The sequence below is a fragment of the Pelodiscus sinensis genome, unplaced genomic scaffold (assembly GCF_049634645.1).
Source record: "Pelodiscus sinensis isolate JC-2024 unplaced genomic scaffold, ASM4963464v1 ctg79, whole genome shotgun sequence".
Classification (NCBI taxonomy): Eukaryota; Metazoa; Chordata; order Testudines; family Trionychidae; genus Pelodiscus; species Pelodiscus sinensis.
This window is the reverse complement of record NW_027465938.1, coordinates 82,016-226,194: the sequence shown is the minus strand read 5'-3', so window position 1 is coordinate 226,194 and position 144,179 is coordinate 82,016. Positions and strand designations below refer to the sequence as shown.

General features: G+C 43.1%; 1 protein-coding gene across 2 annotated transcripts; it reads left to right on the top strand.

Annotated features, from left to right (window-relative positions):
* The first annotated feature begins 31,247 nt into the window (after positions 1-31,247).
* On the top strand, positions 31,248-136,938 carry LOC112546742 (rho GTPase-activating protein 42-like). Of its 2 annotated transcripts, none has more exons than XM_075917089.1 (3): positions 31,248-31,888; positions 103,122-103,217; positions 106,387-113,489. In XM_075917089.1, exons 1-3 carry the CDS (start codon positions 31,735-31,737, stop codon positions 106,401-106,403), a joined length of 267 nt encoding a protein of 88 aa, XP_075773204.1. In that variant the 5' UTR covers positions 31,248-31,734; the 3' UTR covers positions 106,404-113,489. The 2 variants fall into 2 exon arrangements, with proteins under 2 accessions (XP_075773204.1, XP_075773203.1); XM_075917088.1 differs by lacking the exon at positions 106,387-113,489 and adding an exon at positions 135,337-136,938 and having other exon boundaries at positions 31,267-31,888.
* The last annotated feature ends 7,241 nt before the right edge of the window (positions 136,939-144,179 follow it).

Below are 144,179 nucleotides of genomic sequence, written 5' to 3'. Positions count from 1 at the left end.
CATCCTCTACGGGGAACTGGCATCTGGGAAGAGAACCACAGGGCGCCCGAACCTGCGATTTAAAGATGTCGTGAAGAGGGACATGAAAGCCATCGACATAAACACGCAGTCCTGGGAAGACCTCGCAGCAGACCGCCCGAAGTGGAGGGGCACCCTGACCACACAGCTCAAGTCAGGCGAAACGAACATGATGCGTGCATCAGAAGAAAAGCGAGCCCGCAGGAAGTTACGCAACAACAACAGCCAGGGAACCACCTACAGCTGCGACTTCTGCAGCAAAGAATGCCTGTCCCGGATTGGCCTTTTCAGCCACCAACGACGCTGTCCCCGACGCTGTCCCAGACAATCCGACACGAACCAAGACGAGAACTAGGATACGTCATCCATGGTCAACTGACCGACGGAGGCCAACAACAAAATCACAGGTAATCCAAATGAGCAGATTCATGCTGCTGGATTTCTGATGAAGTTATTCAAATAACATTATTTTCATAAATATTGCAGGATCTTTTGGGGGAAGTTTAAAATGACATACTCCCTAGTGCTTTCCTCCAGTTGTGCTTAGGGAAGGTGGGTAAAAATGACAGATTGTCATGCACAGAGAGAAGCAGCTGCTAGCCTCGGATACTTACTCCCTGGCTGTTTCGAAACGGAGCTTTTTCGAAAAAAGCAGCAGTCTAGATGTGGATCTTTCAAAAAATAAAGTCTTTTTCGAAAGATCCTATATTCCTCAAAAAATGAAGTTTACGGGATCTTTCAGAAAGGCTTTATTTTTCGAAAGATCCGTGGCTAGACTGCCATTTAAAAAAAAAAAAAAAAAAGTTCCGTTTTGAAAAAAATCAGCAGCCATGTTTATGCTAATGAAGCACAGGATATTTAAATTCCTGCTTCATTAGCAATTTTGACGTGCCTAATCTACATCTCTCTGTCGACAGAGAGGTGTAGTATAGATGTACCCACTGTATCTTTGGAAGCTGCTCTCCTTGACTGTTGCTCCATGGTATGAGAAGAGAAATATCAGTAGATTAGAGAGGAGCCAGCATAAATACATAGTATATTCATATCCTGCTCGCAGCCACCATGCACTTTCACAAGTTCTTTCCCCTTCCGGGATAGTATTAGTTACTGTATCATGAACTTACTGTGCTGTGATACGACCCTACCATGTCACAATTTGAAACCCACATTGTTGTCAAATATGTCTGAATGACAATTCTGACCTCTTCACCCCCAACCCAGTGACAAATGATGCCCAAAATCAAGGGTGGTCCTACAGACAACAATTGGCACATGCACACTAGGGATGTTAAATTGCAGTTATCTATTTGTGTAGTCAATACAAATTGAATTGACTACACAATTAATTGATAAGGACCGCTCTGCAGAGCGGCAGCGGAAGTAGTTCCAGGAGCCACCCTAAGTCAGGACTGAGCAGTCCCAGCTCGTGCTGGCTCTGAGAGCCACCCACACTGTGGCTCTACATTTTAAATGTAGTAAGAGCTGCTGGGCAGTTACTACATTTAAACTGCAGAGGCACAGCATTCTGGACCAGCATGAGCTGGGATTGCTTGGTCCCAGCTCATTCTGAGTCTAGCAGCCAGGGCTGGCTGCAGCCAGGGTCTGCTGTCAGAGCAGTCCCTGCGCACAGTCAGCCCAGGCCACTGTGAACAGGGGCTGCTTAGCAGCAGTGGCCCCTGTCCATGGGGGGACCAGCTCCCTGCTGTGACCCCTGTGGACAGGGGCTCCTTCCAGAGCAGCCTTCCCTATCCCCTCTGCTCCCTCTGATTGAGGCAGCAGGGAGGGGTAGGAGGGCAGGAGACATCATGGAGCCAGCGCGGGAGGGGGGGGGACCAGCTTTTAAGCCAACTTCCCCCAACACTAGCGCCTGTTCCCCTCCGGCCCCACTTTCTGCCTCTCATAGAGGCAGCAAGGAGGGGAAAGTGAGTAGCTGATACTCTAGTCAACTATTCGCTAACATCCCTAATGCATACAAATACAGATACAGAAAGTTGACCATATTGTCAAAAAAATCTGGAATTCTGTGGTCAAAGAAGTGTATTGGTGAGGAATAAAGGAAATTAATGAGAAGGTAGGAAGGAAAAAAGAGCAATTTTTCTCTTTTTCTTCCCTTCTAGAAACAACCTCTGCACATGTACCCTGGACTTTTCTCTCCAGCGTCGCTGAGGTTTTGGTCTAACCAGTTCCCCACAGCCTTACCTTTATAAAAAAAAATCAGTACATGTTAATATAGTTATTCTGCTTTATAATGAAGCAAATTACTAGTTCTGAACTCTGAAGACTTAGGAGAAGAATTAATCCATGACTGGACATAGGACCAACCTTTGCATCTCAGGACTATCTCCACTATCTTTTACCTGAGCTGGTTGCTTTAAACAGATTGAGGGGGTACTTAATTGGTCTGTGAGAGGTGGTGGGAGAAAAAAGAAATTCCTCACTTTCTTATAGCTACTGCTTGGCTCTAACACACTTTGTGCATTTGCTACATGATGTATTAGGTCATATATTTCACTGCACTCTTTGCCTAGGTTTGTAGCTTTGAGAACTCCTTCTTCCCTCATGTTCCATGATTTAAAAAAAAAAATCAATCAGATTTGTTGCTTTTTCCTTCCTATACTACAAGTCTAAATGATACCTACCTATCTCTGTATCTATAAAAGAGAGTAAAGGGGGTGAGTCAGTTAAAAATTAGTATCTGACCACAGCTATGAAGAATAAACAACAATTTTTGTTGTTTTGAAGCAGTTCCTTTATAGATCTAACTAGTGCCAGTTACATCTTCCATGTTTTAAACTATTCTGCATTCGACAGAGCTACAATTTTAATGCCCTTGAATAAATGTGTAGACACCAAACTGTCAAAAACTTGCTATTTTATATAACTCTTTCAAGCATATACTCATGACCAGACACAGACTTTTATTTAACTAGAATAGTGATAGAAATGTAGCCGTGTTAGTCTGGTTTAGCTAAACAAAAAACTGAACTATGTAGCACTTTAAAGACTAACAAGATGGTTTATTAGGTGATGAACTTTTGTGAGCCAGACCCACTTCCTCAGATCAAATAGTGGAAGAAAATTGTCACAACCATATATACCAAAGGATACAATTAAAAAATGAACACATATGAAAAGGACAAATCAAATTTCAGAACAGAAGGGGGATGGGGGGGAGGTAAATGTCTGTGAGCTAATGATATTAGAGGTGATAATTGGGGAAGCTATCTTTGTAATGGGTAAGATTATTAAAGTCTATATTCAAACTTAGGCGTAAACTGTCGAATTTAAGCATGAATGACAGTTCAGAGACATTGTCTCAACGACTTAATTACCTGCATCCTGCTTCAAAGGCCTTTTAAGACTACACTTGAAAGAGAATTCTCTGAACTGTCATTCATGATTAAATTTGACACTTTACTAAGTTTGAATAAAGACTTTATCTTACCCATTACAAAGATAGCTCACAGACATTTACCACCTCTCCCCCCCCCCCCCCCCCCCCGCCATCTCCCTTCTGTTCTGAAATTTGATTTGTCCTTTTCATATGTCTTCATTTTTTAATTGTATCCTTTGGTATATATGGTTGTGACAATTTTCTTCCACTATTTGATCTGAGGAAGTGGGTCTGACCCACGAAAGCTCATCACCTAATAAACCATGTTGTTAGTCTTTAAAGTGCTACATAGTCCTGTTTTTTGTTTTATTTAACCGGTTGCCTTCTTTCTACAACCAGCAGAGGGCATGTCAAGACTGAGTTATGTAAATACACATAAATTACAATTAAAACAAAATGAGCATTTCCATCAAAAAGAGTAAATTGTTGGCATAGAAGGAATCTTTATGAGTTACATTTAATAACTTGAGTATAAAGATTAAGACATGACATTTAAACAGATAATATCTTATCTCTAAATTAAATGCCTCATGCAACATTTACTCAACTCACAGCTGCCTTTCCAAAATTGGCATTTGTTTATTGGGTATATTCAAAAACATTATGAAAATGATGCATATGTATGAAAATGGGTATGTACCTTAAACTTGATGCATAATTCCTTTTAAAAAATGTTTACTGCATCGCTAAATGAGAACAGAAAATAACATGAAGGTTTGTGGGAATGATTGTTTTATGTGCACTATATAATGAGCGAAAGGCCTATTTCAACATCGTTAACCAGGTAATTGCATGTTATGCAGTTGCACATTAGGATCATTTATATATCAGCAGAGATATGTATGGTGTTTCACCTTCATGTAAAAGACAATGAGCCAGGTCCTCACTCATTGTAAAGGGCACAGTTTTTTAAATGGACCCATAGTCATTTACACCAGCTGAGGATGTGGCCCAATGTCTCTGCTCTGAATAATGTAGTCTAAACTGGGTCAATATAATAGTCAATATAGTTTAGATAAGTGATTATTCACAATGAACTGGGCATGTAGAAATAGAGATGATCAAAGCTGGAAAGCTTCGTGGAAGTAAATTCTAAAGAGGAATGTGAAGGCACAAAGAAAGTATACTGAGCATAAGAAATGGGAGGCTGTTTCAGACCTACAGGCATGAATTCGTAAGAGAGAAGCCAAGAGTGAGAAGTGCCAAAATGGAAGCTTTGTCTACACTTGAAACTTAGGCTGGTGTAACCACGTTGCTCAACGTTGTGGAAAAGTCCACAGCCCTGTGTGATATGGTTACACTGACCTAACCCCTGGTCTAGCCAGAGCTATGTCTAGAGGGCTTCTCCCATCCATGTAACAACCATCTCTCAAGGAGGTAGAGTTTCTAGGCTGACGGGAGTTCTCCTTTCCACATAGGTAGCATTGCTGCAGAATTGTAATTGTATACTGCCTGAAGAGAGCAGAGAGAGTGCATAGGAGAAAATGAGGGTGGAAATATGAACAGGGGCAAAGTTGTGTGAACCCCTGAAAATGAAAATGTGACATTTGAATGGGGTGTTGAAAAAACATTGAAAACACTAAAAGGATTTTAGAAGCTTCAGAGTAGTAGAAGGAAGCTCTGTTAGACTGAAGGGAAGAAAGCTATGAAGTATAGGCCAGAGATCAGAAGATTGCTTCTCCAATGATCATATTTAATTAATGGCTAATTATAAGTGGTCTGTCTATAATACTTTATTCTCCATTTCCTACTTTTCCACTGGTATAAATGGAGTCAAGTGCTAAAAATCTGGCCCTTAATGACCTGGTTTTAAAAGGGTGCAAACACAACCACACTCGGTTTTCCAAACTGGCTGTCTGAACATGCAAACCTTGATTTGAATATATGGTTAAGAACATAACATAAGAACATAAGAATGGTCGTACTGGGTCAGACCAAAGGTCCATCTAGCCCAGTAGCTTGTCTGCTGACAGTGGCCAGCACTAGGTGCCCCAGAGAGGGTGGACCGAAGACAATGATCAAGCGATTTATCTCCTGCCATCCCTCTACAGCCTCTGACAAACAGAGGCCAGAGACACCATTTCTATCCCCTGGCTAATAGCCTTTTATGGACCTAACCTCCGTGAAATTATCTAGCTTTACTTTAAACTCTGTTATAGTCCTAGCCTTCACAGCCACCTCTGGCAAGGAGTTCCACAGGTTGACTACACGCTGTGTGAAGAAGAACTTTCTTTTATTAGTTTTAAACCTGCTACTCATTAAATTCATTTGGTGTCCTCTAGTCCTTATATTATGGGAACTAATAAATAACTTTTCTTTATCGGCCCTCTCCACACCACTCATGATTTTATAGACCTCTATCAGATCCCCCTTAGTCTCCTCTTTTCTAAACTGAAAAGTCCCAGTCACTTTAACTTCTCTTCATATGGGACCCGTTCCAAACCTCTAATCATTTTAGTTGCCCTTTTCTGAACCCTTTCTAAGGCCAAAATATCTTTTTTGAGGTGAGGAGACCACATCTGTACACAGTACTCAAGATGTGGACATACCATAGTTTTATACAGAGGCAGTAAGATATTGTGTCTTATTTTCTATCACTTTCTTAATAATTTCTACCGTATTTTCCGGCGTATAGGGCGACTGGGCGTATAAGACGACCCCCTATCTTTTTCATTAAAAGATAGGGTTTCATCTTATACCCCAGCGCCCCTCCGCCTCCTTTGCTCCCAGTGTCCCTGGTCTGCTGGAGATGGTCCCCAGCAGACCAGAGGCACCGGGAGCAAAGCCGCCAGGAGCGCCTGGGCTCCCGCCCCCCCCCCCCCCGCCGGAGCCCCTCCGCGGCTTTGAAAGCCTCGGGGGAAGCCGGTGGGGGGGCATCCCAGGCGCGCATGGGCTGCCCCCCCGCCGGAGCCCCTCCGCGGCTTTGAAAGCCTCGGGGGAAGCCGGCGGGGGGGCATCCCAGGCGCGCATGGGCTGCCCCCCCGCCAGAGCCCCTCCGCGGCTTTGAAAGCCTCGGGGGAAGCCGGCGGGGGGCATCCCAGGCGCGCATGGGATGCCCCGCCGCCGGCTTCCCCCGAGGCTTTCAAAGCCGCGGAGGGGTTCCGGCGGCGGGGCATCCGGCGTACAAGACGACCCCCGATTTTTGGGGGATGTTTTTTAACTTCAGAGGTCGTCTTGTACGCCGGAATATACGGTATTTTCCTTTTTGGCCGCCGCTGCACACTGTGTGGAAGTTCTCAGAGAACTATCCACGATAACTCCAAGATCTCTTTCCTGATTTGTCATAGCCTAATAGGCCCCCATCATACTGTACGTATAGTTGGGGTTATTTTTTCTGACGTGCATTACTTTACACTTATCCACATTAAATTTCATTTGCCATTTTGTTGCCCAATCACTCAGTTTGGTGAGATCTTTTTGAAGTGCTTCACAGTCTGCTTCTGTCTTGACTATCTTAAACAGTTTAGTATCATCCACAAGCTTTACCACCTCACTGCTTATCCCTTTCTCCAGATTATTTATGAATAAGTTAAACAGGATTGGTCCTAGGACTGACCCTTGGGGGACACCACTAGTTACCCCTCTCCATTTTGAAAATTTACCGTTTATTCCTACCCTTTGTTTCCTGTCTTTTAACCAGTTCTCAATCCATGAAAGGACTTTCCTTCTTATCCCATGACAATGTAATTTACACAAGAGCCTTTGGTGAGGGACCTTGTCAAAGGCTTTCTGAAAATCTAAGTATACTATATCTACTGGATCCCCCTTGTCCGCATGTTTGTTAACCCCTTCAAAGAACTCTAATAGATTAGTAAGACATGATTTCCTTTTACAGAAACCATGTTGACTTTTTTCCAACAAATTATGTTCCTCTACGTGCCTGACAATTTTATTCTTTACTATTATTTTGACTAATTTGCCTGGTACTGACGTTAGACTTACTGGTCTGTAATTGCCAGGATTGCCTCTAGAGCCCTTTTTAAATATTGGTGTCACGTTGGCTACCTTCCAGTCATTAGGTACGGAAGCAGATTTAAAGGATAGGTTACAAACTCATTACACTTCTAAGCCAGCCTACATTCAGTTTTGAAACTCAAGTCCTAAACATCTTTCCAATGAGGATTGCTGTCACACAGTGTGGTTGGCTTTTAGGGAGCTGGGCTTAAAGCATCTGTGCCTAATTAACTGGTTTTCCAGGTGGTCTCATCACACTTGTCCTGAGCAAAACTTAATCACAGTAGTATAATCAAGGGCTTCTGTAGATGGCATGGCAATGCATGCTACAAGGGAATGAACGTGCACCAATGAGTTGTGCACTAACTGATCCACGTTGACCTTGGTGGAAAACAACTAAAAGTCCCTTAATAAGGGCTGCAGAGAGACTTGCTAGGACCCTGGGCAAAGTGGGAGGGGGCCCATTTTATGCCCCCAGAAGGGACAGGGCCCTCAGGCAAAAGGGGTGGGGCTGAGGCTGGCCTCTCTCAGCCAGCTCTTCAGGGACACCTGGAGTGTGTTACGTGGGGCTCAGGCTGCTGCATTGCCCCAGGAGTGGTGATGACTGGGAGCCTGGGCCCTTTTAAATCACTAGGCACCAAAGTAGCTGCCTCTTCTCCCCCAAACCCACATTGGTGGCCCTTTCCCTAACACACATTAACAGGGTACTGTAACACACATCAGTTCACACTAGAGAATATTCATGCACACCAGCAGGGTTCACAAGGTCTGTTAAAGCACACCAACATGCTGTGCACTAAAATTCACACTCTATATAGCATGCACTGCTATGCCGTGTAAACAAGTCTCAGCTTTTACACCTGACAGCTACCTTCCACTGCTTAGGATACTGCTTGTCAGTGGTCTTACATATTTTAGATTTTTATGACTTACTGTACTATAGTGAGTATAAGTCCCACAAGCTATTTTTAACAAAAAAAAGGGGGGGGGGTTGGATTTAGTTTTTTTTTAATATATAGGTAACAGTATTAGAGCTAGATGCAGTCTTCCTAAATGAAACTTCTATAAAAATGGGAAAACATTTTGAATATATACCCCATAGGTAAGTTAAACCTCCGTTTATAATAACCAACCAACAAAAAAACACCATGGAATTTTGCCCGTGGGGCAAGAATAAAGCAAGAACCACAGCTGACATTGCCAATTGCAAATCTTAATGCATAATTGGAAGGCATTCAGCTAGCAAAACAATGGATGCGGTATAAGAACCTAAACAAATTAGAGAACAGTTTGCAACACTGCTGAATTTGATCCTTAAGATATTATATAATTTTTCAAACTACAAATCTTATAGACTTCTTACATATTCTAAAATCACTTAGTACCATGAACCTGACTATCTGGTTCTCATGTAAAACTGTCTTGAAATAATATTACATTTGGCAACGTATCTTCCAGTGGGGAATTCACAGTGAATTAAGTGGGGTGATATTAATCTAGTGAAAAGAAAACTATGATGACAGGGCCAAAGGAGAGTCAAAAAGTGGTTGCTGGTAGATAATACAATGCAGGACTGATAATCAGGTTTCACTTTCAGGGTGATCTAGTTAACTGGGAAACTTGCCCACGGTCACTTCCAATTCCACCTAAAAGTAGTCAAAATTTTCAGAAATAAGTACCCAAAATTAAGCTCTTGAATCCATAGTAAAGTGCTTGTAGCTGACATTTTCAAAAGTACCTAGAGTGATTAAGGAACACAAGTTTCAAACTACAGGATATGGAGCAGCTAACTGGACCAAATCCTGGAAAGATATATATGATTAAGAACTTGATAGTGACCAGAGAACAAGTTAGTTGGGTCCTGAGTGCTAAGTAATTTTGGAGTACATAAATAACTATTGCATTTGTAGGTTAGAAGATGTTACTATGTCCCAAGAGTCAAAATATGCTTAAATATACACTTAGGAACCCCAAGACTTACATTTTTTAAAACCTTTGACCACTGCCAGTATTCTGAACCCTTCCCAATCAAGCTTTAGGCCAGGACACAGAACAGAATTAGTGCGGTTGGCATTGATGAATCCCCTCTTGGCGATGGACATATGTCCACATTCACTTCTCCCATAGATTTGATACTGGCAACCATGTAATCCTGCTATTTCACCACAGATATGTGTGTGTGTGTGTGTGTGTGTGTGTGTGTGTGTGTGTGTGTGTGTGTGTGAGGGTTGGGGGGAGGGTAATGGGATTTTGCTCAGATGGTATCAATTATTCCTAAACCCACACCCAGAGAATTGTGGTGAACAGATGCTTTGCCACCTTTTGAATTCTCATCTGTGGAGTCCCACAAGAATCTATCCTCTCCTCCATCCTGTCATTCAGCTATGTGAATCTACAAGCCAGAGTGTGAAACAGCACTAGCTAAAATGCCAGCAATAGGCAGATGCTCTTCAGCTATACTCCACTTTCACATCAGATGCAAAAAGCACCATCTCCCAGTTACCCAAAGATCTAAATGGCTGAAAAAGTATTCTGGAGAAATTTGGAAGCGATGGTCTGGGAAGGAGTACGGCAGAAAGGGATCTAGGAGTTATAGTGGACCACAAGTTAAATATGAGTCAGCTGTGTGATGCTGTTGCAAAGAAAGCAAACATGATTCTGGGATGTATTAACAGGTATGTTGTGAGCAAGACACGAGAAGTCATTTTTCCGCTCTACTCTGCTCTAGTTAGGCCTCATTTGGAGTACTGTGTCCAGTTCTGGGCACCACATTTCAAGAAAATCAGAGAGGGTCCAGAGAAGAGCAACAAAAATGATTAAAGGTCTAGAGAACATGACGTATGAAGGAAGGCTGAAAGAATTGGGTTTGTTCAGTTTAGAAAAGAGAAGATCGAGGGGAGACATGATAGCAGTTTTCAGGTATCTAAAAGGATGTCATGGGAAGGAGGGAGAAAACTTGTTCATCTTGGCCTCTGAGGATAGAACAGGAAGCAATGGGCTTAAACTGCAGCAAGGGAGGTTTAGGTAGGACATTAGGAAAAAGTTCCTAACTGTCAGGGTGGTCAAACACTGGAATAAATTGCCCAGGGAGGTTGTGGAATCCCCATCTGTGGAGATATTTAAGAGTACGTTAGATAAATGTCTATGGGTGGTCTAGACAGTACTTGGTCCTGCCATAAGGGCAGGGGACTGGACTCGATGACCTCTCGAGGTCCCTTCCAGTCCTAGTATTCTATGATTCTATGAAGCGAGATGGGGGAGGCGCTTCAAATGAAGATAGTCCAAAGACAAACATTCAGCTACTAGAAAAAAAAAGGCAGTGAAGATGCATGGGACCCATGCACTTAGATCAGGATTTTGGAATCTCTAGATTGCAACCTAAAATTGGCTCACCGGAATGCATCACAGGATTAGGAAGCTGCTGGGCTCAGCAGCCCACTCCAGCTGTCATGACCTGGTCCACAGGGTCTCAGCGCCATTCAGGTTTGGCTCAGCTGCCCCAACATTATGTTGAACAGAGTGGCCAGCCAAGCCCAACATGAGTGTGTGGCACTGCGATGCCGTGCGTCAGGTCCTGAGACCATTCACACAAATTTGGACTAGGCCAAAACTGAGTAGTGCTATGACCCCAGAGCTAAAGAAACCCACCCAGTTCTACAAAATAAAGAGCCAGAAGAGAACAGCTGATATCACATCCTACAGTAAGTACCAGCTCCACAATATACCCTACACCTGGGCAACACATCTTCCATAACCCTAGAACCGACTTCCAACCCCCTTTCGCCCCAGAATGGACCCCTGATGTACTGCCCCACAACTGGGCAATTATCCCCCTGTCACATCACCCATGCTGAATACAAACTCCTCAGATCTTCTCCCACTGCAGTGCCAGCCCCTACGATCTCTATCCCCTTCCTCCTTCCCCCAATCACGGAGCCACAAATTCCCCCATCCCTTTACACCTCTTTGACCATGTGGTGGATGCATATTTTATGGGAAACTATTGGCTTGTTGTCCCTCTCCTAGACCTCCATTCCCCATATCCTTCCTCCAGCCCCCTCACTGCACTCCCAAGCCCCTCTGCCCTCTAGTTCCTTTTTTAGTCCCCCTCCAAACCTCCAGTCCCTTCCTTGTTACATCCCAGTATCCTTAATCTTCCCACTTTTCTTCTGCCCCCTTATTCTTTGCCCTGATGTAGGCTATGGTGGAAACATGTTTTGGGGGGTGGCTTGGCTTGATACTCATCCCCTGAGTGGCAGTGGGGGGGGGGGGGGGGGGCGGGAAGTATTGTTCACATCTAGCTGTAGCATCTGGAATCTTAGCTGTGAGCTCCACCCCTACCCTGTTGCATTTGTGATTTTTATATGCCAGTGTTAGATTCATTAACATTTGAAGAAGGGGTCCCATAATAAAAATCTGCACTGGGTCCCATCCTTCCCTTCCTACACAACGGTGTCCACTGAGATGCATCACTATTTGGGGGCACTCAAACAGACTTGGCTACAGTGATCCAACCATTCTCAACCTCCATACTTATGAAATTCTCTATGGTTAAGTGCTAAAACACACAGCGTAAAAATAGCTGCAATTTGTTCAGTATGGAACAACCCATCCCTTGAACAACAGAAGCCTCTGAGAACCCATCTCTGTAGGGTCCCACATGCTTCAGTAGATCTCCATTGAATACCACCTCAAAATCAAAGTACTGATTGTCCCTCTTTAGATTCCTTCATGAGACTGGCCCAACTACCTGAAGGTATGTCTACACTACCCAGCTAGTTCGAACTAGCGGGGTAATGTAGGCATACCGCAATTGCAAATGAAGCCCGGGATTTGAATTTCCCGGGCTCATTTGCATAAGCGGGGTGCCGCCATTTTTAAATCCCCGCTCGTTCGAACCCCGTGCCGCGCGGCTACACGCGGCACGAACTAGGTAGTTCGAACTAGGCTTCCTAGTTCGAACTACCGTTACTCCTCGTGGAATGAGGAGTAATGGTAGTTCGAACTAGGAAGCCTAGTTCGAACTACCTAGTTCGTGCCGCGTGTAGCCGCGCGGCACGGGGTTCGAACGAGCGGAGATTTAAAAATGGCGGCGCCCCGCTTATGCAAATGAGCCCGGGAAATTCAAATCCCGGGCTTCATTTGCAATTGCGGAATGCCTACATTACACTCCTATTTCGAAATAGGAGGGTAGTGTAGACATACCCTGAGAGACCACTTGACCCTCTATAATCTTCCTATGACAGGAGCATTCACTTGGAACAATGAAACTGTTAGTCAGGCTGTCAGCATGAGCTAGCCACTCAAGTATATGTACCCAGAATTCCAGACTACCTTGTGTACCCTGTGCTGCCCTGATTTCACTGCTACTGTTTTATTAGCCAGCTGGCTCAAAGCCAGCTTAGGTGTGTCTGCCGGTGATGCAGTCACACCTCTAATTACAATGCAGACATACCCTGAGAGCAAGCAAATAAGACTGTGTAAGTGGCATAATTACAAGTGGCTGCACATGTTAACAGCCCAAAAGGAAGTAGCAACAGAGGAAAGGTAATATAGAAGAGCAACAAGTCACTAGGGGAAAGTGGCAAGCAGAATATAAAAATGTGGCTCAGTGTGGCATATAGAAGAAGGTATTAATGAATTAGTAATGTGCTAGTGGTAAAATAGCTCAGAACTCTCTAAGGCTAGAAATAATGTAACTGGGACTGCATTGTTTTTTGGGTGTGTGAGTTTGTGAAATAATAGTTTCATAGACTAAATATAGCCCTGGAATACCAAAGAAAACTGAAATCTCCAAGCGCATAAACCAAAAGCAGTAAAAATCTTGCTAGCACAGCACATTTTTATATACAATTACTACAGAATATTACAAGTTTCATAGCTGAATCGACAGAGATTTAGGATGGAAACCAAAGAAACGTGGGTCTTTGTAGAACTCGCTCACTACCCATGAATGGCTTTAAAAAATATCTACAAAAACATTGGTTAGTGAAGACAACCAAAAAGCATGTTATTGAGGATGTTTTAATTGTATGATGTGCCCTGATTATATGATTCCAACCTTTTTATTTTATATGGTAAAACAAATAAGAACATACTACTAAAAAGAATAATTATTTGGTATGTTAATCTTTCTTTTGAATATTCTCTAAATCACTAGCTGTGTACTGCTTCACTGTGAAATCACCATTCTTTGTTGCAAATGCTCCAGAAAGATGTGAATATATAATACAAGAGTGGCATGATATTGTGATAAGAACTATAAAATGCCTATAAATAAATGTAAAAGCAACAGATGTCTACTGCAATACTTATTTCTATACTTATCTCAGATGATATTTATGTGGTAGTTAGAGAAATGTTTTCTTATTAATGTTAACCACTACAGACACTTATAAATTCATAGCGTTTGTAAATTATAGTATGTGTAAAGAACAATATGTCCTTAAGTAATAAAGAATTACAGGTTGAACCTTTCTAGTTTGTCATTTTCTGGTCTGGCAACATCTGTGGTCCAACATGATTTTAGTTAGCCGGGTGTCCACTTACTATGAGTGTGGCCAAGTTTTCCATGGTCCCATAAAGTTTGTTTACAGCCACCAGTCCTGGCTCTCAGTGTTCTGTGCTGTCATTTAGCTCTAATTTACTCCTAAATGTCTTCCAAGAGCCAAGTAAGCAGCAGAAGTGTTGGTAATGCTGCTAGACAATACTGACTTCCTGTGGTCTGGCAAATTCTCTGGGTGCTGGACTAGAGAGGTTCAGCCTGTATCCGAATTTCTCAGATACTCTGTACCTCCATAATGAGAATTAAACATTTTAAATTTAGAGTAGCATTACGCATGCAACATTCCTTTTTTAATGAAAGAAACATCTCAAATTGATTATGCCTCAGAGAAACCTTGCAAAAATATTCAACCGTGTTTAGTAACAGTTCTACTTCAATATCATATATTTCTCTCCTCCTAGATTTGCTCACCCTTCACTTAATATCAGTCTTATGTTAGCGATCTCTTTAGTTTGTTGAAATTTTTAAGAAGAGATAAGCTGCAAAGGATCAGAAACTCTTGCAATAACATGCACAAAGACTATAAGAATACACTTATAAACTATACTTTCTGCAAAGAATTTTATGTACAACAACTCTTTCAAAGTTGGTGAAATAAATGCATACCTTTCAGAACAATAGACTTTGCTCTTGCTTATACAAGGTTGACACTAGAGTAAAACTGACTTCAGTGGTGTCTGGTGAAAGGGAGAGCAGAACCCCAACCCATATTTTTTAATTAAATTTGAGTAGTCTAGAAAAGACGCTCTCCCAGTGAGGACTGGAAATCATTCTAAGATGTCATCTTTGATTAGCAATCCTTTTAGTCTTTTCACTTTAAAAATTCTCTAGTGCTGTTTTGATGGTTACACCAATGCTTTAAGATTCTGGCATTGTTTTGGAATACTCAGTCTTGGCTGGCCATCGCAATGCCTTATTTCAGAAGACACACTGTCTCACATCTAGGCTCAGGCACAATGGAGCAAAGAATAAATCACTGTCACTGAACATTGTACGTGTTTTGTAGCTAAATACATTTAAGTTTCCAGGGCATTAAACACACACATGCATTTTCAAAAAGAAAACAATTTAAACAATGCTTTTTCTTTATTTTAATTTATCTTAAGTTTCACATTTGGAAGCTGTGATATCAATTTTACCCATGTGATACACTACATGAGTATTGGCTTTGCCGTGCTTAGATTGCTTTGATAATTAAGTTTCTGTTGGAAGTCCTAAAAGTTTAGACTTCACTCAGATTAAAGAAAAAAAAGTAGGGCTGTCAAGCGAATTAAAAAATGTAATCGCACAATTAAAAAATGTAATTGAGATCAATCGTGTGCACCTCCCCTTTGAAATGCTGCTGCAGCGTTTCAACGGGGCACTGCTGCATGGAGCCAGGAATCATCTAGAGTCTCCAGTTGACCCCTGGCTCCATGCAGTGCTGCCCCTTTGAAATGCCAGGGTAGCGTTTCCAAGGGGCAATGCAAGGCAGAGCCCAGTGTGAGTTGGAGTCTGCAGCTGACCCTGGGCTCCATGCAGTGCTGCCCCTTTGAAGCGCCATGGTGGAGCATCAAAGGGGCAGCGCAACACGGAGCCTGGGATCAGCTGAAATGCCCAGCTGATCCCTGGCTCTGTGTTGCACTGCCCCTTGGAAACGCCGCCCTGGTGCCTCAAAGGGGCAGCATATTAGGAGCCCCGGATCAGCTGGAGTGTCCAGCTGACCCTGGGTTCCACTGCCACAGAGAACCCAGGATCAGCTGGGAGCCCCAGCTGACCCAGGGCTCCACGGCTGCCCCTTTAAAATGCCGCCTTTTCTGTTTCAAAGGGGCAGCTGCCATGGAGACTGGGGACCACTGGGGACTGTTCAACTGATCCTGGGCTTTGCGCAGCAGCAGAACCCAGGGTCAGTTGGGGGTTCCCAGCTTATCCTGGGCTACCTGTGGCAGTGGAATCCGGGATCAGCTGGAGAGTCCCCAGCTGACCCTAGGCTCCAGGGCTGCCTCTTTGAAACGCTGCCTGCACGCACATTTCAAAGAGGCAGCCCTGGAGCCCGGGGGCAGGTGTGGACTCCCCAGCTGATCCTGGGCTCCTTGTGGCATTTCCACAGCTGACCCCGGGTTCTACACAGCACTTCCCCAGAAGTTAACACAGGCATTAACTTATGTTAATTGACAGCCCTATAAAATGATTAATTTGCATCCAATAAATGGGAGAGGATTATATAAAAAGGATGGATACATTTGTCATCATGTCTCAGTTCATCACAGCAAAGTCAGGACAAACCTGTGGTTATTTTGTTTTTAGATTATATCAGCCCAATAAGAAAAGTAAACTTCTGTCTCACCATTCAGGTTAACAAGGAGTCAATGTGCAGACTCCTTAGGCTTTCCAGCCCTTATTTCACTATCACTAAACTTTATGACAAGTGTTCTCTCTAATTTTTTCCATCCATATGCAGAATAAATTTTGTTATGTGCACCGAGGCATGTGTGGGTGTGCATCATCAGTAGAAAGACATGCTGCCAGCTGTGGGTGCTGTGGTGCTCTGCTAATCATCTGGGCAGCATTTGAATCTCTTTTGGGTGGCCACCCAAGTACTCAGCTTACAGGGAACACTATTTATGATGAGTGGTTATTAAAAATGAATTTCATCAAAGAGTTCTTCTGATCTCAAGAGATCAGCTACATAACTAGGTCAATATGTAACTCAGATCTCACCCAGTAATCATACTGTTGCCTTTAGTAACTAAAATATAAAAGTGTATTAATAAAAAAAAGAATAAGAGAGACAAGAATGGTTAATAGCTCATATACATATAATAATGGCAATGTTCTTACATCAGGTGTGTAGCAGTGAGGTTTTAGACAGCTGGTAACTTCCAAAATATTGGAAGTCAATAAGCTCCTTTTAGTTGTAAATGCACAGTGTAGAGAACCAGAACAGGAAAGAGACACCATGGAGACCTTTCATGGTTCTTTTATATCCTCTGCCATCTGCTTGGCATTATACTTTCCCAGACAATGCTCAGAGCACAGTCTGTGGAGAGGTACTGGTACAAGATGGAGTCCAGGGTCATATGAGTATGTGACATGGCTTGCTAACTCACAGGGCAGTGGTTGGCCTTATCTGTGTGAAGACATCCACAGGAATGAGTTTCTTCTATGGGCCATTGTGAGAGTGAAGTATCCTTAATGGGTAATCAAGCTTGAAAAGTCTAGTCACAATGTTCTGGCTAGACTGGATGTAAACTATCGTAGCTGTTGCCCCAGGTGATCCATGAGTATAGCCAATATTTGTAACTTCTGATACAAAAACAATACATGTATATAAACATGATAATCATATTTCGCAAACCCTAAATTTTCCATTGATACCTCATATGATATGCTTTGTATAAGATTTGTTGCAGCATCTAACAATGACAATATTAACAATATACATGGTCACATTTAAATCAGACAGCATCACAACATTAAAAATAATGCATATTATCTTTTAAATTGGTAGCTTATATCACATAGACCCCATGCTTTCACTGAATTGGCAGAGGCAGAGATACTTAACAACTTGTATGCTTGTAGACAACATAATAATATTTAATGATTCTCTCATCATCAGTTTAGAACTGGTGCAACTGCACTGTAGTGGCAATACATGTAGATGGTATCATGAACTTTCGTGGGCACAGCCCACTTCTCATCTGAAGAAGTGGGCTGTGCCCACGAAAGCTCATGATACCATCTGCATGTTTTGTTAGTTTATAAAGTGCTACCAGACCATTTGTTGTTTTTTTAAGTTTATCCTGTACAGACTAACTCGGCTACTCCCTGAATCTTCTGTAGTGGCAATGTCATTGTAGACCAGTCTTTCAGGTGTTCACCACTGTGTATTCTAACCTTTTTCAAAGCGGGTGTACGTGACACTTTCTTCTGGGTAAATGAAACATTTCTGAATATCGAAGACTAGATTAAGTCTAGTTTGTAGCACAAAGATTACCATTAGTAGGATAGGTTATTAATTCATGCCCAATCCAGGAGAAGGTGCAGTGTTTTGTAAAGACATGGTAGAGGGGATGGGTTGATGTTAAGTGTTTTTTAAAATGTGTGTCTTTACAGTAATTACAGGCCCCATATCCATTGTGCTATCTATTTTACACACACATAACAAAAATATGGTCCTTGACCCAGAGACTTTACAACCTAGGTGCAAAAGTGAAATATAAATAATCTTTAGCTCTTATGCAGCCTTTACAAAGGTGATAAGCATCATTAGCACCATTTGCCCAAGTTCCAACAGTAGGCCATTAGACATGCTGAAAGTACTATCTGCGTCTCCTGAGTCTTTGTGTAATGGTCTATCCATTATGCTACAATGCCTATAGTTGGGGGGGGGGAGGGGGGGAAGAAGGATGAGGAGGTGGGAGGCTAATGGTTTGGCTAGCTGTGAACATGTAATTTGAAGTCATTGAGGTTATGGATCAGGATGCATGGTCAGGAGAGGAAGACAGAACGTGCCAGAATCTGAAAGAAAGATGGGAGGAGGTGGGGAAGGTAGATAATAGATGAAAAGTTCTGTGGAAGTGCCATGTAGAAGTAGTAATTTCCTTCTAGCTAAAGAGCCAGCATGGCTGGATCCAATACATTTGTGGTCCCCTATCTCAAAGGCCCAAGATATAAACTACAGCACACTCCTATGACATAACAAGTGGGGTGCAAGCATGGTGGTTAGTTTTACAGGGAAGAAGGAGGCTAATAGATAACATAGCCCAAACTAATATTTATGAAAGAATTCAAAGGAGACGATGGATGGAAGTTTCCTGTTAAAAAGGACAAATGTGTGATATGCACCAGCTAGGGGTGCAATATAGAAGATATGTTAAGTTTGATGCCCACAATACTCATAGCATTCAGCACTGAACCATAAGCATCTGAATATATATACTGTGTATACTAAACATCGCAGAGTAGATAGAAACACGTGATCTTGGTGTTTATTCCTTAAAGATACAAGTAAGACAGCACTACTGCTCATGGGTATCATTGATAGTGGAGAATATTGCTGTTTTAAAACTTTTAATTCAGAAATATTGTTTCTGTGTTCTAAATACTGTTTTGGTATGTCTGCCATGTCTGGATTCATATCTCTCTGCCTCAGCAACATGGAACCATGAGAATATTTTATATTCTACCCTCTCTTTTGAGAAACATCTAAATTACGTGGTTAGAATATCCTTCCTCTTACAGAACATTGTTAAGTCAGGGCCATTTTTGCTTCACTTAGACCTCAAGCTATTTTCAAGCTGCTGTTATCTCAGTACTGTATGATTATGGCTCTTTTTCCATGCTTGTAGAATAATGTTTTGCATTAAACAGAATTGGTTATCTGAATGCTCAAAACAGGGCATGCACAGCAGTATAAACATAACTGATCAACAGGTCCCTCTCCTGCATGGTGCAATGAGTTGCAGGAGAAAGCCCACTTGGTGGATGATAAGAGCTGTGCAGCTTTTACCTTATAAAACATGTATTGAATGAGGCAAAGGCCTTTGCTTAAAAATAAAGAAACTAATCACTCACTGTAGTGTGCCTGCATGAAGTGTGACTTTTTCTAAATCTCATAATTCTGTCAAATGAAAACCAATTTTCTCCACAACAGTCAATGACACTCAACCCTAGAGAGATTTAAAAAAATGTTGTAAGAATATTTTTATGAGGGAAATATGTATTTTCCAGTCTTGTCATATTCATAAATGTTTATAGTTTCACTTCTAACTTTTAAAATAAAAATAATCTTTGTGCAAAGACAAGAAGCACAATGGTTTTTAATTGGCACACTTACACATCCTTAATCATCACTGTACAAGAGTCTACAAGGGATCTGATTCAAAAGCTTATGAAAATCAATGAAAATCTTTCCATTGACTTGAATGGAATTTAAAATCAGGACTAATCTGCCTAATCTTGCCAAAAGCACAGAATAGTGACACAGAAGGCCCAAAGAACTCACAATCTGGAAAGCTCTGCTAGCATTTCAGCTGCGGTATTATTAATTATAGTTATAAATTAGAAACATGTTATGTACAGATATTTCTCCTTGTCTCTGTTTTACAAGATAGTCAAATTCTTTTGACTTAGTGGGCTGAAGGAAGAAAGAGTCAGTGAAATGGTCAAATGACACAAGATAAAACTTGTGTTTTCTTGCTCAGTCTTGCACTGGCAGAGCGCGTTGGGAAAATCTTATTAATATTTCTGAAAGTTTGTTTGTTTGTTTGTCCTGAAAGATCTCCGAAACGGTAAGAGCTAGAAACATCAAATTTTCCACGGATTCTACTGATTTCCTAACTTAAATAACTGGATTGGTTATATCTCAAAATCGGTTCCCCTGGTTCCTCCACAGCCCCAATTGGGCCCAATGATAATTCCGAAAGATCTCCAAAATGGTAAGAGCTAGAAACACCAAATTTTGAACAGATACTACTGATTTCTTAACTTCAATAACTGGATTGGTTATATCTCAGAATTGGTTCCCCTGGGTCCCCCAGAGCCTCAATTGGGCCCGCTGATAATTAGCTTTTAATAGCACATGACCATAGGCATTTGCTGGACTCTTCTGTTAAGCATGTCACATAAACTGCAACTATAAGATCGAGGGGCTTTTCTAGACTATATGGCTCCATCGACGGAGCCATGTAGATTTGTTTACTCGGCAAAGGGAAATGAAGCGGCGATTTAAATAATCGCCACTTCATTTAAATGAAAATGGCTGCCGCACTGTGCCAATCAGCTGTTTGGCGGCACAGCGCTGGAGTCTGGATGCTCAGCGGTCAACATCAAAGGCATTTATTGACCTCCCCATGAGGCATAATGAGGAGGTTGACAAATACCTTTGATATCGACCGCAGAGCGTCCAGACTACAGCGCTGTGCCGCCAAACAGCTGATTGGCACAGCGCGGCAGCCATTTTAATTTAAATGAAGTGGCAATTATTTAAATTGCCTCTTCTCCCTTTGCCTACAACCCTAATCTACATGGCTCTGTCGACGGAGCCATGTAGTCTAGACATGCTCCAATGGATAAAGCATGTGGGCACCTGCAGCACCCTCAAGGGAAAGCCCATGGGGTAGAGGCTGCAGTTGGGCAGAGAATCAGCAACCTCCCCTATACTAGGGCACCAGCAGGTCTCCAGGACAGACCCAAATGTGGCTGATGCTGGCTGGGGTCTAGCCTTGCTAATTGTGGCTGAGAGAAGCCTCCAACTACCACAGCCTCTCAACAACTTCACACAGCTGGGCTCCGACTGAACCCCTTCTGGAAATTAAAGTTCCCTCTCCTCACACCCTAATGAGCCATCCCACCACTCACCCTCCTTTAGGCTGCATTCGTTCTCCTGGTAGGGCTGTGTGTGTTATCAGCAAGTGCCACGGGCATTATGCACTTTGCAGGATTCAGCTCACAATACAAAGGGAGGTGGGTAGGAGGACAAGCTTTGAGCACCGTGGACCCTAAGGAGGACACAGTACGCTCAGAACAGCCTATTCTCATTAGAACAGGTACGTTCAGGTGCTGCATGTTCTGATAATCTAAATATCACTCATTGCACCTGGTCTGAAGGTGTTTTGCTTTGTCTGATCAATGCAACCCGTCCAGCTGCCACTAGGAAGTCCATTCAGGTTGCCCCATGGAGCGTGCACTGAAGGCACTCAGGGAGTGGCTACTTGGGGAGCAGTGATTTGCTGCTGCTACAGAGCCCAGGAGACAACCCTTCTATTTCTCAGGGCTTCTGGCAAGGAGGCTGCAGGCATTGGTTTGCATAGAGTCTTTAAGGGAAGATGGGCCTTCCTGATTTGTGGAAATTGAGAAAAGAGACCCTGTGGAATTTGTCGTTTTGTAAGCACATCACCAGCTATGTTAATTTCTTAAAGTAATATAGAAGAGAAAAGTATTTCCAATAAAATATGCAATGTTAATGTAATTGACGTAGTTCATTCATCACATCTTTTACTATATTTTCCCCGAGTGATGCTGGGTATTTCTCCTAGTACATAAAATAAGCTTTCTTTTTATCTCCAACTCCATGTGTTAGATGGTCTCCATTCTCTAGATAAAGTTTCTTTAGGTCATTCATATAGCGATCTTCCCCTTCTAGATATCTAGTAGGTTTCTTAGCTTTGCATATTATAAGATGACATATAAATAAAAGATACCAAGCATAGTTCAGATTATTTGACATCATAGCATTCTGTGCTGTTCTTCATAAACCCACAGCTCTTATGCTTTTCTTACAGTGGGGTTATAAACTTTAGGAGGGGGTAACAAATTAATTCTAATTGTCTTACTTAATATATTTAGATCAGTAGTTCTTAAACTTTTTGGCCTGCAGCCCACACTGCTCAACACAGATCTTTCCATGGACCACCAGTAAACCTCCCATGATGACAAAGTGGGTCCAGGAGAGGACTGGGAGAAGGAATCTGTCTGGGAAGTTGGGTGCAGGAGCGGACTGAGAATGGGGGCCTGGATTGGAGGGAGAGTGCATAAGCAAAGTGTAGGGGGGTGGCCTTGGCAGAAGAGTATGTGAGTGAGGTCTGGGCATGAGGTGGATAGGGAGGCGATTACCTGGATCCGTGCCTCCTGCTGATCCCAGGCACCGCCCCTCACTGCTCACACCAGAACCCACCCCACCTCCTGTGGAGAAGCGGGGAATTCCTCCAGGGGAGCAATTTCCTGCACAGCTGTTCCCACAGTGGGGGAAAGGGGAGAGGCAGGGTGAGGAGCCACTTCCTTCTCCTGCAAGCTGGATTCAGCCCCTGAAGCTTGGCCTCACTTCCCCCACAGCGGGAAGTGACTCTCCAATCTTGTGACTCTCCACTGACTCTCCAATCTTTCGGGATGAAGGGCACAGGGCTCCCCAATGTGGGTTGGGGGGAGAGAGGTCTAAGCCCATGGCTCACCTGCAAGACAGTTGTGGACCACTAGTGGTCCATGGACCACACTTTGAGAACCACTGTTTTAGATGATTTAACTGATCTTTTAAAAACTGGGTTTATAATATAGGTGCTATGTTTTGAATTACAACACATGGCGGCATTTATATCCATATATTCTGTGAAAATGCTGCATTCAAAAGGTAAAAATGGTATGAATTTTTTTAATAATAATATAAATCAGCCAGGATTAGAAATCAGAAAATGAAAGAAGTTACCCATTAGATTATTGTCCATGGAAATATTTCGCTATTACAGAAAGGCTACTCTGTTGTCCCTTTAATGCATTAAAAACAATGTGAATTGAACAAACAAACAAACAAAAAACATGGAGTACAAGGGGAATAGAGTTCAAAGAAAGGCATTTCCCACATCAAAATTCACATTCACAGATGAAGCCATGGAAACCAGACTTTATTTTCTGCATGATTTGCTTTTTTAACTAACAGAATGAGAATAATTTTTCTACCTTTTTATCTGTACTCATCTCGGCTACATCTACACTGGCCCCAAATTCCGGAAAAGTCATGCAAAGCAGGTAAGTCAGAATAGGGAAAGTAGGAATAAGAGATCCTCTGGAAAAGGGCTTTATTCCGGAGGATCGCGCCAGTCTAGACGCTTTTTTCCGGCTTTTTCCCAAGCCGGAAAAAAAGCGGCGGATTTCCCTATTCTGACTTACCTGCTTTGCATGACTTTTCCGGAATTTGGGGCCAGTGTAGGCGTAGCCCTCCAGTACTAACATGCTATAGTGCAACTTACATATCTTAGGATAGGAAGGGGATAAAATACCCAGATTTAAAGAATTATTTTGGTCCCTACCTACAACTCTCAATACTGCAGTACATTTAAGAAAAAAAGCCAGGCATATGTCAGGATTATCCAGATACAGAGGTTATGTCTACACTGCACTCTAAACTTGAAATAAAATATGCAATTGGTGCTATGCAAATTACATAGCTTATTTCGAGTTTATTTCAAAGTAGGCTATTTTGAAATTTGGTGCTATCTACACAGCACCAAATTTTGAAATACAGTGGTATTTCGAGACATCCCCTAATCCTCATGGAACGAGGGTTTCCGGGATGCCGAAATAGCATGCTTGTTATTTCAAAAATATTTCAATGTAACGGGTGGCTTGTGAAGACGCAGGGTAGCTATTTCTGGATAACTCTGGTATCCCAAAATAATTTTGATGTATAGACATACCCAGAGAAAACATGTTTGGACTGGAGGGAGCCTGGGAAGCTAGGTGTTGGCCTATAAAAGCAATAATTCTTGGCCACGTAACAGCTCTATGCCTCAGTTTCCCTATCTGTTTATTTCAGATTACAAAAATGACATTGTGCTTATCCAATAGTCTTTGGCACGTCTTAAGAACATTCAATGTTACATACACACATTTAAATACAGAAGGTCAGTCCAACCAACCCAATTCCATAACAAAATTCAACCATGCATACCGCCCTTCTGCAAATGAGAGTAGTTAAACTGAAAATATATGAGTTCAGCTCTTGTTCAGCCACAGATTTCCTGTGCAGCCTTCAGAAAATCATATAATCTGCCTTGGTTCCCTATCTGTATAATAGGGATACTATTTCCTTACCCTATTGAAGTGTTGCAAACATAAATTCACAGTTTATGAAATAATCAAGTACTTTAATACTGATGGCCATGTAAGTGCTTAGATAAACAATCAGATCATTAATTCTGCCTCACATGCTTACCCACTTCTGTAGACTATTTGATATCTGTATATGAGCAGTGCCCTAAATACTTATTGATTTTTTATGCTCCGACTACATAATATCTTTCATCAAACTTGAATTGCATTATTTGCTGAGCTTTCTTTTTTGCAGATGAATTAGAATTAAGTGGGTTTTCACCAAATCTGGAATTAACAGTGCATGAGTTGGTCATCTGACATTTGTAAACACCTTATTTTCTTGGCTCATTCCAGTATTATCTTTAAGCACTGGATTCAATCTGCTTTTATTTGGAATCATGTTTGAATTAGGTCTGCCTTATGAGTGTCAGTGTGGTTATCAGACCTGCCCTTCAAATGGGAGTGTCAACTGTGTTCTGTTTGTGCAACAAAAACATTGATAATACGACAACGGGCCAAACCCATTTTCTACATTTGCCCACATTTCAAGAATTGCTGTTATCAGAGTCAGTTTGTTTCCCGTCTTTGCTTCTCTCGTGGCTGACCGTAGAGATCCTAGCTTTTCCAGCCAGACAGTTAACAGACTCTGTTGTCTCATATAGAGAAGATTGTCTTATCTTTTGTCTATGAGATTCTCTTATCTAGTATACGTCTGTGAAATGATGAAGTGTAAATTAAGTAGCTTGAGGGGGTAGCCAAGTTAGTCTGTTACAGAAAAAAACAACAAATGGTCTGGTAGCAGATGACCGGAGTCAAAAGAAGTGGTCTGTGCTCACGAAAGCTCATGATACCATCTACATGTTTTGTTAGTCTATAAAGTGCTACCAGACCATTTGTTGTTTTTTTCTGTAAATTAAGCGTCTGAGTTCACTGGAAGCTGAATCTGCCAATAATTGAAGACTTGAGCTGAAGGATTCAGGAGCTCCTGAGACTAGCTTTTGTGGCAGAAGAGAGAAATAGAGGAGAGCTAGTGAGTACTAGATGCGGCAAAATCATGTCTCTTTTTGGGTTTTGTAATGAATAAGTCACGTGTAGTACACTGTATCAGTTTTGAAATTGTTAGCAGAGTTTGAACTCTGTTAAAGAGATTATCTATGAAAGTGTACTGCTCATAGATAAGAGAAAATGGAACCAACCTAGTGGCCTTGTGATACTACAATAAGGCATCTTGTTCTCCGCCCTGACCTCTTACTTCCTAGGAGTGCTGCAAAGGCTCTATGTCTCACTCTCCATGGCCTTTCACCTTGTGGTCTCCATTACACTTATGCAAAGTGAAATGCTGTTTTTCTAACTTGCACTCATGTTGCGGTTGTGTAAATGAGTACGCAACATACCAGGCAATAGAGAATCAGGCCCATTTTCTCCAGCCAGTAGAGTGTATGTGGAGTGCCTCATATCACTCTGGAGTGATTCTGTGAGATGACTGAAGTATGAAAAAAGCCTAGTCTATATTTCCATGGGCTGTCAATCAAGTTATGCAACTTCTGCTATGTGAATAATATAGCTAAAGTCAACGTATTTAGATCTACTTACCACGGTAACTTCCTTGCAGTTAAGTCGACAGCTGACACTCTCTTGTCAACTCCACCTATGCTTCTTGTATTGGTGGAGTACTAAAGTAGAGAGGAGAGTATTCAGCGGTTGATTTATTGAATCTAAATAAAGCCCTACTGATTGATCGCTGCCCGCCAACCTGGCAGGTAGGGAAGACATGTCCATAGTGAGGCTCTGTTGCCATCTGTTTCTCCTTAACTCTAAGATAGACATGGAGTAAGTAGGATGGCCAGATTGTTGAAACAAAACCGGGAAAAAATTCTGTTGAAGGGGAAAAAAAGGGAGAGAGACCAAAGTTGTTGAGGGGAAAAAAAAAGAAAAAGAAAAAGAAAAAAAGCACTCCAAGGACTTATTAAGCAAAATAAAATAAAATAAAACAGCATGTCCCCTTTAAGAATGAGTGCAGGGATAGGAACAGGGAAGCGGTTGAGCACTAAGACCCAGGGGAAGCATTGCTTCCCCAATGTCTTTTGGCTGGCAGCCATTTTGTGCCAGCAGCCTTGGGGAACCAGGAAAGCATGAGGGCTGAGGTCGGGGGCCTAGGGGTGTTGACGCCAGGAGAGGGTTCGGGGGCAGAGGCCAGGTGCTGAGTGTCTGTAGGGTTGCCAGGTGCCCGGCATTTTCGCCTCCTGGCCGGTGAAAAAATCAGAAAATACCGGACATCTCAGGTGTCTAGTATTCTCTGAATTTTTTTACCGGACAGGAGGCGAAAATACCAGACTGTCCGGGTGAATACCGGACACCTGGCAACCCTGTAAATATATAGCTTTCTACAGAATTTTTTAAAATTGAAAGAAAAAATACAAGTGTACAAAAAAGAAAAAACATATATAAAAAATCCCAGGGATAAATATGCCTTCAGAAGCTGTGATTTTTCAAGAACATGATTTAACCAATAAAATAATGTATAAGTTTCCATTCAGGTAGCCCTAGAAGTCTGCTATGGCACTGAGACCTTGCAATTGATCAGAGCAGCTTTTAAAACTGTCTTAGGTCATCACAGGATAGTCTTACAGGGGAGAGTCTATACAGCTCTAGGTCAGACTTTTTGAATTACAATATCTATATTTATTACTCCCTATCCTCCACTTCTGATGATCCTTACTGTGTTGATGGCAAGCTATATTGGCTACGTTATTTGATGGGAGTAATGAGATCCGCTCAGAGGGTAGAGTAATATCACATGCAAAAGAATACAAATTGAGACTCTTAATTTTATGGCTAGCCCATTTCATTTGTTGTATGTTTGTTTCTAACTCAGCTAATATTTATATTACTTGTAACCAATATAAATTCTACAGTATAGAATCCTTATTAAATTAGATGAATATAAAAGCTTTTCATGGCATTTCTCCTCTCCTCCCCCTTCTCTTCCTCTCCCCTCCCCCCTGGCCTGAACTGACTATTAGTTTTTTAACAAACAGTTTAAGTGGACAAACCAATGGAAAACAGATCTTTAAAGGGGCTAAAACAAGTTCATAAATGTTGTAAGTTAGTGCTTGATAGGGATGTTCTCTATGCAATTAATGTTTCCTGTGACATAGGGACAACCAGCATATCCTGAATCTTTGAGTAGTTCAAATGGATTTATACTAGCATTAGTTCTACAGTGTCATTGGCCATCTTACCCCATATCTGAACATTTCCTGCTCTCTCAAGTAAGAGCAAAAGTTTTCAAAGGATGGAATGGTGCTATGAGGCTCTCTACGTAATGTTCTCCAAGATATAAATTAAAGCAGACTAGAACAAGGCAATTAGGCTCTTTATTTTAAAAGAGTCATAATTTCCTCATGGAGTAGAGACACACAGAATTTATTCTGATCTACATTGGCTGCTAAAACGTGTTCAGCATACGGCCAGCTAACATGATTTGTAGCGACCATGCTCAGCATAGTACACTGTGTCAAGAATCATGATAGATGACATAACGATGGAGGGCAGTCTGGACTAGTCTCCAATTCTTGAAAAGCATGCACAAATATGGGGATAAATTGTAGCATGGAGGAGGCCTAAGTATGGGGAGGCTACAAATTTCTCTACAGACTAAGTGAGTGGGAACATTCACCCTCTGCACATTCAATGGATGTGAATGACAGCACCCCTCTGTTGACAGGGCAGTTATTGTGTGCGTGTAAAGCAGAGGATTGGAGGAGGAAGCACAGTCCAGGAGACGCGTAGCAGCTTCGGAATTGCTCCCCATCTTGCAGCTATTAACACTTCAATAGCGGAGTGGATCTTGTAGGAGGCTGTGTAGTATGGGAAGCTAGTAGCAGAAGGAAGAGAGTCTCTCAAGTGCACTTTTGGTGGGAAGAAGTTAATACTATTAACAGCCTTGTCTGTGCTAAAGTACAAATGGATTTGTAATCAGTTCATGACACTCTGATCTGACTGGGTTGCCATGAATACTATGGAGATGTGTCCAGGAAGCAGCTTAATTTTCAAAACCAAATTTGTCTGTTAACCATGTGTGCATGTCTACAGCATGTGCCATAGCAGCAGGGCAGTCCTTCAACATAAGGGGCTTGCTCTCCAGCGGCACTTCTTCACTTCAATAATTAGTTTGAATGAGGTTAACTTGAACTTGAGTGTACTACAGGTTGAACATCTCTAGTCCGGCACCCTCGGGACTGACCAGTGCTAAACCAGAACCATCAGAGGTCAATATGTGCCGAACCATTGGGGTCAATATTATCTAGCAGCATTACCAACACTTCCACCACTTACTGGGCTCTTAGAAGAAATGTAAGGGTAAGTTAGAGCTAAAGAACAGCATAAAACACTGAGAGCCAGGATTGGTGGCTGTAAACAAATTTTATGAGACCACAGGAAACTTGACCACACCCATGATAAGTGAACATCTGGTTAACTAAAATCATGCCAGAACATGGATGTTGCCAGACCAGAGAGGTTCAACCTGAACCTTAAATAATAGAAACAAGCCTGTGAAAGAACCCTTGAGCCACTGAGTATTAAGTAGCAGCCCACAGCCACTGTATTGGCAGCTGATGTGTTTCCGTGACTTGAGCTTCTGCATCCCTACTGCATTTCTTGCTCCAGCCTAATGTCAAGAGTACTGGAGCTTCAGCCTTCCTGCCCAGAGGCTGCTCTGGGCATAGGCAAGCTAGGCAGCTGCCTAGGGAGCAGCAGTGAAAGTAACTTAAAATTTCTTACCGGTACTGTCCTATTGTAACCCAGGTTCCTGCCAACTCTTTAAATAGCTACCTGCTGGCTTTTGCTGCAGCTCAGCCAGATCTTGCTGGAGTTGTGCACCAAGACACACCTGCTTGCTTTCATCTGTGCTGGGGAGGCAGATTTCTTAGGGCCACAGATGCTGGTAACTCCCATTGGGTTGGCAGAGGATAAGGATGGTGGTACGCCTGGGAGAAAGGGTGTCAACCAGCTGGAGGTGCAAGGAGCAGAAAGTGGCCTCCCGCTGAAGTGCCAGGGAAGTGTTCCCTTCTGCTTCTCAGCCACTCCCTGACTGCACCACAAGTGAGTTCATGGCTGTGGCTAAGGCACTGTGCAGCTAGGACTGCTCCTGCTGGCACCGTAGGTGCTGCTGTTGCTTCAGCTCCATGTTGGCACCCAGCCCACACCACCTAGAGTTACCAGGTGTTCAGTTTTGAACCAGACAGTCCAGTATTTGAGCTTTCTGTTCGGGAAACAAATTGAGAAAATATAAATGTCCGGTATTTTCTAAATAAGATGTAATGTAGATTGAGATATGATGTCAAGCGTGTCTGGTATTTTTGTTGAAACCATCTGGCAACCCTACCACCACCTGCTCTCTGCATTACACTTGCTGCCTGTGCAGCCCTGCCCCGAACTTTCCTCTCAGAGCTATAGCATAGGGCAGTCACAGGGCACGGGGCAGAGTTGTAGCCAAGTGGGGTGCTATGGGCTAAGTGGGGTGTGTGGCATGTGAGGAACTGGATTGTATGTAGGGGCTGAACAGGGAGTTTGGGGAACTGGGCTGGCCACATGGGCAACATTGGAGAGTACAGAGGATGGGGGGAAAGGGATGTTTGAGCTGAGTGTTCCAGAAGAGTTGCAGAAGGGGATTGGCCAATGGGTGTCTGTCATGCCATTAAAATACCAAGTCTTGACATAGCTGTTTCCCTCTGTTTTTCTCATTTGTGCCTTGTTTTTACCTCTTTTTAGTTGTAGATTTGTTTTAACTGACCCTCCTCATTCAGTAGCTCAGATCTCCCTCCATATTCTCCCACAAGGCTAGATAGTGATTTGATGAGTGCCACTAAAGGAAAGCAACCTTGTGGTGGCATGTTGCTGCCTGAGCATAGACCCATGAATGGGGGGAAGGAGGTGGAGGAGATTGGTTATTCAGAGGCACAGAGCTCCTGACTGCCACAGCTGCTACCTCAGCTTCGGTGGTGCTAAGGGGCGGCTGAGGCCCTACCCCTGGAGGGAGGCACAGAGCCACCCTCCACATATTGCTTGGGGGCCTGCAGAAGCTGTTGGCTCCAATGCCTAAGCCTGAAGATTAGTACATGAGCCTGCTCCTATAGTCACAGCAGGTAAGTGCCTTCCAATTTAGGAGCCCTCAGCCATTTCACCTGCAGGCAGAGTGTGCTATTCCCACTCATACTAGTCTCTTCTTTGGATCATCAGAAATATTTGGGGTCAGGAAGGAACGTTCCCAGGTCAGACTGGCAGAGACCCTGGAGAGGGAGGGGTTGGTCTTCCTCTGCAGCCTGGGTCACTTCAGGTTTAAATTACTGTAAATGGTGGCTTCTCAGATATAGCCCGGCTGCCCCTCTTTTATACTGGCTTGGTGGAGGGGCAGCCGGGCTATATCTGACTGGACCCATTGCACAATGGGGGTGCTGAGAAGCACTGCACCAAACTGTAAGCCCTGTATAGACTGAATTCACTTCTAGCCAGGGAGTGCAGGAGCACCCCAAGCTCCTTGTCCTAGGAATGCCTGGACGTGATAGTGCAACCTCTGTGCTGGGGTGCAAGGCCGCTCACTCATACCTGGCCTGCCCACCACTCTACCACGGCTGTCCTAGTCCCTGGCTCCCGCCCTCTCCTGCCTTGCCAGAGGGCCCAGAAAGCGAGAGGCCAAAGGCCGCGTCTGCATTGGCCACGTGGGCCCTGCTCCGCGCAGCAGCCCGTGCGCTCTCCCTGCCGGGCAGGGCGGGACACAGGGCAGGGCGCCCTCGGCGCGACTGGGCGGGGACTGACTGGCCGGGCGGCGCAGCCCCCGTCCCTCCTCCCCGGCGTGTGTGCATGCTGGGCTGGGAGGCGGCTCCCCCGGCCGGGCCAGGGGAGGCTCAGATTCAAGGAGGAGACGGAGCCGAGCGCTGCCGGAAGCGTCTAAGCGACAGCAGTGGCGCTAGCCCGGGGGAGCCCGCAATGCCCTGGAGGGACTGTGTGAGCAGCTGACAGCACCTCAGAAGCGCTGCTGTACCCGCCGCCCGCTTGGCTCCGCGGCCGGGCCAGACTCAAGGGGGCCGGCTCCTGCGAGAACAAACTTCCCCTGGGTGGAGAGGGGAACGCGCTTTCCTGGCTGCACGTTCCCCTCTGCTCCCCCCCAAGCCTGCTCTCTGCTCAGCCTCGCCTGCCCTCTCCGCCCCTTGGCAGCGGGGCTGCTGCTGCCATGGGGCTGCCCACTCTGGAGTTCAGCGATTCCTACTTGGACAGCCCGGATTTCAGAGAGCGTCTGCAGTGTCACGAGATTGAGCTGGAGAGGACCAACAAGTTCATCAAGGAGCTGATCAAGGACGGCAGCCTGCTCATCGGGGCCCTCCGGAGTGAGTAGGGGGCAGTGCGAGCCCTGAGAAGGGGGAAAGTGGGAAAGCCAGGGCATATCTGGGGCGGGGAGAGACTGGGGTGTGTATGAGAGAGAGACGCTTCTTTTGTTTGAATGGATGTAGGGAAAGGGCTCCCCTGCTGGCAGCCAAGACAGAAAGTTTGCTAAAGTTTTTGTCCCCCACCTCCTTATCTTCAGGGAGGTAGATCAAAAAATGCGGGTGAGACTTTCAGTCTCCCTTGTCACTTTTTATGTCTTTTTGCACAGGTGTGTTTTAGGGCCAGGTGATAATTGGAGATTTCAGACTCAGCTCATTCCCGATTAATTCAAAATGCTTTAAGAGCAGAAAGGCACTTTAGATAACCATTGGATTCCTTTAAAGCTGCATCTGTGTGCAGCACTTAAAACATGCATGGGTAAGGCTGCTATGTGGGAAATGTTCCCAGCAAGTAAGGGGACTATGTCCAGCTTGGGCTTGTGGGGATCAAAATTTAGGTGGTGTGATAGATGAGAGTTCATAATGATTTTTTCAGTAATTGCATTCATCAGTAAGTAACGGGTATTTTGAAGTGGTGGTTCTAAACAGCAATGGACATTTTTTTATATTAAATGGCCAAATTAGCAAATTGAATATTTTGTACTATTTCTGGTTTTGTTGGTATATTTCTTAATGGATGCTTGTTTATTAAATGTAATCTGTATAGTTTTTTTACTTCAACATAGCTATTTTAGGAAGATAGTGAAGGAAGTAGTCAACTAAATAGTTTAATATGCCAGTTTCCTTGAAGTTCTGTGGGTACTTTGAGTGCTGAAGGGTGCTCTGGATGGGATCTGGGAAATGGGCCTCTTGCTAGAGCTGAGTCTGAAGAATGTAAAATGAACATTAAAGATTATTTCTGATGTTATTGCTTCAAGTTTGCATCCTCCCAGCCATTGTCATCCACTTCTTATCATTTAGTCAGACCCCATGATCCCTTTTGCCTGTTGGTCAGAGACATATTTAGTCAGAGAAATTACTTAACCAGAGTAGGTGATGTCATACAGTTTTTTCTCTTAAATGTCACATCTCCATCATGATGCACTAAGTCTTCACATACATTTTTTCTCAAAATGGTTATTTAATATTAATAAAAGCAAGTAATAGCAGTATCACTGAATCTAGCAAGCTGTGAGCAGGTGTTATAAGAAGCTTCCTATACACTGTTTCTAGCGAGATGACATTTTGCTTCATTGCCCAAAGCAGGATTTTAACTTTCAAGTATTGTAGGTGGGCAACAGGGTTATTGACAGTTTCTGTTGCTCATTATAGGTATAATATAGGTAAGATATTTGTATTTATATAAATAAAACAATCAGAAGCTTTGGTTATATGTACAGATACACCTAAATACTGCACACACATCTACTTCTAGGATTAGTTTGTATCTAAACCCTTAATTTTATGCATGTACAGCTGAGCTAAATTTACAGCCACACTTAATGCCTGAAATGCATATCCTCAAATGCTCTATCTTCATTTATGTAGAAGAATGTGCAGGTATATATAGCCAGGAACTTGGATGCTACAGATTAGCTAAAGCTTATTTTGTTAGTTTATAGATTAACTTTAGATTTGGCCTGTGTTTAAAAGAGGAAATTTCAAAGAAATAAATCACCAGTCATAAGTTTCATAGACTCTAAAAGTGAGAGAGAGCAAAGGTTGTATTACTTCTTGTCAGCATATCATTTTTTTCTCTATATATGGCTTTGACACAGCTAGGTAAATAAAAGTATATGAAGTAGTAAACCTGGCAAAACCAAACTGGCCCCGATCCTGTGTGATGTTGATACAACTTTCTGTATCAGTGGGTGTTTAGTGAATTTCTGAACCAGGTTAATTTGTGTTCACATCTGGAATTGCCAGGTGTTTTCCTACTTATTTTAGGGATGTTAAAAAGCAGTTAATTAGGCAACTGAAAATCTTAGTGGTTATACAGTTTGCTCTGCATGGGGAGCAGCTTGTTGTTCCCTAGGAGCTTGTGTGCATTGGAAGTCTGCTTTTAAGCCGGCTCCGGGCACATACTGGCTCCCGCCTTCTGCCCAGCTCCTGAGGAGCCAGCTGCTAGCCCATGCCTCTGCTTCCATAGCAGCAGTTACTGTATTAGAGGCAGCAGCAAGGTTCAACATCCGGCTTACTTGTAGCCTTTGCATTCATGCACCAGCTCCCGCTGCCACTCCAGGCTTCTGATACAGTGTAACCGCTGATAAAAAGGCTTTTAAGCTGGCTCCTGGCCCCACTCCCAGGAAGCTGGCTGCCACCCCATGCTGCAGGCTCTGATACAGAGCAAGTAGTGCGGGGTGACAGCTGGCTTCCTGGGAGTGGAGCTGGGAGCTGTCATGTAACTGTTGTTATTCATGGTTCTCGGTTAACCATTTAAACAGTTACATTATTACATCCCTAGCTTGTTTGAAACTAAATAAAATGTGAAGAAGAAATTTCTCCTTATCTGGATGATCTAATGAGGGCAGAAGTGGATGGTGTTATTTAGATACATAAATGTTTGCAAGAGGCCAAAATTAGTGTTTTAAACTTCACATACGTTAGTAGTCGCACAAGTTCAGTGCTTGCAGGATTGACATGTTACACACACATTTTCAGCCACTTTGCTATTCTCTGAGGGGGAAAATACAAGATTAAAATTTATATCTGTTCCACAAGTCTTAATTAGCTTAAGAGCCTTATTTAAGAATTTCTTTCTTGTTTGACATCACTTAGTCATGGTACATATACTTTCCGGAAGTGCTCCTTGCTGTAGCATTGCTGAGTCCTCCATAACTGAGATATTTTATCTTCTCGAAAGAATTACCACTCTCCTCCTGGTTCTCATTCAAATAGCTTGCTGTTGTTGACCAGGTGGAGAAATTGGACTCCAGGAGAGTAGTGCCAGGATAACTTAAAACAAAAGTTGACTTAGAAAGTGTCTGTGTTCATCACTGACTTGGGGGGGGAGGGGCAAAATTTGTCATAGTACCCCTGTGTGGATTTTCATATAATGGAGAGCTTGCAAAAGCATTACTATTACTCTGGCAAATACCAGTTTACAAGAACTGAAATTCTCATGTGGAAGGAATATTTCTTTAGAGGTCTTTTGGCTTGGTTATATGCATTAACTATTTTGTCTTAGCTTTTAAAATCAAAGCAATGTTTTGCAAGGCTGTTTTGTACAAGTTGAAAAAATGTAATCAAACAGCTGAGTAAATAAATTATTGTAATGATGGACTCTTGTTTTGGTCTTCAAGCCCTAACAGTTTGTTATGCAATTTTGGAGAAATTTTCATTTACTTTGCTCCATGGTTTCTTTGCTGAACTAGTTCAGGTTGGACCTCGCTGATTCAGCACCCTAGGGACCTGACAGATCCCGAATGAGGGGATTTGCTGGACCAGGGAAGGTCCTTCACCTTGTGACCGTGTTGCGATTAGTCTAGGGCTCCAGCCTGCCCCCATTGCTGCCTAAGTCCACCGGGGCTCTCACCAGCCCCGCTACTGCTGGGGCCGGAGCTCCACAGCGAGACCCGCGCAGCTGGGGCAGAGCTCTGCAGCCGCCTGGCTCGGCAGCTGCGGCTGGAGCTCCGCGGACCAGGCCAGAGCTCCCTGGTTGCCACTGGGACTGGAGTTTCCCAGCCACTGAGCCAGAAAGCAGCCAGAGCTCTAGGGATGGGTTTGGAAGCACCCTGGCTGCCGCTGGGGTTGGAGCACCCTGGCCAGGGCCAGAGCTCCACGGCCACTGCCAGGCTACAGCTCTTCAGCTGCTGGGGCCAGGGAGCTCGGCTGGGGCCAGAACTCCCTCCCATACCACCCGTCCTCTGCACCCCCCTCCCCAACTCTGGGCTCCGGGCTGAGTCGCCGGTGAGCTTATGGCGATCCTGCCCTCCCACCAGACCTCCTGCTTCCTGGGCTTTGTGGTCCAGGAACATCTGTGGTCCATGCCAGACCACGGATGTTGCTGGACGAGGGAGTCCTGGGTAAGGGAGGTACAACCTGTATTAATATTCTCTGATATTTAGATATTTTCTAAGAAATTGGTTACAAGTAGAACTATATGAAACTCAGAAACTTTGGATTTCCAGAGTTTCAATGAATGTTTATGTACCTCTTCTTTGCTTTTTGTTTTAATCTTTTAAAATTATGTAGATTGCATGTGGATCTGTATGTTGCCTTGCTGTTGTTTAATAGGGTCCTTTCTGGGAAGGAAGAAAAATGAATACTCAATGCACAGCCTACTGAAGTGTATGGGAATCTTTTCATAGACTTCACAGGGTTTTAGGGTAGGTCCTTCCTTAACAATATGCAGGAGACACAGCACTTCTTAAATTGAAAAGAATAGAAATACATCATCCTTTTTCTTATTTTCCAGTTATCTAAATCCTAGGTGTTGCTTGTAAGTCTAGATATACAATTTTCACGTGGAAATAAAATTTTGAAGTTAAGTCCTTTCCCATGATTAAAATGTCATAGAATGATCACTTACTAGTATAAACTGTAAAAACATAGTCTTAGAAAATCTCTGGTAGGATGCCTGTATAATGTTAAAGGTGGGAAGAATGAGTTTAGCTTTTAATGAATGTTTTGTGTAATCATGGAGTGCTCTGAGGCTGACTTAAGTTAACATTTCTTATTACAGCCATCAACACAGCTGTGTTCTCTGTCATTTTGAAAAGTGCTGATTTCCCAAGTAATGCAAAGGTCCCTAATATTCTAGTATATGAGGTCTGGAAAATCTGTTTGGGTGCATTTACACTGCACCTGTAGGTTGAAATAAGATATGCAAATTGAGCTATGCAAATTGCGTATCTTATTTTGATCTAATTTTGAAATAACTTATTTCCAAATTTGGCGCTGTCTACACAGCACCAAATTTTGAAATGAACTGCTATTCCGAAATGTCCCTTAACCCTCATGGAATGCGAGTTCCAGGGATATTGGAATAGCGAGTCCCTTATTTAAAAATCTATTTCAAAATAACGGGCTGGTTCAAAAGATCCAGAATAGCTATTTTGAGTTACCTCTGGTACTCCAAAATAGTGCCGCAGTCTAGACGTACCCTTAGAGTGGTGTTATCTGGATAGATGTCATATCATTAGCAACTTCTCCTGATCCCTTGATACATTCCGTTGCCTGCACGTAAACCTGGCTTCTTGAGGCTTTCCTCCAATAGCATAAAGTTGCTGGTGAATAGTGTTCCCTCTAAGATTTTCCATGTTTGGGCAGGTTGAATTTTCTTTTGGGCAAGTTTAAAAGTCTTGTGTGCAACACCAATATTGAGGTAGTATGTGGATGTGTACCCACGAGTACAAACGAAAACCGTAGATATAAATATATATTTTAAGTAGCCCATAGTTGTGGAAGAAAATGTATTAAAACAGGGATAATTAACAAGCAACAATGCTTATGATTATTTAATATGAAATCAAATACAAAGAAAATTAACACTATCCTTGGCTGAACAAGTGGGTTGTGCCCATGAAAGCTCATTACAGGCAGTCCCCGAGTTACGTGGATCCGACTTATGTCGGATCCGCAGATACGAACGGGGCTTTTCTCGTCCCGGAGGACTGGAGCGGCGGGACGCCCAGAGGCGCTGCAGTCCCGCCGCCCCCGTCCTCCGGGGTGAGAGAAGCTGCTCCACGTCTCCCTGGTCTGCTGGGGGGGAAGCCCCCCCCAGCCGACCAGGGCGACGCGGAGCAAAGCCGCAGAGCAAAGCCACGGAGCAAAGCCGCGGAGCACGCCTGCAGCGGGACAACCCGGGCGTGCCTGGACTGTCCCGCTGTGGGCATGCTCCAAGGCTTTGCTCCCCGTCTCCTTGGTCAGCAGACCAGGGAGAAGGAGCAAAGCCGTGGAGGACGCGGGCGGTCCCGTCACCTGCGTCTCCCTGGTCTGCTGGGGGGGGGGGTGCATCTAGTGCCCCCTCTCCCCCCTCAGCAGTGGCTGAATCAGGACGCCTGGGGCAGAGCAGCTGGGGTGCTGCTGGGTTGCTCCAGTAGCGCGGAGGAGCTGCGCTACTGGAGCAACCCAGCAGCATCCCAGCTGCTCTGCCCCAGGCGTCCCCAAGTCAGCCGCTGCTGAAACTGACCAGGGGCTGACTATAGGAAGCCCGAGGCAGAGTTGCTCTGCCCCGGGCTTCCTGGAATCAGCCGCTGATCAGTTTCAGCAGCAGCTGACTTGGGGACGCCTGGGTTTCTTAAGTTGAATCCGTATGTAAGTCAGAACTGGCGTCCAGATTCAGCCGCTGTTGAAACTGATCAGTTTCAGCAGCGGCTGATGCCAGTTGCGACTTGCATACAGATTCAACTTAAGAACAAACCTACAGTCCCTATCTTATACGTAACCCGGGGACTACCTGTATTCTGCTTATGTATTTTTGTTAGTCTAAGATGCTACAGAACCATTGTTGGTTTTTTTAGGTACGGGTCTTACCCGTCTATGCCTCTGAGACCTTGGAGTACATGTATCAGCATCCTTTCTAACAGACAGATTCATGTTTTGAAAATCTTGCAAATAAGATTTCATCCTACAAAACAGCTAGCATCACACCTAGTACTTGCTGCTTCTGACTCATAAGAGAAGGAACTCTAAGGGTGTATCTAGACTACATGGCTCCATCGACGGAGCCATGTAAATGAGTGTATTTGGCAAAGGGAAATAAAGCGGCGATTTAAATAATCGCCGCTTCATTTACATCAAAATGGCCGCCGCGCTGTGCCGATCTGCTGATTGTCAGCACAGCATGGTAGTCTAGACGGGGATCAGCTGACCCCATAATGCTTTGTCGTCAGATCCTTTATGCCTCGTGCAACTGTTAAAAGAATCTTTCTTTCGTACCTTAAGCCATGAACATAAGGTTGGACAATAATTTTTGATGGGAAATTTGGTAAGTGGTTGAGGGTCACACTCTTCCATCATATTAATGGAGGAGGTACGGGGCTCTGGGCTGGAGGTTGGGGTAAGGGATTGGGGTTTGGGATCTGGGAATGGGTTTGAATGAAGTAGGGGATCATAGCCTGGGGCAGTGGACTGGAGTGAGGAGGGGGTGCAGGGCCTGAGAGGGGGCTGTGACATGGGGCAGGAGTGCAGGAGGTGGTGCAGGGATTTGGGTGGTGACCAGGGATAGTGGATTGAGGTGCAAGGTCTGAGAGGGGGTTGTGACCTGAGGAGGAGTATAGGAGGGGATGCAGTGTCTGGGAAAGTATATGAGGGTTGGAGCAGGGGTGTAGAAGTTTTTGGTTACATGAGGTAAGAGGGCAGAGGGTTGGGGAAGGGAAGGGCTGGGGTGCCAGAGGCAGGCTCTGGCTGGGAGATCTTATCTGGCTCCCAGCCAGAGCCCAGCAGGTTCCTTAACAAGGGTCCCTGACTTCCAGCCCTTGTATGTGCGCAGAGGAGCTGCAGGAGTCATGTTTATTGCTCTAAACTGAATACTGTGAGCCCCGGGGATGAGGAAGGAGGGGCATATCACATGCTACCTGTCTTGCAAACAGACAGCTGCAATTGGTTGAAACTGGCAAATGGGAGCAGCTGGGGGTGGGGGCAACATGAGAAGCCTGTCTCCCCTCTTTCCAGGCTCTCAGTGTTCATAAACACACACGTGGCCCTGCACCTGGCTTTCCTGAGTGCTCGGCGGGATGGCGTGGGGCAGGCAGGGAGCTGGCTGAAGCTCTCGTGGCTGGATCCGGCCTGCAGATCATCTTTTGCCCAACCCTGAAGTAAAGGCTGGAGCCAGCTTCTCCATTTATGGCAGGTAGCAGCTGCTGCCGCTGCTTCTGCTTCTCTGAGACAGTGACTGCAATGTGCCTCCCCCTCCCCGCCCCCACGGTCCCAGCCAATCAGCTGAGTTCCCTGACTGTGTAGCTAGCTCTGAACCTCTGCGCAGGGCTCAGAAAAGGGCTGTGTGCCTATGCAGGCGCACAGCTTACAGGGAACCTTGCTGATGAGCTCAGCTCAGTTTGATGGCAGCTTGCATATGGCAGCTTGCATACTAGAATATTGTATTTCCAGAGAATCATAGAACACTAGAACTGGAAGGGACCTCGAGAAATCATCAAGTCCAGTCCCCTCCCCTCATGGCAGGATGAAGCATGATCTACCTGATAGATGTCTTTCTAATGTGCTCTAAAATGTCTCCAGCGATGGAGATTCCACAACCTCCCTAGGCAATTTATTCCAGTGTTTAACCACCCTGACTGTTAGGAAGTTCTTCCTAATGTCTAACCTAAACCTCCCTTGCTGCAGTTTAATTGCTGCAGTTTAATCCTGTTGCTTGTTGCTTCTTGTTTTATCATCAGAGGCCCACAAGAACAATTTCCCCCTCCTCTCTCTGACACCCTTTTAGATACCTGAAAATGGCTATCATGTCCCCTCTCCGTCTTTCCTTTTCCAACTAAACAAGCCCAATTCCTTCAGCCTTGCCTCATAGTTCATCTTTTTTATACCTTTAATCATTTTTGTTGCTCTTCTCTGGACCTTCTCCAATTTCTCCACATCTTTCTTGAAATGCGGTGCCCAGAACTGGACACAGTACTCCAACTGAGGCCTAAGCAGCGCAAAATAGAGCGGAAGAATGACTTCTTGTGTCTTGCTCACAACACTCCTGTTAATGCATCCCAGAATCATGCTTGCTTTTTTTGCAACAGGGTCACACAGTTGACCCATATTTAGCTTATGATCCACTATGACCCCTAGATCCCTATCTGTAGTACTCCTTGGACAGTCACTTCCCATTCTGTATGTGTGAAAGGGATTGTTCCTTCCTAAGTGGAGTACTTTGCATTTGTCCTTATTAAACTTCATCTTATTTACCTCAGACCATTTCTCCAGTTTATCCAGATCATTTAAAATGTTGACCTTATGCTCCAAAGCACTTGCAAACCCTTCTAGCTTGGTATCATCTGCAAACGTAATAAGCAGGGCTCGACAAGCAGGGCTCGACAAACAACGTAATCTACTCGCCTGTGGAGAGTAGATTACACCCTGGAAGAGCTGGCGCAGTGCGATATGCGCAGGCGCAGAGCGCAGAACCGCGCGGCTGGTGAGTGGGGCTCGCCACTGCTCGGCGAGCTCTGTTAATAAGCGTACTCGCTATGCCACCATCTGAATCGTTGATGATGATATTGAACAGAACTAGAGCCAAAACAGACCCCTGCTCTGTTTTATAGTCCTCAAGCTAATTTCAGAATTATCTTACAATCTGATTTGAGGCTTCAGTACAATGGGATATTTTACTCCATCATTATCATAGTTTACCTAGGGCTGCAGCTCATTTTGTTCCCTTTGTAAGGGTTCACTTTATATGCATATGACTATTTCTGTTGTCAAGATAATAGACTCCTTTGAAGGGTACCTTTCCAAAGATTTAACTTTTTATATATTGACAATAAAGATAACGTAGGCTCAACATGCACTATTCTTTGATAGAGGGTTACTTTATCCTTTCTGCTAACTTGTGAATTGAAGTGACACTTATTTATCTTGTAATTTAGGGGGAGGGGAACCCACTCTGTTTCTGGTCCAACTAGAGTTGATAAATCTCATGGTTTATTTGATCTGATGTGTTCCTGAGGCACCCATTCAGAAAAGCCTTTAAACTCATATTTAACTATAAAGCATGTACCTAAGTGCTTTTCTAAGCAAAGGTGGACTGCTGAGCAGAGGTTTAAATCTTCCTTTCTCAATTATTCTATCTTGTTTTCAACTGAAAAATATCATCTATTCCCCCCCCCCTTTGTTCCCTGCCCCCTTTGTTCCCTGCATACCTCTTAGTTTCTTTCCTTAATTATTGGTTTTATGGGGGAAAAAATAAGGATCTCAATCCCAATATTTCTTCATGCTTCTCTTTTCAGTAAGTTCAATATATAGTCTACTTAATTTTTACTAAAGTAAAGCATTTCAAAAGACAGTGAATATAAGATTAAGTTGTTTAATGTTAAAATTAGGGATGTTAGATACCGAATAGTTTAATAAACGTGTAACCACACCAAATCTTAGTGGTTATGAGGGATGTAAGTGACTAGTTGACTATCCAATAATCATAAGCTTATTGGATGGTCAAGTAGTGACTCGAATAGTTGCTCCCCCCCCCCCCAGCCTCTATCAGAGGCAGCAAGGGGGTGGGGAGCAGGTGCTGGTGCTGGGGGGAGCTGGCTTAAAAGATGGTTCCCCCCAGCACCATCTCTGTAGGGGACAGGGGAGGTAAAGGCGTAGCAGGGGACTGGGCATGAGCCGGTAATCAGCTGATTCCTGGCTTGCGCTCGGTCCCAGTTGCCGCGCTTCAGCCTTTTAACTGTATTAAGAGCCTCAAACCTCTTAATACATTTAAAAGGCAGAGCCGCAGAGAGGTTAGCTCCTGGGGCCAGGAACTATCCCTGCTGTAGCTCTACAGTTTCCACCCTTATCGACTTGTTGATGGAAATCCATCGACTAGTCGATTAGTTGATTAAATGCAATTTAACATCCCCAGTGGTTACATGATTATTCAGTAGTCCTGGGGGATGGGGCCGGCAGCCAGTGTGCTCCGGCCCCACTCCTGGGAAGCCCCCTTCCACCCTCCACTGTTGCTGCCTGTATCAGAAGCAGCAGTGCAGGGCGGCAGCAGCCCCTGTCTGTGGGGGGGCCTGAGCTCTCTGCGGACAGAGGCTGTGCCGGCATCCCGCCTGCTCCTGCCAACTACTGCATTGCAGGGGGAGGGGAGGGAAGGGGCTCCATAAAGCTGGTGCTTCTCTCCGAGCACCTGCTCCTGCCTTTCTCTCCTCCCCTCTCCCCCACTGCCTCTGTGGGAGGCAGTGAGGGGCGCCAGGCAGCTCCGCAGGAGGTGATATGCGCAGGGAGCCAGCCTGCTTCCTCTGTGTAGCAGGTCCGGTCCCGCCCCGCCCCAGAGGGAGAGTGTGTGTGTGTGTGTGTGTGTGTGTGTGTGTGTGTGTGTGTGTGTGTGTGTGTGTGTGTGTGTGTACGTACACATTAGGATTAACTGATAAACTCAGGGTTATCAATTAATCATTTAAACGACTATCCACTAACATTCTTAGTTAACATCTATTACTAATCTACTGTTATGGCACGTTAATAAAAATTTAATTATTTTTATGCAACTGACACACATAAAATACAAGTAATGACTTCTTGCTGAGTAAATTCTCTACCATTCCTATCCCTTTAACTTGTGCCACTCTACCTGTCTCATGCCTTGATTAACATAGCTATAAGTACTTGCAGACAGAGCTAGGATTACATTTTACTTGGTTTGAGTGCGTGCAGTTTGAGTAGATTTGCAGCTGACTTGAATGGAGTTTCACCTGCTTAAACAAATGTCTCTGAATTTGCTCCTGTAATCCAGTAGAAATAATACTATCCAACTGACTCATGAATTCAGAAAAAAATATTAAAGTTTTTGAAACAGTCCTGTCTTCCACTTAGAAGAATTAGTAGTCTTAACAAGCAATACATCTTGGAAAGGCCATTAGTAGTATAATTTTCCTGATGTGGAGGCTTACTTAGCCTGAAAAGAAACTGGCCCATAAATGGAAATGCCAGCTCCTTCAGATGCATTTTTTGTTTGTTGGACTGGAATTTTATGTATCTTCCACCCACAAGTCTCTGCCTCAAAACCCTTGCAGAGTACATGCCAAACAGCTAGTTATTTCCTTGTTGTACAAACTAATAATTAAACGCAGTGACGAATTTAGCTTTGTATGTGAAAAGCTTAGTGGGATTATTAGGCTGGAGAAAACTTGAGCAAAATATTACAAAATTGAAACTAACAAAGTGGTCACTATCTCCCTTGGAGATTTTATTTAAAGATTTATATTTTTCGACAATGATTGTATTTTCCCATGTATAATGATATGTGTGCTTCTGGTGCCAAGAGATGTTTAAATACTTCATTTCTAGATTCTAGCTACAGAAGCAGTAAATGACTTCAGCAAGTTATACTTACTAGCTTTGGAAGCAGTCTTTTATTTTTATTATTTTTAGGGTTTTTTAAAGCAAATGTTTGGTCCACTGATACTTAGTATTCTATGAGAGAGTTAGTGTAGCAATGGTACACCCGGCTTTTTCCTCAACTCATTTTAGTTTTGTTGCTGAAAGCATCATGTATGACTTCTGTTTGATAGAAGATTTGGAAAAAATAATATATATGGACGTGTATAAACAGGTTTCCCTAGAGAGTCTTATTTCATTAAAGTATTTATAATGCAAACATATGACTTACTGTCTGCTAGGACAGGGTGGACCTCTCTGGTCTGGCATCCTGAGGACATAATCGGTCCTTGATGAGGGCTTTTGCTGGACCAGTGGAGGTCATATTTGGCCCCCTGCTACTGGCCCTCCTCCCAGCCTTGAACTAGTCGCTGGCCTCCTGGCCAGCTCTCCCTGGGCCCTGCTGCCCTGCTGATCCCCACATCCCCTTCCCTGCTATGCTGGGCAACCCAGCTCTCTGCATGCTGGGCTCCTGGTCACACCGGGCAGACGTGCTGTGGTGCACCTGGCTCTTGGCTCTGCTGGGCAGCCCCATGGAGGTTGTGCTTGGCAATCCAGATAAAGCATGCCTGCAGGCTCTTAGTACATTTAAAATGCAGAGCTGTAGTGGGGTTAGCTCCCAGGGGTGGTGCAAGTGGGACTGGGATGCTGCAGTTCTGCTCCTGCCCTGCCCCCCTGCACTGCGGAGATGGTGCTGGGAGGATCCGGCTTTTAAACTGGCTCCTCCCAGCACCTGCTCCTGCTCCCTTGCCCTCCCCCCCTCCTGCTGCCTCTAACACAGAGGAAGCAAGGAGGGGAAGTGCATTAGTTGACTCAGCTACCCAATAAGCATGTGCTTATTGGGTAGTCAGCTAGCTCTACTCCTTTGCATCCCTAATTTAGTCATATTCCTATTTTTTTAAAATCTTTCGTTGTGTTAGAATATGTTGAATTATACACTTTTTATTTACTAGATGATGAGTAATTTTAACTTGGGATTTACTCTGTATGGATGAAAAATTAATTGAAAGTGCACAAAGTATTTTTTTATTAAACTATCGTAAGTGTGTTGGATACATAAGAAAAAAAGTGTAGCAAAGTATATTTAGCATTTAAAATGTCAGTAACTGATTTATTAAACACAGGAAGTAACTGTGGCTAGTGAAGTGAACTGATTGTTTCTGGGCATCATATCCTTCAGAATTTTAGAACTAGGAGAGTTCTTCCTCCACAAAGGATGCTGGAACATGGGAAACCAGGGAGCCATCGACCCAAGGCTAAGGCCTTCCACTTTTTACTGGTCGTAAAAATGAGTGATGATGTGTGGGGATGGAAAGCAGCAGGTGGGGCCTGGAGGCTCTGGGAGGAGAGGTGGCCCGAGGGGCGGGGGGGGGGGGGGGGAAAGAGAAGATTCTACATAGATATGGGGCTGTGGTTCAGGTGCCTGTGGCTCCCTCCACATTTAGAGAGTTTCTGGAACAGCTGAGGAAAAACTAGCTATTTTACATTTCCAATTGGTTTCTTAACACTGGTCAAACTAGTCATTGAACTTAACTAGTTGAATAAATTGAAATGAAGAAGCTATTCTCTCGTCTTCAAAAAATGCTATGATGTAAAATGTAGTTTAGTACTTCAACAGACTGGTTCTAGGTGCTTGCTGCTACTTGGCAGCAAATTTTGCACTGCTTACTATTTTTTAATTTAAATGAATTTTTAATAAATCCATAATAAGTTTAGGTCCTTGCACAGGTTTTAAATTTCAAATAAGTTTTACATTCAATAAGTTTATTTAAAGAATTAAACTATACATTTAATTTAAATAAAGGATCTGATTTATATAAAATAATCAACATTTAGGTCCACAATGTCAGTTTTTCAGTCTTGGAGAGAATGATTCCTCCATGGTGTAAAAGTGTACTATGCTAAAATGATGTAATTTGAGTGTACTACATGCTGTGGTTTGAGTATCTAAGAATCCTAACCTAGCAATCTTCCCTTCCCCCCACTTTACTGAAGATTTGGCATCCAAAATCTCCCACAGATTCAACTTCCAGGAGCTTGAGGATTACTCCTCAAATGCAAATATGGCAGAGAAGAATGTGTCCTCTTCTTTCATAGAAGATACATGCAGACAGAGCTGGACCACGGTTTCCTGGGTACCTGGGTCGAAGCAAGAAGTGAGGTTCTCTTCACCCCTACTGTGTGTGATTCCACCCCTATTCTTCCCCTTCTGCCTGCAGCTCCATCCACTATCCTGCCCCGGTTCCACCTAGGATTCTCCCATTATTTTATCCCTTCTCTGCAGCCAGTTACCTGTTTGCTTCTTTCTGTCTCCACCCTGAGACTGGAGAAATTCTGTCCCCCACTGTGGCCTTGAGCTACATTGGGAAGTGAGAGCTCTCCCAGCCCTGTGTCTGCAGCATATAGTGAGAACTCCTCAAGTCCCAGTGCCACAGCAGGGATCCAGGGTGCTGGGGCTTCTTCTGCCACCAGCCATGCTTCTGAAGGATACAATGGTCGGGACACGAGCTTCTCTCATGCTGACTGCCTGGAGTTGGAGAGCAGAGTAGGTAGGGCATCCTGCTACAACTTCTGCAGGGAGAGGGATGAGATGCTGGGGGTTTCCCCTGCTGCCCTCTGTCAGGAATGAGGAATGAGGGTGGGAGATACTGGGGTTTTTCATTGCTGCCCAGGGCTGCTGCTAGGGAGCAGAGTTGGTATTTGAGTAATTTCCTGGTATTGCCTGCCTCCCTATGGCCTCAGGTCTGGGTTTCTGCTGTCTGGTAGGTGGTGGTGATGCCTTCTGCTGCTTGGTGATGGATTTTTCTCAGGGTTCTTGGGAACAGACTCAGTCAGCCCAGTGGCTAATCTGCCACTTCATGTTGAACATCAGTCCCATCAGGCAATAATTCAACTTGAGCAGCATGTTCTCTGATTGGATCAAGATGAAGAATTTTGTCCTGGGTCCTGGGGTCACTTCAGGTTGCAAATCTGCTAAAGACGAGGGAACTGTATTACATATTGCACTTACTGTATGGTGGGTTTCTTTATGCTTAAAACTCTGAAAAAGCCAGTTTTTAACCGACTCCCTGCGCATACTAGTTCCCACACAGCCACCTTCCCCTCTTCCCCACGCTGCTGCCTCTGTATCAGCACAGGGAAAGGGGGGCAAGTGGGAGCTGGTGCTTGAGGAAAGTCTGTCTGATACAGAGGAAGCAGTGTGGGGGTCTAGAAGGCGGTTCCGCAGAAGCTGGTACATTCAGGGAGCCAACTTCTTGCTGTGTGTAAATGTGTAACCGCTAAAAATGTCAATGGTTACACATTTACCAGAATAAATGCATTTTAACATCCCTAGTTAAAATTAAGTTCAAGATCTAAGGAACTTTCTTTTGTTTCAGGTAGGGATGTTAAAAATGCTCGTAATTGGGTAATCGTATTGTGACGTCGCGTTGGGGATCCCCCACCTCCTGCACCCCCGTAGTGGCACGAACGGACTCCACCAGCCAGTAGAATAGAGGGAGTTTATTGCTTTTCCAGGATACAGCACAGCATAAATGTAATTCGGTTACAGGGCTAGGCCTGTGATGCCTCAGCCCCCCTTGAGATGGGGGAGACTGGGCCCTTAAATCCCAGCCCCCTTGCTCAGGCTGTTTCCTCCACGATTCCAGACAGCGACTAAAACCCCTCTCTTCCAGCCCTGCCCCCCAGCTAGGTGTTGGTCTCCGCTCTCCTTCCTTTGTCTCCCTCCCTGGGAGGCTGAGCCTGGGTGTCTGGGTTAATACACATTTGGGAGAGTCAGTGAGACTCTCCCATCACAGCGCAGGGGGACCCCGGGTCACAGAGCAGACAGCACCCCCACTACGCCACACGTATAACCTCTGAAAATCTCTCTGGTTACATGCACCCACAGTGAGGTGCAGCAGCTGGCTTCCGCCAGCCGCCCCACTCCTGGGGATCTGGTTGCCACTGCCTCTGATATAGAGCATGAGGTGCAGCTGGCTCCTGCAGTCCCGCCCTGATACAGAGCCAGCAGCACAGGTTGGGAGCCTGCATGTAATTGTGAACAGTGACTGATAAGCCCAGGTTTATTGGTTAACCATTTAAATGGTCATACTTTTACATCCTTTGTTGCTGGGGGAAAATACCATTTGATCAAGTGTTTAAAATGTAATGATTTGATTCCATAACTCGTAGGATGAAATTGAAGCTGAATAGAGAATAAAATTATCGTATACTGAGGTTCCCCAATCTAATGCCCCTCTTTGTTTGGTGAGAGAGATTTTGGATCCTTCCTAAGTACCATAGCAAATAGTTTTGCTTTTTTCACAGAAAGGACCATGTAATTTAGGAGCAGCCACTGTTTGGTAAAACAAGAATTGCATGGAGCAGGACTGCTTGGAAAACGAAATTACCATTTAAGGGAAACAAGTTATCTGCATCTCCAGCGGAGGACCAAACACAGTAATGATGAATGAGTAAATTATAGGTCTCCTCTGTGCTGGGGATTTGCCTCAGTTACAATTATGGCCATTGGTGGCCAGACTTTTAATATATACGCCTAATGTACACTAGCTAAACTGTAATTCTTACCATTGTGGCTAATTGGCTTCAAGCAGAGATGAGTTGTGTCCCGTCAAATTGCTGCTTATAGCAGTCTTGTCTCTCTGTGCTGGGGGTTTGCACTGATGGTATTTGAAATCCCCAGCTAATCAAGGCCTTGCTTGGCAGGTAGTCTCTGGCTGAGATAAGACAATTGAGAAAACTTATGGTGTTTTTTGTATTCTCTTCTCCCCTGCCCCCATCCGCACTGGACCAGAAGCATTTATTTTTTTCAGATAAAATGTGGGAGGCACTCTCCTGTTTACTGATTTGGAAACTATTGGCTTAAAGCTCTGATATTTGGGGACTAAGGACATCTTTCTTCAAAGACTAAATTGGCTCATAAATTGCTAGCAAGTGTGCTGGTGACTTACTGTTCTGGAAAAAGATTGCTCTAAGCACACAGTTAATGTTAAAAATTAATTTAAAAAAGTCCCTAGTTGTCTATTTGCCCTGTTAAAATATTCAAGGTAGTCATGCAGCTCTATGAAAAGAATATTTTCACTAGTGCATGAAGAAATACTTTAGTTAGACTTCAGAGTCCATCAAGTAAAATTACTTGTAAGGGTTGCAAGTAGGGAAGGATTTGGAAGCTGTCCTCTGGGGAATTTTGAAACAACTAGGTCTCCAGCTACAGTGAAGCTTTACTGGAGGAAATGTGTAAAATTCCTTATCTTTGGGAAGGAACAGAAGTCATAAAACTGAAAAACAAAGTACAAGTCTTTTTGTATAGTTGAATCTGCAATGTACAAAGGGAATATATGTAAAACCAACTTGTTTGTATAAAATATATATGTCCAAATACATAAAATAGTGTCAAGTTTATTCTCTCAGATATGATCGATGCAAGTTATTTAGCATGTTTCAGTTTGTATGGAAATTATGCCTGTTTATCATAGTGAGAGATGTGTGAAAAGTAGTGCTTCTTTGTGGAAAATTAGAGAAGACTTGACATGCTCTGTGGGAGAACTTACTGCTTCTAAGAACCCCTGTCTGGTTGGTGACATATTCAAATATGAGGCCTAATTCTTTGAGGAGCTGTTTACTCTCAATTATTGAGAATTGAGGATGCATGCCATCTCACAGGATTTTTTGAACTGTATTAGATTTGTCCTTTGTCTGTGAAATATCCTTGGTTGTTATGCTGATGGTTGCAATGTTCGTTACATAGCCCAGAACAGATTTGAAACTGATCTGCTCCAAAAGTGCTGCTCTCCATTTGCTGTGCAAAGAGCAATACAGGACTTCTTGCTGTGTCAGTCAGGATTAAACAATAATAAAATCAGGAAGAAAAATCCGCAGGGGTACTTTACTATTAAGTATATGTGGCTTATCAAAAAATAATGAAATCCAGTAGAGTGAAAGCTGTATATCATTATTATTTTTTGCACCTTACTATCCAAGCCTTCTAAGAGAACCAAAAGCTACTGCAGTTATTTCCATAGCTAAGAGAATGTTTAAAAACAGATATTTTGGCTTATGTAACTCTGTGCAGGTATTACTGAGTGGGTGTATTTTTATAATATGGCACTAATATCGCAAATCCACTTTTCCTTGGATTACACTACGCAACTTGATGTAATGCAACTTCTCAAATTTATTTCTCTTTGATAGCTAGCAGCACATTTTGAGAGTTCCCATATTCCACAGTTCTGTTATTAGTTTTCATTATCTAAAATATTATTGTTAATGAAATGTGTGTACTTTAAATTTGCAGTCCTTTTCAGCTAATTTGCTTCAGTGTCAGCCACACGTCCAGAAAGAGACTATGCCCACTGCAGCCTTTATGAGAATGTGTCTTTTATGTGGTAGCTGGAAGAAAAGTGACAGGCTTCTTGAAGGGCTTCTTTGCTAGAATGAAGAAAAGGGGGAAAGATTACGGGAATGGACAGAAAGAGCAGGATGCAGTTGGCCAGATCAGCAACACAGCATTGCCCTTCTTGCTGACTGGAAAAGTAGGAGGCATGTTTTTTACCTCATGCAGTTGTGTAGCTGCCTTCTCTACCAAGATAGGGCTGGTATTTATAGCATAGGGAAATAAGTTGTCTGGGAAACAGTGATTCCAAAAAAAGGCATGGGGAGAAATGTTCTGCTAAACTTTTCCATTTGTATGTAGGGATGTGAATAGTTATTTGGTTAACTGGAAGGGACTGGAGCAGCCCCCTGCGGGTAAGGGGCTGCTTCCACCCGGTGGGGCATCCATCTGCAGTGGGCCTGGCCTGGCATGTCGCAGGCAGCAGTGCTTCAGCCCGGCTGTGCTGGAGCAGTCACCTCCAACTGCTCCTGTTTAATTGGTTAACTGCTTAAAAAATGTTTAAATCAATTAACTAAATGGGATTTTACATCCCTATCTGGGTGTGGATTTTTTTCCATCCATGTGCAGAATAAATTTTTATGTGCACTAAGGCATGTGTGAATGTGTACCACCAGTACAAATAAAACACATAACTCTGGGCACTCTGCTAATCAGCTGGGCAACATTTGAATCTCTCCTGAGTGGCTGCACAAGCCCACAGCTTACAGGGAACACTGTTGGGGAGTCATGGTGGATAGTCAGCTCTAAGGGGTAAAAGTGGTACATGAATATAATGGCAATAGGAAAGTCATTTTTAGGCATAAAGGATTAGATTTGTATGTCAGTAAACACCAACTTCATCACACAAAGTAACAAAGCAGTATTCTCCCTGATGATCAAAATCTACATGTAGGTAAACTAAGAAAAATGCAGATTGAGAACTTAAAGCTTTAGATTAAAGCTTTAGACCAGGGGTGGGGACCCTTTTTTGGGTCAGGGGCCACTAACCCATAGAAAATCAATGGTGTGGCCCCCAGACTGAAAAGGAGAAAGACAGTCTAGTAGATTTTGTACACTTCAGCCCCCAGAGAGGTAGCACCAGCATGGGCTCCCCAGTGCTGGGGCGGGAGAGGGGATGCTGAGCTTCAATGAGATCGGTTGGTTTATCTTATTAAGAAGGTGGTTCAGGGGTGGTTCAGCAATTATTGGGCCTGCAAATGTACCTTAATTGTCAGTTTAACTGAAAAACTGTGTGAAAGCTGTTAACTTTACAGGTTCAATAACCTATAATGACAGATATTCATTGGGAAAATGCAAAAAAGAGATGGACTGAATTGGTACAAATAAAAATATAATTGTACAAATGCATTTCAAGGACTGTGTTAAGATCAGGTCTGGTAAACAAGAACAGTGTGAGATTAAATATGGTTTATTGGAAATTAGGTCTAACTGATGGACAAGATAATGAGGAGATGGACTATTCTGTCCATCTCTCACTTCTTTTGGGGTCCTTTAAAAAACAGAGACCTTGGGGGAGGGCTGGATACTATGATGCTGGCTGACTGAAAGGAAGGGGTGCAAATAGTGGCTGACTGAAAGATAAGAGAAGGGAATCAGCAAGCTTGACCGTAATGGCTTCCACTGGCTCTTGGCCATTCTTGTCTTAATCCTGAAAGTCGTTCTGTTAAGGACTAGTCGACTGTCCGATAAGCAAATGCTTATCGGATAGTCGAGGCAACTAGTTGATTTCTCTCCCGTCCTTGCTGCCTCTATATGAGGCAGCAAAGTGTGGGGGGGGGGGGAGTGGGGGAAGGGCTACTTAAGAGCAGCAGCGCAGCATGGAGCCTATTCTCAGGCTCTGTGTGGCACTGCCATTTCAAAGGGACAGTGCCACTCAGCTGATCCCAGGTTCTGTGCGGCACTACCCCTTTGAAATGCTGCTGCAACATTTTAAAGCAGCAGCACCATGTGGAGACCGAGTTCAGCTGGGTACTCCCTAGCTGACAGCAGGCTCCCTGCAGCATTTCCGTGGAACCTGGAGTCAGCTGGGGAGTCCCCAGCTGATCCCAGGCTCTGCGCGGCACTGCCACTTTGAAATGCCGAGCGGAGACAGGGATCAGCTGGGAACTCCCCAGCTGACCCCAGGTTCTGGGGAAATGCCGCTCGGAGCCTGGGATTAGTCCCCAGCTGACCCCAGGCTCTGTGTGACATTTCAAAGCAGCAGCGCAGCATGGACCCCAGGCTCCATGAGGGCAGTTTCGCTTTGAATGCACAAGAGCCCCCGCTGGGGACTCTTGTAAGTTTCAAAGCTGGCCTCTAGGGCTCTTGTGCATTTCAAAGGGTAAGCGCCCTTGTGGAGCCCAGAGTCAGCAGGACTTCCCGCTGTCCTTGGGCTGCATGCGGAATTCTGCATTCTTCCTTTGAAATGTACAAGAGCCACTGGGGGGTTGGGAGGGGCGGCAGAAGAGGCTCTTATACATTTCAAAGGAAAAATGCGGAAGTGCCTAACAACTAGTCGAGTAGTCAATGGAATTTCCATCAACTACTCGACTAGTAAATTACTCATTAGTTAACATCCTTAGTTCTGACCAGATTGGGCCAGAAAGAGAGACCAGATTACAATACCAGCCATTGCTAAATCCTGATCACTACCTGATATGCGACTTCATCTCTACTTCCCAGCCCTCATGTGTCCTTTTCCTTCCTTCCCTTATTTTTTTTATTTTTCCTATGTCTCTCCTTTTTCCTTTTGTCTAATGAAAGTCTGACTTAGCTGGCCTAGACTGCATATTTTTACAACAGTGCTGTAAGCTTGTCATCAGAGAGGCAACTGAATGCAAAAGAGTTTAGTGCTAATACTAATTTGACAGATTTTGGAGTGGCTAATAAAGCTATGGGCTGTGCCTGTGTTTTTCCAGCAGTGAGGTTGCAATTGAGAGACTACAAAAGAGACAGAAACTGCATTATTTTTTATCTTTGCTGTTCCTTTATTTCCCCTCCTCTCTATATATTGTTTTGCTTTGCCTTCAAGAAAAAGGGATGGGACATTAACTACAGCAACAACTGCTCTAGTCCATCTCGGGTTGCTGCTTCTTTGTTCCCCAAAAAGTCAGTTACTGCTGTCTTTATTTAGTGATGTTAAAAAGCGGGTAATTGCGTAACTGGTAATTTGTATGGATCAAATATTACTTGGACTTCTCTTCTAAAAAATATGCCACTTGTCAGAATTTGAACACGGAATCCTAAAATTTGTAATGAACGAATACTAGCAGTGACTAAAAATATGAATCTAAGTAGTTACATTTCCATCCTTGGAATCCTCCCTGACACTCTGAAGAGTGTATTCTGCTCCCTGCATCCATTCTTTTGGGATTTTCTTCTATGTCACTCAGATTTTACACAGTACTGTAACTCCACTGAAATAAATGAAATGCCATTGTGAATCGGGCTGTGTGTATTTTGATGACCTCTTCTAGGTGAAGTGACAAGAACTTGCTTAGAGCCTGACAACATTATTGAATGAGCAGCAATATGGCCTGCTGATTGAACATGGCGGAGGAGAGCGAGGTACTGGAGTATTGTAGTATTCCCAGTCACTGTCAGCCCTGTAATCAGCAAACAGAAGACTTTTACATGTGTTTTATTAAATGATCACGTTGAGAGACATGGATTCAGCAAAGCATTTAACCAGATACCTAATATAAAACACACGTAGTCTCGTTCAAATCCATGGGACTACTTGTGTGCTTAAAGTTAGCCATGTGCTTAAAATTAGACCCATGCTTAAATATTGTATTTAGTTTTGGGACGACTTTTTTATATTCTTCTGTTTATTTGAAGATTATCCTCTTGGTAACTTATAGCAAAACAACTACGTTTCTGATTTCTTCACAAATTAGATATTATTTTATACATTTGTTAAAAGTTCAAAAACTCCATTTTAAATGAGGCTATATGGGCATAAAAGTCAGGATGATTTCGATAACTGTGTTTCACTAAGGGCATGTCTACACTGCACGCTTATTTCGGAATAAGCTATTCCGGAAGAAATACTCCAAAATAGCTTAGTTCAAAAGAGCATGTCAACACTACAAATGCCCATCGAAATAGCGCTGATCTATTTCGAAATAGAGCATCCACACTCACTGGATGCCGAATCGCATTTAAGGCCACCTGGAAGCACTTCAGGTATGGCATCAGGACAGCAGTTACTTCTGGGGCTACAGAGCAACTGGGCTTCCCTCTGAGCTGTGCACATAATTTGTCCCACAGTGATGGTGTCCCACGGGGGGGACTTGCATCCCTGCCCACTGGAGGAGACGGGGGTAGGCTGTTGGGGGCAGAGGGAGGATGTGTGTGAGTGGCCGACCCTTCTGAGCCTCAGCACGCTGTCCCCAGGAAGGGTGCTGCCCGAAGCGTGTGGGTATGCCTGTGTGCGGCACTCCTGAGTGTGTTTGTGTCTCTCCTAGTCCCCAGCCACCTTCTAGTGGTGGGTTGTGGTGGGAGGGTGTCCCACTCCGATGTCAGGAATATGGCAGGCCCCCCCAGACCCTGTGAGCAATACTTCTGGGGCTACAGGGCACCCATGTGCACAGACTTCTGTGCGATCCCCAGGTTACGAAGGATGAGCAAGGAGTGCACCTCAGCCCTTTGCAGTCTGCCACCTCTGCGTGTGCGTGTGCGTAAAAATGACACTCATCCGATGGTCCTTTCCTGGCCTCTGATGATGCCTGGGAGATATCCACAGAGTGCAGGTACCTGCTTCAGGGTAAGCATGAGGTAACTGGCTTGCGGGCATGGAAATGGTGCTGGCCTCGTCGGGCTCCTTCTCCTCCTCCTTCTCACTGTCTGTGCCCCCCTGGGAGGGCGATGATAGGCGTCTCCACACCTGAGTCCACTATGGGGAGGGAAGGGACTACTGGCCCCCAGGATGCGATGGAGCTGGGAGTAATATTGGCATGTCTGAGGTGCCACCCCGGAGTGGGAGCTGCGCTCCCTGGCCCTGGCATATGCCTGCCTCAGCTCCTTAACCTTCATCTGCACCTGCTTCTGCGTGTGGCTGTGGCCATTGGTGGCCAGGCTATCAGTCATACAGCCATAGATGTCGGCATTCCTGTGCCTGATGTGGAGATCCTGGAGGTTTTCCTCCTCACTTCAGACCTCAATGAGGTCCAGGATATCCGTACCAGCTCAGGAAGACGCACCTCTCTTTCGGACCCTGTCAGGGTCCTGGGAGCTGCCTGAGGCAGTGCTAGCAGCTGTGGCAGGCTTGACTGGAATGATGGGCTCAGACATGGCAGCAGGGAAGGCTGTGCAGGATCCTGCTGTGTGTGGCACAAAGTGAGCAGGGCCTGCTTTTTGCCACAAGCCCTTTCCCTTCTGCCTGTAGCTCTAAGTCCTGCAGGGGAAGGGAAGCCATAGAGTTGTGATGAGTGTGGACAGAGCAGCCAGCAGGGCACCTGTGGGATTTCCTTGAGGTCTCTTATTTCAACATAACTCCAGCCGCCCTGTCTACACACACACTATTCTGAAATAGCTATTTAGGAATAGGCATTATTCCTCATAGAATGAGGGTAACAGGATCCAGAATAAGCTGCCTGTTATTTCCAAATTATTTTGAAATAACGGACTTGCTGTGTAGATTCTTGTAAAGTTATTTCGTAGACATGCCCTAAGTGACTGATCTATATTAGGGAGCATAGTTTTTTTATGCAGACATACAAACAGTGCAACTTGCTGTTTGCAAGCCTCTATATTTTAGTCATTGAATCTGCATTTTGCTCTGCATCCTGAGGTCAAATGATAAGTTCAAAATATAGTTCATGAGCATGGGTGAAGGCAGTTTGGTAATGTTTCCTGTTTAAACAGCCCTGAACTTCTGTAGTTATGCTGAGGGATTTCCCGATTTACCTGGTAATTTAGAATTTTGAGTTTGTGCTAAAGTTTGACTCTTCATGTAGTTTTCTGAAGGTACCTTTATCTGCATCTTTGCTGGGTGATGTAACAGATTTGCTTGTTGTTCAAATAAAGAGGTAATGTGTACCTAAAATCTAGGAAATTATTAGTAGAATTACAAAGTAGAAAACTGCAAATAAACAAGATATTTCAGAGACCATGTAACATATTTTAACAGGACTGAATTTTATGCTCTTCCAATATATCTTTGGAAAACCAGGTTCCTTTATAAACTAACATCTCTTCTTCCTTCCTGCCCTATTGGGTAAAAAACCCACACTTATTCTATACTGATGGCACATTATAAAATAACGAAGGGGTGAGAGATCCGCTGGATCATTTGCTTCATCATCCTGCCAATTAAGGATTCCCTTAAAACATATCTTCTGGTGTGGTTCCATTCCAGTTTTAAATAATACTAAGCTACATCTACACTACAGCCTGGATTGGCACGCTGTGATTGATTGATCCACTGGTGATCGATTTAACAGGTCTAGTGAAGACCTGCCAGATTGACAACAGATTGCTCTCTGGTCAACCCTGTTACTCTACCTTGGATGAGAAGAGATAGGAGATAGCCCACCTCCGATGTAGACCCCACAGTAACTCTACTTACGTAAGTTGACTCCAGCTATATTACTCACATGGCTGGAGTTGTGTAGCTTAAGTTGACTTTCTGCTGTAGTGTAAATATAGCCTTAGTGTTCTTCAGAGCCTTGCAAGCATCTTTGTTTTTTAGTTATCATCTTTCAGTCTTACTACATCTGTTTCCTGATCACCTGCTGTCCTATCAATCACAGAGCCTCCAGGTAACATGGACCCTCTGACTCCAACTCCACTGAGTCAGACATTATCTGACAAACATTTTAATTACAAATAATTGATGCCCAGATTCTCCCCCCACCATCTTTATGCTTTCAGCTAATACAAAGAATTGGTGTTTTGTCATTACCACAGACTATTTGGTTACATAGTCTTTGAAGTAATTTGGTGGTCTCCTCAATAGGTGATCACACTGGAAATATTTATCTGTTTCCCTGTCACTGAATGTAGAATACTGATTGTCTGTAGCCATCTCCATTCCCCATTGCTGTTGAATTCCGTTCGTTTCCCATCCTCTTCCAGCACATTGGGCTCTGTACCCATTCCCTTGTTTAACACTCATTTATGTGAATTATTACAAAACACCTCCATGTGTAACTGTGTTTTATATCAGGAGTTTCTGGACCTATGTAAACAAAAGGACAATTTGCCCTTTCCAGAGTGAACTAGTGTAGAAGCTCGCACTTATGATACCTAACCATACCTGTATCCAATATGGCGGTGAGGTTGTCACAGTACATTAGATTCATGCCAGTCACAATATTAATGAGTGATCATATTCTGAAACATTTTGTCTTTGAAGTAAAGTACAAGCATGCTTCAACGATAGATATTCTATAATAAATTATGCCTCTTTGAAATGAGATAGAAACAAAGCTTTCCCATTATGCAGTGTTTGAGTGATTGCTATTGCAACATTCGGAAGACACCCATCATCACTATTAGATGGAAGTTGTAAGAAAATACCTTTCTGAGAGTAGCGTGGATTTTTTTTTCAGTTATATTTTTAAAAACTCGAGAAACTGGGAACAGAATGTAGCCAAAACTTATAACAGAGCAAATCTAACCCTCAGGATGACCCCATGTGCAGTTTTAGGCCAGGTCTTGTGATAGTTTTGGTCATAGAGATCCCTTCAGATTGTCATTGATGTGCTGAAATACCACTGAGCCAACCTTTTTGGGTGCCCCTTCGTTCTGTCTTGCTGAGCCAGGACCTCTGGCCTCCTCTAGCAGTGACATAAAAGTGGGGCCATGTCCCTATGAAGATTAATACAGATACTGAGATCAACTCAGCTCTGTGAGGGCTCAGTTAAGGGGACTTGCCACAACACCCACGTGCAGAATCCCAGTGGGACCAAATCCTTAAATAAATTCATCTTCTTCTGTATAAAGTTTCATATAGAGCAAGTTCATATTGTCTGCCCTCTTTCCTACATAAAGAGAGTTTTGCGTAGCTACTTGTCTGCTTCCCCAGGTAACAATTATTTACAATGTGTAAGTGATGTTATTAAGTATAAAAAGTATGATTTAAGTGGCAGCAAGTAATAGCACACAAAGAAAAGTAAAGTTATTAAGGAAAATTAAAACCAAGCACACCAATTAAACGTAATACGCTAAGAAACTTGTTACATGCAATACCTTACTCCAGTGGTCTCCAACCTTTTGAAGCATGAGATCACTTTTTGAATTTAAATGCAGTCCAGGATCTAGCTCAAACCCAAATACCCTTGCCCCACTTTCTTCCTGCCCCTTCTCCAAGGCCCCGCCCCTGCTCCCTCCATCCTCCCTCCTACACTCTCACTCACTTTTATCAGGATGGGGGCAGAGGGCTGGGGTGTGGGGGAGGTGGATGTAGGGTTACCAGGCGGCTTCAAAAAAAAAATACCAGACACACTTGATCTCAGATGGGGGACGGACGGACCAGCTGGCAGGAAGCAGGGTTGGTGGTGCGGGGGGGAGCCTGGGGAGATTGGGAGGAAGAGGGGGGAGAACCAGCTTGTTGAAAGCAGGGTGGTCGGGGGCAGTGGGGATGGCCTGGGGGCGGGGGGGGGAGGAGGGGAAGAGAATCAGCTGGCAGGAGCTGTACTGACCTGGGTGCATGGAGATCCCGGGGCACTGCCTGTCCTGCACACGGTCCCGGAGAAGCGCGAGCGAGTCCGGTCCTGGGGATTCCCTCCTGGCCTGCCCCCGCCCCTCCCTCGCATAGCTGCATACTGCCTAGGTGGTAGACACTCGTGCAGTGTGAGCGTGTCTACCAGCCAGGCAGTTCACAACTAGGTACTGATATTCCTAATAATAATAAAACTTACCTAATTAGAAAATACCAGACATTTTATATGTCCGGTATTTTCTCAATTTGTTTCCTGGACAGAACCCTCAAATACTGGACTGTCGGGTTCAAAACCAGACCCCTGGCAACCCTAGGAGGATGTGGACTCTGATCTTGGGCCAAAGGATTTGGAGTGTGGGAGGGGTTCTGAGTTTAGCCTGGGGCAGGGAATTGAGGTTCAGGAGGGATTCAGGGTGCTGCCTCTGGGAGGGAGTTTGGGTGCAGGGGGACTCAAGGCTAGGGCAGTGGTTTGGGGTGCAGGAAGGGTTCAGAACTGGGGCCAGGGTTTGGAATGCATACTGCTTACCACAGGTGGCTTCTGGGTGGCGGTGCAGGGGACTAAGGCAGGTTCACCCCTACTCTGGCCCTGCACCACTCCCAAAAGCAGTCAGCAAACTCTCATCATCCCTGCCCCCCTCTGCTCTGCAGAGATGGGGTGGAGGAAGGGGCACCCTGACATGAGCTCCCTCTCCCCTTCTTTCTGTGGCCTGCACAGCAAGCAAAAGGCTCCCAGGGCTGGGGGAGGCATAACAGCCTCCTGACCAGGCCTGTCAGGATCACCTGTGAGAGGCACCAAGATCTATCAGTAGATCCCGATCTACTGGTTGGTGACCACTGCCTTACTCTAATAGGAGCTCTAATAATTTTTTTGACAGGCTGGATAGCCTCCTGGTCTGATTCATTCCCCTGTTCAGTCTTAGATGTTTCCAGCTGTCATCTTGGGTGGTAAGCAGAGGTGTCCTGACATCTAGCAGCAGCCCCTATTGTTTGGCTTTCCACCTTTATATAGATTTTGCGTAAAAGAGGAATCCTTGGCATTTAATTTAAACTTTTTCTCACTTTTAAAAAGTATAAGGACCAAGGTGGGTCACAGCAACCTAAAGGCATGTCTTCTGGGCTGGGGGGTCACCCCCTTCAGTAGACTGGTTGATGGAAAAAACAACCCATTTACAGATCATTATCCTTATCCATGAGCCATCAAGTTTCTTTGATATCCTTAATGGCCCTCACTTAGCATGTCTATATTAATAAAAGGGATTTATATTTTTATTTATAATTTCAAATGCAGGAATAAAACATGCACATAAATAAAATACATGCATTGAGCAAATTACACCTTTTCAAATGAAACCTTACATGAAACATTTTGCATAATGTATTTTCCAGTTATGCATATTAATATTCATAAGCATATTTCCATAAAGAATATGGATAGCCCCATGATGTACATTACAACGGCACATTGCTGTAGCCTACACTGCTTTAGTTATGTTGATAACCTAACTGAAGCTGTCGTAGCTAGATCCACTTTCCATGGTGCCTACACTTTGCTGTGTTGACAGGAGATGCTCTCCTGCCAACTTATACTACTCTTCTCGAGGAGGTGGAATACAGAAATTTATGGGAGAGCTCTCGCTCATTAATTAAGCATGTCTTCACCAGACCCAATAAATCAATGCTACTGCATTTATTGGACCAGTACCAATTTAGCACTATAGTGAAGATGTGCTCTTCAATATTTCCTAAATTGCCTTTTCTTTTCCTCCCTTGCTGCTATAGCACACTCTATGTTCCAGAGAGCCTGAGGAAAGGCTTGCTGTCTTTATTAATCCTGTTTGGTAGGATTTATTGTTCATCTCATAATTCATGCCACTCTTTTTGCAGAGGGCCTTCTGCTGAATCACAGTAATTCACTCTTCCTAGGGAAAGGTAAATACAGCTGGTTTATTTTATTTGCACTGCCATTACCTGTACAGTACTACAAAGTAGTCATCCTATGTGTTCTGCTGTTGTTTCAGCAATTGTATTCTTGCACAGACTGAGCTTTTTTGATAGCATTCTCTCCTTTTTGGGTGCCTTATAGTTAGATAAATTTAATATCAACTCAAAAAGTCTTTTATTCTTACCATTTTTCTAACAACTTCCAAACCTTTAAAAAAGCTGTGGAGTACAAGTTACCTTATACTCAGCTGTTACAGTTGTCATCATTGTCCTGGAGAGCATCTTTGTGGTTCCTTGCAAAATATAGCTGTCAGTATACCATGCTATTACAATAAAACCCCATGTTTATGTCTGCTTTTGTTCCTCTTGTCTTACAAACAATGCATTGATTGAACATCCTGCCTTATTGTCCTAATATTGTTTACGGCACACAAAGAATTTATTGGTAATATGGCAAACACCTCTTATCCTCCTTCATAAATAAAATAACTCTCTTTTTGAAGAGCACAGTTAATTTTAATAGCCATGGAATGAAATGTTTGACTATGTGCTGCTAACATCAGTTTCAGGAGTTACTGTGTAAATAATCACATACCGCACCTGTGATTAGTCGCTTCATTTCTCCCAACATGCCAAGCCCCATATGCTGTCTTTTTGCTGCCTGGGTGTAGAGGGTGTAGATTATGTGGCAGAAGTGCTGTGGAAATAGGATTTTGAAAGCCTGAGCTGCAATCCCTCTGGAGAGAGGGAGTGAGTTGTGGATTGTACAGTAATTTTTTATTATTGTTTTTGTTTAAACAAGAACCACTCCCTCACAGCCACTCCTAAGAGCAACTCTTCAACTTCCTGGCAAACAGGACTCGTGTCTGTGTGGTCCTACAATACCCGTTGAGCAGCTGCTCTTCTAAATAATTCAATCTGCATGGGCTATGCAATTATGAGAGGACTGCAGTTATTTGACACTGTATCAAAGCTTCAGTTTGGCTGCTTTATTACAAAAAATCATTTTCTGTATTGCATTGGTGAGATTGTAGAAGCAATTCCAAAATACTGCAGACCAAGAGAAAGATTTATCTTTAAAGCGTTGGGCACGGTCAGGAATCTGGGTTTGGATGTTGCTTGTATCACAGGCTTCCTGTGTAACTTTGGGGAGGGCATTTAGGGCTAGATCTTCAATTGGAATAAATAGTTTTACATCTGACTGGCATCTAGTTCCTAATCTCTCTCTGCTTCAGTTCTTCATCAGTAAAATGGTGATATTTTCTTTTTTTCCCCTAGTCTATGTAGATTATAAATTTATAGGGCAGGGATGGTCTTTTATTATCTGTTCATTCACTGTCTAATACAATGGAGCCCTGATATTGACTGGGGCCATGTAGGCATTACAAATATAAATTCAGTATTTGTGTGCTTATATATGGCTTTATTTTAAAATAATGAATTATATATAGTTCGTGAGTTATATTATTTTAAAATATTTGCTATTCCTTTTTACTGGGATTGTTACTGCTTTTTATTTTTTTTAAATTTAAATAGCCTTTTACATGGCAGAAACGCCTTTAGGTTAATAAAACAAAAGATGCTTTGCCATTCATCGTTTGCTTTGTTTATAGCAAAGAAGTAGTTCAGCAAGTTGCACGGCACAGCCAGATTAATTATTCATGCTGAGCTGAAAGAAAGTAGGGTTGTTAACTCTAATAAATTTGTTCATATAACACATTTCAAACATATTGAGCTACCTTGTTTCTATAGCTGAACATGTATGCTACCAATTGCTTTGATAATCCTCATTAAATTAAAAATTGCTTTGGTTCTTCATGTTCTTTGATACTCCAGAAATGTCCATTCATTCCAGTCAACAGGTCTCTTGGTGATTTTTTTAATTTAACTAGAAGATGCACAATGCTAGTTTATAATTTTATATCTTTTCAAAAATCAGTTTCCAATTGCAATATGAGCTCATAATTTTATAGAGTCCTGTTTGACTGCAGTAACACTTGAGTAACTTCATGCAAAACAAATTAATCTTGAAGCTTGTTCCAGTATTAGTAAGACAACTAGTACACCAAAAATTAGCTTTAATTTTCTAAGGGTATTTAAAATTATTCTTCATGTACTTAATATTTATGTGTTTAAATCACAGATCTCTATTAGAATTACAGAGGGCCAGAATTTCATGCTGAAGTATCAGGATATCAATTTTCAGATGGTACTGTAGACTACTGTTATGTGGTGCAATGTGCTAAAATGTACATCCTTTTTTGTTAAACTAAATAGGCTTTACATCGTGGCAGAGGCACAGATCTGGAGTGAAATATTACTTTGTCACATGAATATGGAATAGGAATGGCTTCACTAAAATACTTCAGCCCACAAAAAATCCTTTTTGAAGATGTGTATGCACAAATAATCTTGATTAGGAATGTGAGTAGTCACCTGATAAGCTTTGGAGTATCAACTGCTCCCCTCCCCACTGCCTCCATAAGAGGCAGCAAGGGGGGAGGAACAAGAGCTGGTGTTAGGGGGAGCTGGCTTAAAAGCTGGCTTCCCTCCAGTACTGTCTGCGGTGCCGCTGCCTGCCTCTCCTTCCCCCCCCCTTCCCGCCCCCCAGGCCTGCTGCCTCTATCAGAGGAAGCAGAGGGGGCATAAGGGAAGCTGAAGGTGCTGAGACTCACCGTGGGCAGAGGCTGCTCTGCCGGGAGCCCCTATCTGCAGCCTGCCTGGACTGCTGCGAATAGGGGCTGCTGTGCTGGATTCAGTGTGAGCCAGGACTGAGCAGTCCCAGCTCGCTCTGGTGCGGGATGCTGCACCTCTGCATTTTAAATGTACTAAGAGCCCAATGGCTCTTAATATATTTAAAATGCAGAGCCACAGCACAGGTGACTGCGGCTCTGCATATCAGTCCTTATCGATTGGTTGTATAGTTGATATAAATTGTATTGACTGTACAGTTAGTTAGTTAACTGCAATTTAACATCCTTAATCTTGGATTTCTGACAGGGTTGGTTATGTTTTTAATAATCAGGGTTTGACAAATAATGCAATCTACTCGCTCGTGGCGAATAGATTGCAAACTGGAAGAGCTGACTTTGGGCATGCGCAGTTCGGCGAGCCCTGTTAATAATCATAGACCTGGAGCTGCTGTTTGTGAAATGGTAAAAGGAAAAATGTAAAGAAAGGCATGTCTTTAGTTCTCCCTTACGCCATATTAAAAACTAGTAGTCCTGTGGCACTTTAGAGACTAATCAAAATACATATAGTATCATGAGCTTTCATGGACAAAACCCACTTCTTATGAGCTTGAGTATGAAGAAGTGGGTTTTGCCCACGAAAGCTCATGATACTATATGTATTTTTGTTAGTCCCTAAGGCAGTGGTCACCAACCAGTAGATCGGGATCTATTGGTAGATCTTGGAGCCTGGGAATCCTGACTGATTTGGCTGGGAGGGTATCAAGTACCAGCACTTCAGCTGCCCCTCCCACACACTTCTGTGCTGCTCCTGCCCTCTGCCTTGGAGCTGCCGCTGGGAGCCTCCTGCTTTCTCTGCAGGGTGGGGAAGCAGAAAAGGAGTACCACTAATGCCAGGGTGTCTTCCTCCTCCCACCCATGAACTCCATCTCCACAGAGTGAGCAGGGCAGAGCCTTGGAGAAGGAGTAGGGTGGGTCCGGGCCTCAAAGAAGGGATGGAGAAGGAGGGAGGGACAAGGGTAATTGGGTCTGAGGTAGATCCTGGATTGACTTAAATCCAGATAGTGATCTTGTGCTTAAAAAGGTTGGAGACCACTGCTCTAACATGCCAAAGGATTACTTGTTTTTAACGTTACAGACTAACCCAGTTACCCCTCTGAGAGTTATACCTTATTGTATGTTGAGTCATTGTCTTTTTTCCAATAGCTTCATATGTGATTTTAAGTTACAGAAATCTTGCATAGTGCTACACTTTTTTAAAAAAAGTGGTTTTTTTCAAGTTGACAGTGTACATTTAATAGAATCTCTGAGTCTTTAAATAAAAACTGAATCATGAGTTGAATGGATTTATAAAGACAAATCTTTCCAGACAAATGTTTTTAGAATTAGTGAATGGTGGGACTATAGCAAATGTAACACTGTATATTTGTTGATTAATGTCTAATATTTTACATACATCATATTAGGGATGTTACATTTAGTTTAATCAACTAATTGACTAGCTGATGGATTTTCAATCTACTAGGTGATAAGCAGGGGAGGTGCTCTTGCTCTCCCCCATTGCTGCCTCTGCTAGAGGCAGCAAGGGGAGAGAGAGTGACTAGTGGAGGAACTAGTCGACTATCTGATAAGCCTTTGCTTATCGGATAGTCAACTAGTCGCTTACATCCCTAATTCACATTGGTTTGGACCTGAGCTCTCTGTGTTTAAAAAATGGCTGAAGGACCACTAACAAAGGTTGATAAATAACACTGGGTATTACTAATGTCTGAAGATTTTAAAAAAAGAAGGTAACGATAAATAGCACTGTAATGAGATGAGGTGCAGGGATCAGTGCTGTAGGGCACATGAAAAAATAAGTAGTATTGATATTGGATACCAAGTAAGACTTTAGTTTGCATTGCTGTATTAAGTCCTAGTTACAATCCCAGTGATTGCAATTGAGTTAACAACCAGTACAGCTAGTCTAAGCTTTGAGGTATTAACTACCACTTAAGGATTGTTTTACAGGGTGCTGAAGCTATGATCCAGTAAATCGCATAAGTTTACTTTTAACTTTCAACATTTGAGCAGTCTTTCTGAAGTCCACGAGATAATGCAGTAACTTATATGCTTTGTTGGATCAGGGCAATTGTGCTCAGCATTTACCAGAATTGAACTGTACGTGGGAATTTTTGGTAGACAATAAAATGTAAGGAACTATTCCCAACTAGCAGGGAGATTGACTCTATGAATTATGTAAAACTGTGACTAGTGAATTTATTATCAGAGGGGTAGCCATGTTAGTCTGGATCTGCAAAAGTGACAAGGAGTCCTGTGTCATCTTGTAGACTAACAGATGTATGTACTTCAAGGCCAGACTCCAAAGAGAAACTGCTGAGCTACAGTTCATCTTCAGATTTGACACCATCAGTTCAGGATTAATCAAAGACTGTGACTGGCTAGCCAAGTATAAAAGCAGTTTCTCCTCTCTTGGTGTTCACACCTCACATCAGCTGCTAGAAGTGGGCCTCACCCTCCCTGACTGAATTAACCTCGTTATCTCTAGCCTGCATATTTATGCCTGCCTCTGGAAATTTCCACTACATGCATCTGATGAAGTGGGTCTTTGGCCACAAAAGCTTAAGCTCCAATACATCTGTTAGTCTATAAGGTGCCACAGGACTCCCTGTTTCTTTTAGTGAATTTATATTGGCAAAAGCTACACCAAGTGTGATCTCCTGAAGAACAGTCATGGAAGTTAAATGTTTCTTTATTGTTTTTGTTGCCTTTTTAAAAAAAACTTTCAGAAAATTTAATGAAGAACATTGAGATTAATCTTCCTCTTTTCCCTTTCTCCCTGCTAGAATATCTGGAATCTTAACCCCCACCCCCTCATTTCCGCCCTCCCGGTGCCTGGTGCTTGTCTACTTCTCAAGATGTATGCTAAACTGTGGGAGGGAATGCATGGTTTTAGAACAGGTGTACTACGTTGCTTTAAATTTAAAATTCTTAAGAGAAGGTGTTAACATAGGTAACAGGCTAATGAAGGCAGCAATAGAGGCTGAACCAAAATAGGACTTAGCTAGACAGAGAAGAAAACATATTACCTCAATATAAAACTATTCCATTTACCCTTGTTGAAGCCATTGGTTTTAGTTTTTCGTCTATTTAAGTGCCGGTTAAGTTGGTGTATGACATTCTTAACAAACCTGATATCCACCATAATATCTCCTCTGTGGAGAGGACAGCTATACAAGTTCCTGAAATGTAACCACAGTGATCAAACATCAGACAAAGAGGGTATCGTCATCATCCTCATCAGTGAGGAGTATTGTAGCCATGTAACTAAAATTTAGCATTATGCAATGTAATGTGCCTCAGTGTACCTTGCCAGACATCCTTTCTGACTTGCAGAAATGAACAGTCTAGTGCTGCTGGTAGAGATGCATTAAGCAGGTTGTTTGTGTGTTATTAATTTTAAGGCAGGAATAGATTCTTATGGTTTTTGTTTTAAGTTTTTTAAAAATTACTATTGTGGAATAAATAAAAGGGTATGATGATTGTTTTCCTTAAATTGTAATTTGATGTTCCTGCTTAAATATTCATATTTTGTCTGTGTAACAAAGAAATCAATGTTGTGTGTGTGAATGAGGAATGTGTGTTGGAAGATAAGTGTGAAGGCCACCCATCACCAGACTAAATGTTCTAAAAAGAAGCTAGCGTACAATATACTAGCAATCACACTTACTATTTACCAAAAATTAAAAGGGCACAAACTGTTATAACTGCCACTTTTGTTAATTTCTCTGTTACCCGTAGCCTAAATTAACATAATTTTACTACATTTATCCCCCTTTTGACCTCTCAAGAATACTTCTTGAGTTAGTCATACTTTTTATATAACTATTTTAAAGCAATATACTTAAAGGCAATTTGAGTTTGTGGTTGTAATTTAACAAACAATTTTTTACTTAACTACACATACAACACATTAACATTGAATTATATTTCTTATAAGCATAACAGTTTGAGACCAATTGACAGCTCTGACACCACCTACTTAAAGAGGACCCCACATCACAGTTGACCCAGAAATTTAAGGATGGTATCAATTCCTTCCCCAAACATCTCAAAGAGAAACTCTACAAACAAATCTCCCATGAATCCACCCGAGGGACTTTCAACATGCTTCTTAAAATAGACAAACAAGGGCAGACCCATCAGCCTCAAACCATCCACCATCCTTAGGGCTTACTTTCTACAGGACACAAGCAACTTTCTCTACAGCTTTTGGAACATTAATAATCTACTTTAGAACACTATCCTTGCTAACATAAATGTTACTTCCATAAATACCAACATCTCTTGTTTGACAGCATAGCTGTATGCCTAAAATATTTACAGGCTGCCCCTGACTTGTGATGCGATCAGCTCCAGGGATAGTGTCGCAGGTTGGGAGTGTGGTACGCCATTGTAGATGAGGGGCCGAAGACATAAGTCAGGGGATTTTGGCCCCTTCTGCACTTACGGAAAAGGTTGAAGTGCGGGGGTTGTAAATGACAATGTACATGACAATCTTATATCCACCCCAAACACATTACGAAAGTTACCTATTTCATCCTCACTCATAACAATTTTACATTCAACAACAAACACTTTATCCAAAATACAGGAACAGCCATAGGTACTAGGAGGGCTCCCCACTATGCCAGTCTCTTCATGGGCCACCTTTAAGAAGGACAAATGCCCCACAAAACCATCAAGTTATCTCAGGTATATCTTTGATATTTCCATCCTCTGGACAGATTACTTAAAATTCCTCATGATTTCCCCACCACAAGTTCAACAAGCACCATCCATTACACTCTCTCTGGAGCATGCCCATATTAGTAACTTCCTGGATACCATAATCAGCTTCTGACAACTATGAACAAGAAATGCATGCATGGATCACCACAGCTACTTTCATAAGCAGGGCTCGACATATTATACAATCTACTCGGCCATGGCAAGTAGATTGCAACCCGGAAGAGCCGGGCTTGGGCGATCTGCGCATGTGCAGATCGCCGGACAGCGTGGCTGGCGAGTGGGGCTCGCTGCGGTTCGGCGAGCCCTGTTCATAAGATCCAGAAGCCACCCCAAACACACCGAAAAGTCTTATCTTTAGCCAGGCACTTAGATACCACAGAATATGCTGAGTGGAAAAGGAATTGGATATATATTTTACCATGCTCAAACTGTCTTCACCAAACAAGGATATTTCACCAGAGAAACAGATCGTAAAATGGAATGGGCCAACCAGATATGCTGAGAGAACCTGCTCCAAAATAGAAATTACCCCTCAACCATGCACTCCTAGTTGTCAACCGCTACCCCAAGTGGAAACCTACCATCAAAATACTACAATCCATAGTCCATGGATACCCCATTTTGAAAGAAATCTTTCCTGAACCTCCGTCTTTGGGCTTTCAAACAGCCCCTCAACTCTCCAAGCTCATCATCATCAGAAGCAGACTATCCACAGACAAGGATGCACCAACTAAAAGTAGCACCAGACCCCTCCATAGCAGCACATGCAAACTCTGCAGATTTGTCTCCACTGCTAGAAGGATCAACACAACTTTCAAAATCTGTGGATCTTACTGATGCCTATCACTACATGTGGTGTCCCTCGTCCAGTGCATGAAATGCCCTCACTAACAACTATGTGGGAGAAACCAAACAATCACTATGCTCTTGAATGAATTCTCCAGGAAAATAAAACAACAGCTTACCATCTGTGGATCAGTAATTTTCACAAAGTGACTATTCTGTATCTGACCTGTACAGTTTTGAACCAGCTACCTGCATGTGCTGGTTCCCATGGAGCGGGAGCTGGCACTCGGGGTGGGGGAAGGAACTTGCTTAAAAGCTGGTGCCCCACAAGCACAGGATCCCACGGAGCCATCTGCCCTCCCTGGGCTGCTGCCTCTGATAGGGATCTTGCAGTCCTTTCTTGTGGATAATAGGCTTCCTCAAAGATGTTATGTCATGACATTGCATATTTAGGGAACCCTTAATCAGTGGACCATTACATAGTCTGGACCATTACGATCCATCTTCTCAATCTGTAGATTGGGAGTCTTTAATTTAAAAACCATTGACATAAACCATAATGCTTTCTTTGGAGAGGCTATGCATTTGTATACAGAGTGTATGCAGCCAATACCTTTAAATCCACTGATTTATTCAACTATCTGCTTTTATTTATTTATAATAGTGTCTCAAAATAATTATTTGTTTTTGTTAGTGTGTGTGTGTGTGTGTGTGTGTGTGTGTGTGTGTGTGAGATCTCTCTCTCTTTCTCTTTCTGAAAGTCATGTTGATGTTAAATTAGTTGATGTAATTCTTGAACATTCTGGGAATAGCATATTTTATTTTTGCAACCTCCTCAGTAACACACAGATTATGGTTTAATAGTTAACAATTTTAATTTATGTTTTTTAAAAAAACACATAGTGGATTAAAATAGAAATACATATGTCATTAATGGGACCTTTCCATCAGAATACAACACTGGTAAAGTAGGCAAACTGTCCTTCGAGAGGAAGTGCGTGTTATGCTTTTACAGATCAACCAAGGAGCATGTCTCTGACCAAGGTTACAGAACTAGGAATGGAATCCAGGAGTTCTGACAGACATGCCTGAGTTCTAAACATTACTGACTGATTGTTACTGACTGTACAGACAGTGATCGTACCCTGATTGTTACTGGTACAACTGTACCTCTGTAGATTGGTTCCTAGAATAATTAATATTTTAAAAATGTAAAAATTAAAAATTTTGTTGACTTTCTTTTAATTATATACAGAATTTGAACTGTCTTCTGACTTTGATTGTGAACTTGTATTGTGGTTGACAGAATTTTTTTTTTAATTATGCTTGTTAGTAATAGGGACGTAAGCGACTAGTCAAGTTGACTATTTGACTACTCATGTTTCCTCCCCTGCTTGCTGCCTTTGTATCAAAAGCCAGATCCCCCCAGCAGCGTCTCCACAGTGTCCCCTCCCCATGCTGCATAGAGGCAGTGACGGGGTAGGGTGAGGCAGAGGCAGGTGAGACTGCCGTGAAGCAGCCTCTGGCCGCAGCGGGCCCAGCGTTGTCATGAGCAGAGGCTGTTCCGCATCCCACAGATGAGCTTCTGCCAGAGCATCTTCTGTTGGTGGTCGGTCCCGGCCACCATGGACAGAGGCTGCTTCGTGGTAGGGATATAAGCAAGTAATACTCAACTATTTGCTTTCCTTTCCACCCCCCAGCACCGTCTCCACAGTGTCACCGGCCTGCTGATAGAGGCAGCAGTGAGGGGTAGAGGTGGGGAGGCTGCTATGAAGCAGCCCCTGTCTGCAGGGGGTCCTCCCTGCGTTCCTGGCTCCTGCTACATTTAAACTGCAGAGCCACAGCAGGGGTAGCTCCTAGACTCGGCTCAAGCTGGGACTGAGCAGTTCCCTTATCAACTAATCATGTAGTTGATACAAATTGTATCAACTACACGATTAGCCATTTACCTTCCTCTTAACATCCTAAATAGCCCCAGCTTGTTATGGGAAATGTGGAATATTTTGTGTCAGAATCAGTTTCCTCAGAAGTGAGACAAGGATTGCAGCTTTGCATGAACTAAGGCTGTGTCTTTACTGTCATGAGGTTTGGACTACATGGTGTAAATCCGGTACGGAGAACCTTTTTTGTGTCAGGGGCTGCTGATACACTGGAAAATCAGTCAGGGGCCACACATAAGTAAGAAGTAAAAAACCAAACAAACCAAACCCTCACTTATGTGTCCCCTATCTTAGAAGGAGAAAGACATTCCCCTCACACACTAGAGCTTAGGGGGTGCCAAACTGGGGGTGCCAAACTAGTAGATTTTGTGTGCTCTAGTCTTACGGGTGGATTGTAGAGGGGGGAGAGTGGGGAGGACTGAAGCACCAACATTGGCTCCCCAATGCTGGGGGGGAACCCTGAGCCTCGGGGCCCGGATACAGGCTAGCCAGGGGCCACATCCGCTCCTCCTGGGCCTTAGATGCCCCACCTCTCATGTAAATAGTACAATGCTGGCACTCTGTGAGAATGATCTAAGGTTCCTGGTCAATGTTAATACAGTCCTGTTGGAAGAGAATTCTGTTAATATGAATTATGAACCTTTTGATTCACTCCTGCAGCATCAATGGTAGGGGAATTTCAGTTCAGTATATTGGTGCATGTAACTGTTAGTGCAGACAAGCCCTAATGACCATTTATTATAAAAGGAGCTCGTAGTTGGTTGTGTAATTCTTTCCATTATAAATAGAGCCCTGCTCAGAAGCAAAATTGATGTCCTCATCTGTAAAAATGATCTGCAGATAGAATGTAGATAGATACCTGTGGATATCCACAAAATTGCAGAGTTCTGGAGACAAAATGTGTGTCCACATCCAACTAACCATGGAGCTTTGCATCCATATATGTGAATGCAGATACTTGTGGTATAAAGCGGATTTGCAGGGCTGTAATTATAAAAGATTATTTGCTTACTATACAGCCCATCTCAGCACATGGCCCCAGGACCCCATTCCTCACTTTGGGGGTACTGTGTGGCAGGAGTGGGGAATCTCTGGTGCACCAACCACAAGCGGTTTGGCAGGGTTAGCTACTTGCAGACTGGGAGATGCTTTGTTTACCTGCACATCTGTAGGCACGTCTGTTTGCGGCTCCTGGTGGCCAGGGTTTGCCGTTCCCAGACAGTGGAAGCTGCAGGGAGCAATATGGGCTGGGTCACTGCTTCTTGCAACTCCATTGGCCAGGAATGGTGAATTGTGGCAAGTAGGAACTGAGGGATTCAGTGCCTGCAGATGCTCAGGTAAACAATCCGTGCGGCTAACTGACAAACCGCAAGCTGCTTCACCACTTCTGTGGTATGGGGAAGAAGTTCCCCTATCCTACCCACTTCCCCAGTAAAAGGGAGAAAAATTCTAGTCAGACTCTGCCTGGAACCAGCATGTAGCCCCAAAGGTCCATTTCTGCTGCCCTCTCCCACAACAACTTTGTCTTACTGCCAGATAATGCACATAGTACTGTAACTCAACATGTGCTGAGGGTCAAGGTTCATATCCTACTACGAAGGCTTTATTGGGCTGGGGGGGGGGGGGGCAGAGAGGGATGGTTGCAGTTGCATGTAATGGGATTTATTTATTTATATGTTTTAAAAACAAAACAAAACCAACCAACCAAACAAAAAGAGCCCTAGGAAATAGCGTACAAAACTAATGATGTTTTTCAGAATGAAATGTTAAGCACTTAGAAGCTAGGAAATGCCAGCATGTAAGTTGACCATGAAAACCTTAATTTTGCTCCCCTCATATGTGTCCATTAGGATAATCTTTAAATGGTCACTAAGGCTATGTCTAGACTGCAGGCTTCTTTCGAAAGAGGCTCTTTCAAAAGCATCTTTCGAAAGAGCCTCTTTCGAAAGATCGCGTCTAGACAGCAGGCGGATCTTTCGATAGAGGAAATCCACTTTTTCGAAAGAGAGCACCCAGCGAGTCTGGATGCTCTCTTTCGAAGACGGCCTCTTTACATTGAAGAATGCCTTCCTTCGAAAGAGGAACTTTCGAAGGAAGGCGTTCTTCCTCGTGAAACGAGGTTTACCGCCATCGAAAGAAAAGCCGCGTTCTTTTGAAATAATTTCGAAAGAACGCGGCTTGAGTCTGGACGCAGGGGAAGTTCTTTCGAAAAAAGGCTACTTTTTTCGAAAGAACCCCTGAGTCTGGACACGGCCTAAGGCTGCTCGGCTTTCATGGAGGTCATGGAAGTCACAGTGATTTCCGGGACTTCTGCAGCGGCTGGTGCATCTGACCCTAGGACTGCCTCAGCAGCTGGGGCTGCCCTAGGGACAGCAGTCCTGGCCACTGCTCTGGCTGCCCCAGGGCCAGCCACACCAGCCACTGCTCAGACGGCCCCAGAGAGCTCATCCTGGGTGTTGCCCCTGAAGTGGCAATCCAGGAACAGCAGAAGGGCTCTGGGTTGCCATCCCCCATGAGCAGTGGCGGCAGGGCCCCAGGGCACCCCTACCCAGAGGAGTGATAGTGGTGCTGGCAGTTGTGACCCAGGCTGCTCCTAATAACAGCAGCAAGCCTTGGAGCACTCTTCTCCCCCCACAACAGCAGTGTCCACTGGCGCATCTCCCTTCCCCAAGCACCTAAGATTTCGTTAGGGGTATTTTTATTAAAGGTCATACATAAGTTACTGTCCATGATTTTTTGTTTCTTATCCATGACCTGTCCATGACTTTTACTAAAAATACCCATGACTAAATTGTAGCCTTGAGGATCACATACCACATTTTTCACAGGATCCCTGCCCCATTCAGAGCACAGGAAGGGCAGTGCTCTGGGAATGACAGAGTTGTGGAGTGCTGTCTTTGTCTATAGGACTCCTGCCTCGCTTGTTGCAGAAGTCAGAAATTGTGAATTGAATGAGGCAGGGAACTGTAGGAAGAAAAAGAATGGTCTTATGTTTCATGCATGTGAATGCCTCACAAGAGGAGTCTACCACAGACTTTCCATGTGAGGCTGAGCAAGTCACCCATATCAAATTAAGGTATGTTACTACTTTAGGCTGAACCTTCTTTAGTCCAGTACCTTTGGGACCTGACCAGTGCCAAACCAGAGAATTTGCTGAACTGTAGGAGGCCAATATTATCTAGCAGCACTACAAACTCTCCCATGGCTTACAGGGCTCTTAGAAGGCATTTAGGGATAAATTTGATCTAAATAACAGGAGAGTCAAGACTGGCGACTGTAAACAAACTTTATGGGACCATGGGAAACTTGGCCACACCCATAATAAGTGGACATCCAGCTAACTGAAATCATGGATGTTGCTGGACCAGAGAGTGTGGGACTAGAGAGGTTCAACCTATAGTGTCAAAGGAAAGTAATATGCAAGGATCACAGAACTGGGGAGAGACTACACCACTGAACGCAGTAATACATACCTGAATGGTGTGGGATTTTTTTAAAGGAAGGGGAGGGGAGAGTAGGAGAAAATTCAGTGAATTCAAGTGACACTAAATATCCACAAATGGAGTGGGCTGAAGTCTAGTTTTTTCTTGCTTCTAAGGAACTTGAAAGAGGAAAGTCTCCATTAACTTAAGCACAAGAGGAGGACACCAGTCCTCTATATTTTGTCTGACAGGCTAAATTAATAACCTTCAAGCAAAGTGAATTTGAAAGACACTCCTGCTGAACCATGTATAGCATGTGTTCTGAAACACTTCTTATGAACTAGTTCTTCCTTGTGGGGAGAAACTTAATCTGACTTCTCTCTGCAAGTGCATATAATTTTTCTTTTGAGAAAGAGAAATAAAGAATGGAAAGGAGGCAACAATACCTGCAAACTTGTTTTGCTAACTCAACAGCACTCGGAATCCTTGTATTCCCGGTTTGAAGGAGCATGTGTTATTATGGTAAAGTGCAGTGCTGCACTCATGCCTTTAATCACCTGGTTATTAAACATTTGGATATATGATTCTCATAAGCCACTTGTGTTACAGACATACCGTCATCATTTGGATTAATTTCCTAAGGTGCTCGGATTGCTCTCTTAAAATGCAAATCAGATTATTTGCTGCTATATTCTGTGCTCACTGTACACACTCCACTTATATTTTTAATTTGTCAAAATAAAAGATTTTAAAAAAATATGGGCTAAAATAAATTGGAACATAAGAACAGCTATATTGGGTCAGACCAAAGGTTCATCTAGCCCAGTATCCTGTCTGCCGACAGTGGCCAATATCTGATCCTTATGTGATCCCTCCCCTGTCACCCACCTCCAGAGAAACAGAAGCTAGGGATACCATTCCTACCCATCCTGGCTAATAGCTGTTGATGGACCTAACCTCCATGAATCTATCTAGCTCTTTTTTTAATCCTGTTAAAGTGTAACTTTCACCACATCCTTTGGCAGGAAGTTCCACAGGTTGACTGTGCGCTGTGTGAAGAAAAACTTCCTTTTGTTTGTTTTAAACCTGCTACCTATTAATTTGATTTGGTGACCCCTAGTTCTTATACTGTGGGAATAAGTAAATAATTTTTCCTTATTCACTTTTAATATACCAGTCATAATTTTATAAACCTCTACCATATCCTCCCCTTAGTCTCCTCTTTTCTAAGCTGAATAGTCCAAGTCTTTTTAATCCTTCTTTTTATGGGACCCATTGCAAACCCCTAATCGTTATCTTTTCCGATGCCATTATATCTTTTCTGAGATAAGGCGACCACGTTGGCACACAGTATTCAAGATGTGGACACACCATGGTTTTATATAGTGGCAATAAGATATTTTCCGTCTTATTCTCTATCCTTTTTTAATGACTCCTAACATTCTATTAGCTTTTTTGACTGCCACTGCACACTGAGTGGATGTTTTCAGAGAACTATCCACAATGACTCCAAGACCTTTCTCTTGAGTAGTTATAGCCAAATTAGTCCCAACTTGTATATATAGTTGAGATTATTTTTTCTAATGTGCATTAATTTACATTTCATAGAATCATAGAACCATAGAGCTGGAAGAGACCTTAGAAGGCCATCAAATCCAGCCCCCTGCCCAAGGCAGGACCAATCCCAGTGAAATCAACCCAGCCAGGGCTTTGTCAAGCTGAGACTTAAACACCTCTAGGGATGGAGACTCCACAACTTCCCCAGGTAACCCATTCCAGTGCTTCACCACCCTCCTAGTGAAATAGTTTTTCCTAATATCCAACCTGGACCTCTCCCACCACAACTTGAGACCATTGTTCCTTGTTCTGCCATCCATCACTACTGTGAACAGCCCCCTCTAGCTTCTTTGGAACCTCCCTTCAGGAAGTTGAAGGCTGCTATCAAATCCCCCCTGACTCTTCTCTTCTGCAGACTAAATAGACCCAACTCCTTCAGCCTCTCCTCGTAAGTCATATGCTCCAGCCCACTAATGATTTTGATTACATTTGATTACATTCATCAACATTAAATTTCATTTGCCATTTTGTTGCCCCATCACTTAGTTTGTGAGATCTTTTTGAAGCTCTTCACAGTTTGCTTTGGTCTTAACTATATTGAGAAGTTTGGTATCCTCTGCAAATTTTGTCACCTCACTGTTTACCCCTTTCTCTAGATCATTTATAAATAAGTTGAATATGATTGGTCTCAGGACAGACCCTTTTGGGACCCCACTAGTTACCTCTCTCCACTTGGAAAACTTACCTTTTATTCCTATCCTTTGTTTCCTGTCTTTTAACCAGTTATCCATAAAAGGACATGCCCTCTTATCCCATGACAACTTACTTTACTTAAGAGCCTTTGGCGAGGAACCTCATCAGAGGCTTTCTGGAAATCTAAGTATACTATATCCACTGGTTCCTCTTTGTCCACGTGTTTGTTGACCCCCTCAAAGAACTCTAGTAGATTAGTAAGGCATGATTTCCCTTTACAGAAACCATGTTGACTTTCCCCCAACAAATTATGTTCATCCGTGTGTCTCACAATTTTATTCTTTACTATAATTAGGACTAGATTTGACAGTTTAAATGTCATCATATGTGTTTTTTCCCCTTTATACAAAATGATGCATACTTTAGTAACTTTAGAGTTTTCGGTAAAATGAATTATTTGCCTACGCAACTTTCTGATGTGTACTTTTAGTTTCCTGGAGGGTGTGTACGCCTCTATTGAGGTTCTCCTGTGGTTCCATCACCACAGTGTCTGAACTAGGTATTTAAAAGAGTAATTGAATGGTTGACTGCCCCATAAGCCTAGGCTTATCTAATAGTTGAGTCAGCTACTCTCATTCTCTATCCCCCCCGTTGACTCTATATCAAAAGCAGGCGAAACGTGGGAGGGGGGCAGGGGAGGCCGAGGCCACCTGGCTTTTACTACATTTAAAGGGCAGAGTTGCAGCACTTCGGATCCAGCATGAGCCAAGACTGAAGCAGTCCCAGCTCGCACACGGTCCAGGACCTATTCCCACTGCGGGTCTGCAGTTGAAATGTAGGAGCTGGGCTACCTGCACACCCGCTCCTACTACATTTACACTGCAAAGCCGCAGTGGCCCCTTATCGACTAATTGTGTACTGGATACAAATTGTATTCAATACACAATTAGTCATTTATTCTTTACTTAACACCTTTCAGGTATTAATGGCTTTTTTCTTCAACAACTTGTGAAGTAGGCTAGCTCTATTACTGATGCTTCTTGCTGTCTTTATTTTAAGAAGTTAGATGAGCATGTCAACACAGCAATGAAACACCCATGGCTGGCCTGTGCCAGCTGAATTGGACTTGTAGGGCTCTGGATAATGGGCTGTTTAATTGTGGTGTACAGCTGAGGGACTCTTCTGCCTTGTTTACCGGTTATGGTTAACTAGTAGTCTGGTTCATCGGGCCCAGCCGGACCAGCCCAGCCCACAGAATTGTGGGTAAGGGGTTCTCCAGCCTGGACAGAGCAGGCCTGCCCATGGCAGGCACGCCCTGGCTGGAGCAGCCCCTGCCTTGTAGTGGGGAAGCCGAGCCTGCTATAACATTTAACCAGTTAACTGATTAAATTGGATGTTACATAAGAACATGAAACATAAGAATTGTGTTCTGTTACTTCACACTATTATGTGGCAGCATCTAGTTTTCTAGTAGCCAATGGTCAGTTCTAGTGCTGAATATTTTATTTTAAAAGAAATTTTAAGACCAAAATCAGTGCTGGGGCAAGTGGTGCCAATGCCATTGATTTCAATGGATAAAGCCCAACTTTTCGAATTTGACCCTTAATGTCCAGAATGGAGTGCATGTATGATTGTATAAACAGCTGTTGATCACATCAGTTTCTTTGTGTGTGTTTTAAGAATAATTAACTGTAATGTGCAGTTTTGAAGTTCATACGAGTGTGAGCTTGCATGGGATCAAAAGAATCTAATCAGGTGTTGTATGTCTAAGTGCTAGGGCTTAAAGGAATTGCTTATAGAATGTGTTTCATTTCCTTTAAAGCAAAGTTGTAATACTTTTTAAAAACGAGCTAAATATACACAGTTTTAACTTTGCTGTCTGTGCCTCCCCTATTTTCCCTCCCCCTTCTTGCAAAACCGTTTGCTCACCACCCAAGAGCAGAAAACTTTGCCCGGAAGAAGGGTGAGCAAAGCTTCTGTTTCCCATGACCTTCACTCTAATGTTGTTCCAAGGGCTCACTACTTAGAAATGTCTTGATAACTGCTTTCATTCCTTTCATACCCCTCCCCCTACTTGCAGTGAAATCTCTGTGATCCTCATTTTAACAGCTTCTTACCACTGTTGGAGACGTTACCTATCTTTAAAATCATTACAAATGAGCATATTTGGAGATCTCTTGAGTGGATAAACATAAATATGCCTCTGTGTATTCCCTGATACTCACAAGAACTCTTGCACTCATTTGTGGATGCTCTGTCCAGTTGCAGTTCATTGCCGCTTCACATTGATTCTGACTGATCAACTCTAAGCATGCTTTTTAAAAACCGTGTCCTTGAAAAAAGAACAGCTCTAACCTGTACTTACTACTGGCAGGAAACAGCAAAATAAAAGTTGCCCATACAATCAGAATTATGGCCCCGTGTGAGTCTGCATTACAGCACAGTCTTTAATTATATGATCATATTTTATTTTTGTTTTCTTTTCACCCTTTGTGCTTGAGCATGGTGATTTTTTCCCCTGAAACATTGCCAAAAATCCCTATACAGGCTAAGAAAACACAGAGAAAACTCAGTCTGAAATATAAAAATACTCATGAAGTGTAACTTTACTTTCAATCGGCAGCACAGCTGTCTTTGCTGCAAGAGAAATAGGTGAACAAATTTTTATGATTATACTTAATCTGTACTAACACTTTAACATGCATGCTTTAAATATATAAATGATGTTCAAAGATGGGCATATAGCCATCCTACGTTACAGTGAAAAATCCAGGCATTTCCATGTTTTTCTGGAAACTCCCAGTTTCCCAGACAAGAAATAAGATGCACACACTCTCTCTTCTTTTCCCTTTACCCATTGTGGTGCTTCAACTGTTCTACAATAGCACTCTCAGTGAGGTAGCTGCAGGCCTGAGAAGCCATGTTTCAAAGAAAGGATAGGAATCTTGGGGGTTAGTAGAGAAAGCAGAGAGCTGGAGGGACAGTATTCAGTGAAGGAGACATCCCTGGAATGGGGAAAAAGATTCTAGGGGTGGGAGAAAGCAGGTAAAAGAGGGGTGCGGCAGAGGAAGGAAGGTGTTACAGACTGTCTGTGGACAAAGCAGAGTGGCCAGGGACTCTCCGAACAAATAGATGGTAATGAAATTACAGAAAAATATACAGACTTAGCAAAAAAGAAAAAAAGAAAAATTTTGTGACAAAACTGAACTCATGGAAAAAAGAAACGGGGAAAAAGGAGAAATTTAGCAATTTAAAGAATTAAAAAAAAGCTTGGGTAGCTTTTCCAGTACATAATGTATGTATTAATCTCCCTTTCCCATATGTGAAGAGTTCTAATTTTAACTACCTAATGTTTTATTTATACATTTAGAGGTTTGGCTGGTTTTTTTTGCAGAAAGAGCTGCTGGGTGTCACACACATTATTGTCAGAGGAGTAGCCATCTTTGTAACTTTAAAAATAACTAACAGTCCTGTGGCATCTTAGAGTAGGGATGTCTGTATAGATGTTTAAATGATAACTGATAAGACCAGGCTTATTGATTAAATCCGAACAGCTACTACCCAAAAGCTTCAGAGGGGTAGCTGAGTTAGTCTGTAACAGGAAAAACTTACAAAAGACAAATAGACTAGTAGCACCTTAAAGACTAACAAAACATGTAGATGGTATCATGAGTTTTCGTGGGTGCAACCCACTTCTTCAGGTGGGTTGCACCCACGAAAGCTCAGGATACCGTTTATATGTTTTGTTAGTCTTTAAGGTGCTACTAGTCTGTTTGTTGTTTTTTAACTACTACCCAGTTGTAGTTGCTGTATCACAGGAGGCAGGAGCCAGTGCCAGTGGGGAGCTGGCTTTTGAGGCAGCAGTGCGTGGGGGGAGGGAGCAGGCAGGAGAGGTGGGAGGCAGAGCTGTGGTTGGAGAGCAAACTCCCCATGAGCTCTGGATCTTGCGGCGCCTCCTTCCCCCTCGCCCCGTATTGCTGCCTCTGTATCAGAGGCAGCAGCACAGGGCACAGGAGAGGCTGCTTTGTGGGATGCTGGCGCAACCTCTGTCTGGAGTGTCAGGGGGCTCCCTGAGAGTGGGGCTAGTAGCTGGGAGTGCATTGGCTGCTGGCCCCACCCCGGGAGTATTTTAGTAACCATGTAACTGTTAAAAATTGTTATGGCTACATGATTAATAAAAACCATTATATCTAACATTCCTATATTAGAGACTAACAAATATATTAGCTCATGAGCTTTCATGGGTAAAACCCACTTCATTAGAGTAGTGTCATGTGCATTAAACAGTTTTCCATGCGATTATTCATTTCTTTATGAAGATACTGATCAGTGTTCTTTGGCATACACTATAGTGGTACAGAATACATAATAATGTTGCACGTTTATTTAAAGTTTTAGAGAAGGCGTACAGTATATCAAATTAATAAATAATATGATACAACATAGACAATGGTTACCCCAAGGCATACATACATAGGGAAGAGTTACTATTTTGCATTAATAACCAGAGGTGTTTCAGGCATAGGCTTCATGGCATGGGGCCAGTTGGTAATTCTCTCTCTAGTCTAGTGCCACCCAGAAGTAGAATATTGCATTCCGTCCTGTAAACTAACTTACTAGAAATACATTGGCAAATTGGAAAGTGCAAAGAAGGGCAACAAAAAATATTAGAGGGATTGGCTTGTGAGAAGAAATTGAAATATAAATCTAACTTGGTAAGCACTTGCCAAGGGGCTATAACTTCAACTATCTCAGGGGATAACACTGAAGAAGGAGAGGAATTATTTAGCATGGAGCCATAAGCAGAAGTAACTGGATTAAAAAGTAAGAGGGTAAAACTAATTTCCTGATATGAGCCTGTGGAATTCGGTAGTTGTGATCAGGGAAGTGCAGTTGTTTTGAGACTTCTCAAAATACCCTTAAATCATTGAATGATCCGTAGCAGGCTTAGAGTTGTCAGGAGTCTGGTCTTCGAACAGAATGCCCTGTTGAAAAGGGACTTCAGGCGGCTCTGGTCAGCACAGCCGACTGGACTGCTAAAAGTCCAGTTGGCTGCAGCAAGGCAGGCAGGCCCTGTGACCAGCTCTGTGCAGCACCTGAGTAGTGGATGACATGTTGCTCTGGCTCCTAGGCAGAGGTGTGGCCAGGGGGACTCCATGTACTTCCTTCACTTGCAGATACTACTCCAAGCACTGGCTTGGCAGGTCCCATTGGCCAGGAACTACTGCCAATGGGAGCTGCAAGGGGCGGTGCCTGCAGGATGTGGAAATGCATGGAGTCCCCTAGCTGCCTCTCCACCTAGGAACCAGAAGGATATGCACTGCTTCATGGGAGCTGGCTGAAATCAATGCTGCCTGGAGCCTGCACCCCGATCTCCCCTCCCTCCTCAACCTCCTGCCCCAGCTCAGAACCCCCTCTTGCACTCCAATCCTTAGTACCCTCATGTATTCTACACCCTCTTCCCCCGTCCCAGCCCAGAGCCCCACCTGCACTCCAGATCCCTCATTCCTGGTTCCACCTCAGAGGCCACACACCCAGCTGGAGCATTAACTCCTCCTACATCCCAACCCTGAGCGACAGCTCAGAGCCCTCACCCACACTTGAAACCCCTCATTCCCAGCCTGGACAGCCTCATCCTTGGCTGCAGCCAAAGCCTTCACATTCTCCTGCACTGTAAAAGCCCTTGACCCAGCCTGGTGAAAATGAGTGAGGATGGGAGAGTGCGAGGGATGGAAAGAGGGGTACCTTGGAGAAGGGATGGATCAGAGGAGGGATGAGGCAAAACAAGACCTTGGCAAGGGGCGGGGCAGGGTCATTCAGGTTTTCTGCAGTTAGAATATTGGTAACACTAAATTGGCTTATGTGGTGTAGAATTATTAATTTTATTTAAAAATAATAAAACTCTTGATTTTACTTGAGTAGTTATAGTACACAAGAGTCAAGGGTTACCTTTAAAGTGTAGCACAAGAGTGTATCCTGGAAGTCTCAATCACAAGGAAAATAGCCACATGTTTAAGGTTGGCCTGTGAGTGCATTCTCCCTTTTTGTCTTTGATCTTGCACTTGCTCATTTCTACGTTTTTTTTCTCCTCTTCATATTATGATGTTGTTTATGAGTTGTAACTGATAGGAGTAGACAGTGATTTAATCATTCCCAGAATAGCCTAATTGCTTTCTAATTAAATGTGGAATCCCCTATTGTTTTCAGACACCTGAAATCAGGTGAAGAAAGGACTCTTTCTTTGCTGCAATGAGGTAATGAGCATGTGGGAGTGTCTGTGACCAGAGAGAGCTACCACTTAATACCAGATGGAACCCTTCACAATTAGTTGCCAAACAAAAAACTTCAGATAAGCAGTGTTAGTAGGAGTGTGTTAATACCCTAAAGATCAGAGCTACAGTTTATATTGAGGGCTTAATTTTGGCAAACATTTGGACTTTTAAGGGTCTTTTAGAGTTTTTATTATCATGCTGGTCAGAGTCACAGTGGGTTAAACTTTGAATGTGACTACTTTCTGCTTTCTGAACTAACTTTCCTAGACATGCAAAAATATCTTATTGGCAGAATTAGAAGAATAGAATGGAAAAAACATAAAGTGGATAAGAGGCAGAAACATTGGAAGAGAGATAGAGTATTGTAGTTCTTTAATCTCTTCCTGTATTATACCGTTAGTTCCTAACAGCCAAACTCTGGGGAGCTGTGGCATCATGTGTTTAAAATGGTGGTATATTTCGATAAAATTTGCAGCCAGTAAAAATCTCCTATTAGATATCTCAAGACTATGCCTAAGTACAAGAATACTTATTCATTATTTAGCCACTTAGAATATCCAATATTTAAAATTAAAATGACTAATATAAGGAGAGTGAAGGGGAATGTGAAAATAATAGAAATAAGGAATTGCAAGTTTGATGTCTTCATGAGATTTTATTTTTACGACTGATTACAGTTACATTGTTAATGTTTGAGCAGGAGGATTTGTACATGCTTATTAAAATGACTTAAAATAGTGAAAAGATCTCTTAAATATGTTGATGAATAATTTCATGCAACTTTGAAGCTGCATTTGGCCCCAAACTAATATAATTTATAAAGTGTAATTTTGTTGTATCTGCTCTTTCATGTAAGGATATAAAGGGTGATGCTTACTAGGGAATTGGTTAACCAATGGCCCAACATAGGCAGGAAGAAGGCACTCCAGTCCCATCTCCCTCCCCTCCCCCCATGCCCCACAGTGCTGCAGCACCTTGGCTGTCCTAAGCAGCCTTGCCACCCGCAGCATTGTGGGACCCTAGCTGGCTGGAGCAGACCCGCCACCCGAGGAGGGCCGAGCTGGAGGAGTTCCCCATCCACTGCAGGCTATTTGGCCCCAGATAACTGGTTAACCAACTAAAATTATATTGTTTAACTGGTTAACATTTTAAAGAGGTATTTACATCCCTACTATGATGTCCTCTCCTTCTCAATAATGAAACAGAGGTTAGTGTTTCGAAATGTTGAGCTGCAACGTAGAAAACCACTTTAATTCTTTTCATGTTGTACCACTTTTCATTCTTGTTCCACTGGTTGCAAGCTGGCAAAGACCAGCAGTATGATGACATTAGCAAATGAGTGGGATAAAGAGTTTATTGAAGATGACAACAAAAGGCTGAGTCAGATAATGATCCTTGTGCCCTTAAGTCTTGGCAGTGTATACACCTAACCCTGTATCACAGTGCAGTTCTTCCTGTAGTGGTGTGTCTTTGTTTTGAAGGGATAGGCAAGCAATCAGAATTAGTTCCATCTGTTCATGCACACAGTCTCTCTTCTAAGCCAGCTTGCCAGATCCCTGTTTTTATAGTGAATTAATTACTGTTTCAGAACTTTGAAGAAGTTAAAATAAGAAGGAAATATGTATTTAATTTGGTATGACCATTAACATTAATTTGATCCTGGAAAGTAAATCAGTTGAAAGAAAAAAGTCGAATTATAAAAGTCTAAAATCAATAAAACATACAAATGTGCTATTAAAAATAGCTACAATGTAGAAGACCATGCTTCATCAGCTGGCATAGCTTAATTCATAATCTACTTGGCTAACTATATTTTGCAAGTTTTTATTTGTGTTGAAAGTGCACATTAGCATGCTATCCACTCTGCGAAACACTCAGTCCCTAAGTAGCCTCAGGACTAGTTTTTTGAAACTCATGAAAGATGATTAACTACTCTGCAGATCTGTAAATCACCAGCTAGATACCTGTTCCACTGGTAAAACACAGGGCTGTTTTTAAATACCATTAAAGGGAAGGATTCTCACCCTGTGATATATGATGGCAATATTCTGACGCTCAGTGTTATCCTTTTTTATACTACTATGAGGGATTGTAATGTAAATCCTTTGAAGATTTTCTTGGGTGGGCTGACTTGCTGTCATTCTGATCAGTCTTTTGTGATGTTGAAGATATCAGAAGGTGCCCTGAACCTCAAAGGTACATGTGTGCATAAATATGACAGGAGAGGGAAATAAGATGCAGAATAGAAAAAGGAGAATTGCTCGTGAAATGGTAGGAAGAAAACATTGTCTTTTGCTGGTTTCCAGAACTGATTGATGTCAGTCACTGTGAATCTGGATTTTTTTTTTTAATGGGAAGCTCCAGAAGGTAGGGACAGAAATTTCAGATATTATTTTGATAGATACTTTCTTCTATTATTACTGTTTAATCTTTCATACTTCCTAAGCATAATCATATTGCCAGCTGCTGTGTGTATAATCTACAAGGTAGAAAAGTTTTATTTCTGTGACATGTTCTACTTAGAATCAAATTGACTGTAGAAAGCACATCAGCTGTTGAAATTCAGCACTTCTTAGAGTATCACTCTTGGTGCTGCCACATATTTCTGGCTATCAATATAATTTGCCTGTTTTGTTTTATTTTATTTTTGCTGTGAAATAAGAAAGTCAAGTTAATTCCCAGGTTATCTTTTAAAAAAGTATACGGGAGAACATACAGTATTTAATTTAAGACCTTTTACCTCGTGTGATTATTTTTTCAGACTAGGGATGTCAGAGACTAGTCGACTACCTAATAAACATATGCTTACTGGGTAGTTGAGTAAGTGACTCAACTAGACCCTTCTCCCCGCCCTTGCTGCCTCTATCAGAGAGAGGCAGCAAAGGGGGCAAGCAGGAGTCAGTGCTGTGGGAAGCCAGCTTAAAAGCCGGTTCCCTTCAGCACAGTCTGGGAGGCAGGGTGTGAGCTGGGTTAGCTGATTCCCAGCTAGTTCACAGTTCCCCCAGCTGCACCTCTGCTTTTAAAATATATTGAGAGCCTGGTGGCTCTTACCACATTTAAAAGGCAGAGCCACCGCAGGGTTAACTCCGGGCCTGGGATCTAACTCTGCTGTGGCTCTGCAGTTTCCCCCCTTATCAACTAATCAAGTAGCCGATGGAAGTTCCATCAATTAATGGATTAGCTGATTACACGCAAATTAAAACTCCTATCTCATATAAACTGTTTTTTTAAGATTTGGGTTTACGATACTGAAACTCATCACTTTATATGTATATCTTTTAAAATGCGTCTCTGCTCCTTGCTTTTTTGCATAATTCAAATGCTAGAGTGGCATCCCTTTAACTGCTGTTTTATAGTCACAACAACATTCCCATTATACATTCTTTTCTAGCGGTTGTGTATAGTCTAAACATTAGATCCTCAGTGGACTGAGCCCTGTTCATAGTAGGCCAGCAAGACACTGATTTTTTTTTTAATAGAATTTTTAAAAATCAGTGGTACCATCTTAAGTTGTCACAGAGCAAAACAATAAAGTCTTCAGAAGCAGACACATGCTCCCTGAATTTTAGGGTTTGCGCAACACTTTATCTTTTTTTTCAGCCAGTACCAGCTATTCTAATTGTGCACTTGGGGCTGCTTCATGCTCCAGTCTCGCAACTAGGGAAACTACAGTTTGGAGCTGCCTAAGGTTAATTGTACATGAGAAGTACATACAACATAAGAGGGGCATTGGCAGCTCATGAGAGCACTGAACCACAATGCATAGGCTCATTATGGAAAAGAGGTGCATGGAGTACCAGTGGCAAAAGCGTGAAGTAGCAGATTTAACTGTCCTCACTCCTCTTGGTCTTTGGATTTTGCCCAATTTCAACTAACTGCAGCTAATGATTGTAGCAACAATAGGGGATTGGTGCCCTCTGCCCTTTTAATGAAGAGCTTAAGTCGTTACTTATGTTCAGCTTCTACTTTCTTTAAGGCAAGAGGTGTGTTTCCCCCAGAATGTCACCAATTTGTTTTGTCTTAATTAAAACTGGGAAAGGGAGAGAAAGAGGAAGGGACGAGCGGGCAGTAAATAGAGTGTTGTAAAATAGAAGACATATGTAACGACGTGGAGGTGTTTCAAAGGGGTAGCACTGCACAGAGCCTGGAGTCAGCAGGGGAAGCCAGCTAATCCCAGTGCTGCCCCTTTGAAATGCCCTAGTGGCATTTCAAAGGGCCAGCACCATGGAGTCGCCTGTGATTAACACACATTAAAAAAAATTAACACGTTAATTGTACTTTGTGTTAATCGCAGGTGTTAACGCGCGTTAATTGACAGCCCTACTAAGGTCACTAACTTTTTGCTTCATATCTACAACTAAGCTTATGAATGCCTTCCTCTTTCCTTTTCTACCACCCCCTCAGTAATCCCTTGTCGTGTCTGCATGTCCCAGACTGTTTCAGCCAGAGCTTCCTTTTTTAGTAGTCCAGTTCACCTTTTCCTGCCTCTGTATTACTCATTGTGGTTTAACCCAGGCCTCTTGTTAAGATTTCAGGTTCAGTTTCTCTCTTTTTTTCTGGGACCTTTGCACTACACAATGTTTATCTGTTGACTGACTTTCATCTGACAAATGATCTGTTACTGGCAGCTGATGGAGTTTCTCCTTTAGATCAAGTGGGCAGGACGTAGGGCCTTTTGCATTTCATAATGTTTGTTCTGGGGATCGATTCTTGTGGATTGTTGCTGTGTGCGTGTGGCTACGTTGTACATGAAACTATTGTGGAGTGTTAGAATCAGTGTGACTCCCATTTAGATTGCCTTGGATTTTCTTTGTTCTTCTAGAACAGCGGTTCCCAACCTTTTCCAGATGGGGGCCCATTTTGACAATTCAGGAAGACTTGGTGACCCAAGGCAATTCAAAAACGGGAGGGGGGGGGGGGAAGAGGCAGTGTCATAACTAGCTAATTTTGCGCCTAAGGGAAAAATATAAAATTGTGCCCCCTCCTGTTTATATAGTCATAGTAGGTATTTCATAGAAAAACTGAAAATACACTAATAATAAAATAACACTACATTTATTTGAGTTGTGGTGGGGGAAAGACACTCATCCCCAAACCGCTCTCCCCCCCCCCCTGCTTAAACTCCACACTCAGAGGCTGGAGGAGTCACACAGGTGTTACAAAAATATTAGAAACATAATACACATTATTAAAAAAAACCAGTAAAACAGTATTTTACCAAACAGTTTCACCTGAACTTGAATTAATGGGATGGTTGAGCTTACATTTGCTTTGCTAACTGTTGTATCCTCAGAATTGTTGTGGCACCCCCCAGCACAGTCCCAGCCTCTCCCCCCAGGCTCCTGAACACAGTCCTAGCTCCTTCCCCGGCCCCCCATGGCTGCAAGCTGGACAGGACTCTGCCCTGGCTGGCCAGGGACAGCTGCAGGAACCCTGGCTGGGGTGGCTGGAAACCTCTCAACTGGACACCTGCCCCCCCCCCCCCCCCACTCCCACTTACCTGAGCTGGGTACTGCTTCTTTTCTGAGTTCCCTAGCATTCTAACTTCTTCCCCCTGCCCATGTCCAGGGATATTTCCTTATTCCAGTAGTCACCAATCAGTAGATCGGGATCTACTGGTAGATCTTGGAGCCTCTGACAGGTGATACTGACTGGTTTGGCTAAGAGGCTATCAGGTGCTGGTACTTCAGCTGCCCTTCCCTCCCACTGCTGCGCACCTCCTGCCCTTTGTCTGGGAACTTCCCCTTCTCCCCTTGGAGCCTTCTGCTTGTGGTACAGAGCAATAAAAGGAGAGGAGGGGCGCTGAAGTCAGGGTGCCCCTTCTTCCACCCTGTATTCTATCTCCACAGAATAGGGAGAGGGGGACAACAGGGCCTGGGATGGAAGGAGTTTGCTGGCTGCTTTTGAGAGTGGAGCAGTGCCAGAGCAGGGGTGAGCCTGCCTTAGCCCCACTGCACTGCCACCCAGGAGCCACCTGAGGTAAACTGTGTCCAGCTGGAGCCAGCTCCAAACCCCTGCCCCAGTCATGTACCCCCCTCTACACCCCAAGCCCCTGACTTAGCCCTGAGCCCCCTAACCCAAACTCCCTTACAGAGCCTGCACCCTGAACCCCCTCCTGCATCCCAACTCCCTGCCCCAGGCTCAGCTTAGAGCCCCCTCATACTCCAAATCCCTTAGCCCAAGACCAGATCCTGTGCCCCAACCCCCTCTGCCCCTGCCTGGTGAAAGGGAGGGAGAATGGGAGGACGGAGTGAGCAGGGGCAGAGCCTCAGAGAAGGGGCACAAAGGAGGCAGGGCAAGGGTATTTGGGTTTGAGGTAGATCCTGGATTGCACTTAAATTCAAAAGGTGAGCTCGTGCTTAAAAAGGTTGGAGACTCCTGCCTTACTCTGCTGAAATGGGATTCAATTCAATTGATTGGTTTAACTGCCTGAAGGTTGTTAAACCAATTAAATTGAGTACTACTCCAGGGGAATGGCTCCTTAAGACTAAGCCAGCTGTGGAGACTTGGCCTGGACCTTTTCAAATGTGTGATTGGCTCCTTAAGAGCACCACCTGGGGAGACGCTTGGCGACCCTTTTGAAAAGTAATGGTGACCCATATTTGGGTCATGACCCATAGGTTGTTCTAGAAGTCAGACATGTAGAAAACACTCTGTGCCTGCTAACTTCTGGAAGCTTTTCAGGCTTCCTGGATATTCTGTCTCTAGAGCAGCAGTTCCGAAGATACTTCAGTGAGAGAAGTATCAAACTGTACCCTGTGCTATGGCCTCCTCAAACCTAATCACTCAACCCCCCACCCCCCATATCATTTACTTACCTAGAGCACATCACTAATCGTGCATTTCTTTGTATTCTTTTTTTGATTCTGTATTTTGTATACTTTATTATAAATCATAGCGAGGTATTATAGGCAACTTAATACAAAGTGGGACAGAAAGGAGAAAATATAGCACTTCGGTATCAGCTCTTCATTCCATGATTATAAATGGTTGGCATAGTCCTGGCAGCTGAGGCTGGGCAGGATTGCCTCAGCACCTTTACCTCTGGCAGGAAAGCAGCCAGGCAATATTGGACAATATTGGTGAGCAGACAAAAAGTCAATATCCTTAATGACATGTAGCTCTTCTAGGCTAACCACTGGTGTAGCCAACAGAAGAATTCTTCTGTTGAGCTAGCCACTGTCTCTTGGGGAGGTGGTTTAACTACAATGATGGGAGACTCCATCCCCTTGCTATAGTGAGTTTCTTCTCTGAAGCACCGCAGCAGTTTAATTGTAGACACATCTTTAGCAATCCATTGAAAGGACAAATCATCATCTATTTCAAGTCAGAGGATTATAATTTACTCTCCTATTTTTAGCCTCAGAAAATCAGAATCAAGCAATGCAAGGTCCTGTCTAAAGCATCTAAGTAAGTTGCTAAAGGAGGTTTGTCTTTAAAACATTACTAGTTTACCATCTTCAGATACCTTTGATTTTTTTCCATTTGGATGGTAGCCTTTTTCTTTCCTCAGTGTCAGTTGTTACCATTTATCTCTCCAGTATCCTGATAGCAATAGTGATAGAAATGTAGCTGTGTTAGTCTGGTGTAGCTGAAACAAAAAACAGAACTATGTAGCACTTTAAAGACTAAGAAGATGGTTTATTAGGTGATGAGCTTTCGTGGGTCAGATCTGAGGAAGTGGGTCTGGCCCACGAAAGCTCATCACCTAATAAACCATCTTGTTAGTCTTTAAAGTGCTACATAGTCCTGTTTTTTGTTTCTGATAGCAATAGTATTTACTTTAAGGAAGAAGGAAATTCACTTTTCTTCCTGGACAGTTTCTCTGATCAGGATTCTATGCAAACGCAAAGTGAGATGGTTCCCAGATATCTTGGATTTAGGACAAATGCAGACACATGATGCCAGGGAAGTTGCTCATAAGCATGGACTGATAATGAATGTCATCAGATACAAGATTTCATCTTAGTAGAATGTTAAAAGAAGACCTCCACAAAGGAAAACAAGTGGTGTCGCATAAAACAAAGATCCAATTCTTTAAGAGTCTTTTGGGGGAGTTATGATCTCATACAGAGGCATGTTTCACTGATCTGGAGTTTACATGGCACCTATCCAGTAAATCTAGATATTCCCTCTTCATCACAACTCTTGGCAGGCCTAGCTCCAATTGTATAGTATCTGCTCCCACAACTCCTGAATGCAGAGAATGTGTGTGGGTTGGCTGTTTTTATTTTGTTTTGGTTCCCCAAAGGGATCTTTCTGATCTAGTTCAGAAAGGGGGTCCTGTTCCTTTAAATGTTTGACCACTCTCCACTTCCCAGGGGAAGGCCTCAATTGCACATTAATTTCAGGTTTTGCTGCCAAAACAATAAAACAAGCACTGCAAACGGCATTGTCTCCATCTTATTCTCTGCAAGGTCCAGATACAATAGGAACTAAAAGGAGAGCACAGCATCCCTCCAGTTGAAACAGTGATTCACTCAGGTCTTGAAACACTGCTTCTTCCATGGATAATGGATCTTTTCAGGTTGTAGTTCTCAGTGTGTCTGATAGGGTTTTTATAATTACTAGAAAGATCATGATCAGCCTTAGCCCAGAGAAAATTCTCCTGTCCTAGATGCATCAGTGTGTTCTATTTTTATGGGCACTGCCCGGACAAGGGATTTATGGCTCTCCAGCATTTTGGAGCTGATGGTGATGAACCTCCTAGCCTCGGTTGACAAACTTAGGTTAGCCATGCTTGTGCTAGTGCTTTCCCATGGGTTCTGAAGCCCTCTTCACTATCTAGTCTTCAGAGCCTAGTGCTAGAATTAGCCCCAACTTCAAAGCAACCTTTAAATAAATATTTTTAGAACATTATCACAAGCCCTGCTAATTGAGTCTGTTGATTCAGGCCAGTAAGCTTGCACTCACAGGCTCCAAATGCTAAGTGAACATACCATAGGGGGAGATGAACACCAGGACTTAAATGGTGGGTTTGGTATATTAGCAAATTGTATCCTCCACTCCCAAATATCTCACCTTTCGTAACTCAACTTGGTGGATGGTGATTTGCTTCTTTGCATCTGGAACTAGTATATAGCAGTGTTTCTCAACTTTTTTTTTTATAAAGTACCCCTTTAAAAATAAATTATAAATATCCCCAGTACTTAGTTTTCAGACACACCATTTATTTTCTACCATTGCAACACATTTGTTTAAACAACTTAGTCATAGCTGGGCGGGCGATTACATTTTGGGGTTGTAAAAAGTACAAAAATAATAAAGCGCTGTAAAACTTAAAACAAAAATTCAGTTTTCTCCAAATTGACATACCCCCTCAGACTTCTCTCAAGTATCCCTGAGGGTACTTGTACCACTGGTTGAGAAACACTGGTATAATGGTGTGCCCTCTAACCTCAGTATTTGTCGGCATCTGGAATGTGAGGTGGCAAATGACATATTTCCCCAAAGTGAGGTTGCTGTCTGTCTTACTCTCTCTTCCACTGCTTCCCTAAGGACAGTACAAATGATAGGAGTGAAAGAGGCAATGCTACTGTTGCCCTTCTGATTGCAGAGGCTTTGGCTGTCATGCCTGATTAATGTAGACCTGGGTATTTGAATGTCTTTTTCGCACAGAAGAGGCCTGCTGTTGCAGACTCACACTGCGCCAGGGACCAGAAAAGTTGTATGAAGTTGTAATTACTACAGTGGACCCCAAAGAGAAGTCAGCAAATCACATTTATTTTGTTGGCTGGTTCAAAGTCAGTACTTGTTACACTAGTGATACCGAACCTGGAGTTCCTCCAGGAGAGCTTTATTCTGGATGTATAGGGGTGTCCAGGCAGAAAGATCAACTCTCTACAGTACAATCTTCTCAGCATCTTCACGACAAAGAAGTTTTGTACAAAACCAGCATTAATATTTTCTCTAAGGACTGCCCTTATTCTAGAACCACAAGGTTGTAGAACATGATTTTGGAATCTTTCTGATCTTAGTGGCTCTATATGGATTGAACTGCTGCAAGGGTCATCAGTGTATTTCTGATTCATTAGAGCAGGTCACCTTCAGGCTATAACCACCAATCAGATGAGGATTATTTTAAATTAAAAATTGGGAGCTTTCTCTAATGAAACCAGTATTGTACTTCTAATTCATTCAGACTTAGCCAGTGTCCTTTCCTCTTTTGTTCTTTTTGGGTAGAAGTCTTCTCCATGCCTTAGTGTCAAGGGAAAAATTGGGTCCGGGAGGAATACTTATATACAATGTACCTCATTTTGGATGTTCACATTTAAAGGATGATCATGCTTCATGCCCTGAAGGCTATGAACATCTTTTTCTTCTATTTCATGCTGACTATGATAACCTGAAAAATTCCTTTTGTTTGAGTATTAGGTTCAGAGATCCTGGATACAAGTAGATCCTCCAGAATAGAGATGGAGATTGACATCCATAGAGTAAGATTTGTTGTCATCAGGTGGAATATGCCGTGCCCTGCCCTAAAAGAAATTGTCCTTTTCCCTCAAAGTATATTTAATAAAATCTATAATTTCAAAAAGTAGATTTTAGTTTCTCTGGCAGTAGAAGTTATCTTAGCTGGAAGGAACTTTCAAGAACTTTAATTCCTTCCTGCCAGTTTCTGTCCCCAAGCTGCAAAATCAAGTTGAAGCACCATCCTAGTGGATCTGTGGACCTTATTGTTAAAAAAGGACATTTTCAGTCAAGTATGGATACATTTTCCTGTTCTCAGTTGTCTTTGATTTATTAATCAGATTGTTCTGTATTGCACAATTTAGCAATGGCAAAAGCCAGCTCCTCACGAGCACTGGCTCCCGCTTGCTCACCCCTCTCCCATGATGCTGCCTCTGATACACTAACACATCCCTAATTTAAAGTGAACAATGCTGCATGTCTTGTACCTGAAAATCCAGTCTTTCTGTTTTGAGGGAAAGTAGTAATTCTAGTGGGAGTTATTTCTGTCCTCTACGACAGCAGTTCTCAACCAGGGTGCACGCAGAGGACTTCCAGGCTACGTCTAGACTGCAAGCCTCTTTCGAAAAAGAGTGTATAGACTACAACCAGTACATTTGAAAAAGCAAGCCACTTTTTCGAAAGAGAGCACCCAGGCAATCTGGATGCTCTCTTTCAAAAAAGCACAATTTGCATTACATAGAGCCTTTTTTCGAAAGAGCACTTTCAAAAGCGCTCTAATTTACCCCTAAATGTCTTCTAAAAACTCAGTAAGCAGTGGAAGAGTTGGTAATGCTGCTAGACAATATTGAGCCCCTTGGTCTGGTAAACTCTCTGGTTCGGCACTGGTCCTGAGGGTGCCGGACTAGAGAGGTTAAACCAGTACAAATTAGGGATGTAATAATGGAATAATCATGTAACTGCATCCAAAAGTAGCAGTTACATGATTATTCAATAGTCCTTAGTGGCAGGGCTGGCAGCCAGTGTGCTCCTGGCCCCACTCCCAGGGAGGCCCTGCCACTCCATGCTACTGCCTGTGTCAGAGGAAGGAGCGTGACGTGGCAGCAGCCTGGGCCTGCTGCAGACAGAGGCTGCTCCATGGCAGCCTCCACTGCCCCCACCCCCACACTGCGGCAGTGTAGGAGGCAGCAACATAGGTGGGGGAAGGCGTCTCTCTGGAACCAGTGCTCATGGGGAACCAGCTTTTAAGCTGGCTCTCCTTGAGCACCGGTTCCTGCCTTCCTTTCCCCCGCTGCCTCTGTGTGAGGCAGCAAGGTGGGTGGGGCAACAGAGGCTCTATGGAGAGCCAAGTTAAAAAGCGGCTTCCTGCCTGCCCCCCTCGCCCTCCACGCTGCTACATCTCACCCCCCCTTACCTTCCACACTTCTACAGAGGCAGTAGAAGGTGGTAGGGGGAAATGCGTGTAGCTGATAGGATTAATCAGTAAGCCTAGGCTTATTGATAAATCATGTAGTCGATTACACGTTGACATTCCTAGAACAAACTAAAATTTCACACAAAAAATGATTTATTTATACTGCTTTATATACTATATCATGAAATGTACATTTATATTCCAAATGATTTATTTTATAACTATATGGTAAAAGTGAGAAAGTAAGCAATTTTTCAGTGATAGTGTGCTGTGACACTTACGTATTTTTATGTTTGAGTTTGTAGGTTTTTACATCTAGGGGGTATACAAGACATATGAGACTCCTGAAAGGGGTAGAATAGTCTTGAAACATTGGGAACTACAACTAGGAGTCAGAGTGGAATTTCTTAGGAGGACTAAGGGGTGAGGGAAGTTCCATACCCTGTCTTCCTTCTTTGCACATCCACACCGCAGCTGGTCACAGTCTAGTCCTAAAAATATGCCCTGTGTTACTCAGATCCAAGTCAAACACTGCATTGTGTTCTCTCGGTTCATGGGAATTTACACACACCATATATTAATGAAGCAAAATACAGGACTATGTAGCACTTTAAAGACTAACAAGATGGTTTATTAGATGATGAGCTTTCGTGGGCCAGACCCACTTCCTCAGATCAAGTATCTGAGGAAGTGGGTCTGGCCCACGAAAGCTCATCATCTAATAAACCATCTTGTTAGTCTTTAAAGTGCTACATAGTCCTGTATTTTGCTTCAGCTACACCAGACTAACACTGCTACATTTCTATTACTATTCCATATATTAATGGTAATGATTAATCCTTTGCAATTCTGTAGCACTGTACAATCTAGAATCTTAGTCCTTTACAAGTGTAACCCCCTTTTTTCTCCCTGGGTTACTTGGGAGCAGGCCACGCTCACCTGTGTGCCTGGGCACCTGATGTTTTTAACATAAAAGGAGATCCAGAGTACTCCAGTGATGATGTTATTTAGTTGGGGATTCCCTTTCCACCCCTTTGCTGCAGTCCCTTGCTCCTAAAGGAACAATGGCAGTGCCTCCACCTGGCTGACTCTCACACACTTAATGGTGTGCCTCGGGTGCTGCCAGGAATAAAATTATTCCAGTAATAATCTGGATCTAACTCCAAAACAACAATTATAAATAATATACATATGATATAATATAATATGACTATATTAGAATTAACACACCTTTACTTAACAATTTAAAGACATGGAGTTTAACAGATTAAAAGTGAATAAAATCAATTAACAAAGTACACAGAAATAAGGAAACTTATATATCTGGCATTTACATTGCCACTATTTATCCCACCCCTGTGTTGTACTCCACTGGATTCAGACTCCCAGACACTTGCTTGCATGGACGAGCTTGAAGATCTGCAGCTGAAGTGGACACAGCACTATGCAGATTGTATGTCAGTCCAGTCAGAAAAAATGGTGTGGCCCCTTTAAAAAACGTGTGGTGAGGCTTTTTGGTCCTAACAGGCTGGCGATGGCCACCTGCCATCTTGCCTTCCTGCACGGGGTTGGACAGCTCCTCTGTGGAACCCAGTAATTGCCAGACTGCCTCCATATTGAGCTGGACAACCCAGGATTTTTGCCTCCTGTCTGGGGAAAAAAATCAGAAAGTACAGGACGGTTTAGGTGCCCTGTATTTTCTGAATTTTTGTATTGGACAGGAAGCGAAAATACTGAACTGTCTGGTTCAATACCGGACACCTGGGAACCCTAAGTAGTAAAAGCCAGAGGCTCATGTAGGAAAATGGCGACTACACAGGTACAAGTTAAGCCTCACATCATGCCTCAGTACTAGTTAGCTGTTAATTAGGATGGCTTTAATTAGGGGTCTCACACTACTGGTCCACTCTACTGTGTGGAGGGATTGCGCAATCTGGCCAAGGGCTCCTGGCGTGCTGGGGGAGGGGCCTGTCTGTTTCTGGCCCCCAAAGCGCATAGGGCAGCGTTTCCCAAACTATGGGCTGCAGCCTGGTACCAAGCCGCGGGAAAAAAGTACCGGGCCTCAGCATGGCTGCCGCAGTGTTCCGGGCTCCCGGAGTGCCCATGCGGTGCCGAGTCCCCCAACCCCTGGGCTGGGCTGGTCGGAAGGTGCAACCGGATGTTCTGGGCTCTCAGCAGAGGCAGAGGGGAGCTTCTTTGCACCTTCCTCCCCTGTAACCCAGCTTAGTGGGGAGAGGGGGAACCAGGAGCCCTGAAATGACCTCCCCTGGTCCAAAAAATCCCTCATCTGGGACCAGTCAGGTCCAGAGGGTGCCAGACCAGGGACGTCCAACTCATACCCAAGTCCCCTCCTTGCACTCTCCCTCCTAGCCAGATACCCTACCTCCAGTCTGCTCCTGCTCCTGCCTCCCAGAGTGCCTATACGGTGCTGGGTCCCCCAAGTCCTGGCCCAGGCTGGGTGAAACAGTGAACATTTATTCATTTTTCATTCTTTTTTTATATGCGTTTATATTTTTGGTCTGCAAAAAAAGTACCGAAAAGAAAACGGGTTCCAACTAAAGTAAAAAGTTTGGGAAACCGTGGTCTAGCCAGCTTTCTATCCATCTTACAGTCCATTTCTCCTATCCATATTCCCTTAACTTGCTGTCAAGAATATTGTTGGTGACCGTATCTAAAGCTTTGCTAAAGCTGGCGCTGGGGGCTTTGGGAGGACCAGAAACAACTTATTTGCATATTCATCATTTGCATAATCATTTGCATGTAAATATGCAAATAGGCAAATGAACATGACCTGTCCTCCAAAAGCTCATAAATGGATTTACTGGTCCCCGTGTCAAAAAGTTTGGGAACCGCTGTCGTATGGGATGCAACCACTGATGCCACATGATGTCAGTGCCTCCTGCTAATTCCCAGAGCTGTGTGCTTGGGGATCTGGGTGCTATGGGGAAAAAGTGTGGGGAGATGGCTGTAAGAGGCAGTGTTTGACGGCCAATAACAGACAGGTCCTGCTGGGAGTCCTGGGCCCGATTGCGCAATCACTCCTGTTGAGACTGGCCTGCAGGCCTGAATTTGAGATGCCTGGTTTTAATCCCAATAGTAATTTGGTGGAAGAACCCAGCAATTCTGTCTTTGTCCTTTGCTCTTACATAAACTACCTGCATAGATCTTTCTAGCCGCTACAGAACAACTGACTCATAAGATTAAATAACTGTCAGAAGTTAATTTAACAGAAGCAGATTTTTTTTAAAAAAAAAAGCTAAAATAGATTTGTTTTACTGTATAAACTGCACAAGATACTGTCAGATGCACAAAGCAGAGATACTTGTAAGTTGTTAAAATAATACATTATTACTGATAGGTTACTTTCATACACCTAGGAACAAGACTATTCAGTAAGTTTGCAGTATATTCACAAGTAAATACTTAACTTTGTTCTTAATAGAAAACATCAATTATGCAGTGCATTATGGAGACAATACAGTTGCTTGGGTGAGCGACTGTTTTTAATAACTGTAATTCTACTTCTGATATGCTTTTTTTGAGCAACAAGTGCCAGAGAGCTATGAAAGAGAGAAAGAGTCAGTTACAGAAGAGAAAATAGAATTTGTAAAAAGATGAGACTTCATGTGTAGAAAAATTTCTTTTGTTCACTGAAGGAAAGTGCAAGCTGTGGTGTTTTACACTGCATATAAATAAGAATAGCTCTGAATCCAAAGCAAACATACATAGTGGCAATATAGCTACAGAGTGGAAAAAGTGCTTAATGAAAATGCTTTGCCAAACAGTTTTTAAATAATGGCCAAATAATCTGGATTTATTGGCTTGTGTTTTATTTCATAGCAATTGTATTTTTTGTTTTTGAAATAAACCGTAGGACTAGGGAAAACACATTTAATATATTTCAGTAGGATAGAACTGTTGTAAAGTCATTCACTTCCAAGTTTCTGGGTGTTTTGTTTTGTTGGGTTTTTTAAATATACCAAATGAAATCTTCCAGGAGAGGGAAAATATTTTATCCAAAAGGAGGATTGAACAATCCCAAAACTTTTTTTATTTACAAAGATAACTTGCATGAAAAACTTCTGTATCTACAACTGCACATTAGACAACCATATTTCATTCCTTGCTAACAGCAGAGAATGTATTCATGTCTGTCTTTTCTAAAAAAGGCCCTTTATTCTCTTTAGGGCTGATGCCCACTATAGTTGTGAGCAATAATGAAAAGTTGAGTGTAAGAGTGGCATCTGATGAATTTGACCAAGGATTAGGGCAAGGCCTGAGCAGGAATTCCAGCAACTGGGACAAAGTTAATATTTCCATCCATTGGCATCCTTGCTTGATCAGTGGCTTGTACATGTCTGGAATTTAAGTCCTGATTTCAGTGAATATATTGGAATCTTCTTTATCACTGAGGCACATTAAAATGAACTGATACATAAATAGAATTCAAAAGAAAATTTTAGTACTAATGCTTAGATCCTCCCTAGCCCTCTTTTATTCCTCTTTTATGTCCTCTCCTCTTACTGTCGTTTTAATACATCTACTTCAGTTCCAAATTGCCAAGACCCAAACCTTTTCTTTATTCAAGTCTGTCTTAAAGGAGGCACTTCTATTTATGTTGACCCAAAAGAGTTAGCTAAAAACAGTGATAACCCACAAAGTTATCCCTGTCTTTTGGGTTTCCCAATTTGATTAATTTTGTGTGCACTTGTCTTCTAACTTTAAATCTGTTCAGGGGAAGGCCTTTATGCTGCACAGCACTGACAATGATTGTCAATACAAGTTGAACCTCTCTAGTCTGGCACTCTCTGCTCTGGCACCATCTGTGGTGCAGCATGATTTGAGTTAGCTGGATGACCGCTTATCATGGAGCAACATGCAGGACAATGTAGCACTTTAAAGACTAACAAGATGGTTTATTAGATGATGAGCTTTCATGGGCCAGACCCACTTCCTCAGATCAAATAGTGGAAGAAAATAGTCACAACCATATATACCAAAGGATACAATTAAAAAAAATGAACACATATGAAAAGGACAAATCACATTTCAGAACAGGGGGGAGTTGTAGGGGGGGGGGGGGAAGGAAGGAAGGTAAGTGTCTGTGAATTGATGATATTAGAGGTGGGGAGAGTGGGATGTTTGTGAGTTAATGGTATTAGAGGTGATAATTGGGGAAGCTATCTTGGTAATGGGTAAGATAGCTTGAGTGTTTGTTCATTCCTTTTTGGAGAGTGTCGAATTTTAACATGAATGACAGTTCAGAGGATTCCCTTTCACGTGCAGATGTAAAAGGTCTTTGTAGCAGAATGCAGGTGGTTAAGTCATTGAGAGAGTGTCCTTTCTGGTTAAAATGGCAAGAAACTGTTTTTTCTTTGTGATCTTGTCTGATATCTGTTTTGTGGGCATTAATCCTTTGGCGAAGTGTCTGAGATGTTTGTCCAATGTACATAGCAGACGGACACTTTCGGCACATGATAGCATAGATTATATTTCTGGATGCGCAGGAATATGTGTTCTTGATCTTATAATTCACTTGGTTAGGTCCAATAATGGTATCAGCAGAATGAATATGTGGACAAAGCTGGCAACGGGTTTGTTGCAAGGGAAGGTACCAGGGTTGGTATTAGTGTGGTATGTACTGTGGTTGTTGGTAAGAATCATCTTGAGGTTAGGTGGTTGTCTATAGGAGACTATGGGTCTGTCTCCCAGAGCCTCTTGGAGTATGGTATCCTGTTCCAGTGTAGGCTGTAGTTTATTGATAATGTGTTGGACAGGTTTAAGTTGGGGGTTGTAGGTGATGACAAGTGGTGTTCTATTGTTGGTTTTCTTGGGTCTGTCTTGAAGTAGATGGTTTCTAGGTATTCGTCTGGCTCTTTCAATTTGCTTTTTTATTTCTCCAGGTGGGTAGTTGAGGTTTATAAATGCTTGGTAGAGATCCTGAAGCTTCTGGTCTCTGTCAGTGGGATTAGAGCAGATGCGGTTGTATCGAAGGGCTTGGCTATAGACGATGGATCGTGTGGTGTGTTCTGGATGGGAGCTGGAAGGATGTAGGTAACTGTATGAGTCGGTGGGTTTTCTGTAGAGAGTGGTGTCTAATTTTCCATTGTTGATTTGTACTGTGGTGTCCAGGAAGTGGATCTCTCGTGTAGAATGGTCCAGGCTGAGGTTGATGGTGGGATGTAGGTTGTTGAAATCTCTGTGGAATATCTCCAGTGTTTCTTGGCCATGCGTCCAGATCATAAAGTTGTCATCGATGTACCGTAGGTAGAGAAATTCTGAAATGTGATTTGTCCTTTTCATATGTGTTCATTTTTTTAAATTGTATCTTTTGGTATATATGGTTGTGACTATTTTCTTCCACTATTTGATCTGAGGAAGTGGGTCTGGCCCACGAAAGCTCATCATCTAATAAACCATCTTGTTAGTCTTTAAAGTGCTACATTGTCCTTCATTTTGCTTCAGGTACCCCAGACTAACACGGCTACATTTCTATCGCTTATCATGGGTGTGCCTAAGTTTCCTGCAGACCCATAAAGCTTGTTTACAGCCACCAGCAGTGGCGAAGCAAGGGTGTTATGTGCCCAGGGGCAAAGGGAAAATTTGCCCGCCTCAGTCATTTGCTCCCTCCAATCCCGGAGCAGCTTGGCTATTATTATATGGTCCTTGCTGCAGCCCTGGGAAGTCGGGGACAGCAAAGAGCTGGCCAGCTGAGCCTTCCACACCCTGTCCCCTCCCCGCAGCAGCAGCTCACCTTCCATCTGCACGCTGCTGTGCGGCTCTACAGAGGAGGTGAATGGGCAGAGAAAAGTTAACAATATAACTTTTGGCAGCTAAATTGGTGTCCCCCGTAGCATGGCACCCCGGAGGCAACTGTCCCCCTCTGTCTTCTCTCCCCCCCTCACTATGCCACTGGCCACCAGTCCTGGCTCTCAGTGTTCTGTGCTGTTATTTAGCTCTAATTTACCCCTAAATGACTAAGAGCCCAGTAAGCAGTGGAAGTGCTGGTAATGCTGCTAGACAATATTGCCCTCTTGTCAGTTGGCAAATTCTCTGATTTGGCACCAGTCTAGGGTTGCCAGATGGTTTCAGCAAAAATACTGGACACACTTGATATTACATCACAATCTACATTATATCTTATTTAGAAAATACTGGACATTTATATTTTCTCATTTATATTTTTTCAATTTGTTTCCCAAACAGAAAGCTCAAATACTGGATTGTTCGGTTCAAAACCGGACACCTGGCAACCCTCCACCAGTCAAGTCCCAAGGGGTTCAACCTATACAAGACGTTAGGACAAAACTTCTAATCAGATTTGTATACTCTAAGGACTACTTCCAGTGAATCATTAGCTTGGGTTTTGATAAAACTCTTTTCCTCCCTTTCCATACTGAGACATCTGTCCAGATATTGCAGATATCAGTTAGGTTATCTGTTTGTTTTTCTATCCTCTAATCTGATGCCACAAATATCTCATGAGGTCTGTGGAAGGTAGTCCTCGAGCAGTGTTTTGTCTAGATTGATAGAATGCTGATCGTTCTTCATACATGTGTTCTCACTTTTCTTCTTACGTTTACTGTTATGTATTTTTGTAAAAGAGTATTTTGGTCACACTGGTATTCCATGTTTATGAATGCTGTCTATTGGAACATTCTTACTGCTGAGATCAGATTTCGGCTGTGAAGTTTTATTTTGACTTTTTTAAAACTGAAGATCTGTGTATTGTTGCTTTAAATGCCACTCAACTAAAGTAATCCATTCATACTGAGCAAGTAACTGAAAATACATGGGTTTTCAATATCTTTTTTTAAAGTCTCTCTAGAACATTATGTGTATATTTAGTTATTTTTAAAACAGCTCTTAAGCCCCTGTGGAAAACTTTAACTGTGAGAGAAATATATTAAAATAAAAGATGTGGTATCCTATGGGCCCAATCCTTTGGGTACAATTCTTGTATGTAAGTAGCCCCATTACATGAACTGAAGCATCAGATCTTGCTTCAAGAAATTGAGAACTGAGGATTGTTCATCAGTATGAATACGATTTTCTTAGATTTGGCTGGGATTTAGGAATTTAGTTTGCTTCAGTGACTTTTTGAGACTTAGCAAGAATTTGATTTGACTCTCTTTGTGTGTGTCTTTGAGGTTATTTTTCTAGAAAGGAAATCTAGTAAGCAAAGTATAATTGTACCATATGAAACTTTGCATATACTGTGTTATAGTTACTGGAATATCTCTAAGACTTGTTTCCTTTTTTCTTTATTGCAGACCTATCCATGGCAGTGCAGAAATTTTCTCAGTCACTACAGGATTTCCAGTTTGAGTGTATTGGAGATGCTGAAACAGATGATGAAATTAATATTGGTAAGCATGTTCCAGCACACTAATATTCTCATTTTACAACATTTAAAAGATGTGATTATAAAATGAAGGTGTAAACAACCAATTCTGTCAGTTTATGCAGTTACGGTATGTCTGTACTACAGATTCTGCAGCAGCACAGGGGTTTTTCCGTTGCTGTAGTTCATCTATCTCTCTGGGCAGCAGTAACTAACCCTATACTGAGTCTGCACCAGGGGTTAGGTCAGTTTAAGCATGGTATTGCTCAGGGGTTTGAAGTTTTTGCATCCTTGAGTGACATAGCTACATCGATCTACGTTTTATATAGATACCAGGGCTTAATTGTGAATCGAGGAGGAAAAACCTTCGGAAGTTGTTGGAACACTTTATTTCTCTCTCTATATTAAAAAAACCTTTTCCTGCATGACCTTTTCCTGCCTCCCACAGCCTCTTCCCTTCCCCCTCAGCTGCCCCACCTCCTCCCTTCCTCCTTGCTGCTAACCCAGCAGGGGTCAGCATCCTATGACTCTGGAGTAGCAGCACTGAAGGTAAGATGCTACTGCTGCTGGGTTTGTTGGGCAGGGGATGAATGGGGGATCAGGACTGCATGGCAGGCTTGGGGGGGGGGGGCAGTGAAGCCTGTGAGAGGGGCAGCAAGGCCCGTGGGGGGGGGGGGGAGAGCCAGGGCTGGTGTGTGTGGGGGGAATGTGGTAGAGAGTTGGGGGAGAGGGGAGGGCTGGGGCCAGGGCGGCCTCAGAACTGGGCCCTCCCCGCTGTCTTGGGGGGGGGCAGGAGAGGTGGGCTCAGGTCTGGGCCCTCCCCAGCTGAGATGGGGGTTGGCGAGTGCAGCTAGCTGGGGGTGCTGCCCCCTCATATCTTCATATATCAAAATGTGATGTATGCATGCAAAATGTAGCTCAGCCCCTTTAGAATGCTATAAAGTCAAGTAAGATTTGTTTCAAATCCTGCTAATTCTTCTAAATGTAAACCAGTTTTCTGTGGGCCATTGAAAGGCATCCCTTATTCCCTAGGAACAGGCTTCCTGTCCATTTTCAGTTTTCTTGCTGCTATTGGTTTGGCACTAGACTTGTTCAAATAAAGGACAAATTTTTATTTTTATTTTTTTATGGGAAAACTATGCAGTGAGTGTTTTCCTTACACACAAAGACCGAAAAATAAAAATGCTGAACTGATTTTTCTCAAGCTAAAACAAAATAAATAAATAGCTTCAGGCAAACATAAGGATTGAAAAAATTCAGCCCCAAGGAAGTGATTAAAACAATTTTACGAGCTGCTTTCTAATAGGTGAAGCAAAATGCAGGACTATGTAGCACTTTAAAGACTAACAACATGGTTTATTAGATGATAAGCTTTCGTTGGCCAGACCCACTTCCTCAGATCAAATAGTGGAAGAAAATAGTCACAACCATATATACCAAAAGATACAATTTAAAAAAATGAACACACATGAAAAGGACAAATCACATTTCAGAACAGAAGGGGGATGCGGGGGGGGGGGGAGGGGGGAGAGGTGGGAGGAAGGACGGTAAGGGTCTGTGAGTTAATGATATTAGAGGTGGGGAAAGTTAGATGTATGTGAGCTAATGGTATTAGAGGTGATAATTAGGGAAGCTATCTTGGTAATGGGTACGGTAGTTGGGGTCTTTGTTCAATCCTCCCGGAGAGTGTCGAATTTTAACATGAATGACAGTTCAGAGGATTCCCTTTCAAGTGCAGATGTAAAAGGTCTTTGTAGCAGAATGCAGGTGGTTAAGTTGTTGAGACAGTGTCCTTTCTGGTTGAAATGGCAAGAAATAGTTTTTTCTTTGTGATCTTGTCTATCTGTTTTGTGGGCATTAATCCTTTGGCGAAGTGTTTGAGACGTTTGTCCAATGTACATAGCAGACGGACACTTTCGGCACATGATAGCATAAATTATATTTCTGGATGCGCAGGAATATGTGTTCTTGATCATATAACTCACTTGGTTAGGTCCAATAATGATATCAGCAGAATGAATATGTGGACAAAGCTGGCAACGGGGTTTGTTACAGGGAAGGTACCAGGGTTGGTATTAGTGTGGTATGTTGGTGTATAGAGCTTCTAAATCCTTGGAGGCAAAGATGGTGTTGTTGGGGAGGTTATCGATGTTTTGTAGTTTCTTTAGGAAGTCAGTAGTGTCTCGGAGATAGCTGGGGGTATTGGTTGCGAAGGGTTTAAGAAGAGAGTCTACATAGCTGGATAGACCAGTAGTGAGCGTGCCAATACCAGAGATGATGGGACGTCCGGGGTGTCCAGGTTTATGTATCTTGGGAAGCAGATAGAACAATCCTGATCAGGGGTCAGAAGGTATTTCTGTGTGGATTAGGTGCCGAGTAGCTGTGGGGAGGCTTTTAAGGAGACAGTGTAGTTTCTTTTGGTATTCTGAGGTGGGATCAGAGGAGAGAAGTTTGTAAACTGTGGTGTTCGAGAGTTGTCTGGTTGCCTCCTGGTTATAGTCGGCCTTATTCATAATGACCACAGCACCCCCTTTGTCAGCTGGTTTGATTATAATGTCCAGTTTTTGAGTCTCTGGATGGCATGGAGTTCAGCTCGGCTAAGATTGTGTGTCGCTTGTTGTCGTTTGCGAATAATGTCAGTCTGTGTGTTGTTGTGGAAGCTTTGTATATAGAAATCCAGATTGTAATTCCGACCGTCAGAGGGAGTCCATATAGAATTATTTTCCCTTTGGTGTTGATAGGGGGAATCTGGTAGGTCAGATTGATGTTCATTGGTGGTTTGGAAATATTCTCGGAGGTGGAGGCGGCGAAAAAAGCAACCCTTCACAACCAACACTCCCAGCTATCTCCGAGACACTACTGACTTCCTAAGGAAACTACAAAACATCTATAACCTCCCCAACAACACCATCCTTGCCACCATGGATGCAGAAGCTCTATACACCAATATCCCACATGAAGACGGATTACAAGCAATTAGAAACACTATCCCAGAGGACACCACTGCCAACCTGATAGCAGACCCATGTAACTTTGTTCTCACCCACAATTATTTCCAGTTTGAGAACAACTTATACCTCCAGATCAGCGGCACAGCCATGGGTACATGCATGGCCCCACAGTATGCTAACATCTTTATGGCTGAGCTAGAACAACGTTTCCTCAACTCCCGTCCCCTTTCACCCCTTCTCTAGTTATGCTACATCGATGACATCTTTATGATCTGGACGCATGGCCAAGAAACACTGGAGATATTCCACAGAGATTTCAACAACCTCCACCCCACCTTCAACCTCAGCCTGGACCATTCTACATGAGAGGTCCACTTCCTGGATACCACAGTACAAATCAACAATGGAAACTTGTTCTGTAGACAGCACTCTCTACAGAAAACCCACTGACTCACACAGTTACCTGCATGCTTCCAGCTCCCATCCAGAACACACCATACGATCCATCGTCTATAGCCAAGCCCTTTGATACAACCGCATCTGCTCTAATCTCACTGACAGAGACCAGAAGCTTCAGGATCTCTACCAAGCATTTATAAATCTCTAATATCTACAACTCACAGACCCTTAACTTTCTCCCCCCCCTCCCCCCCCGGATCCCCCTTCTGTTCTGAAATGTGATTTGTCCTTTTCATATGTGTTCATTTTTTTAAATTGTATCCTTTGGTATATATGGTTGTGACTATTTTCTTCCACTATTTGATCTGAGGAAGTGGGTCTGGCCGACGAAAGCTCATCATCTAATAAACCATCTTGTTAGTCTTTAAAGTGCTACATAGTCCTGCATTTTGCTTCAGCTACACCAGACTAACACGGCTACATTTCTATTACTTTCTAATAGGGTTTAGGATGGGCACACTTTAAAGTTTAAATAACCATCAGTCATTTTGTACATGTGGAGTGTAGGCAGTCTCCCCTCAAAATCAGAAACCATGGCTTAGTTTTTTCTTCCTCAGTGCAATTCCTTCTTCACAACAAAATAAACTACACGAGTACTAAAATGTGCTTCATGCAAGTGGTAGCCCTGCTTAGGAATGAAAGCTCATATTCTAATGAAGTTGTCTAAAAAGAACCCTGTTGAAATAATGGTGATTCAGGTAGCTGCACAATAGCATAAATAATAATTTGCTCACTTGGGTGCAGGTTTTGTTAATAAAAATTGACCTGCTTTGTGTGTCAGTAAAAGTACATATAGAGAAGAACCCCCTGGCCTCTGCTTGGACTTTCAAAATGCCTTTGACAGAGTCCCTCGCAATAGGCTATTAAGTACTCATAGTGCTGACAAAAAGCTGTCATACACTGGAAATTGGCTAAGAGACAGAAAACAAAAAATGGGGACAGTGATCAATTTATAGCATGGGAAAAGGTCAGGAGTAGGTGCCCTGATGTTCTGTTCTAAGACATAGTTATGATTTGGTGATGGACTGCAAAATTGGGTAGAAAACTTGCAGATGACATGAAATAATAAGGAAATACTTCTTTTTGCATAGCACCTAATTAATTAGAGGAGCTCGTTGCTGCACGATATTTGTTGAGGATAGAGGCTTAATAGAATTTGGAAAAGTATTAGACATTTATACAGCCAGTTATATTATAACATTCAGTGTAAAGTATATATAAAACAAAATCCTGATTCAGACATAAGACATCCACTAGGGCTTAGAGAGAAACTTTCCTTATGGGAAGTTATTTATAATGGTCCTTGAAGTTTCTTTCATATTCTTCTCAGGATCTACTACCAGCAACTCTGAGAGGAAGAAAATTAATCTTAGATTTACATCTGGTCTGGCAATCTGTACTTTCCTCTATCGTTCAGTAAGAAAGTGTACTGTTTGTTTGTCAGAATGAGTGTAACTTCACATGGACTTACTTTCCTGCACAGATCATGCCCAGCTGCTCGTTGATTTCAGTAAGCTCTGATAATTTCTTTAGTAAAAGTTTTATTCTGCTCCCATTCAAGTCAATGAAAAAATACCAGTTCACATCAATTGTGTATAGTCACAGCCCAGATATACCATTTTTCCATGTCTTTAGGTACCCCTTATTTTCAGAATCTCAGATTGGATCAACTCTTCATAGTGATCTAGTAGGCTTCAGAAAGGACCCTGAGTGAATGTGTGAAATATTGCAGTGCCTGATCTTAGAGGTGGTGTTGAGAACAGTGACAGCCCCAGGTTTTGCAATCAGGGTACTAGCCACTTGCAGCATCACCCTCTGCCCAATGTGGTACAGAGGTGGGGACTAGAGAGTGAGTCTGCTCCACATTCACCTACTAGCAACAGCTCCTGTCCTGTGGAACCGGGCCTGCCTTCCAACTCTGAGCATGAGGTTGCAGTGCTGTTCTGGTTTGGCCTGGCTGTGGATTGTCATGACTGGTGGGCAGGTAGGCCACATTTAAGTGAGAGGCATTGAGACATAGCGTACAGAGTCACAGCACCAGATGACCCTATGTGCTGTGTTGCAGCAGCCGGAGCAGGGAGCCACTATTGCCAACTCCCATGAGTTAGAGCCCTACCATAATCATGGCCATGAAAAATGGGTCACGGACTATGAAATCTGGTCTTTTGTGTGTTCTTACCCTATATTATGCAGAATTCACAGGAGAGACCAGAAGGGGACTCCTGACCCAAAATGGAGTTGCAGGAAGGGGTCACAAAGTTATTGTAAGGGGTTACAGCTTTGCCACCTTTACTTTCAGGCTATCTCCAGAGCTGGGCAGCCAGAGAGCACCAGCTGTTGCCCATGTACCTAGCTGTGAAGGTAGCACCTCTCCAGCAGGAGTGCAGAAGCAAGGGTGACCATGCCCTTCCCTGCCCTGTTACGCCATCCTTATTTCTTCACTGGTGCTGTTGGCTCCTCTGCCTTCAGTACTGGGCTGGCATCCAGCAACTACTACTCTTCAACTGTGCAGATCTGAAGGCAGTACTGCTGCTAGCAGCAGTGTAGAAGTAAGGGCAGCAGTATTGCAATACTCTTTACAATAATCTTGTGGACCTTCCCACAGCTTCTTTTTTGGGCCAGGACCCCTACAATTACAACATGGTGAAATTTCAGGCTTAAATAATTGAAATCATAACATTTTTACACTTTTTAAATTTCAGTGACTGTGAAATTGATCATACTGGACTATGAATTTGGTATGGTCCTACCCATGAGAAAAGGTGTCACATGCACACTTAAAAGTTCCCATGGGAGGTGTCATCCCTCCCCCCAGCACACTCGCATCCTTTTATTAGCTCCTCCACTGCTTCGCTGTTGTTATTAAGCCGAACATTTGGATTCTGTACATCTTCTGGTGGCAGATGGCTATCCAAATATTAAAATATTTTGAATCCTGAGAGGGCTGAAAGTTAGGAATGCAATTCAGACCACTTCCAGCTAGTGTCTTTATTTAATGGCTTGCTATTTATCACTAAGATAGATGTGGCACCTCTGGTTTTGAAATCTTTCTTAACTGGTCTAATCTGCAAAATTTACTGGATGGCTGAAGCCTGAGAATGAGCTACATAAAAAGGGGGTTTTGAGGTTAACACTTGCATAAGTAGCTAATTTCTTTTTACGTGGTGGATAAATGACCATCCCTTACAGATTTTCAGTATCCCAATGGAATGCGCTTACAGAAATTACAGGATAGAACAACATAAAGTTGAATTAGAGCCATACTTATGACTAAATATATGAGAATGACAGGGCTCGACAAATAATACAATCTACTCGCCCGTGGCGAGTAGATTGTAACCTGGAAGAGCCGGGTTTGGGCGATCTACGCATGCGCAGAACGATCTGCACGTGCGCAGATCGCTGGACAGTGCGGCTGGCGAGCCCTGAGAATGAGACATAGGCAAATGAATCTTTGAAATAAATGTTCAAGTTTGAATTTTATGTGCCTTTATACATTTTGATATATTCACAAAGAAGAAAACGGTGTCCCTGATAACCAACAAGCATTTTTCTCTTTTTCTTTTCACTCTTGCCATGATTTATGGTTATTCTCATTGATAATTGTGGCCTAGAGGGCGGGTATAAGAGACTGGGGAAGACAAAGCCTTCCTAAACTGCCTGGCTGGCCCCAACCACACTCCACCCTCAAGCCTCCCATTCAGCCCAGCTCGCTAGGGCTGCCTGGGCTTTAGCACTGCACTCCCATCCCACTCTCCCCACGCTCCTGTCCTGCTCCAGAGCTGGGGAGGCTGAGACAGGGGAGGACTGCCTGCCTGCCTGCTCGCTCAACTGCCCCATGCTCCAGGAGGGCTGGGGCCATGCGCCTCTTGCCCCCTCCCCATGCTAGGGGAAGGGGAAGGAAGGCTGGGACCGCAGGCTACCCATGCTCTGGAGAGGCGGGGCTATAGTCCATTCAGGCTCTGGGGAAGCTGGGTACGGTTGCAAAGTGCCCATACTTGGGGGAGAGGAGTGGGCCAGGTGCTGCCCGTGCTCGGGGGGACTGCCCTACAGTGCGTGCGCTTAGTTCCCACGGGAGTCATGAGTGGCAAGGGCAGGGTGTAAGCTAGAGGTTCACTCACTGTCTGTCATTTTTTTGGTCTTTTGTCTGTTTGTCTTACTTTGTCTGTCCTCTTCCTCCTGCCCCCCCTCCCCCCACTCACACTATCTTTGAGTTATATTCCTAGAGTTGATAAGTTTAGCTCATGGGTTTGTATGATATGTAGTCTGTGTATTTAAAGTTTACAGTACCCCTAAAAGTTATATAACCTCAAAGTCAGTAAGTATTTAACTTAACTTAAACCAAACTCCAAATCAATAAATTTGAATTACTTTAGCCTCAAGTGATAAAAAGAAGGTCTTGACTGGTTGTAGTCTGGATCCTAAATGTGTTGAGGAAAGGACATTTTCTTTGGATGTCAAACAGGCATTTAAAACTGGTTAGGAAGAACCAGAGAGTTCAAGACGTTTGACAGCTGATTTATTTTGCTTTGCGCTTCAAAGATGGGATTTTTACCTTTCAAGGCAGCCATTTCCTAGTGGATTGTCATGTGCATCAAAGGAGCTTACAGGAGCAAAAGGTAAACTGGCAAGAATTGAATCTCAGTCTAATAGAGCTTCGGGTGATATTGTGCACTTTTATAGAATAAGCCTCAGTTTCTGATCTCCCTAAAGCAGTGACCTAGAATTTGGTCCATATCTTTACATGCCACTACAAGCTTAATGTTTGCTGATCATCAAAGACAGCTTTGTATAGATGAATCCTCCTGTCTTTGCCTCCTCCCTCCCCTGTCTCTTTGGTAAGAATTGCTGCTTTATTGTGTCTACAGTTGCCAAGCTGTTATGACTTGAGATTTCAATTTTGTTTGTTTATTGCTATTGGGAGGGTTAACTCTAAAGTCTTTGAACACTTATCAGAATATCAATTGTCCGATAATTATATCGGTAGTGACTCCATTGTTAAGGAAATGAAAAAATGTCTGTTGTAAGACCATTCTTGGAAACCTTCTAAACAAAGCTTTTTACTGTCAAAATGTCATTGTGTATGTTGTAGAAAAGAAGACAGCATGGGTAAGATTTGAGTTGAACAAGCCATTTTAAATAAAAACGTAATTGGAAGAACTACCAATTTTTCGGTCTTCAAATACGCGTTCGGTCATCAAATGTCAAAAGTATCCGTTTCATTATATATGTACTTTTCTTAGAGGAGATCTTGTAAGTAGAATTGCTTTTTGCAAAACACAAGAAAATTCCTATGAAGGAATGCATTGTGCACCCCACACTAAATCTGATAGGGTTAACAAGGTCCTGAGTGACTGGGGGCAAGAACCGCTGGTCCTGTGTGAGCTGGCGGTCTGGATTGGAGGGCAGTGCACTGGCCAGGCCAGCCCCCAGAAGGGGAGCCCTGGGAGAGCCCCAATGCCTGACCTCCTCCGTCCAGCAAATTCCCTTGTTCGGGATCTCTCAGGTTCTGAGGGTGCCGGATCAGGGAGGTCCAGTCTGAAACTTACAGTAGAATAGCAGGTCATTATTGTCTTCATATAGGCTTCAGTACTATCTTGACTTTGATTATACTATCGTATGGAGAGTACTTGTTTTTTGACTAAGAAATGTGTGGATGGCTAGATAAGGCTTTTGATTATTCTATCTCTTACAAATGGTAAAGTTGTTGACCATTTGAAATGAAAGCATCCCACAATCTATCCTTGATAGGATATATTGGCTATGGTGCAGGTTTGATACCAAGGATGCTTCTTTTGGAGAGCTGGAGCTATATACTGTCAAGCAGAACTGTACTTCAGTGATACTAAGAGGAGAGGGGATGGCTATAGATAGTATATAGAGCCATATAAATAGCTCCCGGCCAATGGGAGCTGCTATTTTTGGGCTGGAAACAGGGCAAAGCATGTGAAGTCTGTCCCTGCCCCCACCTGGCACAGACACATGTGGAGGGAGCAATCAGCTGCTTTGAGTGGCCTGGGGCTGAGGCTGGCAGGGAGGCTGCCTGAGGCTCTTGCTGGGCTGTGGCCGGAGCCGCTTAGGTAAACACCTCCCAGCCAGAGCTTGCCTCTGGCACCTCACCCTCTCCTACATCTCAACTCACTGCCCCAGGTCATCACCCAAACCCTCTGCATCCCCCTCTGCCAAATTACAGCTTTCTCCCTGACCTTACTTCCACTCCTATGCGTCTGCCCCAAGTCAGAATCCTCTTCAGCACCCATGCCCGCTTCCAGATCCTGTTGTGATGCCCCATGTCATTACCACTTCCTCACCTAAACTCACTCTGACCCCACACCCTTTCCTGTACGCTAATCCCCTACCTCAAGCTCCTTTCTGCACTGAACCTCTGTCCCAGACCCTACACTCACTCCATAGAAAAGTGCTTTCCTTGACCACTTACCATAATCTTGGAGTGGCCTCCCATAAAAAATTATTGCCCAGTCCTGTTTTAGCTCATAAGCTAGAAATAGGATAACATTCCCTTGTACTATGTTTGAGCCAAACAATTTTTCTCATTAGCTGCTCATTTTACTTTGGTTAATGGATTATTAAGAGTACTTACTGTACATCTTACTGTATTTCTTACATGTTAAAGACACTGTAGGTTTAGCTACAAATATCTGACTGTAGTGCTGTAATCAATTGACTTTTTCACTAAAATTATATGTCTATTTATGGCTTTCTACCAGGCTTCCATTTTCATTTCTGCCTATTATTGTGGAGAGTATTAAACACAATTTAATGCTTTTCACAGCCACTTTTACGTTACCAGGTGCCAGTTCAGGATCACTTAGGCATGTTATCTGCAGGTTGTAAAATGTGTTCTTCTCTCTCTCAAATAAATAGAATAATTTGTTCTTCAAATGAAAGATAATCTGATTTTTAAAGTGCTAAATAGCAAAGAATTCCTACAGTAGAAATTTGAAGTATTTTTATTTAAAGCTGAAATCCAATAGTATTTGTGTGATAAAGCTCCCCAATTCTATTCTTTTTATTTGGAAAATAAATTATTTTAAAAACATTGATCATTGCTATCTTGTTCTGAAATGCAGTGACAGCACCTGCAGCATTACAAGAGCCATAATATTACGAATTAATATTACAGTATGGATATTGATCACAGTGACATGCAAATTACAATATAAGTTTGTACAGTTTGAAAAGCTAAGTCTTACAAAAAATTACATTTGCATGCAGGAGCAAATAGTACAGTGGATGATCCTGGTGTGTTAATGTAACCTAGAAAGGCATTAGATTGGTGGCTTAGTATAAGTCATTCTTCCCTTAATAGCTGCTGTAATATACCAGGTTGGTCTGGAGCACCACTATGAGGGTATTATCAAGTCAAAATGCTTAAAACCAGGGCTACTTAAGAGCCCAAGGCTGGGGTCCTCCCTATAAGTCACACAGAGCACTCCAGCTGCCACTCCGGCCAGCAAGAAGTCTCACGAGCAAATCCCCTTCGACACTTCAGCGTTCCCTGTACCACAGTCAGCACCAGACCTGTAATGAACAGGAGGAGTGCTGACCAGCACTTGGTGGCTAAGGGATTAAAGTCAGGTAGCTATCAAAGATGTTGGCCAGGGGTCCGGGAGAACCATTCAAGATAGAGGGATGAAATTTGAATTGTATAAGATTCCTTGCCTGCTTTCTTTGTGGGGGGCGGGGAGGAAAGTCGCATTCTGACACTCCTAGTGCAGAAGATGGGCACCTACAAAGCTAAAAAAACAAAACAAAACCCACAAGCCTCTACAGACACTGGTTACAACCCCCCCCCCCATCATAATACACCGATTTTGGGGATTCCTGCCACCATCAAGTGATTTTTATCCCTAAAAACCATGGGTGAACACTTGAACTCCCGCCACAGGGGTTCCCCAAGCTCTTTTGCCCTAAAAGAGCTTGGAAAAAGAAAAGAAAAACAAGTTGCAGTCTGTAGTAGCTGTCCTCTGTCTGAAGCAGACAGATAGACTTCCTGTATCTTCCAGGACACAATAATCAAATTATCCCCTTTAAAAAAGTGATTTTTATTACTAAACAAAATATAAATTTGATAAAGCATAAATTTGATAAAGCTAGATGTTACAGAGTAACTAAGGAAAACAAATTAAAACACAGAAAAAAAATCTCTGGGCACAATGCTTGATGATAAACGAGGAGGGGAGGCATAGATTCATACAGAACAGTTCAAACCAAACCACAAAATAAAGAAAAAAAAATACCCTGAACGCAACTAGAGTCACTTTTCCCCTTTACTTACTTTCAATCTTCCCTTTATTCAGTCCACTTTCATGCACCAGATTCCTTGGAGGTATGGTAATTCTTCATGGGTTTAAGTCATTCTCTGTCCCTCAACTCCTGGTTTAATTTTTTCCCCCACAAAGAAAGCAGGCAAGGAATTCTATACAATTCAGATTTCATCCCTCTATCTCAATTGGTTCTCCTGGCCCCCTGGCCAACACCTTTGCTAGCTACTTGAGTTGAACCCTTTGGTCACAGGGTGCTGGTCAACACTTCTCCTGTTATTACAACACCTTATTATACAGATGAGAAGTTATAAAACCAGTCTCGTCAACTCGGAACAGGTTCTCCTAGTCCCAAAGGACCAGACGCAGTCCCAGGTCAATTTATACCTTGGATCTTACCAAAAAGAGAATGCTCTAAAATCTAAAAAGTTTATTAGTAAAAAAGAAAAAAAAGGTTGTGAGTGAAATTGTTAAAGAGAATGCATTACATACATCAATCACCAAGTTTTTGATGTAGGTTCTTAGCAGTGATGTAACAAACTGCCAGCTTAAAAGTCTCTGAAGTACATTCTATGTCAGGATGGGTCAACAAATCCTTCTGGGCCTTCTGTCCTTACCAGTGTTGCTTCTGGAGCAGAGGGCAGAAGTGAAGGCAAGATGGAGGCACCCACATGGTACTTTTATAATCTTACCTTTGCGGAGGGAAAACCCATTCATCTTCTGGGTGCTAGTGCCTCCCAAAATAGGCTGATCACATGACCCACAAGCAGTTTCTGTCCTTTTTAGGCAAGGAGCCATGTAGTACCCAGGTGTATCCTTCGCAGGCAAGGGGCCATTGTGTGTTCCACCCGTGTCAACTGGCAACCCTTAAGAGTCATTGTCCGTGAGTACTGAGGAACCACCCAGTCAGTATAAAACATTTAAAATATAAATACGAAGTGTACATTCATAACTTTACACACACAGATTGTATAAGTATATGAGTAGCCTAGACAAAGTCAGCATAGCATAATCTTTCATCGGCTCTTCACATGGCCCGCTTTGCACTGAATATGGGGCAAACTCTCACTAGTGGGTGCAATAGTGATCTGCCTAACCACATCAAAATCCAATAATGTGACACCTGCATTTTTTCATCTTCCAAATTTCGATAAACACAGGACAGTAAAGAACCAAGAATCTTGGATATTGAAGATGCATCATCTTACACACATTGTAATAGCCATTTACCTTTGAACTAAAGATACTGCTCTAAGGACCTAAAGTGAAAATGAACGACATTGAGATCGGTTGTACCTTAGGCATGCCTCATGATTCTGCTAATGTCAAAATGACTGTGTGCACAGAGTGTTGCATACTAAGGGTCTGTCTACGCTGCAGCCTGGCTGTATAATTCCCATCTTTGGTAGACTCACAAGCACTAGCTCTACTGAGCTAGCAAGTTGAAATCATTGTGGCAGGGGCTACGGCACTTTGGGCAATGGATGGGGCTGGCTGCCCAAGTTCTAACCTGTCTGAGATTCTAGGTTTGGACTTGGGTGATTAGTCTGAGCTGCTGCTCTTGCCATGTGGCTACACAGCTACCGTATTTTCCGCGTATAAGGCGACTGGGCATATAAGATGACCCCCTAATTTTCCAGTTAAAACATAGGTTTTGGCCTATACTTGCCGTATAAGACTACCCCCCCTTCCGAGGCAACACCATTTAATAACATCAGATTTGATTTAAATAATTTTAATTAAAATGGTTTTGACTTACCGGTACTTAAAATCCTTCAAAATCCTCATCATGTTCATCCTCTGACATCATAAGTTCATCAATGACATCTTGTGGTACATTTGTAAGACAGTCATCATATGGATCTAATTCCGAATCAGATGGTGTGGCTTCAGCTTCGGCTTCCCCTTCATCTTGCCACAAGAAGTCGTCCTCCATACCATCCAAAGAATTTGATATGCCACACTTCTTGAAAGACTTGATTACTGTTTCTGCATCAATATCATTCCAGGCTTTTATGACAAAGTTACACAAAACATCCAATTGTGGTGCACGCATGTTTCCTCCTTTTGTGAATGACTTTTCGCCGCTAACCATCCACTCATTCCACTGTTCTCGAATGCGATCTTTAAATGACTTGTTTAGGCACACATCCAGTGGCTGTACCAATGATGACAATCCTGCAGGAATAAGTGCCGCATCTGTGTTTATTCTTGCCAGCCTTTTCTTTGTGCTGGTAGTTAAATGAGCCCTGAACATATCCCACACCAGTAGGCTACGTTCTTGACGAAGTCCACCTGGTCGCCTACTCCATACATTATCAAGCCATAGCTTTACCCCTTCTTCATCCATCCAGCCTTTTTCATTCACATATACAAAAACTCCAACAGGGAACTTGATTTTTGGCATTGTTTTTCTTTTAAAAATAATCATTGGTCTTAGTTTGGCGCCATCAGCTGTACATGCTAGTACCACTGTAAAACTGGACTTCTCATGTCCTGTTGTTTTAACACTGTTTTTGCACCTTTTGGATTAACAGTTTTATTTCCAACCATATCGAAATTCATAGGAGTTTCATCCATATTTCCGATCTGACTTAACACATAGCCATGTTTCTTGCGCTGTTGTAATACATATCGATGGAAAAGACTTACTTTGCCATCGAGATCTGCAGGTAATTTTTGTGCAGTTTTGGTCTTTTGCCTCAGTACCAGATTATGCCTTTCCAAGAACCTAGTACACCAGGATACAGTGGCCTTAAATCCTTTGCTGTGATCTGGGTTAGATTTGGCCCACTGAAGTGCAAACATACGTATTTTGTTTCATGTCACTACATAACCATTTTGACGATGCTCATGCACCATGTCTGCTACGTGCTTTTCAAGTTCTGACCAATGTGGGGTGCCTCTTCTTAATGCACACTTACTACTTGGCATACTCTTTAAAGCATCTTCATTTGTTTTCCAGTCTCGGACCATCTTTTCTGTTACTCCATATTGACTTGCAGCAGCACAGTTATTATGTTCCTTGGCAAAGTTTACAACTTTCAGCTTGAAACTGGCTTCAGATTTCCTTCTTCTTGCTGGAGCCACGATGGGGTCTTTTCTACCAGCCATTTGTTGTACACCCACTTACAGAACGTCCCTAATCTTTTAGGCCGCTGGATGTGCGGTAATACAGTACTGTAGCTTCGGCTACTTACAGAATGTCCCTGTGCTGAGAGTGTATATACCGCGCTGAGCCAATCCCGGCAAGCGGTGTATTCTATTAATGCATACAAAGCCTGCTCGGATTGGCTGAGTCAGTGGTGGGCTATTACAACCTTTGCCAGTCCGAGCAGGTTTTGTATGCATTAATTGAATACACCGCTTGCCGGGATTGGCTCAGCGCGGTACATACAGTATCAGCACAGTGACGTTCTGTATGTAGCCGAAGTTACAGTATGTTTATACCCGGCATATAAGACGATCCCCGATTTTTGGGGGATATTTTTTAGTATAAAAAGTCATTTTATACGCCGGAAAATACGGTATATTTATATGTTGGCTTGAGCGGTGCTAGTGCATGTGAGAGCTCTGGTTCTACCCCCAAATCATGCCATCTTGCAATGATGCATGTAGCTCCAGCCCTCTGGCCAATTTGATACCTCTGGCTGCATGTCCCACTTGCCTGCTTCCTGGGTAGAATAATCAGAGTTGCTGCAGGCAGAGCTTCCCCCTTTCTCCATAGTAATCCAAATCGGTTCTCATAGGTAGGGAGAGGGCTAGCAGATGGAGATAAAAAGCCAGCTAGTTGAGGGAGGCTGCACCCCGCCTCTTCCCTTCTGTGAGTATTAGGAACCAGCTGGTTCCTCTGCTCCTCCCTTTACGGTACTCAAACTGAGAAGGTTAGGGGGGGCTGAAGAGCCTTTTGTTCTACCTTTGCTCCTAAGTCACCTAAGTGCTTTTGAAAATTCCACTCCCAATCTGTCCTAAAGAGTTCATGGGATGATCGTATTTCCACTGAAATCAGAGTGAAAATCCCCATGGATGTCAAAAGTGAGTCGTCTCCAGGCCCCACGGGGAGCGTGGCTCCAGTGAGCCAACCTTCCCCATCCTCGTTCCTGGGTTCCTCGCAAGATCCACCCCACATGTACGCCCCTGTAGGAGAGGTCCAGAAGGGGTCATTGTCCTCTTCTCTGGACGAGGCCTTAGGCAATTCCGCACCACCCATGCCCTCAATGGACAGTAGGGATCTCCAGAACCTTCTCCGCCGCCTGGCCCAAAGTCTCGGGGCCCAGGTGGAGAAGGTGTCCGAAGACTTGGACCCTACGGTAGACATCCTACACTCCGATGCCCCCTCCAGAGTGACTCTTCAGGTTAATAAAACTGTAGCCAAAATTTCTGAGGCCTTGTGGCAAACCCCTGCATCTATTCTCCCAACTGATAAGTGAGCTAAAAGGAAGTACTTTGTTCTCCAAGAGAGCAACAAGCACCTGTTTTCTCACTCTCCCCTGGGCTCCCTGGTGGTACAAGCCATCAACCAAAGGGAAAGACAAGGCTAGTCTGCTGCCACCCTTAAGAACAGAGAGACCAAAAAGACTGACCTGCTAATACCTCATTGTCAATCAGCAGGTCTTCTTGTCGCGCTACACCTAGAACATCTGGGAATCCATGGACAAGTTCATGGACCTGCTCCCCAGGGACTCCCACTCAGAGTTTAAGTCTCTCCACGAGGAGGGGAGAGCGATCTCCAGAGCAGCACTCCAGGTGGCTCTTGACATGGTGGATGCCGCTGCCCGGGTGATGGCCACAAGTGTGGTCCTATGCCGTAGTTCCTGGCTCCAGGATTCTGGGGTTCCTCCAGCGCTCCAAAACACTGTCCAAGACCTCCCGTTTGAGAGCCCTTCTCTCTGCTCTGAGCAGACCAATCAGAGGCTCCGTGGGCTCAAGGATACCCAGGCTACCCTAAAATCCTTGGGCATGCACACTCTAGCTACCCAGAGGCTCACTTCCATAAATAGGAATGTTCCTAGAGAGCCCCCTCAGGCCCCATGTCCTGACTTCTCCCGTCGTAGTGGCAATAGCAGGAACAACAGATGCCAACCGTGCCCGTGCCCGTCCCCCAACAAACCCTGGAGCCCCCATCAGGGGGTTTTGATGGGACCCCAAGGGCATTTTACCAGTCTCCCCACTAACTTTCTGGGACCATTTATCCCACTTTCTCCAAGCCCTGGTGGTCTGTTATGTCGGACCGATGGGTGCTAGAGATAGTGGAAAGGCGTTACATAATCCCTTTCCACTCGCCTCCTCCTTCCCAACCTCCTACCCCGTTCCTTTTCAGGGACCCCTCTCATGAGTCTCTGCTTCAAGAAGAGGTCCAACATCTTCTTATGAGAGGGGCAGTAGAGCGCGTTCCCCCCAAGTTTCGGAGCAGGGGGTTCTATTCCTGCTACTTTCTGGTCCCAAAGGCTAAAGGGTGCCTCCGTCCCATCCTAGACCTCAGAACCCTCAATTCCTTCATCACCAAAGCAAAATTCAAAATGGTGACACCGGTGTCCATAATTCCCTCGTTAGCCCCCGGAGACTGGTACTCTGCCGTCAACTTAAAAGACGCTTATTTTCACATCTCAATCGCCTCTCACCATTGGAGTTTCCTTGGTTTTACTTGGGCCCAGACCACTATCAATTCACAGGCCTCCCCTTTGGAATCTCGACAGCCCCTTGAGTCTTCACCAAATGCATGGCGGTGGTGGCCGCCACCCTCAGGAAAAGGGGCATTCAGGTGTTCCCCTACCTCGACGACTGGCTCCTGAGGGGGGGCCTCCAAGTCGTAGGTGAGAGCTCACATTGCCATAGCCCGCGGGCTCTTCGAAGACTTAGGTCTTCTTCTAAATCTGGACAGATCAACCCTAACTCCCACCCCGATAATAGAGTTTGGGGGTGCCACTCTGGATTCTTCATCAGCGAGAGCCTCTCTACCCAGCTCCTAGTTCCTCACAAAAGAAATGGAGGTCAGGGAGCTCCAGAACTTTCCAGTGACTACCGCCCAGACCTGCATGCATCTCCTGGGCCTCATGGCCACTTGCACTTATGTAGTGCAGCACACCAGACTGCATATGCGCCCTTTACAGATGTGGCTATCGCGAGTCCACAACCCGGTCATCCACTAATGGGACAGGGTGGTGATGGTTCCTGCTCCCGTTCTCCTTGCATTGGACTGCTGGACCCACCAGGTGGTGATCTGTGCAGGGGTTCCGTTCTCCAGACCAGTGTCCTCCATCCGCCTTGTCAGAGACGCATCGGACACCATCTGGGGAGCGCACCTGGGGGACATGCACACAAAAGGTATGTCATCTGTGGATAAGATCTCCCTGCATATGAATATCAGGGAGCTCTGGGCAGTCCGACTAGCCTGTGTAGTTTTCCTTCCCCACCTCAAGGGCAAGCCTGTCCTTTTTCTGTCAGACAACACGACAGCAGTGGCAGGGCGGGGCACGTTCCCCTCGGCAACCCGTTCCTCGGTAGGTCCTTTCTAAGCTCACAGGGCCCCTGTTCGAGCCATTAGCGACATGTTTCCTCCTGTAACTATCATACACGGTGTCCCTCTTGGTAGCGCTTATGTTTGCTAGGCGGGTATCCAAGCTCAGGACACTCACCTCAGATCCCCCCTACATGGTGTATTTCAAAGATAAGGTCAGGCTCTGCCAACACCCAGCTTTTTTGCCCATGATGGTGTCTTCCTTCCACACCTCCCAAGATATCTTCTTGCCAGTGTTTTACCCTAAGCAGCATGCGTCTGGGAAAGAACAGGCTTTATGCACTTTAGACGTGCGTTTTCCTTTTATTTAGAGAGGACAAAACCATTCCGAAAATCGCCACAACTTTTTGTGGCCATTGCGGAATGGGTGAGGGGTAAGCCCGTGTCTTTTCAGCAGATCTCCTCCTGGATTACCGCATTCATCAAGGAGTGTTATGCCCTGGTGGGGGTGCCAGCTCTTTCCCTTAGAGTGCACTCCACGAGGACTGTGGCCTCCTCCATCACTTTTGTGGCACAGGTTCCCATACTGGACATCTGCATAGCTGCCACATGGTCCTCAGTCCATACCTTTGTCAGTCACTATGCGCTAATGCATCAAGCCAGAGTGGACGCCGCTCTGGCAGTTCTCCACTCCTTGGTAGCTTCAGTACCTGGCCCTCCTCCATAGGTTTTGCTTTGGAGTCACCTAGGAATGCACATGAGCAATCACTCGAAGAAGAAAGAATGGTTACTTATCTTGTAACTGTTGTTCTTCTAGATGTGTTGCCCATGTCCATTCCAAATCCCCACCCACTGCCCTCTCTCCGGAGTATTCCGGTAAGAAGGAACTGAGTGGGTGAGGGGGCCAGCAGGGGTATATATGGGCCTGTATACTGGCACCACTCCAGGGGTCTCCCCTGCTGGCCCTAAGGATACTGCTGAGGGAAAAACTTCTGATGGCATGTGCACGCTGCGCGTACACACCCAGTTGGAATGGACATGAGCAACACATCTCGAAGAACAGCAGTTACGAGGTAAGTAACCGTTCTATAGGATGTGATTTCTTATGCACAATACACCTGCCTAGTTATGCTGATAAGTGCAGCTTGTAAGGAAGTGTGTGTGTGGGGGGGGGGGGGGGGGGGATGAGTTAAATGTAAGGCAGATATCTTAAGGAAAGGGAACTAAAGGGAACTTGCAGGAAGCTGACAAAAGATCATCTGAATCATGACATGGATTTCCTGGTAACTTCTACCAGGATGCTTAAAGTCTACAGAAAATAAACAGCAACAAATGTGTTGCAAGTAATCTGCATGTGTGTGTGTTTCATAATGTTTTTAAAACACAATTTTAATTAAGTTCTTTTCCATCACTGCCATGTTTGATTTTAGACCAGTTAATATGTGATCAAATGATGGTTGTGTTTCTTTAGGATTTTAGGATGATTTTCTTGAAGCAGATAAATCCAGCACTCAGATGCCTTTGGATGCATATCTTGTGTAATGCCCACAACAGAAGAATGGAGTGGAGAGGAGGGCTTTGGCCCACAGCTCTGTTTTTCCATCTGGAGCCTCAAAGGAAGCTGCCACAGTGGTAGTCAGAGAAATGCTGGGACTTCTCTTCTTGAAGCAGGGAGAACGGGGCGACAGAGCAGTAGCCAAGGCCTTTCTAAATGTGGAGCTGGAGGGTTTGCTTCTGCCTCTTCTCAGCTACCTTCACCCTCATGTTTTCAGAGGAGGGGGCTGTTTGTTCTTTTCCCTGTTACCTTAGGGTTCGATTTGGTTATTCTGTTCCTGTCCTCTCCCCCCAAACCTAGGACTTGACGAACTCTGAGATCTCCCATTAACTCACCTTCCCCTGCTGACTCCCACGTCTTTCCCAGCTCAGTTATTGCTCCCACAGACACCATTATGATAGGCGGTGTGCGGACAGTCTCAGTAGAGGTGTCAAACAATCAATATGGATGGCTGCATAGAAAAAAATACCTACAATCTTAGCATCCCTACAGAGCAGGAATGAGGATTGTTGATGATCAGTGTTTTGGGAAGTAGACACTATTGGGGTTGTCAACATAGCATGCTTCATGGGCAGTAACGTATATTTTCAGCGGTGTCTAGAGGTTCTTGATGTCTCAATTTGTGGGTGCCCAACTTGTGTAAATACTAGGTTTACTTGGTCTTGGCTTTGCACACGGAACTGGACTTGATGCTGTTTCAAGGTCCCTTTCAGCTTTACAATTTCTATGATTTTATGCCTGGTTTTAAGAAGGTAGGTGCTTAGCACTTCCTGAAAATGAGGCTCCTTTAAAGTATCTTAGGTTCGAGCACTTGAAATAATGATTAATTAATAACTACAAACACTTTATGGCTATACATTTCCTTAAGAAGAAAAGAGCAAATACATCATGAACTCTATTTCAGTTTTCCAATGCTGAACTTATTCAGACAGATACTGTGCCATATCTTTTATTACATTTTATTAAGGAAAATATATTAATGACACAGCTGTATTTTCAAGTCTGTTGCATTTCCTTGTACCACCCTTTATTTCGGCACCCACACAGAACCATCTACATGTAATGATTATACAGCTGTGAAAATTAAAATAGCATGTGTTTTCTCTCATTTTAAGTGTGTGTACCTCAGTGAAAATTGTGTGAGCTGACAAACACTGAAGTGTCTTGCACAATTTCCTTCCCATTCATCTGTTATGGAATGTTGAGGCTGAATATTTCTCGTCTATAACTGGAAATATGGACAGACTGGTTACTCGCAGAACACTTTATTCACTCCGGTTTAATATTGTATTGGGTTATATGACCAATGGTTTTATTTAAACAAATAAGCTTCAAAACACAGAGGAAGAAAAAGACAGAAGTTCTGACCCAAAATCAACAGACAGAAGTTCTGTCCAAAATAATTGGTTTGATATAAATTACAAAATTGAAATGCTATGAAGTTAAAAATAATGTATGGGTTTTTAAAATTAGAATTCAGACCTAATTGTAAAGGGGGGGCAATGGAGACCGGGTCTGGATAAGGGAAGAACCAAAGTATCTGTGTCTGTTATACCTTACCTTTTAGCTGTGTAAACTGAAATTTGGGTATAAGTTATCTTGTTGACAGTAGAACCAAAAGTGATCAGTAAGTCTGCTTCCTCTAATATCTTGGGAGTAAATGCCAGTGACTTTGCGCAGACATTTTTTCTTCCTTTTTTTCCCCTGAGGATGGATAAAAATAGCTGATTTTAAATAACAAATTGGATTTTTAATTTAATCAGATTTGAATTAAATGGTTTATTTTTAATAAATTAAATTAAATGTGTAATTGGCAATCTGTGTAAGCTGAAAATTATTATAATATATTAAAATAATGTAAATTATACAGCACAAGCTTGTTACAAAATTTCAAATGAGGTCAAATAACAAAGCTGATACAAGTTATTGTCTGAACATCAGAAACTAGCATTTACTGAATTTTTGAAACACTGCTTGACAGTAGTAACCTTTTCTGAAGAGGTAGAGAGAATATTTTCATAATTTCAGATGATTCAACTAATTCATTCAAAGTTAAATCATTTGGGAATAGAAAAAAGCATGAAAGCTTGTTTTCCTCTTTCTCTCTATGAATAATAATAATAAAAAACTAGGCATGATAAGATATGATCTACTAGTTATAAAATCTTGAAGGATATGGTGACCGGAAAAAATCCATTCAATTCACTAACTATACTTAATTCTTCCTTTGTTCAATACATCAGTCAGTTTTAAATGTAAAACCCATAATTTTTTCCTTATGTATCTAGCCCACTTAACATAGTTTAATAAAAATTAAAATGCTGTTCTTGTGCATATTTCATTAATTTGAAATTCCATCCAAATAGAGCTTGATATGTCACAAGTAAAAGTAATCATTTAGTAACTAAAATATATATCATTCACAATGTTATAATAGAAACAAAGTAAAAATTAAGACTTTATATGAATGTTTGTTAAACTATATCATTGCTTAAATAAATAGAGACATAGCGAAGGCTTATTATCATACACATACACACACACACACGAACGTACGTATGTATGTATCAAGCTTCATGTGAAAGCTGTATTTAGTTGCAAATCAGCATGTATTAATGGCTACCAACCAATGGCCATTTTAATCAACTTTTCTTTGAGACAAAAACAAAGTACAAGTGCAAATCATGATAAAAATAATTTATTTAAATCAAGGTTTCCTGCTCGTTGATTTATACTATAACTGGTTATTTATATCATTTTGATTTAAATCAACTCATTGTGGAAACTGAGGAAGCATGACTTGTAATCTTCCCATCTCACTCCACTCCTGCCCTGCAAAACAAACCAACCAACCCCCACCCTCCCACACATACACCTGTAAGACTAGTAACAGAAAAACAATCTAAAATGAAATCATTCCATAAAATGTTGTAATTTGTTCCCTACTCCTTCTGGATGTATTACTGTGGGAGTGGCAGGGAAACTCCCTCAACCCTCAAAAAGGAAATGAAAGCCTTGAAAGATAACTCATAAGCTTTAGCTGGCATGTGCTTTGTCTAAATTTATTTGTTGTGTGTGGTTTTTTTTAATGAATTTACTCCTTCAGAAAAGCAGCTTTATCATCCTATATGATTAGGAATCACTGGGAAAGAGATCGTTAATAACACAGAAAATGCCATGTCACTATTTGAATTCATGGTATGCCCCACACTTCTGGTCAACCAATCTCAAAAAAGATGCATTAAAATGGGAAACAGTATAGAGAAGAGCAATAAAATTATTAAGGTTATGGAACAGCTTCCGTATGAGGAGCTATTACAGACAGAAATTATTCATTTTAGGAAAGAGACAATTAAGGGAGGATATGATAAAGGTCTATTAAATCATTAATGGGGTGGGGAAAAAAGGAATAGGGAAGTGTTATTAATCCTTAGTGAAATAATACATCATCCATGACAATAAATAATCAGCAGATTTAAAACAAACAAAGATGAGCTTCTTCACAAAGTACGCAGGCAACCTGTGGAACTTTTTGTCAGAGGATGTTGTGGAAATGAGAAATGTAGCTGGATTAAAAGAAGAATTAGATAAATTGGAGGGTAGGTCTGTTAATGTTTCTTCCTAGTGCTATCAGTGTTGCTAAACCTCCACTTGCCAGAAACAGGGTCCGGATGATTGGTTTTTTTATTGTTGTTGTTCTGCCTTTTATTCTGATGTAAGGAATTCTGCTTTAGTCATATATTGAAACCCATCATTTAATTTCATCTTCTATCTTTAAATTCACTCATTTTCATATACAAAACAATAATGTACCTAGTGCTAGGTTATATAAAATCTGGATTATTTTGATATAAGTTGCGGAAAACAGCTCAGTAATGTTTATCTTTAACCTATTGTCAAATTTCAATGTTAATACAATATAAGGCTAATTTTAAAGTGTTTTATAGAGTATCTACAGTAGATTATAAAATAGGTATACATCTTATACCAGGAAGTAAACTCTATATACATGAATATACAACAAAACTTCTTAAGGTCAGTTATGATTTCATTTTTTGTTCATATGAACGACAAAATCCATCCTAGATCACATTCTGAAAGACTATAGAAAAGTTTTTTCTTGGCATATATAATGTGAAATGGTTCCTCAGAATAAGCTGTTACTAACATTAGTTTGCTTCCTTACAAGGCAAACTAAAGAAAGAATATTTAAATGAAAAGAGTAGAAGTTCAAAAATAAAAAAGATGGAGCTGTTTCTTTTAAAAAAGAAACTGTCCAGCAAATTATTGCTGGATTTTTGAAAGCTCCAGAGAAAACAGCTGGAGACCTGCTGTAATTGTGACGAACAAAGCCACAAATAAACAGTAGGGTATGTTCAAAATTGTTTTTGCATGTTAAAACTTGTGTCTTGTAGACATCTTTCCCATCATAATGTGAAGTGTTATCTTACAAACTCTTTCAATAGTATTTACATAGGAAGCAGACTGTAAAACTATTCCAATAATGTAAACTAGTACCTTTTAACTACTTTGACTGGATATAAATAAACTAATTAAGGAAGTATTTGCTCTGTTTTACTAAAAATGACCTAACAATAATGCATTTCCTTATTCTGCTGAATTAATTTATCTGAAGATGGATTCAGAAAAAATAAATAAACATTATTAAAAATAATGTAAACAAATTGAATTCTACATTTTCTTCCTCTGTTTTTCCAGTATTTGTTCAGGTATAATTTTTTATAATGTACTGTTCAGTGACCCAAGACATTTTCTATTGTAAAAATTCCTTTTTTTTTTCTTTTTGATTTACTCTAGTTCATGTATGTCTTGTCTGATAAGGAATGTGCATTACACACTGTAGAATTAGTAGGAAAAGGTTATGACTTGTGTGGAATTCAGATTTCCTGACAGAGTACAGTAGGTCATACAGAAAACAAATGGCTTTAGTGTCTCTTGGTATTTAATTTGCATGAAGTACACTGACTTGATCCAAACAGTAATATGAAGACTTTTTTTAAGCTGCATCTTTTACTGACCCAGTCAAAATCTTTATCATATTCACCAGAGTTATTATTTGTTCATAGAAACCTATTTTGGTCAAATATAATGTATCTTGTTTGTTGGAAATTTTTAAAAAAATCCTTTCATTGTAAGGATTATAAATGCAATGTAAGCAAATAACCTAGTTCAGTCCTTATTTCAATGAGTGCAACTCCATTGAGACAGGGACGTTTAATACACCTCTACCCCATTTCCTCTGCTATCCAAGGCCTGTTGAAATATGAGGAGACAGAGAATGTCAATCTGACTGCCTCCTACTGACCAAGTTATGTTTGGTTCCCTTACCTGGCACAGATGTTGGTATGTCCTCTGGTTCTTCTTTGGCCCATTCATCATCTGCTCTCTTAATTCATCAGAGAAATCCTTCACCTCGGTTTCTGGATCCACCATCTCCAGGCATGGCTTTCTCATGGTTTCAAGATGCAGAAGTGGAATGTTGTGACAGGTGAAAGGGACATATTGCTACAAAGAAGAAAACTGACCACTTGATGTATGTGTCTACAGAAATGGAAGCAGTCCCAAATTTGGTGTTACTCTAGGCACACAGACTCAATATTTTCCTCACTCCTTCTCATTTTAGACTGTGAAGAGTCAAAATTCTATCAGCGCCTTTAAGAAACATCTTTTAGCTATAACAGCTTTTCACTGTCAAGTAGACAGATACTGCGTTCACTGGCCAACAGACATGTACATTCGTTAAGAGCACTGGAAATCTCTTCCTGCATGTGAGACCACCTCCTTCTATCTTTCTTTAGTTCTGAGAGTATTAACTAGACACCCCCCTCCCCCAGTGTTCCCACTAAACTGGGGGGCTGCACAGCTTCACAGGTGATTAATCACCCCAACCCAATCAGCTCAGTGCATGAAGTCCTGAGCCTCTGACTGGGCGGGGTTAATTAATCGCCTGTGAAGCTGTGCTGCCATGCAGCTTAAAGAAGTGCCATGTACTTCTCCCCCCCTCTTCACTCTCCCGTGGCCCTTGGAGCCTGGAGTAGGGTCATCAATGTAGTAGATCAGGATTTACAGACATGGTGTTGTAACAGGTTTCCTACTCCATCAGTGATGATAACCAGAAGGCTGCATGCGTGTGTGCTCAATTTGTGCCATGTTGACTTGCACAATTAGTCAACACAGGAGACTCTGAGAGAGCTCCCAAAGACTATAAATCAGATAAAGATTGAAGGCACCCAACAAGGTTTATGCTTAAGCGAAGTACAGTAATAGTAATCAGCAGGGCTCGCCGAACTGCAGCGAGCCCCACTCGCCAGCCGCGCTGTCCAGCGATCTGCGCATGTGTAGATCGCCTGAACCCGGCTCTTCTGGGTTGCAGTCTGCTCACCACGGGTGAGTAGATTGCATTATTTGTCGAGCCCTGGTCATCAGTAGACTCTATTGAACCACTATGCGTATGTTCTCCGTACAATGGACTCAGCTCAGTCAGTGGGCTCACCTGACTAACACCTCTCTGTTGACAGAGGGATATAGATTAGGCACTTCAAAATTGCTAATGAAGTGGGGATTTAAATATCCCAAGCTTCATTAGCATAAACATGCCCACCGCTTTTTTCCAAAATAGAGTTTTTTCGGGCAAAAAACGGCAGTCTAGTCGAAAATAAACCCTTTTTCGAAAGATCCTGTATTCCTCAAAAAATGAGACTCCACTGCTCCCCCTCCACTGCTTTGCCCCAGCTGGACAAAGACTATTCCCACAAGACTGCCCACTTTATATACAGGTACAAACAAGTTATGCATCAGTCCTTATGTTTCAGGTTATCCCCCTCTGATGTCAGGTTACCACCCTCTGACATCAGGTTACCTCCCTCCCGCTAATTAGATACCACCCATCACCCTGTACCTCATGGTTTGATTAGATTATCTCTATCCATCATGCTGTCAGTTTAGACCCTTTCCTGAATCTGGGTTGGTATCTGTGGGGAGTGTATGTGCCAAGATTTTTTTTTTTTTAATAAGCTGGTGTAACCATCCTTTTGGAATGTGCTTTTTTTAACCTATGACCAGTACCAATTACTATTCTACACCAGGGCCTACTACCAATTAGTGTTTTGCACACACAGCTCTGTTTGTGCCAAGTTCTGTGAGTTAGGGGCCTGACACTTGCTCACAGTTTAGCTTTGCTTTATATTAGCAAAATGTTGTCCATTATTAGTTAGGCCTCAGGCCTCAAACCAAGCCTGTGCAACATGGGCTTTTGTTTCAGGCCCTCATCTTACTACAGAGCCCATGGCAACTTTCTGTCTCTTACCCTGTCCACGAAGACAGCATTTTTGATTTCCATCACTTCAGTTAGACACATAGGAAAAAAACATTCACAGGCTTTTTAAAATACACAGTAACACTGAGGTGCACCTCAAGTTTCTCCCTAAAATGGCCTCTGCCTTTCATTTGAATTAACAAATCCATCTTCAGTCTTCCCCTTCCCCGTACCCTCCGCCCAAAATAAACCCACATTGAGACAACAGGGGGGCAATCTTTAGTATACTGGATATTAGAAGATTGCTGGTGTTTTATGTGGACAAGACGTAGGACTTCAGAAGGTCTCCTAAACCTTTTTCTTTCCTCAGTGAAAAGATCCAACAGTTCTGCAATTTTAGCTCAAAGATTATACAAATAGGTCTCCATTAGTATTCATCACTCTTACTAAAGGACAGCTTATCCTCTCCTTCCAGAGTCTGTATGCACTCCATGAGTTTAGTCTATACCTCGGTCACATTCTTTAAAGATGTCCCTATCTTGGGAATTCATACAGTAGTGACTTGGATCTCTGCTCAGACTTTCATAGACCACTACGTGTTCACTGGAGCCTCGACCTTCAGTGCCATGCTTGGCTCCACATTGCTTTCTGCACTAACAGACTCTGAAGACCCAGCTCACAAAATTATTGTGAAGTCATCTACAATGGAGCACCCATAAGGATGCTATTTGAAGAGGAAGTTACTCACCTGTGCCATTATGATGATTCTCTTAAATTTTGTGTCCTTATGATTGCTCTACAACCTGCTCCAGTTCTCTCTACTTTGGAATTCTCAATTCAGGGCTCTGCAGTAGAGAAGGAACTGGGGGTAGACCACAAGAGAAGGAGAGTGCATGTACAGGCTGAATGGACAGTGCTACCTAAAATCTTGAATTAGAGGCTCAGGGGCTCAGATTCTCCTACAGTGGAGCACCCACAGAAAGAGACATCAAAGAATCATTGTTGCTGCACAAGGTGAGTAACTTCCTCTTCTTTCTCCTATTGATTATGATGCCTTCTTTTGTACAGCTAAGAGGTCAGTTTTTACTTATTTTTATTTAATTTATTTCATGGATGAGAGAGGAGTTGTCCTGAGGCAATAGGGAGGCCATAAGTTTCTGATTATGTATATTGAATGCTGCCCCCCAGGCTGAACGGATAAAAGGTGAGCATTGCTATATATCAGAGATGCTCACATTTTTCATCTTCTTGACCATGTTTTAAAGTAGTACTAATATCATGGACCTTTGTAGTGTGAGCGTAGCCATTTATGAGGAGTTTGGATCCTGGGGTGAAGAATGCAATATGGGGCAAGACTCAAGTCAATGGAAAGACTTTCATTGATTTCAATGGGTTTGGATCTGACGCTTAGATACATAGAGTGCTCTGTACAATGGGTGCTGTATATTATTCAATTGAAATAAATTTGTCACTGGCAAAATGACTCCACAGCAAAAATAAAATAGAAATAGAGCTCAAAAGTAAAAATTTAATATGGCAACTGTAACTTATCATATGGATAAAACTGACCAGTTATTTCAGGGAAATAATCTGGAAACAATTTATGTTGCTGACTGAACTAGAAATTTAACTGTTCTATAAAGTACGTCCTCGTTTCCTGAATATATAATAAAATGTAGAGTGTTTCATGTCCTTCTACAAAATAGGGTATCATTTAGTAATAGATGGAGAATCACTTCAACATGCAGTGCCAGGAATAAAAAAGTTCTACTCTGTTTTATAGGAAAAAGTGGTATTGTGCTAACTTGTTGGACATATAAATATGAGAATACTGACCCTCTGTAATTTGCCATCTGCCAGTTAGCTTTTTGTGTGAGAAGAAAAGAGAGACAGTTGAACCTAGAAAGAAAGCACGAAGAACTGGAGACCTAGTTGGAGATAAGTCAGGCAGGTAAGTGCAGGAGCTGAACCGCTGCAGCAGTAACAGAGGACAGGTAGCTGGTGAAGCAGGAGCAGAGAGAAGCTAATGAGGTCAGCCAAAGCAGTAGGTAGGAAGCTGCAGGAGGGATGGACAGATCTTGAGTTAGAAAAAGATCTATGTCAACAGTCACCTTAGCAGCATGGTGAGAGTTTGCAAATATTTGCTTACTCAGGAATACCAGTAAAGAGCATACTGGAGCTAAAAAGCAAATAACTTTTTTGTAACATTTGGCTGGGAAGGGGATGATAGAAGGTAGAACTGCCTAGAGGGAAGAGTTCTTTAATCTCCCCCCACCCCATACACACACATACAAAGTTCCCATCGATCGACTTCAGTGATGGAGTTGTGGATTATTCAAAAGTATCAAACACATAAAACCTTTCAAGAAGCATAAAACCTTTTTAAATTCACTAAGGATAATATTTTTGAAGGTGACTAGGGGATTTAACTAAATTGTGTGTCTAAACCTCCTAGCTGGATGTACAATTGTCAAGCTTGGACTGTTTTTTATCATTTCCATATTAGTCTGTGGAGCTGATCTGCAGAGTGTGTATATGCATGGTTCTGAGACACCCAGATCAGTTAAAGGATATTTTGTCTGTCGGCTTAAAGGTCAGTTTTGCTTTGATTTTTAAAAATGCTCTGTGGGATTCCATGTTTCTATGCCTTACTGAGTCCTGCGCTCAGTTTATAAGTACAAAATGATTTTTTCCATTGGCACTTCTGCAAACTGAGCGTGGGAATTGCTGTTCTTTGTGGTTACTAAATTTATTATAAGGCTCAAATGCTCCCCCTCATTACACTTGTACAAAGCTCTAGAAAAAGTACTGTAAGGAAGGGATGGATTAGGTTACTTTCATCTCTGTTTTGAGATTCTGAGGGTATAAGAATGTAGGTCTTGTGTAAGACAAACCATTGATTCATCAAGTTCACCATTCTGTCTTTGCAGCAGCCAATAGTGGATGCTTCAAAGGAGGATAACCCACCTTCAACAATTATTATATACCTGTCCTAATTATGCAGTGCTGTCCATTGAATTTGGTGGCAAATCCTTAATGGCTCTTTATGTTCTTAGAAAATAATAATACATGTTGGAGTTCCCTGGTCCAGCACTCTCGGGACCTAAGCTGTCCCAAATCAGGGAGTTTGCCAGACCAAGGAAAGTCAGTGGTCCCCTGCTGGCTGCCCCACTATCGGGCTCCTCTCTCCGTGTCTCCCTGCCCGGCTACTTGGCCCCACTAACGCTGGCATGGCACAGGCTCCCCACCCTGCTGCCCCAAGGTCCCCTGGGTTCCTGGCCAGGAGAACCTGGCTGCTTCTGGTTGTGCTGCCACAGTGTGTTCCCTGGGATTCCCTGGCTGGGGCCGCCCAGCCACACACCACCAGCCATGATGCTGCCAGGGTTCCCTGGCCAGGACATCACCCTATTTCTAGGGCCAGCGCCACTGCCACTGGGGTTCCCCAGCTGGGGCCAGCCACCTTTGCCAGGCTCACTTCTAGGACTCCCTGGCCACTTGGCACAGCTAATGCCAGGGCTTCCTCAGCCAGGGTAGGAGCTCCCCAGCCGCTGCTGGCCCAGCTGGGGCTCCCTAACCCCTGCTCTCTTTCAGCTCACTCCTGCTCCTGTCTCTGGGGCTCTTTGGTCCAGCAACATCAGCAGCCTTGCTATACCACTGATGTTGCTGGACCAGAGAGTCCCATATTTCGGAGGTTCAACCTGAATAAACAAAGGAAAGGGATTTTTAAGTTTTCCCACCACTTGCTCACAAAGTCCTTGCTTCTTAACCCTGCAGCTGGTACAACAAAATTTTCTAAAGATCTCTTCTCTGAAGGTGAGCCAAATTTTGTGTAAACAAATGTTTGGGAAGTCAGTTATGCATTACTGGTAGTAAGTCATCTGGAAGAAGTGAAAGATAAAGATTCAATTGATTAAAACAGAAAATAGAAATAACTTTTTATAGTATGCAGCTTATTCTCTCAAATTCCAGTTGCAACATGCTCAAAGTGTAAAATTGTCTGTTCAGTGTTGTCACAAGTGGATGTAAATGTATCTTCTCTGATTACCCTAGTCTTCTGCCAAAAGCATATCAAAATTTGGACACTTTCCTAGACAGACTATTGCCTGCAGTATTGGAATGTTTTCCTTGTTGTTCTGTTTTACAGCTTAATGTTTTCATATTTCTATTTACCTCCAAAATAAGCTTTTGATTTATGTTAATTCTAAACAGACTTTATTTAGATCATTATACCAGTGACATTTCAAGATGCTTAACTTTCATGACACTTCTTTTTTTTAACTTTTTTGTTATTCACAAAAGAGAGTACCTGGAATTACCCAACTGTGTAGTCTACAGTTGAAGGGCAAAACAATAAAATCTTTTTTTCTCCCCAGTCAAGATACTTAATTGATGTTTGGTAGTTATAAACATGCCCTCATTTGGGTCCTATCCTGTCCTTCATTGCTCATGCACAACTTCCAGCATTGCCAGGTTGATGGCAAATGGAGAGTGACCTTACTTCCCAATAATGACCTCTGGTTAGAAGAATGGGTAATTCTACTTTTCAGGGAATTTAATATACTTTTTTACACTAATATTGGGGGAGGGAGGAAAGAAGAGGTAATTTCTTCTTTCCGTGAACATACCTAGCCCTCTTAATGTTACCTTTAAATTGCACTTTCCATCCTTTTGTGACAAGATGAATCCTCAGAAAGTACACCTACTGGGACAAAAACCCAAAGAGGACAATCTGTAACCATAAGAAAATGGATCCAATTATGGACTTTTTGCAGACTTAACATTGCATTCTGACTTCTGGCATTTTAACTTAATATTTCCCGTGCTCCTGTGCAGTAACTTTTCTCTGCACATTTACACAAGGAACAAAGGATTTTTCTTTGCTGAGGTGCCTTCCTTTGTTTATGTTTAAAGAATTCTCTCTTGCTTTGTAATAAATAGTTTTTCCTCATTTTAGAATCTTTTGATTGTTTTTAAGGATGTGAAAGGAGTGGAATTCTAGTTTTTGGCATAAGAGGATCCTTGGCCCTCTCCCTTGCTCTTACCTTTAGCTTATCCCTCTCTTCCCTACTTTGTAGATCTGTTTGTGAAAATGTATCATTGCTCCATTCAAATTAACAGAATTTCATGAGATTAATATTGAGTTGATCTTTCTGTTTCACAGCCCAGTCACTGAAAGAGTTTGCCCGGCTACTGATAGCTGTAGAAGAGGAGAGAAGACGACTTGTAAGTCTGATACAGTATACTGTGTTGTTAATTTTTTGAAAATACAAACATTTGCTTATAGGTCCTGAGAGAACATTCTGAGCTTCTCTGTGTTGCTAAAGCTGCAAGATGTTGTTGCAGTTTTGCTAATGAAACACTTGACTTAAAATATTGGTTTAATTTGGTTTGGTAACAGTTTTGCAGTAGTGCATCTGTTAAATTTGGTGTACTTTTGCTGTTTAGACTGCCAAGATCAGCCTCACTTGGTTGAAAGAGGCATAGCAAAGCTCTTTATCACAAATGGGAGCATAGTAAGGGTACTACTTTAAAAGTAGCTTCTTTACTATTATGAGAACACAGCCCATCCCAAATGGATACTGAAAGAAATAGCAACACCGTAGAAGAGAATAAATAGAATTCAGGTGAACATGACCCCTCTTATTTGTTTTAGAAAGGATTTTTTGAAAATGATGCTTTGAGAACTGTCCCTAGAAAACAGATCTTCAAACAGTTTAAAGTGTTATAGGTCCGGTGATTGCCGTGGAGCTATAATAATTTATCCACTAGCTGAGGATCTGCCCTTGAAGATTATACTTCCATTATTTTTGGTTTAATCTTGTCTATTTCTTCGTGGTGCTGTATAGATTTTTTTAAAATGACTTATGGAAATCCTACAAGATTTATGGAAGGGAATTTGATGCATTTTTTTCTTTTCTTTTGATGTCTTCTTTTCTTTTAATAAAAGTCCTGAGAAATGTTCTGTTTCCTGTTTTCAGAAAGCTTCAAATGCATTAATATGTTTATCTAATTTATTTATGGAAATAGCTAAGTGTAAAAATCACATTGGTAGTCAGGCCTATTTCTCCACACCTTCCTCATTTTGAATAGCCTGAGAAAAGTGCTAATGCTGTGTTTCAAAACTCAAGAACGCACTGACGAAAACCAGCCAGGAAATGGTTCTACTGTCCTGCAAAATCTTTGGAGATATATACAAAAATTCATTTTGCAATGGGACAGACAAAACAGTGGCCTTTTGGAATTTTTAGAGAGGGCTTGATAGACAATAACCCAGCTATCTGGACATTCACTTTTGGCACATGGAATAGTCAGGTTCCAAAGCTCAGATTTGAAGCAGGGACATGGAATTAAAGTTTCTTGTACCCCAGGTGAGTGCCCTGTACATTAGGGTATTGGCTGTTTTGGGTGGGTCCTCCTATTCAAGCTGTTCAACTTCATGTAAATATATACAAATATTCACTGGAGCAGGGAGTCGAAACTGAAACCCATATCCCAGATGAGTGCACTGTCCATTGGACCCAAGATACTTTCCCAATGAAAGTGGAAATAGACCATTTCCTGTGGAAAGTTTTATCATGTCAAGAAAGTAGGGTTTTACGATGAATGAACATTTTGTAAAAATATTCCCAATCAGTTCTGATGATGAGCAGCATTCCTAGGTTTTCAGACTTATGCATGAGAATTTAGTTGTGCAACTCCCAATAATGTTAATGGTTTTTTGTAGCCAAATTTTGTGACTCGTTTTAAAAATTATTTCCACCAAAAGTAGAATTTCAGAGTTATGAACACCTCATAGATCTAAAATGTTCATAACTTAGATCAAAACATTATAGTTATTCTTTCAGAAGCTTACAAATGAACATTGATTTGATACAGCTTTGAGGCTTTACTATGCAGAAATAAAATTTTGCTTTCCCTTTATATTCTGCTTTCCCTTTATTGTAGTACTGTTTGTTTGCTTTCTCCTCTTTGGTTTTTGCTGCTGCCTGATTATATTCTTTCAGTTCCAAATGGAGCTGTGTGGTTGTCTGGTCAACTCTGAGGTTCTACTATAATTCAATTTTTTCAAAATATCTTTGAACATTGATGCACATTTCCTCTAGCTCTGTACTGTCTAACCAGTTCTGAAGAGTAGCTACTATAGGGTATGCGTACACTAGGGACATTATTTCTTAATAACTTAATTTTAAATTATAACTCCCACAATAACTATTTTGAAATAGGGTGTCTACATTACAAGGCAGCATCGAAATAGTGCAGAATTATTTTGAAATAGCGTGTCCACACTGATTGAAGCCTGCATCACATTTAGAACCCCTGGAAGCAGTCTGGGGAGGGCACCAGGACAGTGGACACTTCCTGTAGCTTCTTGCTGAGGCTAGCTAACACACGTGCTTAAAGGGGCTCCTCCCTACAGCCGCATCTCTCACACACCACTTCTCCACTGCCTACCCCCTCGCGGGCCACCAAAAACGCTATATGCTCTGGTTGCCCTTGCAGATGCCACAGCACTGACATCATGGTGCCAGAGCTGATGCAAAGCAGTGCCAGGCTCATGGGCCTTGTGCTGCACATCATGGGGCAGTTGATCTACACTGCCCATATACTGATTCAAGACCATGAAGAGCATCCCAGACCAGGGGACCTCTTCACCTAAGCTCTGGCACTTCTAGTGCAGCAAATGATACTTAATCCCCTGGACACCATAGAATGTCGCTTCTGGAAGAGGGAGACCAGTTCCGACTGGTGGGATCGCATAGTCCTGCAGCGATGGGAGGATGAGCAGTGGCTCCAGAACTTCCACATGTGGAAGGCCACCTTTCTTGGAGGCCTGTGAATGGCTCATGCCTGCCCTCAGGCCATAGGACACTCCCATGAGGCCCGCCTTCGCCCTGCAGGAGTATGTCACCATCACCTTGTGGAAGCTCGCCATGCCGAACAGCTGCTGTTTCGTGGGTAACCAGTTTGGCATGGGAAAATTCATGGTTGGGGCCATACTCATGCAAGTAGTCAAAGTCATCCACACCATATTGTTGTGCAGAGTTGTCACTCTAGGGAACGTTGACCTAGTCATTACTGCCTTTGCCACTGTGGGCTTCCCCAACTGTGGGGGTGGGGTGGGGGCATAGACGGCACCCACATCTCCATCCTGGCCTCTGACCACCATGCCTTGGATCACAACAACAGGAAGGGGTACTTTTCGATGGTGCTGCATGATGATGTAAGGGAGCAGTTGACTACCCAGTAAGCAAAGGCTTATCAGGTAGTTGAGTTGGTTACTTGCATTCCCCGGGAGGAGGGAGCAGCAGCCGGTGCTGGGGAGAGCTGTCTTAAAAGACGGTTCCCCCCATCACTGTCTCCATGGTGCTGCCTGCTCCCCCCCAGCAGCACAGGGGGTAGGGGAGGCTGCCACATCCCGCAGAGCAGCCTCTGTCCACAGCAAACCCAGGCCCGCCACAGGCAGAGGCTGCTCCAGAAGCATCCACTGTCCACAGTGGCCTGGGCTGGCTGAAAGCAGAGGCTGCTATGGCAGCAATCCCTGTCCAGGGTGGGATGGCGGGAAGCTCAGCTCCCCACTGGACACCCCCACAATCCCCCACCCCTGCAGACAGGAGCTGGCCATGGACAAAGACTGCTCCAACCAGGCAAGCAGCTCAGCTCAGTCCCGGCTCATGTTGGTGTGGGATGTACCCCTGCTGAGACTCTGCAATTTAAATGTACTGCCTTCCCACATAGCTCTTAGTACATTTAAACTGCAGAGCTGCAGCGAGGGTAGGTCCTGTACCTGGCACAAGCTGGGACTGAGCCAGGCAGACTTCCCTTATCGACTAGTCGATTAAAAATTCTGTTGACCACTAGATTAAATACCCCCTTCTTAACATCCTTAGTGCTTCAGGCCCTGGTTGACCAGGATGTGGACATTCTGGTATGAAGGCAGGGAACTGGACTCGATGACCTCTCGAGGTCCCTTCCAGTCCTAGTATTCTATGATTTGTGTGGGGGAGCAGAGGCTGAATGGCTGGCCAGGGCTTACGAGCAACCGGACACCAGTGCAATTTGGTGAGCACATGAGGGGGCTGTAATCATCTGGGAGTCCTTGAGGTAGAGTTCCAGCCAGAGCCATCTGTGAAACTCTCCCCCATGCCTTTCCACAAAAGACCTCTGCATTGCCTCTGCTCCATGCCTTTCCTCTCCCACACCTCCCTTCCCCTGTCCTCCCTTTCCACCTTCACCCCTTCCCTGCAGACAAAATAAAGAAGCCTTTTTGCTTGTAAAAACAACTCAGAATTTTTATTTGGGGGTTATACAACAGGGGAGGTACTGGGTGGGGGGAAGAACCTGGAATGGGGGAGAGGAGAGAGGGTTTCAGAGATGGCGCTGGGAATGGCACCTGCCTCGGGTACTTTGGGAGGATTTGGTTGCCCATGAGGTCCCCTGGGGGGTGTCTAGGAGGAGAATCCAGGAGGGCAGGTGCGAGTGCTGAGAGTTGGGGGTGGGAGCCCACTCCATACACATGGCCACCAGCCACTTCCTGGACATTCTCCAGCCTGCGGCTCTTGTACATTTCAAAGGCAGAGATGCAGTGGGATAGGGAGTGTCCCCCTTATCAACTAATTGAGTAGTCAATGGAAATTCCATAGACTACTTGATTAGGTGATTAATCAAAATTTAACATCCCTAGTGGAAAGTCCTCAGAGTCTCTGCCAATCTGACCCAGGGGTAAATTCCATCCTGACATCAAACACGGTGATCAGTCAGAGCATGGGAAAGAATCCTCTGCAGAAACTCAGCACTCTCCCCATCTATTATCCCCTTTTCAGCCATTGGAGATTTTTTCTACTGGAAGTTGACGGTGGGCCACATTCCACTGTAAACAGTCCGGATCGTCCATCCTCTAGATAAACTTCTCAACTTCGGTCTGGAAGACAGTGAGGGTTTTCCCCTTCCTCACTGGTCCCCTTGGAAGGCTGTTTCAGAACTTTATTTCTCTTATGATTAGAAATCTTTGTCCGAATTTGAGCCCAAACATATTGATTGCCAGTTTATATCAATTTCTCTTGTGTCCATATTGGTTTTTAACTTAAATAACTCTTCTCCCTCCCTGGTATTCATTCTTCTGATGTATTTCTAAAGGAGTGCCAGGCCACATGCACAGACCAATGGACGGTACTTTTTAATTTTCTGTTTCTGGACACTTGGTGTGTGTGCATAAACACTCAGTGGAATATAGTGAGGGACCACACATCTCAAAGGACTTCCAGTTACAGGTTAGTAACCACCTCTTACAAAATACTGTCCATTGGTACCATGTGATACTGCATGACAACCTATATTTTCTTTTTAAAAGATAGATCTGTGCCTCTTGTAGTTTTGATGCTTGATTTTATTTAAAAATAGAGAACAGTCGCTCTACTTAGCTTTCTTTGTACTGTCAGGAAAATTAAGTGAATATAAGATTTTATTTGGCATGGGTATGGAATAAAGGTACCCAGACGTTGTCTGGGGCACAATCATTGCAGCAATTGTTCTCTCAGGCTGTACGATAGAAATACTTATTTTGTTTCAGATGATATGATGATAAAATTGATTAGTAATTGTGAAGTGTATAGATGCCGTGGCCATGGAGATAATTTTATGACCAAGAGGACTTAATCTGATTTCATTATAGAAATTTAGTTTCCTTTTTCTGAGCAGAGGTAAACTTAAGCATATGCTTAAATGTTTTCTGTACTAAGTTCTATATGTACTGGCTAACTAATGTAATAATAATTTAAGTAATCATACAGTAAGTTGAGTGAGTTTTCATGATTCATAGCCCCGACAGTAGTTTTCCTCTGGGTAAACATTTAATGCAAAACTCCTTTATTCACCGGTGTTTAGGGTCTACAGTATACTTTGTACATTTTACCAATACACCTCTATTCACTTAGTGTTTTTCACGTATGTTAGTTTAATGCACAGCTTATAAAACAAGTGAATAGCTTAAAAAGAACATGAGGTCAGATTCTATTCTATTTTCATTGAAGTTAATCATAAAATAAGGAAAACTCATTTTAAATTGAGAAAAAAGTGACACATTCCGGAAATAAATGTAAAATTCAATGAAGGGATTTTTATGTATCAAAAGATTAACCATCTCCAGATATATTCATCTACTTTGTCTCTTTGTTTTCCTTTCTCTTAGAAATAATTATGCTATCTGGAAAAAACCTCCCATTTAAATTGGGAAATTATTAGCCCAGGAAGAGGTTTGTAATGGATTTTATCATTCTCAAGAGGAAATGAGAAAAATTGGCTCTGAATGTTCATCTGTTGTAAATCAGAATTTGCCATTTTAAAATATCAGTGTTATGTGCAGTGTTAAATTGAATATAAAATTATAGTGCAAAGTATTTTTTCCTCTGTCAAGGAGTGAACTGGGAGGAAGAATAAAGGTGAATGTTAAGAATTTATCAGCTTACCAGTTCACCACATGTTGAATTATTTCTTTAAACTGGGTCCTGCATGAATAACTTTACAAAATACTTTAAAGATTCTTGTAAGGTGATCCTGTAGGAGGAGAGAGAACAATAAAGAGAAATGAAGGTTTTATTTCTAAAACTGGTTAATCTTTCGTAGTACATAAAGCTGCCTTCACTGGTTTTTATCCCCCTTTCCAAATGAATCATATCTTTTTGTCTTAAAACCTTCCTGGTATCTCTAGTTTATGATTGGCTCTTCCCATAAAGTGTTTCATATAGGTAGGATACTACATAAAAATGAAATTGTATTTTTATGATTCTATGTAGGCTAAACAAATGAAAGGTTAGTGGAATAGAGAATCAGAATATATGGTTCTGATTCGTGCAATGGAATCTGTTAGTATGGCACCACAGGGCCTTCTGTAGATTCATAAGCTGTGTCAGCAGATTCCAGTGCAGGAACATGAGCTTTATCTGAAATTTCCCCCTTATGCAGAATCCTAGAATCATAAGGTTGGAAGAGACCTCATGAAGTCATCGAGTCCAACCCCCTGCTAAAATCAGGACAATTCCCAAGTAAATCATCCCAGCCAGGGCTTTGTCAAGCCAGGATTTAAAAACCTCTAGGGATGGAGATTCCACCACTTCCCTAGGTAACCCATTCCAGTATTTCACTACCTTCCTAGTGAGATGGATATTAGGCAAAACTAACCTAGATCTCCCCCACTGTAACTTGAAACCATTGTCCCTCATTCTGTCATCTGTTACTACTGAGAACAGCCTCTCTCCATCCTCTTTGGAACCCTCCTTGAGGTAGTTGAAGGCTGCTATCAAATCCTCCCTCACTCTGTAGATTACATATGTTCAAATCCCTTAGCCCAAGGGTGGGCAAAAGGGCCTCCGCGGGCCGGATCTGGCCTGCGGAGGTCCTGCTGCTCCCCCACCCCCAGGCCAATTAGGACCTTGGGGCGGGGGGGCACACAAAGTTTCCTCCGCCCAGACAGAAGCACATAGCACTTTGAAGTGCTGAGTGCTCCTGGCAGGGCGGGAGGAGATTTCATGTGTTCCCCTGCCCTCAAGAACTGATTGGCCTAGGGGTGGGGAGTGCACAAAGCCCCCTCCCGCCCTGCAAGGAGCACTTGGCACTTTGAATCAGAGCGTGGGGGTGGGGAGTGCACAAAGCTTCCTCCACCCTGCCCAGGGCAGGGGTAGGGCAGAGGAAACTTTGCACGTTCCTCCTACCCCCAGGCCAATCAGGTCTTGGGGGCGGGGGAGCGTGTGAAGTCTTCTCCCACCCTGCCAGGAGTGTGTGTTACTTCAAAGTGTTACGTGTTCCTGGCAGGGCGGAGGAAACTTCATGCTCTTCCCCTACCCCCAGACTCTAATTGGGCTGGGGGTGGGGAAGTGTGCAAAGCCTCTTCCTGCCCTGCCAGGGACATGGGTGCTTAGTGGGAAGAGGGGGGCAAAGGGGCTTCCCCACTCCCAGACCAATCATGATCTGGGGATGGGGAAGCCCAGAAGCATCCTTGCCCAGCCCTGCCCCTTCCGTTTTTGGCCCTGCCCCTTCTGGGGCGGCCCAGGGCCACCCCTGCCGTAGCCTCTGCATGAATCATGTGCTCCAGCCCTCTTAATTATTTGTATTGCCCTCCCCTGGACTCTGTACAGTGCATCCACATCCTTTCTGTAATGGCGTGCCCAGAATTGGACTCAATATTGCAGATGTGGCCTCACTCATGCTGAATAAAGAGGACTAATCACTTCCCCAGATCTTCTGGCAGTGCTCCTGCCAATGAACTCAATATGCCATTAGCCTTCTTGGCTACAAGACACACTGTTGACTCATATGCAGCTTCTTATCCACTGTAATCCCCAGATCCTTTTCTGCCTCTGTAATTTCCATTTGAATCTATCTGACAAATTGGGTTTTACCGAATAAAACGTATGCCTTATAATGCAGGGGTGGGGAACCTAAGGCTCAGGGGCTGGACGTGGCCCCTGGCTTGCCTGGATCTGGCCCCTGAGAGGAGCTCACACTGGCACTGCAGCCTGTCCCTCCCCGCTAGGGCTAGAGCACACTGCAGACTGTCCCTCCCCGCTAGGGCTAGAGCACACACAAGCCTGGGATTCCCTAGGCTGTGGTGTGTGAGGGGAGTATAGGGAGTGTATTTCTGCTTTTCGGTCAAGGGTTACGTCGGGGGGGAGGGTTGTTTTGTTTCTCACTTGTGTGTCCCATGACTGATTTTTCTGTGGGTCAGCAGCCCCTGACCCAAAAAAGGTTTCCTACCCCCTGCCCTAATGAATCTGTTAGTCACTAAGATAGCACAGGACCCCTTGGTTTTGTAAATACAGACTAACATGGCTACCTGCTGAAATAAAATCAAGAGTGTGTCAAAAATTCTGGGCTGGATTAACTCTTCTCAGAGCCCAGAGCTATTAGATTTTGTGAGGTCCCCTAAGCTTTGGGGTGGCACCAAAATGACAGGTTCAGAGTGTGGGAAGGGATTGTGATTGAGGGTGTGGGCTCTGGGGTAAGGATGTAATA

Excerpts from the sequence above, each read along its gene's own strand:
- LOC112546742 (XM_075917088.1), top strand. The coding sequence starts at position 31,735 with ATGGGGCTGCCCACTCTGGAGTTCAGCGATTCCTACTTGGACAGCCCG. Across the intron at positions 31,889-103,121 it reads GCTCATCGGGGCCCTCCGGA|ACCTATCCATGGCAGTGCAG; the intron begins GTGAGTAGGGGG and ends TCTTTATTGCAG. Across the intron at positions 103,218-135,336 it reads AGATGATGAAATTAATATTG|CCCAGTCACTGAAAGAGTTT; the intron begins GTAAGCATGTTC and ends TCTGTTTCACAG.